Source organism: Lepidochelys olivacea (genome assembly GCF_965140295.1).
Source record: "Lepidochelys olivacea isolate rLepOli2 genome assembly, chromosome: 2".
NCBI classification, from domain to species: Eukaryota; Metazoa; Chordata; order Testudines; family Cheloniidae; genus Lepidochelys; species Lepidochelys olivacea.
Window position 1 is genome coordinate 205,224,725 of NC_140412.1, and position 126,189 is coordinate 205,350,913.

Consider the following 126,189-nt stretch of genomic DNA (forward strand, 5'->3'; position numbering starts at 1 on the left):
CTAAAGAGAATGACCTGGTCAAGTCACTCCAAATTTAGTCCCTGCGCCCATGTCTGTCTAGGCGCTCCCAGCCGACGTGGCCAGGAGCACCTCGGACATGACTATGACGGCTACCAGTCGTACTGTACCGTCTGCTGCCACAAGGCAAGGGGTTGCTGCTACTGTGAAGCAATGCCGTACCGCGTCTGCCAGCACCCAGGAGTCATAGGGTGACGGTTACCTGAGCGGGCTCCATGCTTGTCATGGTATGGCGTCTGCACAGGTAACTCAGGAAAAAAGGCGCAAAACGATTGTCTGCCCTTGCTTTCACGGAGGGAGGGAGGGAACGGGGGCCTGACGATATGTACCCAGAACCACCCGCGACAATGTTTTAGCCCCATCAGGCATTGGGATCTCAACCCAGAATTCCAATGGGCAGCGGAGACTGCGGGAACTGTGGGATAGCTACCCACAGTGCAACGCTCCGGAAGTCTACTCTAGCCTCGGTACTGTGGAAGCGCTCCGCCGAGTTAATGCACTTAATGCACTTAGAGCATTTTCTGTGAGGACACACACACTCGAATATATAAAACCGATTTCTAAAAAACCGACTTCTATAAATTCGACCTTATTCCGTAGTGTAGACATACCCTTAATCTGTATCCACAAAAAGAAAAGGAGTACTTGTGGCACCTTAGAGACTAACACATTTATTTGAGTATAATACAGTTTAGCATTCTATTACATTTGGCAACCTGTTCTTTGTACTGTTCTATGAAGACTGTGTTCCTAGTGGCCATAACCTCAGCCAGAAAATTAGGAGAGGTTTGGTTCCTTACAACAGGACCACCATATATTGTATTCCACAAGGACAAAGTGTGTTTAAAACCTCACACAAAATTTTTACCCAAAGTAGTTTCTGACTTACATCTTAACCAGCTGATCCACCAACTTGCATTCTTTCCCAAGCCTCACATCACCTGGGGAAAGGCTTAACTCCACATATTGGACATTTATCAGTTATCTTTCCTGCTATCGGAACAGAACAAAACTGTTTTAGGTACTCTCCTAGATTGTTCCCAGCATTTGCCAACAGAATGAAGGGTCAGCCTATCTCTACCCAAAGACTATTAAAATGGGTCTTGGACTATATTGAAAGCCATGCTACACAGAGGCCTATTTAGACTCACTTGAGCTCATTAAGATCCATTGTACCAGAGCTCAAGAAAGAACGGTTACTTACCCTACAATAACTGTAGTTCTTTGAGATATTATCTACATATATTCTATGATCCATGCTCCTTCCCCACTATTGCAGAATCCCTGCCAATTTGGATTCAACATGAATGAAGGAACTGGAGAATGGTTGCAGCCACCCTGTTTTTTTTATGCCCTCTGCTATGGGGCACCAGAGGACATAGCAAGCTTGGCCCCAATGGAAAGTGCTGTTCAGAAAGATTCTAGTCTCATGGGAATGGGGTGCATGTGCATCCAAAGTGGAATATATGTGGACAAAATATCTCAAAGAATCCTGGTTACTGTAGGGTATGTAACCATTTTTTAATCTATACACAAAGTACTTCACCCAACCAGGCATCACATCTTCCACATAGTTTTCTGAGTTGCTGTGAGAGCATATTGCAACCTTGAGGTATTAGAATAATAGTTTCATGACTTCCTTTGGTAGGGGCCATGATGAAATTTAATAATCAGCCAGCAGATGGGGCTTTAAGCTAACAAAAACCTAATATCTGTTATCCTACTAGGACTCTAGGGTGACTGCCTTTCATAATGTGAATCCTGCAGCACAGCGTGCTGCAAATCTTGAGCTAGTCTGACTCATTTTATTAAAAGTAAGAAATATCAGTTTAGCTATGTGAAGTAAGTTGTCTTTCATTACCGTTCCTAGGGTACAAATGACTACACCACAATAAGAAAAGGAGTACTTGTGGCACCTTAGAGACTAACCAATTTATTTGAGCATGAGCTTTCGTGAGCTACAGCTCACTTCATCGGATGCATACTGTGGAAACGGCAGAAGACATTATATACACAGAGACCATGAAACAATACCTCCTCCCACCCCACTCTCCTGCTGGTAATAGCTTATCTAAAGTGATCATCAAGTTGGGCCATTTCCAGCACAAATCCAGGTTTTCTCACCCTCCGCCCCGCACACACAAACTCACTCTCCTGCTGGTAATAGCCCATCCAAAGTGACCACTCTCTTTAAAATGTGTATGATAATCAAGGTGGGCCATTTCCAGCACAAATCCAGGTTTTCTCACCCTCCGCCCCGCACACACAAACTCACTCTCCTGCTGGTAATAGCTCATCCAAAGCGACCGCTCTCCCTACAATGTGCATGATAATCAAGGTGGGCCATTTCCAGCACAAATCCAAGTTTAACCAGAACGTCGGGGGGGGTGTGTAGAAAAAAACAAGGGGAAATAGGCTACCTTGCATAATGACTTAGCCACTCCCAGTCTCTATTTAAGCCTAAATTAATAGTATCCAATTTGCAAATGAATTCCAATTCAGCAGTTTCTCGCTGGAGTCTGGATTTGAAGTTTTTTTGTTGTAAGATATTGTAATTCACCACAATAGTTATCTTTAGCAATGTAAGCTGAAAGGCATTGTTTCCTCCTTTACCAGGTGGAGTTAGGATTTAAATGGATTAGAATGTTGTTCGACTCTTCAGAATTTTTGCCAATTCCTCTGTTCCGTTCATATGAGCAGGTAGGAGTCTGACACTGACATTTGCCCACTCATTTAAAATACAATCAGTTGTTGCTAAGTGTGCCAGATATAGGGCCTAATATTGAGAAGTGCTAAGTCTTTGCAACTGAAGCCAATGGGAGCTGCAGATGTGCAGCATCTTGCAAGATCAGTCCCCTGTGCCCTGACTTGATTGTTTGGGGGATTTCCCAGCTGAGGATCAGGGACTTTTCAGTGTTTCAGCTTCCATGGCTGATTCTACAGTAGAAAATTTCTTCTGAAATGTTCTCATTCTGGAATTAACATTGTCCAATGACAAAGTCCATTTCTTAGAAAAATTATTATGTAGTTATTTGTAAATAACTTTGACCATGTAAGCTTCAAAAAAAATTCTTAAGGTTCATTTATATACAAATGTATACCTTGCTGATTATGAATTTAAATGTGCACCATTCACAGTAAGCAAAAATACAGCCGTCTTGCTAATCCACACGTCTGATACCACACAAGATATCAGCAGTTTCTTTCCATTTCTTAGTAAATACTTAATGCCAGTGTTTCTTCCTTGTCCTCGAGAGCCAGCCAGTGTGGCTGCCATGTGTGGTAGAGGAGTGTGAATTCTGAATGCTCCCGCAGCGCGCTCTCCCACAAGCAGATCCTTAGCTAGAGCTGGCCAGAGGATGACAATTCCATTTCACAGCAACTTTTGCGATGTTGGAATTTGCAATTCACATTGGAACAAAAACCTTTCAAACATCTTTGCAAAAAACAGAATTGTGTCAAAATATCGATTTTTGTTTGAAATCTGAGCTTTTGATGGGGGAAGAGGCATGTGCGTGTCTCTGTCCATCGACCCCCATCTGGGTGGCTAGAGCACTTGTGGGAGACCCAGGTTTGAGTCTCCGTTCTAAATCCAGGCAGAACAGGGAATTGAACTTGTCTCCCACATCTCAGGCCAGTGTCCTAATCATAGGCATGTCTCTCTCTTCTTCCCATCCTTCATCTCTCTCCCTCCACCCCCACATTTGTTGAAATTTGTCAAAACGGATGTTTCCTTTTGGCTTGACAATTCTTTTTGTCAGAAATGTTCCATCCAGCTCTGTCTTTAACCTTGTGGAGTGCACTCTGTGTGCAGGGGAAAGAATGACCCCAAACCCTTTTGTGTACATAGCGGAAATCTGAATAGACAGTAGGGCTACTACCTAGCCCTATAATTTTGCCTGTATTATCCAAGTGCATTTTAGGCACTTCACAGACATAACAGTTCAGTTATGGCAACAGGGACTGAAATTCTCACAAGCTTAAAAACAGATCAAACAAAATCAATTACAGTGCTAAGGGCAAACTTCTTCCCAAGTCCTATATCCTTTTAAGGAGGAGCCAAAAATATAGCCCATGGCACTCATCATGTTAGGGGAACAGACATTCTAGAGATTTGTAGCAGGAGAGACACTTAGACGAGCTGTACCATTTGTGTCCCCAGCCCCACAGAGCAAAGGTAGAGTGCAGAAGTGTGAACAGTAACTTACAGTAGAAACCCATCCGTTAAGGGCTTTGGAAGTCAAAACTAAAATATTCAATACATTCATATGCCAAAAAGCAGCCAAATGCAGAAAGTAAAGCTGCAGCTATGTAGAATCCATTTTTGCCATTTCCAGAAGAGTGGAAATGTACAATATGTCTGTTCCAAAACTAAGTAAAAGTACACAGCTTCATCTCAAATCTGTAGATTGCTTCTAATTCTATTGAAAATATTTCCTTTTTTTCTTTACATTTCTAAAACATACAGAAAATCTGTTCTGTATTGTTGTTCCATGTGCCTTCAGATAGAAATTAATCACTTTAAAAACTGAGGTCACAGCCATCCTGAACTATTTTACTACAGAGAATATACAGTATTTCTATCCGTCTTGGGATTTATACTGCTTCCTATTACTGTAGTATCTGTAGATTTTTATATCTCCCTATAAAATCAGTTGCAATAGAATCATAGAACAGGAAGGGACCTCGGGAGGTCATCTAGTCCAATCCCCTGCACTCAAGGCAGGACTAAGTATTATCTGGACCATCCCTAACAGGTGTTTGTCCAACCTGCTCTTAAAAATCCCAATGATGGAGATTCCACAACCTCCCTAGGCAATTTATTCCAGTGCTTAACCACTCTGACAGTTAGGAAGTTTTTCCTAATGTCCAACCTAAATTGCCCTTGCTGCAATTTAAACCCATTGCTTCTTGTCCTATTCTGAGAGGTTAGTGAAGTTCCTTCTGGACTTCATATAATCCCTTGCACTTCTTTTTTAAGACTCTGCTGGGGGTGGGAGTTTTGTTTTGGTGTTTAAAAGACTTTTAATTTGTTGCTGACTGCAGCTGGTGTTTGCCATCTGTACTGGACAGTCTCCTTAAGGAGTTGCCCACATGCACTGTTTATGTACTGCTTTAATTATATTTATTTAGAAACAGATATAAAGTGGTGCAACCCCTTAGTGTGAATACAGTTATACAAGTATATAAGTGCTTATATCGCTGTAGCTTATTCCCCATAAATTCACAGAAATAAGCTGTAGCTTTGTAAGCACCTGTATACTGATAAACTCTGTCTCCCCTAGTAAGCTATACCATTTTAACCAAGAATGGGACCTCATCATGTTAGGCACTGCACAAACACAGAGTTGTAGATGGTCCCAGTCCCAAAGAATTTACAATCTAAATAGACAAGGTAGACATAGTGTGGGAATAGGGTATAATATACACATGGCACAAAATCTGTGCGTAAACATCTTAATATTTTATCCTGCTATGATATAAACAATCTGAAGCTTATTGCCAGCTTTTTCCATTTGTGTGTTCTGAGCAGAAGCAGTGCAAAGAATGGAGTCAGACATTTTTAATTGTGGTAGTTCAGAGGTTCATCACACCCTGGAGCTATTTTTTTAGTGATTCTTTCTCTAGTCTCTAAGACTCATGGTACTTACTTTTTACTTCTGAATTTATTTTCAGTCCATGGGGTCTTCCTCCCCCCCCCATCCTTATCTAGAATTTTTCACTATTTTCAGGTCCCTCAGTCTAAGCAACTCCTCTCATCAGGAGCCTGCAATGCATTTTAGCATCACTTTCTTTTTTTTTTGTAAGATTGGACAGCCTCCTCCAAGAAATCTAGTTCTTTCTTATTTAAATGACTATACTTGTCATTTCAACAAATTCAGAAACTGTCAGAAATACCGTCTGGACTTAATTAGGGCTAGAAGTTCCGTTTGCTGCTGGCTTTCTTTGGAAATATCCTACTTTAGGAATCCCTGATGGGTCTTTGGCCTCGGAAGACTTATGCAGTCACTAAGTAGGGCCCCTGTCCACATATCCCCCCCAGCTTACTAGTTACAACACTGTAGACCAGGGGTAGGCAACCTATGGCACATGTGCCAAAGGCGGCACGCAAGCTGATTTTCAGTGGCACTCACACTGCCCGGGTCCTGGCCACCGGTCCGGGGGGCTCTGCATTTTAATTTAATTTTAAATGATGCTTCTTAAACATTTTAAAAACCTTATTTACTTTTACATAAAACAATAGTTTAGTTATATATTAAAGACTTATAGAAAGAGACCTTCTAAAAACATTAAAATGTATTACTGGCATGCAAAACCTTAAATTAGAGTGAATAAATGAAGACTCCGCACACCACTTCTGAAAGGTTGCCGACCCCTGCTGTAGACCCACTTACAGAGGGACAGAAAGAGTCCTGGGCATCTTCATTTGCACAGGATTTCACAATTTGAAGAAGAATTTATTTTTAGATATCATGAGCATTAAAATGTTGTTGATTATTGAACCAAGACTATGAAAATTATAAATCTGGTGCATAAAATAGAACTGATATGTTACCAATTTTGTTCATGGCTTTCTGGGACCCTCAATGTTCACTTCCTGATACAGCCTTTCTAACACACCTCGGAGAGCACAGAACTCAGGGCCTCTGGTCTCCAGCAGAGCTGTTGCTTCACATCAATGTCGGGGAGCTGAGAGCAGTTTGTCTGTCAAACTTTCCAGATTCATTTGGAAGGAAGATGCGTATCAGTCCTGATGGACAATACAAGTGATGTTTTATTTAAATAGATGGTGTGGAGCATGCTCCTCTCCCCTATGTCAGGAAACTCTCAAGTTCTGGGACTTCTGCATAGCCCACTCAATACTCCTAGAAGCTTCCTACTTCCCTGGATCTCAAAACAAGCTAGCTTACCACCTCAGCAGAGCCTTTCACAATCACAAGTGGTTGTTTGCCCACATGTGGTGAACAACATTTTCCAATGGTGGGGTGTTCCCCAGAATGACTTGTTCACCACAAAGAGCAAAAGGAAGTGCCTACAGTTCTGCTCTTTCCTGAATCAGTCTGGGCTCACTTGCAGATACATTTCTCCTTCTGTGGAAGGACCACCTATTCTACGTGTTTCCACCTATCCTGCTCATTCACAAAGTCCTTCTCAAGATCTGGAGGGATGGAACCTCAGTGATGCTGGTGGAGTTATCAATGGACACCCCAATCACCCTACCTTTAGTTCCAGATCCGATCACCCAGCATCACGGCCGGCTCCAGCATCCCAATCTCGAATCTCTCCAGCTCACGGCTTGGAAGCTGCATGGTTAAATCTGATAGAGATCAAATGCTCAGCTCCTGTTAGGGAGGTTCTCCTTGGCAGTAGGAAATCATCCATCAGGACTACCTATTTAGCCAGGTGGAAGAGATTCTCAATCTGGTGTTTGCAAAGCTGTACCTCTCAGATGCAATCATCAGTACCCTTTATCTTGGACTACCTGCTACATTCACCTCTCGTAGATAAAGGTGCACCTGGCCCCCATTTTGGCATTCCACCCAGGAGAGGCAGGCCGCTCGGTCTTCACTAACCCAATGATGTGGCATTTTCTTAAAGGACTGGATAGGTTATACCCACAGGTTCAGCAACCGACCTCGGCTTGGGACCTTAATCTGGTGCTTTCAAGGCTGAGGCCTCCTTTCAAGCCCTTAGCAACATGTTTAGTGCTCTACCTGTCATGGAAGCTGGCTTTCCTGGTCGCTATAACTTCAGCTAGAAGGGTGTCCGAGCTCAAGGCCCCTCACATCTGAATATCCTTATACCATCTTTTACAAGGATAAGGTGCAGCTTTGGCCACACCTGACCTTTCTCCCTAAGGTCGTCTCACATTTTCACACCAACCAAGACATTTTTCTCCCAGTTCTTTTTCCTGAAGCCCCACGCTAACAGCTGGGAGTAGAAGCTCCGCTCTCTGGATGCTCGGCAGGCATTGGCTTTTTATATTGAAAGAACAAAGCAGTTTCATAAATTGACTCAGCTGTTTGTCGCGGTGGCAGACAGGATGAAGGGCCTTCCCAGTGTCCTCCCAAAGGATGTAATTGTGGATCATGTCCTTTATCCAAGCATGCTACAATCTTGCAAAGATACCTGCCCCTGCGCTGACGGCACATTCCACTAGAGCACAGGCCTCTTCAGCCGTTTTCCTGGCCCAGGTCCCAATCCTGGAGATCTGTAGAGTGGCAATGTGGTCCTTGGTCCACACTTTCACTTCTTATGCCGTTACCCAGCATGCCAGGGATGATGCAGCATTCGGCAGAGTGCTGCTTCAGTCAGCATTTCCATGAACTCCAACCCTGCCGTCTAGGTAAGGCTTGGGAGTCACTTACTTGGAATCGACATGAGCAAGCACTGGAAGAATAACTCGATTAATAAGACTGGGACTTTTCAGCTTGGAAAAGAGATGACTAAGGTGGGATATGATAGAAGTCTCTAAAATCATGACTGGTGTGGAGAAAATAAATAGGGAAGTGTTATTTACTCCTTCTTGTAACACAAGAACTAGGGGTCACCAAATGAAATTAATAGGCAGCAGGTTTAAAACAAATAAAAGGAAGTATTTTGTCACACAACAACTCCTTGCCAGAGGATTTTGTGAAGGCCAAGACTATAAGAGGGTTCAAAAAAGAACTAGATAAGTTCATGGAGGATAGGTCCATCAATAGCTATTAGCCAGGATGGGCAGGGTTGGTGTCCCTAGCCTCTGTTTACCAGAAGCTGGGAATGGGTGACAGGGGATGATTACCTGTTCTGTTCATTCTGTGTGGGGCATCTGGCATTGGTTGCTGTTGGAAGACAGGATACTGGGCTAGATGGACTTTGGTCTGACTCAGTGTGGCTGGTTTTATGTCACATCATAGAATGAAATGTATGTGTGTAGGAGGTGAATTGCCACACATTGTCATTATGAATGATGTGACCACTTATGAAATGTTAGGGAGAGGTGTGTGGATTGTCACACATTGTAGTTGTGAATGACATGACTGTTGATGAAGTAAGGGTGGAGGGCGGGTGGGAAGAACTGTGCATTTACATTTATGGCTTGATGTAGAAAAATGCATTGAGTAAAAGTACTTGCTTACTACTTCCCAGTTACCCCTTATCATATTTACCTTTTTATTATTTGAAATACAAATTATATGATGTGATGCAGTGATGGCAACAACATTTCTTAATAAATTAAAAATCTTTATTTTTGAACATATATTAGAAAAGTGCAATATTAAACCATTGTCAGGCAGGCCAGCTACCATTAGCACAGCAACGCAGCAGTAATAAATCAACACCAAACTTTTAACAAAAATAAAGTTCATGTACAATGCAACCAGTTCCAAACAATAAGTCCCTACTGTTGCACGTCCCCTGGCCTCCCATTCTCCTTTCACATTTAGTGTGCACTTGGTGCTGCGTCAGGGGGTGGCACTGTTCACATGAGTGCAGGCCTGCAAGGGAGGGGCGGGTGGGGGGTCAGCATAGGGCAGATTTGCCCTGGCTAGCTGCTGTTCAAGTCCCAATTGCATGGGCCTGCCAATCATGGAATTGTCCAAAGTGGTCTGCAGCACATGGTACTATAGAGGGGATTCAGGATGTGGTGCAAGTGTAGCAGGAGCCTGTACGCTGATGGCCATAAGCCTAAGCAATTTGGGTTTTTTCATACTGTGACAGTTTCACCAAGCATCAGATTTCTCTTTTGAGGGAAACGTTGCTCTCAGTCCTCTTGCCCACTTACAAGATGGGCTTTACTTGAGGTCCTAAATTGGTTCTAGACTCACCTCCATGGGGCAGTGTTTTTGTTCTCTGTTTGCATACCACCTAGCAGAGTGGTTCTCAAACTAGGGCCGCCGCTTGTTCAGGGAAAGCTCCTGGCGGGCTGCGGGAAGGGCGGCCAGCACGTCCCTCGGCCTGCGCCGCTTCCTGCAGCCCCCATTGGCCTGGAGCAGCTAACCGCAGCCAGTGGGAGCCGCGATTGGCCGAACCTGCTGACGCGGCAGGTAAACAAACTGGCCTGGCCCACCAGGGGCTTTCCCTGAATAAGCGTTGGTCCTAGTTTGAGAACCATTGACCTAGCACAATGGAGTCCTGGTCCATGACTAGGGTTCCTAGGACCTACAGCAGCTTTAGGTCAGTTTTGCCTAGCAAAGTGGTTTTCAAACTAAGGCTGTATACCTCTGGTAGGTCACAGAGCACTTTCAGGTGCATAGTTGTTTCTGGCACAAAGCTTGAAGCCTCTGTCTTTTGTTCATTGTAACTCAGTCCAGGACTCTTTCTAGCATCTCCAGAGACTTTTGTGAAAAAATTGGAATGTCTTTGCATGGGATTGTTGATGTTGACATTGATTTCCATAGGGCCAGAAGTGCAAAGGCAGGTTAAAGCAGTTCATTAGCTCAGTACTCGGAAGGAGCTGAGCCAGTGAGGCTAGACAGCTTAGTTCTAATGTTAGTCCTCAGTTTTCAAAGTAGCTGGCCGCTCCTAGTAAAAAAATTTTTTATGTATAGTGGCTGGCAAAACTATGGTCTGGTCTATAGGCTTGTAAAAGATGACCCAGAGGAAATTTTAAAAGAAATTAGAAAACAGGTTTTTTTTTTCCTTTTCTCAAGTAAAAATTGCTTCATGGCAGGAACAGAGTCCAGCAGTGTATTCTGGACTCATTTTGATTGGTTTACTTCTCTTTTTGGCTGAAGTCCCTTCTTATGACAGAGGAAGTATTTGCATAGCAATAGCCCCTAATCGCTTTGAAGCAAGGTATTCTTCAAGTTCAATCTGTGATGTGTAGTTCACCAATCATGTGGCATCCGCAACCACTGCCTCGCATCCAGGACCTGGGTTCTGGAGCCATTCATGACCTGACTTGCTTATTATGCTACTGGGAAAGCTGTACTTTCTCTCCTTGCCCACAGATTTAGTGCTTCTTCCCCATATGCTTTAACACCAGTATCAGAAAAACAGCGTAATTACATGGCCCCCTGATGTGACTGCATGCTGCTTTCTCACACAGTCAGAAAGCCAGACAAGCCATTGAGGGGGGGGGGGGAATGATGAGGTACAGAAAGAGGGGGAGAGAGAGGAAAAACACTGCAAATAATAAAAGGAAAACTCCAAGGAAAGAGCGAGAATAAGGAAGGATAGAGGAGAAGAAGAGAAGAAGAAAGAGAAGAGGGACTGAAAGACAAGGTAAAGCTATTGGAAAACTTACACAAAAATGTACGGTAGGTGATTGCTTTATAGTTAAGAATAGGTAAGAAGCATTTTATACGATTGATGTTGTCTTTAATCTTCTGTTTCTCCCTCTACTTTAATCTTTTCTCTATTTTGTGTGTCTTCTTTACCCAATATAATTTAGAATAATATTTTATGTTTACATCTCACACTGTTTTACCGTTAATTAGCCAACTCTGTGGGCTGTGCATTGAGAACTCGTATGTGGTATAAAAGCTGTGCTACTCTCCACTAACAATGGTTATATTCTTTAGCACCTGACAGAAAAGTGATAGGAGGACAGTTCAGTCTGGAGTTGTATGTGTGACTAGAGCTCATGTGTGCACAGCACCAGCCTTAAATACAATTAGTATTCTGCAGTCATGGTCACAATATTGCATCTTACAGTACTGGTACTGCAGTGTTTTCTATTAATACACAATAGATTTTGTTTTTAATAATGGCAACTGGATTTCTACACTTTACGTACAGTCTCCCCCTCACCTGTTTTAAGCACAATGTGCCTCTAAGAAGCCACAATGAGCATAGCATGGAGGAAGGCTGGTTGCAAAAAGACTTCCATTGACATTAAGGGTCAAAGTGGGGCAGTGTACTTGCAGCAGTGTGGTTGAGGGTAATTTGAGTAAAGAGAGTTTACTGACTTCTCTGGAGGAATATGGAGTTTAGTTCAGGTACGTTTAATCACTTCATGTTTCACCACTCTTCCACTGGTTGTGTGGCTTGAAGGTGAGGCTAAACTAAATAATGGGAGAAGTTCCAGCCTCAGGCAAGGGAGTTGGGCTTCATCCTGATAGGAGTAGGGTGGCTAAGGAGAGCGGGATTTGAGTGTGATGAGGAAGCAGCAGTTCTAGAACTCATCAAAGGGAGAAGCATGTGATGGGGGGTTTTCTAGATTGGCCAAGGGGAGCAGGGTTTGGGTGTGATAATAGATGGGTAGTTCTAGACTAGCCAAGGGGAGTGGGGCTTCAGTGTGATGGGGGGCAGTTCTGGACTGGACAAGGGGAGTGGGGTTCAGTGTAATGAGGAGGAGGCAGTTCTAGAGCTGGCCATGGGAAGCAGGGTTTGAATGTGATGGCGGGAGACAATTCTAGAACTAGCCAAGCGGAGCAGGGTTTGGGTATGATGATGGGGCAGTTCTAGACTGGCCAAGGGGAGTGGGGCTTGGGGTGTCATGAGGGGGAGGGCAGTTCTAGAGGGGACCAATGGGTGTGATGATGGGGAGGGCAGTTCTAGAGCAGGGAGCAGGGTTTGGGTGGGATGAGGGGGGGCAGTTCTAGACTGGCCAAGAGGAGCAGGCTTTGGGTGTGGTGATGGGGAGGGCAGTTCTAGACTGGCCAAGAGGAGCGGGCTTTGGGTGTGATGAGGGGGAGGGCAGTTCTAGACTGGCCAAGAGGAGCGGGCTTTGGGTGTGATGAGGGGGAGGGCAGTTCTAGAGCAGGCCAAGAGGAGCGGGCTTTGGGTGTGATGAGGGGGAGGGCAGTTCTAGAGCAGGCCAAGAGGAGCGGGCTTTGGGTGTGATGAGGGGGAGGGCAGTTCTAGAGCAGGCCAAGAGGAGCGGGCTTTGGGTGTGATGAGGGGGAGGGCAGTTCTAGAGCAGGCCAAGGGGAGCGGACGGTGGGTGTGAGGAGCAGAGGCAGTTCTAGGCCTGGGGGGGTGCCTTTCACAGGCTGGGGGCAGCAGCCCCTCTCCTGCGCCCCGCGGCCCGTGCGCTTTGGCGGGAGGCTGCGGAGCAGCGTGTGCCGCCGAGCTGAGAGGAAGAGGAAGTGCAGCGGCTACGGCTCGGGCTCTGCGCGGAGCCACCGAGGCGCCTCCCAGTCCCAGAAGCGCTGCCTCCCCCGGGCAGCGGCAGCGCGGCGGTCTACGCTCCCCACCTCCCCAGCGGGGCTGCGCGGCACAAACTTTCTGCCCTGCTGTCAGCCGGGCTGCGAGCGGCGGCGGCTCTACCATGTCCCTGCCCGGGCGCTGAGCGGGGGAGGGGCAGCGACCCAGCAGAGACGAGCCCGCTCTAGGTAAGGGATCCGCTACCTCCGCCCGCCGGGCACCTTTCAGCCCCGCCCGGCATCGCCCGTCCCCAGCCCGTGGGGCTACGGCTGGCTCCAAGCCCTGCTCGCCCGGCAGACTTCCCCCAGAGACCCCAGCCGGGTCTCCCGCCGCCCCCAGGGCGTAGGTGCGAGGGCGCGGGGCGCTGCAGTCACCGTCCCAGCCAGCGCCCGGGCTGGGGGAAGCGCTGCCCCGCGCTGCGGCTGGAGTGTGCGCCTGGGCGGGAGGGGAGCCCGCTCTCCCTGGCTGCCGAGCGCGGGGCAGCGGGGAGCAGCCCCTCAGGGAAGCGGCGCTCAGGCTTTTCCTGTGCGTCCTCTTGAAGTTTGACAGGGGATCCCCGGGCACCCGCCTGTCCTGAACAGGGAGCTGAGTGATAGGCGGCCGCAAGGGGATAACGGGCTTTTCCTGCGTGTTGTTTTAATGAGCCGCTGGATGCCTTCAGTTCCGCCAGGGCACTTCTGGGGTTGGGGTGGGTTATGAACGGTAGCTGGGCAGAAAAAGCCCAGCTTTGCCTTTGTTTCCTTGTTGTGCGAGGGCCTGATCCAAAGCCAATGAAGACAGCTGGGGTTTCCAGACTTTCATGGGCTTTGGATCAGGCCCCAAATAGCCAAGCGCATGCATTGATTCATCTCTGACAAGCAGCCCGTACATCTTAATGGTGATGTTGGGACTAAACTGGCAGCTCATTCAAAATACTCTTAGCTGAAAATTGACACATTAGTTCATGGCTGCTCTTCTGATTCTTTGATGCTGTGTGTCCTGGATTTCAGGACATTGCAGTTATACCCCTAGGGCTGGTAAGTCAGGTCACAGTTTCCACCTTGGTGGAGATATCGTCTCCAGAATTGAATACACATGATAAGGGCCGAAATGAGGAAGGAATTGGAGATTTTTTTTTCCCCATTAGGTAAGCAACACAATGACCAAAACCAGTTTAGGCTACCATGTACATAATCTAAGCTCTGTAGTACAGCTTCACTCTGGCTTCAAGCAGAGGAGGATGCCTGAGGACCAGTGTGGTCATGGCTTGTTAGTCTTTCTGGCTTGAAATTCCTCGGTAAATTAATTGAGACTCAAGAACAGTGACACACTGATGTGATAAGGTTCACAGAGATAATGGATATCAGTGACATTTTGGCAGTGTAGGACAACAGTTATTAAATATGTGTGTACAGGAATGTGTTTATGTGTGAGTGTGAATATGAACTTGGTTAATCTAGAAAATGGGAATGATGTACTTTTTTTCCCTAGCATTGTTTAATCTGCATCCTTGTAAGAGCTATTAATTTCTCTGCTTGTCATTGGCCCAGTAGCCCCGCATACTCTTGGAAAAGGAGAAGTGTATGGGTTGGGATGGAATGGGAATTGGATGAGCTCATCCGTAATGTTCACAACTTGGCCAAAGGATTCCTGTAGGACTCAGTATGCTCTTCCTATGGCACTCAGAAAAGGGGAAAGCAAATGGATCTAGAGGCTGCTGTATGGCAGTGCAGTGCACCAACTAAGCCACCAAGCTGGACTGATAGATGTGTTTTATCCGACAAAATATTTATTGGGAGTAAACTGTAAATATTCCATTATATTGTAGTTTCCAAACTTTATTTGAAAATTTTAAAGGATATTTTATCTGGTTAAAAGAAACTGCCAGTTGTTCCATTTGGAACCCAATAGTACTCAGTTACCTTTTTTTGACTTAATAGAAAAATAATTAACATTGCTAAGACATAAACGATCTTCAGTTTACAAGGGGAAAATGTTGTTAAGCTTTTTACATCTATTAGTTTCAGTTTTTGACATTAGTAATAAATTATATGAATAATGTATTTTTTCACAATACCTGTGGTCACATTTATGACTTTATTTCAGTCTACCTTCCCTGCATTTTTTTAGAGGAACATTTAACTGGGTCTCATAAATTTGTTACATCAGGCATGGGGTTTTCCACCCCTTGCACATTGGTAATCCCCTGGCCTGAGAATGAAAATGTAGTGCAGAGCAAGTATGTATAAATATTACTAAATACTTACAGCAGCCCTGAGTTGTGCTGCAAAACATAATTAAATAATTTTCTTTTCCAAATAATTTGGAAACATAAATTATATAAACCAGTAGTTCTCAACTATGGGTACATGTACCTCTGGGGGTACACAGAGGTCTTCCAGGGGGTACATCAACTCATCAAGATATTTGCCTAGTTTTACAACAGGCTACATAAAAAGCACTAGCAAAGTCAGTACAAACTAAAATTTCACACAGACGATGACTTGTTTATACTTCTCTATATACACTAAAATGTAAGTACAATATTTATATTCCAACTGATTTATTTTATAATTATATGGTAAAAATGACAAAGCAAGCAATTTTTCAGTAATAGTGTGCTGTGACACTTTTGTATTTCTATGTCTCATTTTGTAAGCAAGTATTTTTAAGCGAGGTGAACTTGCGGTTACGCAAGACAAATCAGACTCATGAAAGGGGTACAGTAGTCTGGAATGGTTGAGAGCCACTGACATAAACAACCATTGTCTACCTGTGTGTAACAAAGCTATGTCACCTACTATTCTTGTATATTTATATACAAAGTTATTTGTAAACACACTTATAAAACACATGTAGATAGTTCAGGACAATTTCACTTTTATCATGGGAAGGGAAGTCCTAAAAACTCTTACGAAGTATGTGAGAGATTACAAATTGTAAAAGAAGGATGAATTCAAACACTTTGTGAGAGCTTGGCAGGAGTCAACTGTCCCTTCTGTATGCCCACTTTCAGCACAATGTGCTCCCTGCTCTAGTTGATTGTGTGCCCTATTTCCAAAGTCTGGTGCTGTCCATCATCTTCCCCAGTCTTGGTTCTCTCCCCAGTACTTCTTGCCCCCCTTGTCACTCTTCTGCTTCACATTGAACCACTTTTGTTTAACCGTGGTGGAGGAAGGAATCAGCTTTCAAGCAAGTCCTGTCCTCAGGATTTAGCTTAAAAGCTGAGTGGGTTTGGGGCTGAGAACTTCTTTATGTTTCTTCAGTCAGTGTAGGGAGGAGAGAACTGAAGCCATGCCTAGACTGGCAGTAACTGAGCTAAGCTAAAACTTCTGCACAGCAAAGCTGCTTTTACCAATTCCCTCCCTAAGAGCCATTCTGTAACTGAGTAACATACTTTCAGAGGAGCTTAGATGCTTCCTTCTCCAGTGATGTATTAGGCCAATGGCTGGCCAAAGCACTGAGCAGGGTCAGAACCAAAGCCCTTTTCACTATGGAGTCCATCAATTGATCCTCTCCAAAATGGGAGGATTAAAATTGTGGGAGCTTTAAAAAATGTGTGATCCCCTTGATTGCCTAGCAAATCTAAAGCCCTGTACTTATTTTTTAAAAAGCCTTCCAACATCCCTGTAAGGTAGGTAAATATTGTCCCTGTCTTACAGAACGGGAAACTGATGCAGTGGGCAGTTGTGACTTATTCAAAGTCAGGGAGTGGGTCACAGAGAGACCTGTAAATAGAATGAAGTGTCCCGGCTCCTAGCCCTTACAATTGCCACTGAAAACACTGTCTTCCAAAATGCTGTGAAACAAACTTCCAAGAGATTTTATTTCTTGCAACTGTAAGAACCCATGAATAAGTCTTCACTTCTACTATTTAGCAATCTTCATTAGATTTTGCCATTTAAAAAAATCATTCAAGTAATTTCTAGAAACATGAAGCTGTTGTATTGATAATGAAGATGCATTCTTAATGAAATGCAGTTGTCTGAAAATTTAGAACAGACAAATATTTGCTATTCTCATTTTCATACTAAATGTATTGGGTGGAAAATTATTATTTTTCAACCTTACCATACTAAAAAGTAAATAAGGATCACTAATCAAATTCTTCTTGTTGAATTGTGAATAAGAGCATGTTGTTAGTTGTTGTTTAAAATTAACGATCTCTTAAAAAGATGGCATGATGGAAATTATAGAAAACTTGAAAAACACTCTAAGAAAAATTCTAGTGATTTATAGATTTCCAGGTTTTTTAAAATCTTTTTTTATTACTAAGAATTCTCATGTGAATGCAGGTTCTTTTATTTTTTAAGAGTTTGTCTCTTCTGTCACCCCACTTGAATCATAAACCTCTGTGACATCATAATTGTTTCCATAGCAATTCATTGTGCTGTCACTGTGGAACCCGTTTCTGTTTCTTATTTATGCTTTTAACTCCTGAGAAAAGATCCTGTTTTCATACCCTTACCCCAGGCATTTAAAAATACCTAATTAAAAGAAAGGTGGGGACTTGCTGTCTCAGGGATTAGATATGGGTTATGGCATCTTTCACCATTAGGTCATTAATTGAAGTTAATTGAAAGTTATAGCCATTGCGTAAATAATTATTCAGTGCATCAGAATGAAAATAGTTGGTGGTCTCAATCCAGTCCCAAATGCAAAGGTGTCCACATCTTAAAACTCACCATTTTCAGCAGAGACACCAACATCTGAATGAGCAGGAAGACGCAAAAGATTGTCCTCTGAGAACAGGATTGAAAAACATTGCCAGGGAAGCCTGGGGAAGCTTGTGTTGCTATATCTTTCTGTGGTAATCAGAGACATTAATTCTCTAGGACTGTCAACTCAAGTCAGAAAAAATGCAAAATTGTCTGTAAAATTGAACAAAGTTTTTAGTAATTTCTCACAAGTCATTACAGAGACTTTTTAAGACTTCCTCCTTCACCCCTTACTCACTTGAGGAATCCTATGGATTTCACTGGGACGCCTCACATGAGGAAGGGTTGCAGGCCCTGAACTAGTAATACTAACAACTTACATAGCAATTTTCATCCAGAGTGCTTTATAAACATTTGCATACTTATTAGTGTTGCCAACCCTCCTGGTTTCGCCGGAAGTCTCCTGGAATAAGGCTCTATCTCCTAGAGGTTACTGCAGACAAACCAGGAGTTTTTAGGCACTAAAATCCTGGCGGCACAGCGGAGCTAAGGAAGGCTCCCTGCCTGCCCTGCCTCTGTGCTGCTCCTGAAAGCGGCCAGCACGTTCCTGTGGCCCCTGGGGGGAGGGTAAGGGGGCTCAGCACGCTGCCCCTGCCTTGAACACCGACTCCGCAGCTTCCATTTGCCGGGAACTGTGGCCAATGGGAGCTGCGGGGTCAGAGCCTGCAGGCGTGGGCAGCATAGGCCCCCCGACTCCGCCCCTGTCCTGTATCGTCCCAACCCCTTCCCCAAAGTCCCTGCCCCAACTCCTCCCCCTCCCTGCCCCATTGGTCTCCTTCCCCAAATCCCCGCCCCGCCTCTTCCTGGAGTGTACTGCATTCCCCCTCTTCCCACCTCCCTCCCAGTGCTTGCTGTCACAAAACAGCTGTTTCATGGTGGGAAGCGCTGGGAGCTAGGGGAAGAAGCGGAGCCGCGGCGCACTCAGGGAAGGAGGCGGAGCGGAGGTGGAGGTGAGCTGGGGCGGGGGGGCAGGTCAGGGAGGTGAGCTGCCAGTGGGTGAAGAGCACCCACCAATTTTCCCCATGGGTGCTCCAGCCCTGGAGCACCCATGGAGTCGGCACCTATGGTGGGCAGCACGCGGAGCTCCCTGTTGTCCCCCCCCCGAGGGGCTGCAGGAATGTGTGCTGGCTCCACAGCTCCCATTGGCCAGGAACTGCGGCCAGTGGGAGCTGCGGGGATGGTGCCTGCTGGCAGGGGCCTAGGAGTTGCTGCCAGAGGGATGTTCCGGTTGCGTTTGGGAACCACCCAAGTTAAGTGCTGCCCCCCTCACCCCTTTCCGTACCCCAACCCCATGCCCCAGGTGTGAGACCACACCCAAACTCCCTCCCAGAGCCCGCATCCCCTCCTGCACCCAAACTCTCTCCCAGAGCCCACGCTCCACACCCCCTCCCACACCCAAACTCCCTCCTAGAGTTTGCACTCCACACACCCCTGCACCCAATCTCCCTCCCAGAGCCCACATCCCACATCCCACACACCCTCCCACACCCAAACTCCCTCCTAGAGCCCACACCCCTCCTGCACCCCAACCCTCTGCCCCAGGCTTAGAGCCTCCCTCACACACTTCAAACCCTTCAGCCCCACCCCCCAGTCCAAAGCCTGCACCCCCTCCCGCACCCTAAACCCCCTGCCCCAGCCTGGTGAAAGTGAGCGAGGGTGGGGGAGAGTGAGTGACTGAGGGAAGGGGGCTGGAATTAGTGGGGGGCAGGGCTTTAGAGAAGGAGTGGGACAAGGGTATGGCCTTGGGGAAGGGGCGGGGCAATGGTGTTTGGGTTTGTGCAATTAGACAGTTGGCAATCCTGTACATAGGGATTATCTCCATCCACCACTGAAATACAGCCGAATATTGGTTTTCTTTATAAGACTTCTTGCGGCCTTTGGCCCTGATTCAGCAAGGAACTTCAGCATATGCTTAAGGTAGTCCTGTTAAAGTCAATTGGACTTCTCTCTTGCTTAAAGTACGTTATCAAATCAGTACGTTAAAGTACAGGCTGCTTTGTCACATTGTTTTAACATTGTTTTCTTTGTGCTAGCCATATTACCAAGATCCTTTGTTGTACTGTGAATGGATATAGCTAAAGAAGCAAAGCAAAGGAATTCTTATTTGTAAAAGGAAGCTCAGTCATTACGTAACTCTGTTAAATATTTTTGGCTACCAAACGTTTTTGAAATGTTGACTATCTTCATTGATCGCAGACTGTGCTATCTAAAATAGAAAAAACATTAGCAATGCTTAGCTTTTAATTGACTAAGTAAAATATCTAACTCCAGCTTTATAGAAATGATTTAAAATAATGAAGTTCATGTAATTCTGCCAAAATAAACAGAGAAGCATTATTTTTTCTATAGGGTAAATGGCAAAACACTTAAAGCTTGGCACAACATGTAACACACATTTATGTAACATTTCTCTAGACACTTTCATACTGAAGCAACAAATCTTCTTTTTAGCACATGTTGATTTCTGTTTCCAATTTGTGTTTAGGCTATCATTAGTGTTCAGCCAGCTTTTATTCTATTCTAAAGTTGACTACCTAAGGTAACTTTTATTTCCTGTAGCTTACCCTGAAAAAGATGAGAGGGATGGAATAAATACAAGATTTTTATCTAAAAACCCATAAAAGCTGAAACATCTAGTTTGAGATACATGTTTTTTTCATTTAAATATAGATCTAAGTGATAACTTTTAATATTAGGACAGATCTTGCAGTTGGATAGGTATAGCTATATTTTCCTATAGCAGTCGTAGATCTATAATAGAATTGTTGCTTTATATATATATATATATATATATATATGGTGACTGCTTAATAACATTATATTGCATTTTATATCATTGTCTTTTACTAAACATGTGTCCTTCAGAGTATATTACAGGTAAATTACATTTTCAGCTTTCAATAAAATAATAGTACACCTGGTAATTTTATCTTTAAAAAAGTGAGTCAGGAGTGATAAATATGCTTGTTTAAAAGGTCTATGGATAGTGTATTTAAAATAAATATAAATCACAGAAACTTTGAGACTGGCATATGAAATTAAAAAATGAGTCCTGTTATTTTTTTCTTTCCCCTTCCCCTACCTCTTTGAATCAGCAGCTGTTGAAATGGGTTGTGGACTAAACAAATTAGAGAAACGTGATGAAAAACGGCCTGGTAATATCTATTCAACTTTGAAGAGGCCCCAGGTAGAAACCAAGATAGATGTTTCCTATGAATATCGTTTCCTGGAGTTCACTACTCTGAATGATGGTAAGTACAAAAGTCTTTTTCTTTTCGCTTATTTTTGATGACACTGAGAAGCCAATCCATTCATAATGCTTTTAACTAGTATGGTACATGTGAGTATTTAGAGTTTTTAAAAAAAGTCTTGTTTAATCTCTTTGGTCTTAAATAACTTTTCAATACATGCAGTCACAATGATCTTGATGATTTTACCACCTTGACAATATCTTACTCAATATTTTTTTCTACCATAGATTTTAAACTAGTGCATAAAATGTAGCTCTTCAGATTTTAGAAGGGATTCCTTATATTGAGTGTATTTGATATGAAAGGATATGTTTAGATTCCTTTACCTTTGCACATTATCCAGATTTCATTTGGTAAAGTGATTCAGAGCTGGAATGTTGGACAGTTTTCCACCGTTTCCCCCTCCCACTGTCACCCTTGATAGCTGTTTTTAGAGGTTGAATTCAGTGTTGTCACTTTGCTGACCTGTCATTCATAACCCTCAGGCTGTGACTAATGCCTGTGGCATTCATATGCTTGGAAAAATGGAAAATGACAGAAGCCCACTTTTAAAAAAAAAAACCAGCTGAAAGGCACACAGCCTTGTAGTTTCAATATATCTCTTAACTTTGTCCAGCAATGAGCCTCTTCCTTTCAACAGTATGCCAAATATTCCACATCTTAATCCGATGACTGCTCATGAATATTCCATTTATTTTCTCTTTTGTTAACATCAATGAACCTAGAAGATCTTCCAGAAATGCCAGGCTGCAGTCATCCATGCCTTTTGTTATTTCAAGATTAGGCTACTATAGTATATTCTACATTGGGCTATACCTTAAACTTATTTGGAAACCGAAGTTGGTGCGGAGGGCTGTGGCCCACTTCTTAACATATGACAACTGTGCTTTGGAATCTGCATTGGCTGTCTGTTGGTTTCCAGACAGAGTTTAAAATCATGGTTCTGCCTTATAAAGTGCTAAATGACTAGGGACCTGTCTGTTTGAGAGATCACTTCTTTCCTGGTGCAACTCTGTCAGTGTAGAAGCTCAAGCTGCAAGTCACTTATGTGAGAGCGGGCATTGCTGGCAAGATGTTCTCCTTGAGAGCCTCTTGACTTTAAAACTCACTTTTCATCCAAAATAGCATGAATTGTCTAACCTTTAGGGCATAAGAACATAAGAATGGCCAGGCTGGGTCAGATAAGTGGTCTATCTAGCCCAGTATCCTGTCTTCTGACAATGGTCAATGCCAGATGCTTCAGAGAGAAGGAACGGAACAGGGCAATTATCACATGATCCATCCCCACCCGTCCAGTACCAGCTTGTGGCAGTCAGATGTTTAGGGACTCCCAGTGCATGGCATTGCATCTGTGATCATCTTGATTAAAAGCTATTGATCGACCTATCCTCCATGCTGAAAAGCCCTTCTGTTTGGCCAGGCATTTGGAGAAAGTTGAAGATTTGGAGGGGGTGGTTGAGTAGGAATGTGAATTTGAGTGAAATGGAGTTTGGGGACGTGGGATAGAGAAATTTTGGCTTTGTGGTCTAGTTTCTTTTGCTGGAGAAGGGATGTTGAATTTTTACAGCTGCTTCTGTCTTAATTGGAATGCGTTTCTAGTTATTTGTCAAGAACATCAAGAGGCTGGGTTAGGCATTCTTTTTATATTTGTGTGTTGAAATTGAAGTAAATAAATACAAAATCAAGTCAAGTAGCTCATTTTGAAATTCTGAGAGCCTTCATGTCTGTACTTTGATTTTCTAAGCAATCTTACTGTGATATATTGCATACTGTGGAGCGAGTGGAAATGAATTAACAGTGGGGACATTTGTTTTATAGTCTTTTCTATGTCACTCATCACCACCATATCTGAGTGCCTCAGAATCTTTACTAGATGTATCTTCCTAACTAGGGCTTAAATTCTCCCCAAGTATTTTCTGGAGCCCTGGGGCTTGGGGTTTCAGCCTAGCGGGGTGCACCAGCGGGGTGGCTCTGACTGAATTTAAGCCCTGCTCCTAACACTCTGAGGTTTGGAGATGTTGTTATCCTCACTATACGGATGGGGAACTGAGGCACAGAATGATGGTGTGATTTGCAAATAGCCACACAAGAACTCTGTAACAGAACCCAGATTTCCTGCGTCCGGGTTAAGTGTCTTAGCCACAAAACCATCCATCCTCCTACACTTGGTCCCTTGGTTAGCAGGTTCACATGCTAGGTCTTGTGTGCAAAAGTCCTGAAACAGGAGATATACAAGAATGTCCATGGGTCTGTCTGCAGGATCAGTCCCTTTATAAACACACTGCTGCAAAGCCTGTATTCAAAAGAGGATGTCAGAAATTGATTTAGTTTTGCATATTGTTTAACTGATTCTTTTCTTGTGTGTGTTTGTATGGTAAGGAATTCCTTAGTGTAACAGATAGCATCTTTATAGTAAAAGAGAGCAGAATAAAAAAAAAAAGCAAAGAGATAAAGGTTAGAAAAGGAGAACTTTTGAGTTACATCCATCCCCACTTCTTTTTCTGTATTGTCTTCTTAAGATTATATTCCCAGTTCTTTACTCGTAGTGTGCAAATTAAAGTACATGCATATGTCTTTGCAGAACTGGGGTCTTAGATTAGGTCCATTCTCTGAATAGATTATATCTTTGTATATATCTTTAAAATATGTGACACACTGTTGGACATGAGACAAGTAACTTTTTTGGTGTTCAATTATATTGTTCAAACAACAGTTGTTTCAGATTTATTGAAGTCAGTGTGTTTTTTTTTAATCAAAACACACCATTATGGTATAGATGAGCCTTTTATGAGGTCATATTTTATGTCGTAAAATCAAAAGTTAAGTGAACATTTACTATTGAAATATACTTAAATTAGTATCATATTTCAGTTATTGTCTCAACAAGGTACTTAGTTTAACTGATCACAATCTAATTGTATTCATAGCTGGGTTTTGGACACCTCATGCACTGAAAAAGATGCAAGTTTTCATCGACAAATTTCTATTTTCTGCAGGATATCACATTTGCTATTTACTTCATTGATTACCTTCCCTTTCTAGCAGTGATTTTGATATTACATTAAACAGTTGCTTGTGCCTGGTCTCTGCCTTCTGTTTCCTTTCACAATTCATTTTAAAAATTGTATTAGAGTATGTGGCTGTACATTTTAAAAAATACTGCATTTGCAGGTGTTTTTATTTGATTTAAGACTGGTAAAAGCAATTTTTTTCCCATTTGAAGTTATTTAATTACCTCCTTTCATTTTGTAAGCAGAGGTGTCTAAAGGAAATCAGTATTCTACTTTTGTATTTCCACTTGACCAGGTAGGTTACCACCATTTTGTTCCTGAGAGTGATTAAATGAAGTTAGCATGGTAAAATATTATTAGTTCAGAGATCTTTGCGCATTGGCTACAATGAGATCGTGCACCATATATAAAACACAGATAAATTATAAAGGAACTTACTTCTCATAAACCTGGCTTCCTAGCAGATAAATATGGAAAGATGAAATCCACAGATTGAGAGCAGTAAAATGGGAAGGAGAAGGGGATGATGGATTACTTGTCTGAAAATTTTTATCACTCATATATCTGAATTTAAATGTTGTATTGCTCTAGGCACTGATCCTGCAAACACTTACATGTGGCCTCAACTTTGTTCATGCATATGCTCACATTGATTTCAATTGGACTACATACATGTGCAAAATTAAGCACATATGTTTGCAGGATAAGGGCGTTACTCCCTCTCCAGTAATAGAATCACAATAAAATATGAAAGCAAATATTCTACTTTTTGTCTTCTGATAAGCGCATCAGCATTTCCTCATATGAATTACAGCTGCTCAAAGCAATCTGCAGTAAAATTGCTCGCTACTATAGGTCAAAGCAAAACCCAATTATCAGACTACAGCAATGCATAAAATGTTTTCTCCAAGGCACAGAAACCATTTTTATATGTAATATGACATAAAAAGAACATTAAACATGTTAGTGTTATATGCTGCAGATTTATTGTGTTTATTAAAAATAATTGGTATAATTGGTAGGTAGAACTTCAGATTTCTTTACCCTGTTTGGCTTTTAACTAAAGTTTAATAGCTTGGGAAAGTATATCAACTACATTCTAGTTTTTAAATAGAAACTTGCTTCCCATACTTTTTGTGTATACAGCTACAGTATGATAGACTCAAAAAATTGTTTTTTTAGGTAGTTTCTTGTTTGCAGCCTCATACCTCTTGACAAGGTATATTTTACTGATGATATATGCTAAGTATTCCAACAGCATGTGTCTCAGATGATTTAATCATTTTGCCTTCTCTTGTAAAACAAAATGTTAAATAATACTTTTCTTGCAAGGATCTCCAAACACCTCAATTAATGTCAACATCCTAATGAGGTAGAGAAAGATTAATCTCATGTAACAGATGAGGAAACTGAGGCATATAGAACTTGAGTGCCTTATCTAAAGTTATATGTGAGGCAGAGCTAGGAATAGAATCCTAACCTGATACCGAGTCCTGTATTTTACCTACCTGGCCATGGTCTTGCCCAAATGCATGTTCATCAATAGATCTAAAGTAAGGAGTAGGTCAGACTGGCTTTATTACTCAGTATGCTACAAAATTTCTGTACTGAGGTCTTATTAATAACATGCAAATGCCCTGAAATTTTTAAAATAGCCATCAGTCTTGCCTGTGCACTCAAGACCAAACTGCTCTGGGGAAATGCCATGTTGTAATAGGATCCGCAACAGGGTAGTTTTTTGTAGGGTAGATGAAAACCTAGCTATGATTTGGTGATTTCTTGTGAACCTAACAATTGCTCATAAAGGACACGTGTAAATATGCAGTTTATGAATATACACTTATGGTGTATGTAAACTTATGGCGTATGTATTAGAGATCAGTGTTTCGATGCCTTGCAAAGCACTTGGACTGTGGAGAGCTTTCTGGTCACATAGGTCTAAGTCTTCTCCTGGTTTCTATCTGCTAAATCAAGGAATTGGTTTTATCAGCTGTCAAGTGCAAAGGCTTTGTTTGTGATTGAATGGCGAAAATTTCTCAACAGCTACAAGCCAGAAGGGCCTGATCCTTTTTCTATTCAAATTAGTGGCAAGATTTCCACTGATTTAAAATGGAGTAGAATCAGGCCCCAGAGTTGCTTGTAATTTGTTATGGATTAAATAATGAAACCATAATGGCTTTATGATGGTGCTGGGGTAAGTGGGAAGGAACCCTGAGGTAAAATTTTAGGGGGGTTTTCCATAATTTTTAACTGCATATTTAGAGAAAATATCCCTTAACTTGTCAAGTAACAGACACCATAAAAATATATGCAACACTTAATTTTAATGGAGAAGTTCTGAATAGTTTACTTTGAGAACAACAGTTGATCTTTGACTGGAAATTTGTGCAACTGTAGCATGATGGATGGAAGGTTAAAATCAATTAATATTGAGTGGTGACAGCCTCCCTGCTGAGAGAAAACAGGAAATCTTGGTGTCACCTAGCTCTTGACTAAGAAGTCACTTTTCTTAATCGTACTGAAAGAAAACCCTGGAGGAAATATAACTCATTTCTTTTTAGTTTGCATTGTAAGCCCACCAACTACAGGGGAAGTAAAAACCTCTCCATGAGAAAAACAACTTGTACCGTTAGCAGTTACACATGACAGGCCCATGAGGAAAAAGCATAATTGCTTTTGAGTGTGTGGGTGAACAGTTTAGTCTTGAATCATAGGCTGCATGTGGTTTGGTGTCATCATGCTGACACCAGACCTTGTTACTATAACAGAAAGGCATAGGATCAAAATAATCCTACCTGTAACAATCTACATACAGCCACAGTCAAGCAACTAGAGATACAGGAATAGTAAGCAAAAAAGATTTTTTTTTTACTCCATGGACAAATAAGGAACTCCACCATTTTAGTAATAAAAAGGAAGTATTTAAGTGACTCTGCAGTCATTCTGGAAAACTTCCTGTTGACTTCTCTGAGAGTTCTGCTTGTGTAAGTGTAACCCACATACCTCCTGTATGGTGGTCTGTCCCATCTAGTGGCACTGAGACGAGAGAGGGGGAGAGGGAGAGGGAGAGTGTGTGTGTGTTAAATGAGTCTGCTCTACAGCCAGTTGGCTTTTAGCTCATGCTGTAGAGGCTCATGCACTAAGCTCCAGAGATCCCCAGTTTGATCCTGTGCGACGATGACCGGGGGTCTGTTGGCATTACATAAGGACCACAGCATTGGGTACATAGGCAGTTGCAGTGTTATGGTCAAAAGTAAAATGGCTTCTCCAATGCAATACAAGACATCTATGGTTTCAAATCTTGTCTTCCTCTGATGTGTGTAGTTTTGAGATAACCCCCCCTCCCAAAGTTATTGAGCAGCATAAAGCCTGTTTTGAACCCACAAATGGAAGAAGTGACATTAAATTACAACAAAAACTGAAACATAAGATGAGAATTGTCTTTAGCTAATTTAAATGTTGCTACCATCTCCCATTGTGCCTAGAAATTGCAATATAGTCACTTATGGGCCTGATTCTGCAAATTAGTGGGATTTTTGCCTGAGTAAAGAGTATAGGATTGGGCACCATAGTTTATATTAAGAAGACCAGATTATATATATAATGCTTAATGGTCATACTTAGTCTGAAGTGTTAACTCCACATTTGATTTAATAGAGATATTAATTTTTCAGGCTTTTTTATTATTACTTGTTTTTTCTTCCCTTTTAGATATTTTAGGTTATTAGATAATTAGATATTGGAATGTATTTAGAAAGTCTGAGAAATGTACATGAAAAGTCTGATATAACTCTGTAAATCAAGTGTTTTGACATATTTGCTATTTATTAAGATATTGACTAAATAAAAGTGAATGAAGTTACTGAGTCTTGTGATATTTGATTTGATTTTGTGTTAAATTCTCATGATCTACCAGTTGTGGGCACTAAACTTGCAAAATGTGGGTTCACTTCCGTTACTTTGAATGGGACTGCAACCACTAGGTTTGCCAGGTATCTGGTTTTCGACTGGAATGCCTGGTTGAAAAGGGACCCTGGTGGCTCCGGTCAGGTCCGCCTACCAGGCCTTAAAAGTTCAGTCGATGGTGCTGCAGGGCTAAGGCAGGCTAATCCCTACCTGTCCTGGAACCGCACTGCACCCCGGAAGCAGGTCTGGCTCCTAGGCGGGTGGGCCACAGGGTTCCATGCGCTGCCCCCGCCCCGGCTCTGCACTCCAATTGGCTGGGAACCATGGGAGGTGGCGGGGCGATGCCTGTGGGCGAGAGCAACATGTGAAGCCTCCTGGCCCCCACAACTCGGAGCCGGACTTGCTACTGACCCATCCAGGGTGCAGCGCAGTGCGGAGCCAGGACAGGTAGGGACTAGCCTGCTTTAGTGCCGCTGACTGGGAACCACTCTAGGGAAACCCGTGCCCCAACCCTGAGCCCCAGCCCTGAGCCCCCCCCAAACCCAGAGCCCCCTCCTATACCCCAAACCTCTCATCCCTGGCCCCACCCCACAGCCTGCACCCCCAGCAGGAGTCCTAACCCACCCCACACCCAAACCCCATGCCCCAGCCCAGAGCCCCCTCCCACACCCTGAACCCCTCATCCCCGGCCCCACCCCAGCCTAGAACCCATACTCCTTCCTACACCCCAACCCCCTAACTCAAGCCACACCTCCTCCCACACTCCAAATCCCTCAGCCCCACCCCCCAGCTTGGAGCCCCCTCCTGCACCCCAAAACCCTCATACCCAGCTGCCCCAGAGCCCACACCCCCAATCAGAGCCCTCATCCCCCCTGCACCCTAACCCCCTGCCCAGTGAAAGTGATGGAGGGAGAGTGAGCCACTGAGGGAGGGGAAATGTAGTGAGCGGGGGCAGGACCTCAGGGAAGGGGTTGGGGCAAGAAGTGGGCCTTGGGGAAGGGGAGGGGCTATCGTGTTTGGTTTTGTGTGATAAGGAAGTTGGCAACCCTAGCAACCACAGGCTGCCTTCGGTCAAGACGGTCACCATTTCCCTACAACATTGGCATGGGGAAGCGAGGCTGCCCTTGTAATAATAATCGCCATTGCCTATTGCTTCCAGTGGGACTGTGACCTAGCTGCACACCAGGAAGCTACTTGCCTCCTGGGTTTTGTGGTTAGGAGAGTGTATGGGGAAAGTGTGTGGAGACAGGAGAATATAATGGTAGAACAGAAACTGTTGGAAGAACAGGGAAATGTTGAGCTCAGGAGGACACTGAAGGAGCGACAGGAGTCGGAGGTGCTATAGATGGAGGCACAATAATGTGGCCACATGAATGTAGGGGACAGATAGGAGACAGTAGGGCATAGGGGATAGCAGGGAGAATGTGAGCGAGGCAGAGAAGGAGGAGAGGAGTAGGCAGTGCTGGGGCTTGGCATTAAGCAGACTAAGCAACTGTTTAGGGCCCTGAGCAGCTCAAGGGGGCCCCTTATTCACTTTTATAGTATGTGTTGTGTGGGCCCCCCCTAATATTTCTGCTTAGGGCCCCCAATGGGCTAGTACCTCCTCAGGGAGCGGGCAACAAGGTAGTGATGAGCATTCAGCGAGAATGGCAGCTACCCTCCTACAAGAGATAAGGCGAGGTTAAGTAGAGTTCTGCTCTGGACTATTAACAATGTGGTGCGTGGTCTTATTTGTGCATTCAAGGTTGAATTTTGAACTGAAATGATCACTCCAAAAATTAGAGGTATATGGCTCAAAAATCAGGACGGACCAAAAACCCCTGCAATGTATTATTTTTTTAAAATCTTATCATTTTTAAGTTGCTCTGATGAATTTTTTGGGAAGGAGGAGTTGATTTATGGCTTATGAATGTTTGAAGTTTGCAGAGGAGAGTAAAAAGGAATTGCAGCACATGCTCTAGGGAAAATATATTACTAAGAGGGATTAAATATAATTGTTTTCTATTTTTAATGCATAATGTGTACAAAACATATGGGCTTTCTTGAATTCTCTAATGAGGTTGTCAGTTTTCTTCTCCAGTTAGTATGTACTGCCACTAAAGCCTCATTCCAAAATGGGACGCTCTAGTGCAAAACCCTATGCCCACATGGAGTCTCAATGGCTCATAGGAGTCCATTATTTCAGATCTCATTTCATGAGTGGAGACCAAATGAAGAGATCATTGCCTGAAATGGGTAGTTGTCTCATTTGTCCTTACAATGGTTTAGCTCATCCACACAGCAACGCCTTTGACAACCACTTTGGCATGTTCACATGCAGTCATGCTTACACAAGTGCACTCTGGGATATGTGAGGCACTCTAGTGTGGGGTAAGGATAAAAAGACCAGTTGAACCAGTAGAGCTGCAGTATTCGTAGTTTTCCAGCTACATGGTGGAGAAATCTGTTGAAAACTGTACAGATTCAGCTGGACCTAAGGCCCTCCCAGCCATCACAGCCAACTGGTATGACCAGCTTTTGTAAAATGTTGAGCATGGCTGTCGTGTTTAGAAGTAAGGTACTGTACTGAAGCTGCAAGCTCAAGGCATTCCAACCAGTAGTTTGTAGAACCTCTCTCCCTAGTATAAACAGGCTTTTCTTTATCGTTAAAATAAATAAATAAAAAATTTAGAAATGCACATATCAGCTGTAGATTTTTCTTGAAAGAAACAGATTCTTCAAGGGAGAAAAATTCTCATTAAGTCTTTGCTATGAACTGCAGCTCTTGATCAATGCACTAAAGACAAGCGAGACAGTCATCAGGTGCGTTAAAAATGGCAGAAATTCTACCCATCTCTCTTAAACAGTCATTGCATAAAGGAATTCATCTCAATTCTGAAAATACAGAGCCTTTACATGGTATGTGGTACATAAAAAATTCAAAGCATCAAGGACATGAGGAGTCCTAAAGATGCCATGTGTTTTGAAATGAAATGATAAAAGCCTTAATCTGAAAGGGAATGAGGTATGAGGTTTACAAATTAAATAGAAAGAGTTTTGAAAAAGTTAGAGATGAGTCAAGAAATGGTTACTCATGAAATATAAATAAACATCAGTCTGCTGTTGTTATTCTTTGGTTGCTAAGCCCTATATTGGTTCTCTTTTATTTAAACAATTGTTTCCTGAATTTCTGAACAACTGACACAAGAATTGACAAATGGTGCTAAATTGCATGGGTTAATTCACCACCACTTATTGTACAATTTATTAAAAAGCAAAAAATTAGCATCTACTTATATCAAACAACACAAAACAAAAGAACGAAAAGAGAGACCGACAGAATAAATGGTCTTTTGTTAAGTTATTGTTGTGTAAAGTTTGGAACTGTGTCAGAATCTTTTTTGTTTTGTTTTTGTTATTTATTTACTTAGGAATGCTAAGCTCAGATGCAGCATCTGTCTTTCTCTGTGGTCCTTCTTCTATCCGATTTTTTTCCAGCTGGGTTGACTGCCTTGATGAAGCCTTTCAAATGATCAAATAGATAAAATTGTATATATTCTGCAGGATTATTTTCATTGTTCTTCACCACATGTGCACTGAATAAAATACTTTATAATTGTCAGACTTTATGTTATCAAGCTGCACCCTTACAATATTTGTCAGGTTTTTGTTTTCGTAAATTTTGGGGAGGAGAAATTATCTGCTCAGCAGCTGATATTTCCAGGAAAAGCCTTTCCAAAACCAGTGGTAGAAGCTCAAGCTACCTTTCCTTTGAGTTTGGTTAATTGCTCATAGGGCATTATTCAGAAGTCCTAACCATGTAGGAAGATTTCTCTACTTAGGAAATTCCATTATTGGGCAATGGAGACCTAATACTACTTAGAATTTGGTAGCTTTATATACACATTGGGAGCAATTCTCCATTCCAGCTGATATTCACTCAGCACAGGAATGGAGAGGAGAGGAAGAAAGGTGGCTTTTAAGCCACCTCTGCACCCTCTGGTTTGTGAGACCTTGCTGAGATGCTTCTTGGCCCCCAGTGGAACTCAGAGCAGCTTTACGGCTGCTTTTAACTTGTGCCTGGGTTTCCTGTGACCTGCTAAGGATTGTGAACAGCCAAGGCTAACCAGAGCACTGTTTCACTCCTGCCATGCATTCCATGCCGGATGCTGCTATTAGGTTAAAAGAAAAGGAGTACTTGTGGCACCTTAGAGACTAACCAATTTATTTGAGCATGAGCTTTCGTGAGCTACAGCTCACTTCATCAGATGCATGCCGTGGAAACTGCAGCAGACTTTATTTATACACAGAGAATATGAAACAATACCTCCTCCCACCCCACTGTCCTGCTGGTAATAGCTTATCTAAAGTGATCATCAGGTGGGCCATTTCCAGCACAAATCCAGGTTTTCTCACCCTCCACCCCCCCCACACAAATTCACTCTCCTGCTGGTGATAGCCCATCCAAAGTGACAACTGTTTACACAATGTGCATGATAATAAAGTTGGGCCATTTCCTGCACAAATCCAGGTTCTCTCACCCCCTCACCCCCCTCCCAAAAACCACACACACAAACTCACTATCCTGCTGGTAATAGCTCATCCAAAGTGACCATTCTCCCTACAATGTGCATAATTAAGGTGGGCCATTTCCAGCACAAATCCAGGTTTTCTCACATCCCCCCCACCCCCATACACACACAAACTCACTCTCCTGCTGGTAATAGCTCATCCAAACTGACCACTCTCCAAGTTTAAATCCAAGTTAAACCAGAACATCGGTGGGGGGGGGGGGGTAGGAAAAAACAAGAGGAAATAGGCTACCTTGCATAATGACTTAGCCACTCCCAGTCTCTATTTAAGCCTAAATTAATAGTATCCAATTTGCAAATGAATTCCAATTCAGCAGTTTCTCGCTGGAGTCTGGATTTGAAGTTTTTTTGTTTTAAGATAGCGACCTTCGTGTCTGTGATTGCGTGACCAGAGAGATTGAAGTGTTCTCCGACTGGTTTATGAATGTTATAATTCTTGACATCTGATTTGTGTCCATTTATTCTTTTACGTAGAGACTGTCCAGTTTGACCAATGTACATGGCAGAGGGGCATTGCTGGCACATGATGGCATATATCACATTGGTGGATGTGCAGGTATACGAGCCTCTGATAGTGTGGCTGATGTTATTAGGCCCTGTGATGGTGTCCCCTGAATAGATATGTGGGCACAATTGGCAACGGGCTTTGTTGCAAGGATAAGTTCCTGGGTTAGTGGTTCTGTTGTGTGGTATGTGGTTGTTGGTGAGTATTTGCTTCAGGTTGCGGGGCTGTCTGTAGGCAAGGACTGGCCTGTCTCCCAAGATTTGTGAGAGTGTTGGGTCATCCTTTAGGATAGGTTGTAGATCCTTAATAATGCGTTGGAGGGGTTTTAGTTGGGGGCTGAAGGTGATGGCTAGTGGCGTTCTGTTATTTTCTTTGTTAGGCCTGTCCTGTAGTAGGTAACTTCTGGGAACTCTTCTGGCTCTATCAATCTGTTTCTTTACTTCAGCAGGTGGGTATTGTAGTTGTAAGAAAGCTTGACAGAGATCTTGTAGGTGTTTGTCTCTGTCTGAGGGGTTGGAGCAAATGCGGTTGTATCGCAGAGCTTGGCTGTAGACGATGGATCGTGTGGTGTGGTCAGGGTGAAAGCTGGAGGCATGCAGGTAGGAATAGCGGTCAGTAGGTTTCCGGTATAGGGTGGTGTTTATGTGACCATTGTTTATTAGCACTGTAGTGTCCAGGAAGTGGATCTCTTGTGTGGACTGGACTAGGCTGAGGTTGGTGGTGGGATGGAAATTGTTGAAATCATGGGGAATTCCTCAAGGGCTTCTTTTCCATGGGTCCAGATGATGAAGATGTCATCAATATAGCGCAAGTAGAGTAGGGGCTTTAGGGGACGAGAGCTGAGGAAGCGTTGTTCTAAATCAGCCATAAAAATGTTGGCATACTGTGGGGCCATGCGGGTACCCATAGCAGTGCCGCTGATCTGAAGGTATACATTGTCCCCAAATGTGAAATAGTTATGGGTAAGCACAAAGTCACAAAGTTCAGCCACCAGGTTAGCCGTGACATTATCGGGGATAGTGTTCCTGACGGCTTGTAGTCCATCTTTGTGTGGAATGTTGGTGTAGAGGGCTTCTACATCCATAGTGGCCAGGATGGTGTTATCAGGAAGATCACCGATGAATTGAAGTTTCCTTAGGAAGTCAGTGGTGTCTCGAAGGTAGCTGGGAGTGCTGGTAGCATAGGGCCTGAGGAGGGAGTCTACATAGCCAGACAATCCTGCTGTCAGGGTGCCAATGCCTGAGATGATGGGGCGCCCAGGATTTCCAGGTTTATGGATCTTGGGTAGTAGATAGAATATCCCAGGTCGGGGTTCCAGGGGTGTGTCTGTGCGGATTTGATCTTGTGCTTTTTCAGGAAGTTTCTTGAGCAAATGCTGTAGTTGCTTTTGGTAACTCTCAGTGGGATCATAGGGTAATGGCTTGTAGAAACTCGTGTTGGAGAGCTGCCGAGCAGCCTCTTGTTCATATTCCGACCTATTCATGATGACAACAGCACCTCCTTTGTCAGCCTTTTTGATTATGATGTCAGAGTTGTTTCTGAGGCTGTGGATGGCATTGTGTTCTGCACGGCTGAGGTTATGGGGCAAGTGATGCTGCTTTTCCACAATTTCAGCCCGTGCACGTTGGCGGAAGCACTCTATGTAGAAGTCCAGTCTGCTGTTTCGACCTTCAGGAGGAGTCCACCTAGAATCCCTCTTTCTGTAGTGTTGGTAGGGAGGTCTCTGTGGATTAGTATGTTGTTCAGAGGTATTTTGGAAATATTCCTTGAGTTGGAGACGTCGAAAATAGGATTCTAGGTCACCACAGAACTGTATCATGTTTATGGGGGTGGAGGGGCAGAAGGAAAGGCCCCGAGATAGAACAGCTGCTTCTGCTGGGCTGAGATTATAGTTGGATAGGTTAACAATATTGCTAGGTGGGTTGAGGGAACCATTGCTGTGGCCCCTTGTAGCATGTAGTAGTTTAGAAAGTTTAGTGTCCTTTTTCTTTTGTAGAGAAGCAAAGTGTGCGTTGTAAATGGCTTGTCTAGTTTTAGCCCCTACTCTACTTGCGCTATATTGATGACATCTTCATCATCTGGACCCATGGAAAAGAAGCCCTTGAGGAATTCCACCATGATTTCAACAATTTCCATCCCACCACCAACCTCAGCCTAGTCCAGTCCACACAAGAGATCCACTTCCTGGACACTACAGTGCTAATAAACAATGGTCACATAAACACCACCCTATACCGGAAACCTACTGACCGCTATTCCTACCTGCATGCCTCCAGCTTTCACCCTGACCACACCACACGATCCATCGTCTACAGCCAAGCTCTGCGATACAACCGCATTTGCTCCAACCCCTCAGACAGAGACAAACACCTACAAGATCTCTGTCAAGCTTTCTTACAACTACAATACCCACCTGCTGAAGTAAAGAAACAGATTGATAGAGCCAGAAGAGTTCCCAGAAGTTACCTACTACAGGACAGGCCTAACAAAGAAAATAACAGAACGCCACTAGCCGTCACCTTCAGCCCCCAACTAAAACCCCTCCAACGCATTATTAAGGATCTACAACCTATCCTAAAGGATGACCCAACACTCTCACAAATCTTGGGAGACAGGCCAGTCCTTGCCTACAGACAGCCCCGCAACCTGAAGCAAATACTCACCAACAACCACATACCACACAACAGAACCACTAACCCAGGAACTTATCCTTGCAACAAAGCCCGTTGCCAATTGTGCCCACATATCTATTCAGGGGACACCATCACAGGGCCTAATAACATCAGCCACACTATCAGAGGCTCGTATACCTGCACATCCACCAATGTGATATATGCCATCATGTGCCAGCAATGCCCCTCTGCCATGTACATTGGTCAAACTGGACAGTCTCTACGTAAAAGAATAAATGGACACAAATCAGATGTCAAGAATTATAACATTCATAAACCAGTCGGAGAACACTTCAATCTCTCTGGTCACGCAATCACAGACACGAAGGTCGCTATCTTAAAACAAAAAAACTTCAAATCCAGACTCCAGCGAGAAACTGCTGAATTGGAATTCATTTGCAAATTGGATACTATTAATTTAGGCTTAAATAGAGACTGGGAGTGGCTAAGTCATTATGCAAGGTAGCCTATTTCCTCTTGTTTTTTCCTACCCCCCCCCCACCGATGTTCTGGTTTAACTTGGATTTAAACTTGGAGAGTGGTCAGTTTGGATGAGCTATTACCAGCAGGAGAGTGAGTTTGTGTGTGTATGGGGGTGGGGGGGATGTGAGAAAACCTGGATTTGTGCTGGAAATGGCCCACCTTAATTATGCACATTGTAGGGAGAATGGTCACTTTGGATGAGCTATTACCAGCAGGATAGTGAGTTTGTGTGTGTGGTTTTTGGGAGGGGGGTGAGGGGGTGAGAGAACCTGGATTTGTGCAGGAAATGGCCCAACTTTATTATCATGCACATTGTGTAAACAGTTGTCACTTTGGATGGGCTATCACCAGCAGGAGAGTGAATTTGTGTGGGGGGGTGGAGGGTGAGAAAACCTGGATTTGTGCTGGAAATGGCCCACCTGATGATCACTTTAGATAAGCTATTACCAGCAGGACAGTGGGGTGGGAGGAGGTATTGTTTCATATTCTCTGTGTATAAATAAAGTCTGCTGCAGTTTCCACGGCATGCATCTGATGAAGTGAGCTGTAGCTCACGAAAGCTCATGCTCAAATAAATTGGTTAGTCTCTAAGGTGCCACAAGTACTCCTTTTCTTTTTGTGAATACAGACTAACACGGCTGTTACTCTGAAACCTGCTATTAGGTTGTTGCATTGCTTCTGCCACTGGTTCAGGAGACCCCTGTTGCTGGGGTATCCTGCTGCCTTTAAAGCCCCTTTAACCTGTTCATTGGAGGGAACTGAGAATCTGACCTTTTTTTTTTTTTTTTTTTTTTAAAATGATGATATGCAGGAGGTGGGATTATAAAACTAATTTCAATGCCACTGATTGTCGTAAAGGATGGTAAGAGCCTGAACATTTCAGGGGGTGAGGAAGAGGTTTATATTTTGTTAAGATGGACAGCATGATGCTTCATGTTTACCATCTTCATAGTGCAGTAGAATCCTACCCCACTGTTAGATGGGACATCTGTTATGTCTTTATTGTGTGCATTTATTACTTTCGGATAAGATTATTATACCTCCAGTAACTGATTCTTTGGCAGCTTTAAAAGCAAGATGTTTCTGGTACTTGCATTTTTATTTCCACCAAGTATTTTTACATGTTGCACTGTTTTTGAAAGGATCATGTGGACTCTTGACTGTACAAAGCAATGATGTTAAACTTCTGTTTTCTCATCAGATATTTTTTGGGGAATGCTCTATTATTCTTAGCAGGCATTATTATTAAAAATAGTCCAGATCTCTGTTTTTGATCTGTCAGCACTGGCCTCTTGTTTGTTTTTGCAGTTCAGTTCTATTCTCTGGTGCTGGAGTTTGTTACCATGCTCCTATGACCCATATTTAGGGTTTACGAGGTGGTTTTCCAATAGACTTGCAAACTACCAATATAACTCTGTGAGAATTATTCACATACAAATGAAACTGGCCACATTTTTGTGCAGAAGGGGAGTAGAAGTTCAACTGCTGGAGGGCAACAGCAAGGTTTGAGTTAAAGAAAAAAGAAAAGCAATTTTTTTGGCAACAAAAATTTATTTTTCCTTAATGAATCCATCACCCGTACTCTGGCTGGCGTGCTTAAAAACAAAACAAAATGGTACGCTTGGGAAGTGTTTTGCTAATATTTAAGTGCCTTTTCCACTATTCTTTGGCTTCCTAACAGGTTCTCCTGCTTACTTTGATGTGATGTGGTGCGTTGGTGGTGACATATCTCTCTCAGCTGCCAATGCTGAGCCACAGCCTCTGCCCTGATTGCCATTTTCAGTGTACTATGAAAACCTTATGCCTGATAAATGTGCTGCTAAAGATAAAGGGCAAAATCCTGGAGACCTTTCTGTAGGAGTTTTGCATGAATTAGAGGTGCAGACTTTGACTCAAAGGATTTTAGTTGTGTAGTAAGCTTTATTTTTTTTTTAAGTAACAATTTGTGGAGAAAGTGCTGTATAAAATAGTAGTAGGCATCATAAAGGCTTTGTTGGTTTCAACATACCATAAGTAATTTACTAATAAGTTACATAATATCTTTAACCAACCTCCAGTCTAAAAAGGGTAGGCACATCTAGGGTTGCCAATTTTTGGTTGGATGCATTCCTGGAGGTTTCGTCACATGACATCTTTAATTAAATTCCTGGAGACTCCAGGACAATCCTGGAGGCTTGGCAACCATAGCACATCCAGTAACGTGTTTCTGATGTGGCTACTGTTCATTATGGATGTAGCCTACCCCTGCCACGATTCTAAAGGAAATAATTACCTAGTTTTAGTCCTAAATGTGTTGAATCTATTCTTTCTCCTCTAGCTTGATGTTTTCTGGAATTAATTTATTTGAGTTTGTGCTGCCATCATAAAAATCCTGGGCTGAGTTTCTCTCTCTACTTTTACATCCAAGCCTAACAGAAGCTGCTGAGGGAGTGGCATGGTAGGAATCATTACCACTGTATGTTTTTGCCTGTCCCTGCACAGGCCTACCTCTGTGTGACTACAGCCTGGGAGTCAGTCAGGGCTTCATGAGGATTTGTAGATTGAAGGAGCTGGATGAGGGGAGCAGCCATTTCATGACAAGTTTTCCTGCAAATATCTGATCAGCATTAACTCCCATTGGGTCAATTCCTCCTATGCTGCTAGTAGCTACAGAGAAGACTACAATTAGCAGCTAACTGCTGGGGTTAGGAGGCAATCATAGCCACTGTGTAAAGATAGTGGGCCTCTGCAGGCCAAGATCAGCTGGGAGAGTGGAAGTAAACACCTGCACCTCTGACACAACAATAAGAAGGAAACTCCAGGATGAAACTCACACCCTGTCCCAACATGGGTGTTCCTACATATGGAAGAATACACCCATTAATAATACAGCTAGTCAGAAAAAAGGATGGGGATAAAGGGGAAATTGCAAACAAAAAAAATTTTTTTTTAGAAACTTCATTTGTTTTTCATCACAACTTTCCAACCAGCTGGAATTACTATAAAAAAAATCTAACGTATGTTTCATCTTTTCATGCTGTTTTGTTCACTTATTTTGCATTTCACTCTATGTGGAAAATTGTATGAAACTAGATAGGGCCATTTCACTTTTGTTTATAATCTACACTGTATTCTGGTTCACATGTACAAGGCCATGGTATTGTTTGTGTTCACATCACTGCAAGGGAATGCTTTTTAAAAAACAAAACACTGCCAACCTTAGTTTTCTCTGAATGTAATCCCCTCTCCCTATGAACATGTTCATATTACATGTCATCATAGGGTGCCCAGATGTCCTGATTTTATAGGGACAGTTATGATATTTGGGGCTTTTTCTTACGTAAGTGCCAATTACCCCTCACCCCGTCCCGATTTTTCACACTTGTTATCTGGTCGCCCTATGTCATCAAGACCCAACCCATCCCCTCTCCCTTTTGTAAACAAAACCTAATTTGGGGGGCAAAGTCCAGTTTACAGTGCCTTTAAATAAAACTGGGTTCTTAGTTGTACAATGCAGAATGCATGCTCTGTCTAAATACTGCTGACTGCATAACTTATGAGTATTTAATATCTCTACTAAAGCTGAAACAGGGCAATTTACTTTTATGAGAAATCGTACAAGATTGCCCTAATAAAAGAATTTTGATTTGAAAGCACATCAGAAAATTATACTTTGAATAAAATGTTTTCAATCAAATGAAAAATGTGAATAAAGCTTGAAATAAAGAGAAGAAAGTTATCTAAAAATTGAAATATTTTAAATCAAGTAAAATAAAAAGATGAACATGACTGCTGTGCCTTATTTGATCTAATTAAAGTACTAAGTGGTTGGTAAGTATCATTGCCTATGCAGAAGAAAGAATGTTATAAATAGAGGCAATTGAAAAACAAGAACATTTGAAACAGGGACATGAATTGGTAGTAGTAATAGGATTGGATAAAAAAATCTAAATTAAAAAATACCCTAAACTTAGCGCACAGTACCAGTATCATCCTAAATAATTTTCTAAATTGCACTGAAGATAACAACAAAAACAGAAGGGAAAATGTGTACGAAACTGTGTAGATTTAATGTAAAAGGAAACATAAACCAGCAGGTAACATTTGTATGAAACCCTCAAACATTTATACAGTCATTTGTCCCTTTTTCTCTACGTTGCACCTTGCAGTACGTATAAAATATATAGGCATAATATGCCAAGAGGATTGTGGTTTCCCAGGAGGCTACCAATCCTCTGTTGCACGAGTTGGCTTGTGGAACAAAGACTATGTTGATAAATGCAAAGGTCTTTTCCAAGGGCGAGTGGATGTGCTGTTGAAGAATTTAGATCTTTATACTGGAGCCTGCATTAATTTAACGCATAGGCCAAGCGTTGTCCTCAATTTTCATTTTAAGTGTACCATGAAAACTGTAACACCAATAAATGTACTTTCTAAAGATAAAGGCTCAAATCCTGTTTACTCAATCAAAACTGCTGTTGACTTCACTCTCTGTCTTCCCCTTTTTCATGAATTATTTGAAATTCTCTTGTTACCTTTTGGAAACCACCCCTGAAGCTTCAGTGAGATTTCTGTGTACTAATTATCTTGTGAATATGGAAAAGCCTCATAATATAATGCATATAACCTACTTTGTTCCTCTATGCTTGATTAAGAAAAAACAATAATTCCAAAATTATTCTCTGTTGGTTTGGATGAAAATTTGTAGGCTGATGCAGTGTTCTTTGTACCTTTTTAATTCCTCACAGTTACCAGATAGCAAATTTTAATGACAATAGGGTTCAGTGATAATACATAAGAGGCTCTCAAAAATTGTACATTTCCTTTTTGAGGAGATTATTTCTCATTTACTGTAGAATGCAATAAAATGAACAAAGTTTGTATAGCTTGCTATTTATTTAAAGCTATAGTATGTGTATACTTGGTACAAATATGCTCGTGATATTGTAAACATCTGTCTTGGGCCAAACTTGGTTAATTTAGATTGGCAAAGATTCTCAGTTTGTTTCTCTATTGTTTCACTAGCATTAGAATGTGGAGTAAAAACTTGCCAGGTACATGGAAAGCATATCAAAAGGAGCCAGAAAAAAAAGTGTGTGAAATGCCCATATGAAAAGAAGTGCATATTAAAAAGAACAGAAGAGTTCCACAGAGTGTATAGTTAACCTCTGAAACTCATTGCCATAAATTGTTATTGAGGCAAAGATCTTAGAAAGATTAAAAATGATTGCATAAGAATATAATAATAAATGAATGGTAAGTACATGAACAAGAACATTCACAGATACAATTAGCAAGAGAATATGAAATAATAAGGTGTATCAACCCTCGCATGTCAAGCTACCACAAATTACCTGATTTTGGAAGAAACTTCTCCAGATGGTAAGTTATTTCATAATTGTTGGGTTTCTTGAATCTTACTTTAAAGCACATGTAATGTCCACTGGCTATGACAGGATGTGACTGGTTGAATTACTGGTGTGAGCCAATATGACAATTCCTAGATTCCTTTCTAAAGATGTTGAAATCTTGAAATGAATGCGGTATATTGGTTGAAGCTGGGCCTAAGTAGCTTTAAGTAACATGACCAGCACTCACCCCATAACTCAGCCACTTACCCACTTTCTCCAGTTTGTGGCTCACATTCGTACATGGATGGAATGTTATAATTTTGAACAATTTTTTCAATTTAAGCATAATTAGACTTTAACATGTGGCATGTAAATTATCTTTCTGCCTCCACATGTCTGGTTCTGTAGTCCTTATGTGAGGAAAAACTCCCTATCAACTTGGGCAATGGCAGCAAATTATCCGCTCCTGCATTGCTGTTATGTGGGAAGGGACATAATCACAAAGTTCTCTTCACAGAGCTCCCTATGAATTCTACCTTTGGAGGGATGAGGTTGGGCTCTTCCTACCTTCAGGGCCACCTGAGCCGAAGTGCTATGCTCCTGCACCTGGTGTGGGCCTTCCCCATTCTTCCAAGTTCATGGGTCATAAAGGTTAAATGCAATTCAGTATGGGCAGAAGATGTGGAAGCAACAGCTTTTTCAGTAGTGGAAATGACTGAAGTAATCGTATCCCCTGTTTCCCATGATGAGTCCAAAGAAGTTCGATTTACTATTCATTGTTGGAGGCAGTTTCATGATAGAATGCTGTACACAGGGTAGAGTGTGCATAAAATAACCCCACTGATTTTTTTCCCCTCAAGCCTGTTGTTCTTTCCCCTTTTGTTTCTCCCTTATCCCTACTCTGGTCTGTTAGACTTGCCTCCACTTTGTACTCCTTCTTTCTCTGTGCCCCTGCCAATGTCAGATGAAGGTGTGAGTCGTACTAGCATAATTAGTGGGGCATGTAGATTGAACAGAAGCTGTCTGACAGGCTGTGGATAGTTGCAGGAGGAGCATCAGATGAATTCCTTAGTTTCTCTTAAAAAAACTAAAACAAGCCCAGCCAGTGTGCAGTCTCACATGTTTTAATATTCTTTGGAGAAGCTACTATGTCCCCTATAAACTCATCCTGCTGGACAGAGACTGTAAGAATAGGAGCTAGGGAGAGAAAATCACTTATGCAGAAATTATACAATTTCTGATGTGGTACTTTACTGTCTTATCAAATTAAATTTTGATGGGTAATCGGAACACTTTCTAGATTGACTAATAATGATATCTCTGTTATTTCCTGGAGGTAACAGAAGAATAAATATATATTTATTTTTAAAAGTGTCCTTTATGCTCAGTTCTTGCCTTCCTGAGATACTACGATTTTGCGTTTGAATGTGTTGTTTAAATTTAACATTTATTAGATATTGTCATAAAAGTAAGCATGAGGAGCTTATTGAACATTCTATCTTGTTTAAATTCCAGATTTCTCTTGCATATTCATCACTGTTTTCTTTGTTGGGAATATGTAATATACTGCCCTTCAAAGTCAAAAGAAAAACTACTGAGAATGTCACTTAACATAATAAATCAAGAAAACAGCATGAAATATTAACAGCCAGTCTCTTGCCTGACTATGATGGAGTCTGAACTCTGCTTTGAGATTATTTTGCTTGGAGGTTCTTTAGAATTTTGGAATCTCCTTTGCTCTCCATTCGCATCTCTTTAAAATAATAATAATAATAATAAATAAGTCAATAATGTAGGTTTAATTAAATATTACTTTAAAACCATTGGGCTCAGCTCATAACAATTGCATTTTAATATTAATGTCTCAAATGATTAAATCCAAGCAACATCGTGTCAGAGACATCTTATTATCTTCTGTAAGTCTAATTAGTTTAGCATTTCAGTCAGATTGTTTACCTTGCTTTCAGTTCAAGCATTCTTAGGAATTATTATTATTGTATTTTATGATTTTACAATGCTGTCCAGACACAAATACTCATGGGAAATGTGTTTTCTGCTTTGTGTTTTCTCCAAGTTGTACTAACAATGTTATCATTGGTTGCCGATGAAGGAAATTTCTTGTATATGGTGATTCTTTGATGACACTTTCATTGCTGTTGACAAGAACCTATTTGCAGTCTTAATAAGGAAATGCTTTTAACAGTAAGAAAAAACCAACTTGATTATATGGCAAACCAATGCAAACTATTTACGGTTGTGCCAAAGAAAGTTCAGCTCTGTCATATGTAATGTGGGAAAAAACTTTGTTTGTAATGGGCAACTGTTTATTTCCTTTTGCTTGGAACTGGCATTTAAAGCTTGATCTTACATTTATTATGTCAATGACAAAGCTCTTGTTGGCTTTAATTGTGCAGAATCATGGGCTCAGAGAATACCAATATTTCTCTGGTAATATTTATACCATGTTCAAATATAACCTTCTTGACCACTCCTCTTCAGAATAACTAATTAGACTTATTGAAGGTTAATTGTTGGAAGGAATGGTGATGGTGACCCCTTTCAGTGTTCAAAACCAACTGTTCAATTAACTATTGAAAAATACATAGTGCTTGCATTACAGTAGCTTTTAAATTTTCTGATTTATAAGAGGGCAAATTGACCCTTTCAGGCCTATGCTGTATCATTACACCATGCTGGGAAGGTCAATGCTCTATCATAGTGGTTTTCAACCTTTTTTCATTTGCAGACCCCTACAAAATTTCAAATGGAGGTGTGAACCCCTTTGGAAATCTTAGACGTAGTCTGCAGACCCACAGTGTCGAAGACCCTTCTTCTATGGTAATGACAACCTTTCGCTGACCCCTTAAACATAGTTGGCGGCCTCCCATGGGTCTGCGGACCACAGGTTGAAAACCACTGCTCTATCACTAAGGGCTATATACTCCACACCTTAATCCTGCAGAATGAGGTTAGGGCCTGTGTGAAGTGGAAGTGAGGCTCTGTGAGTTCTTCCTTCATGTAGCTGCCAATGTCCTGTCTGCAGAAACCCTCTGTGGTTGTTGGGCAAAAAAAGGGGGAATGGCTAGGGAACAACTGGGAGAGGTCAGAGAGTAGTGAGTTGCATGTTTCTCCTCCTAATGTGGCCTCATGTCTGCATTTAAAAAAAAAATGCTGCTCAGAGCCCATTAACTCCTCCTTGCAGCTCTGTGTACACCCTTCTCCACACAGAAGAGTGACTAAACGCAACTGTACCCCAGGAATAAATGACTGTGTAGCAAGAGAGCTTGTCAGGGCCAGGGGTGATTGAGAGGAACATAGAGGATGACCCTCTCAGCATCTTCTCAGGGATCAGTGGTGTGTGGTCCTTAGTAACTTGTTTGTCCACACCTTCTGTCCCACCTACATTGCCACTAGCATTGTGGTGCAAGGGAGGATACAGTGATGCTACTCACCCTCCCTCACAGCAGTTTTTCATGGAAGTGTTCCACTCTTGTGCATTTTTACTCAGGAGGGGAACTTAAGAGTCTAGAGTAGAAATCCTTGCTGAGAGAGACAACATGGCCCCCTTCACTAAATGGAGAACTGAAATAGTGACAATTAAAAGCCTGTTTGAAAATTCTTTAAAAACATGTCCTAGTCAATATTTATCTATCTAATGCATTGAAAGTAATTACTGGAATTTTCCTTTAAAATCAAGCTGGGCAGGCTTTGCTGTCAGGGTGAAGCTGATTTGGCTCAGGAAAAAAAACCTGTAATTTTTTTTCCTGATCTGAATAAAGATTTTCAAGATTCTTTTCTTGAAATATGGGCTTTTCTGCAAAGACCAATTTCTTCCCCAGTTCTAGCATCTTCAACCTGTGCTGACTTCATGTGTACTACAGGTTGCTAAAAGGTCGTAATTTCAGCAGCTCTGATAAAATGCATCCTCAATACTTGTGGACAATTACCTGTCAAACTTGTTCATGCAACTTGTTCACACTTGTTCATGCAAATTAGAGCTGGTCGGAAACCAAATTTCTTTTTCATGTGAAATTCTGAAATTAGAATTTTTGTTTGTTGCTTTGTTCTGAAACAGAGCAAAACAGCCAAAATTTTGAAACTTCCTGTGGGACAAAAATTCTCCAAAATTTCTAATCAGAACCACAGAAACATTTCATTTCAATAATGTTGAATCATTTTGATAATGTCAATGGCTTATGATATTTAAATATATATTATATAAATAAAATAGTTGAAACAAAATGAATCAAATTCATAAACTAGAAATGTCTTGATGTTATTGAAACAAAGTCTAAACAATAAGTAGATTTTATCCAGTCAACATTTTTGTTGAAATTGGTACATTCCTGTGAAACATTTAGATTTTGATAAAACTTCCTTTTCTACCAGAAAACTCTTCTGTCAGAAAAACAAACTTTTTTTGTATTTATTGCAAATACAGATTTTTTTTGTACGTGCCCATGGATATGCCTTCAAGTATTGAAGGTTGTACTTTAGAAACCTGTTTAGAACTTGGACTTAAGGAAACTAAAGCCTGTTTTTTATTTATATTTATTTAAATTAAGCAAAATAGGGTGTGTTGGAAAGGAGTAAATATTAAATAAAAGTACCGGTCCTCATGCGAACTAAATGTCATGTGCTTTCCTCTGAGATCCTACATACAGAGCATAGATAATTACATAGAACAGAGTCATTCACCACATCTTCCTATTCTGTCTATACAACTGATGGGTTGCTAAAAGAGGCAGTAAATATGGCCAGGAATTCACACACAGACCCAGGGTTTGTGAGTAAAAATGTCAGAAACCCTGTGAGCATAGGGCTAATTTATTCATCATCCATGCCTGTGCTCAGTTGTAAACCCCCTTCTCCTAGCGCTGGCCTCACTGCTGCTCTCTGGATGTGCTACCATTAGCTTCCTCCCAGCAGATTTGTAGCTGTGACCCGGCGAGTGAGCTTCGCAGGATGCAACAGAGCAAGCTGATGCTGACGTAGACGTCAAGCCTGCAATCAGCTCCTTCTAGATGCAGGGGTCTGCCTGCTCCATTGTAAAACTCTGCAGGATGTCCACTAATGTGGGCTGGCGCACTGCAGCTTTACTGCTGTACTAGGGGAGCATTGCCTTTACCTGTTTTCATCTTATGCACCAAGTGTGCACCATGTTTTAGCCATGTGCTACTACAGACTGCTTGCCTTTGCACCACATAACAGAGAAGATATATGTATATTCTGCATATACATATTTCTTTTTAAATATGTATTTTTGCCTTTTGTTATAAAAAATTCCAAATAGACCATTTTCTATTACATCACACTGCAAACTGGGCAGCCATCTAGATCTTTTGGGATTTCAGAATAATTGCCGGCATGAAAACTTCTGTACAGGGGAACACAAGTGAGTTAAAATGGGTCCAAAAAAATAAACATTGATTTTATGCAACAATTTTATCAGCAGTGTCACTGTCCTCACAGGGTAAATTAGTCTCTAGCAGTTGTGGGTGACTGTGGCCAAGGGCTAAAAAGCTTAATCTAGGAAGTATGTTAAAAGTTAATGCTCTAAAGTCACATTAAGTAAAAATATTAATAAATAAATAGATTTTTTTAAAAGAAAAATCCCATAACATAGGTTGTTACAGCTTATAGTGAAGCACTATGCCCATTCTCCTTTTTCTAATTTTTTAAGTGGCAGAGCTCAGAAGTTGAGGCTCTAAATTTCACTTGTCTTAAAAATGTTATAATCTGGTTGAGGGATTTCCTCTAGTTTTCTAACTATCTTAAAAATATTTTTAAAAATACTCCTCTAGTGCAGAGAGATTAAATAAATACAACTTTGGCAGATAACTAACAAATGCTCTTCCCGGGGCTATGTTGAGTTCCTTGATTATGTCGTTGCACAAGTAGAAAGAAAACAAAAGGAGTAATGTTTACTTTAGCTGTGTTAGAAACATAAGATATGGAGAGGGACATTACTCCTTGTCAAATGGGAAAGGTTAAAATTCGGGGGAAAGACATATTAAGTCAAACCAACTCAATAGCTTTCTAACTATTTCTAACAAGCCTCGTGGATAAGGGACAAGTGGTAGATGTGGTATATCTTGACTTTAGTAATGCTTTTGATACTGTCTCACATAACCTCATAAACAAACTAGGGAAATACAACCAGATGGAGCTACTATAAGGTTGGTGCAGAATTGGTTGGAAAATCATTCCCAGAGAGTAGTTATCAGTGGTTTACTGGAAGGGCATATCAAGTGTCCATTTCTGTTCAATATCTTCATCAATGATTTAGATAATGGCTAAGGTTAAGATTCTGTTGTTGGTATTTTTAGTAAAAGTCAGGGACAGATGGCGGGCAATAAACAGAAATTTACGGAAGCCCGCCACCTGTCCCTGACTTTTTCTACAAGTACCCTGAGGGGAAGTCAAACAGAGCGCTGCTGGGGCTTGCAGCTGCTCCAGCCCTGCCCTTGCTCCTGCGGCAGAGGCTCACCCAGCCCTGGCTGCTGCTCCAGTGGGCCAAGGACTGCTGCTCTGGCGGCAGGCTGTCAGTCAGCAGTTCGGCAGTCCTGGGGCTGACTTCTGGTCAGGTTTCTGGGGGCCACTGCTCCAGCATCCCTGGGGCTGGCCACTGGCTGCTGTTCCAGTGGCCTTGGGGCTGACTGCTAGCCAGATGTTCCAGGGGCCACTGCTCTGGGGCTGGCTGCTGCTCTGGCTGCTGGCTGCTGCAACAACAGACCAGGGGCTGACCGCTAGCCAGATGTTTTGGTGGCCGCTGCTCCGGCAGCCCCAGTACTAACAGTTTCTCTAGCCCTACCCCAGAAGAAGTCTCAGAGGTCCCAGAAAGTCATGGAATCCATGACCTCTGTGACAGAATCGTATCCTTAATAATGGCATAGCGAGCACACTTATAACATTTGCAGATGATACCAAGCTGGGAGGGGTTGCAAGTGCTTGGGAGGAGAGGATTAAAATTCAAAATGAACTGGACAAACTGGAGAAATGGTCTGAAGTAAATAGGATGAAATTCAACAAGGACAAATGCAAAGTACTGCATTAGGAAGGAACAGTCAGTTGCACACATGCAAAATGGGAAATGGCTGCCTAAGAAGAAGTACTGCGAGAGGGGATCTGGGGGTCATAGCAGATCACAAGCTAAATATGAGTCAACAGTGTAACACTGGTGCCAAAAAAGCAAACATTGTTCTGGGATGTGCTAGCAGGAGTGTTGTAAGCAAGACTCGAGAAATAATTCTTCCGCTCTACTCTATGATGATTAGGTCTCAACTGAAGTATTGTGTTCAGTTCTGGGTGCCACATTTCAGGAAAGATACGGACAAATTGGAGAAAGTCCAGAGAAGAGCAACAAATGTCTGCTGCAGTTTCCACGGTATGCATCCGATGAAGTGAGCTGTAGCTCACGAAAGCTCATGCTCAAATAAATTGGTTAGTCTCTAAGGTGCCACAAGTACTCCTTCTAAAAACGATTAAAGGTCTAGAAAACATGACGGATGAGGAAAGATTGAAAAAATTGGGCTTGTTTGGTCTGGAAAAGAGAAGACTGAGAGGGGACATGATAACAGTTTTCAAGTACATAAAAAGTTGTTACAAGGAGGAGGGAGAAAAATTCTTCTCCTTAACCTCTGATGATAGGACAAGAAGCTTAAATTGCAGCAAGGGTGGCTTAGGTTGGACATTAGGAAAAACTTCCTGTGAGGGTAGTTAAGCACTGGAATAAATTGTCTGTGGAATCTGAATCATTAGAGGATTTTTAAGAGCAAGTTAGACAAACACCTGTCAGGACTGGCCTAGAATACTTAGTCCTGCCATGAGTATAGGGGACTGGACTAGAAGACCTCTCGATGTCCCTTCCAGTCCTAAAATTCTATGAATCTATGATTCTATGATTATTTTCAGATTTTGTTAAGATATTTGCATAATATGAAAAGTTTAATATATTTATATGATTGTCCTCCTAATCATGGGTGCGGACAACTGATGTATTATTTCACATAATTTCCTTATAGTTCTTATTTGTGAAAGGTGTAGACTGCAGCTTCCCAGAGTTATCCAAGTCTAATTGTTTGATACAGGTGGAACAGCCCACTGCATTTGTAATATTCTTCTCTCTTAATATCTGATAAAGGATGCATCTGCTTATCTCAGCATAGACCCTAGCACAATTGCTATGGGTGTTTTGGCTTAATTCCAGGGGTTATGGAGTCCTTAAGGGAACAACAGTATTTATAAACATTGGCCCAGAACCACAAAAAGACTTGTTCTAATTGTCACATTAAGCTCCTAAATCCAACATTTAGGCACCAGAGTTCATCAAAACCTCACTCATCTGCTGCCTAATTCTGTTTATGCCTAAAATCCCTTGGCGCCTCAGTTTCCACCATTAAAGTTCCCTAGGCCAGCGGTTCTCAAATTGTTGGTCAGGACCCCAAAGTGGGTTGGACCCCTTTTTAATGGGGTCACCAGGGCTAGCTTAGACTACATGGGGCCAAGGGCTGAAGCAGAACCCTGAATCCCACCGCCAGGGGCTCAAGCCCAAGGGCTTCAGTCCTGGGGATTGGGGGTCAGGTTACAGGCCCCCTGCCTTGGGCTGAAGCCCTGGGGCTTTGGCTTTGCCCCCCTCCCTCCCAAGGTGGTGGGGCTCGGGCCCCCCTCTCACCCCACCTGAGGTGGTGGGACTCGGGCAGGCTCAGGCTTTGGTCCCCCATCCTGGGGTCATGTAGTAATTTTTGTTGTCAGAAGGGGGTAATGGTGCAATGAAGTTTGAGAACCCCTGCCCTCAGCAAAGCCTAAGTCCTTTTTGTGGATTTAGCTCATTGTCTTTTGGAACAGATCACCTTGTGATTCAGGGACAAGACCTGGGATAGCCATAAGTGGGTGAACACTGGGAGCTTTGGACATCACCAGTGCCATTTTCTATGCAAACACGGGGACAGTGCTACCAAAGTAAATACTCTCCATATCTTTACGTGGATTCTGAGAGGGTCACTATGGTTGACAAAAGGAAAAAAGTCCAAATTATCCCCTCTGGTGCAACAAGCAGAGGAGACAGAGATCCATTGGACTCTGTCCTGTGGGACACTAGGGGAGTTGCAGATTTATGGCATCATCTGCCCATCATAAGAACTTGTTAGAAGCCTCTCTGCAGGGACTAGGCTTTGCAGGGTTTTGGGGAAGAAGGAGATGGACCTAGGTACTAGTCGCTCTCTGTGGTGCCATTCCTTGCTAGCCTTTCTGAGTTCTGTTTCAAATTCCGAGAGGAAGTTAATGCTGTTGGAAGCAGTGTTGATTTCTGTGGATTCTCCTGCTCAGCTACTAGTTTGCAGCCAGAAAGTGTTCACCAAATGGTAGCCTTGTTCCAGAAAGAGCTGTGCAGTCAGGAGAAGATGAGGCCACCAGAACAACTCCAAGGAGTCCCTTTGCTGTAGCTGCCTCTTCATCTGTGATTCTCAGTCTTTGCTTCCCTGTGGACCTCAGGATCTGTGAGGTTGGGAAATTGCACCTCCACCTTGCACAGGCCCAAGCACCTGAGGGAACAATCCCCTTCAATTTTTTTACAGTTCACCCTATAGAATTCTGTGCCTGCTCTGTCTCCCTGTGTTTCTCTGCAGGAGGGAAACAATCTGAGATCTCTCCTATTAGCAATATAGAATTTATGGGCTAACCCTGGAGTTGTAGACTCCAGGAATCTCATGGCCCTTATGGATGTCAGTTGTTTCATGGGGGAATATTCTTTTCCTTCTCTAGGATCTGTAAGATACTGTTTAATCTGTTGGTAATGAGTACTGCTGGAAATAGTTGCAGCTTCAATTATCAGCCAAGCAGCAACCTAATTTGCCTGGGAATCAGTTCCAAACACACCCCACACTTCTGTTTCTACTTTCAACTTTAGCTAAATTGAAAAATACAGCATCTGTCATTTACAAGCTTCTCACATTCTCATCTAAACCTAGACTGAATAAACAGAGCAATCACTGAGGTCAGGATGTGAAGTGTAACAATAAACATGGAAATGTGGACCAGAATCTGCAAAAATGTTAGTAGAGTTACAGTCACTTTAAAACCAAGATTGATACCACAGAAAAACCTGTTCAGAATTTACTGGACCTGTGGCAGGATACACAGGTTTGCCGTGTGTAATTATTGTAAATACTGGAATTGTGGAAAGGGTTGCTCTGCCACTGACCTGCTGTGTGACCTTGGGTATGACACTTTACTTCACAGCTTCAGTTTTCCCATCTTTAAAATGTGGATAAATCATACTTTGAAATGCTTTGAGATCTTCAGGTGAAAGATGCTATCAGTTATTGAAGTCAATAGGACTTGTTTCATTGACTTTAATTGGGGGTTGGATGAGGCTCTATGAGAGTGTTAAGATAGATGGAAATAATACTAAGGATTTTTAAAGTGCTTGTCTTGGGGCACAAATATGTTTGCTTTGACATTTTCCCATTGTATTTGGCATTTGGGAGGAAGTAATTAGGCAACTGTCTCATACTAATGTGCTGACCGCTGTTCCCTCTAAGCTGCGCACGTGTGCGTGTGCACACAGATCCTAAACCCCATGCACACGGCAAAACACTGCACGCACACTAATTTGCACAGAAGAAATATTTTGCGCACATGGCCTGTCAAAAATTAGAGGGAACATTGGTGCTGACCTTCTTTTAGATCCCCAAATCTTTCTTTTAGGGTGTATGCAAAATAATCCAGACATAGGTAAAGACACATTCAGTGTCCATGCCCAAGGTAAGCATGAGTAAGGCTGGGAGTTTGTCACGGATTCCGCAACTTTCCATGACCTCCGTGACTTTTGCAGCGGCCGGTGCACCTGGATCAGAGGCAGCTCAGGCAGCCCCTGCACCAGTCACACCGGCCTCTGCTGGGGCAGTTCTTGGGCCACTGCCCCCCCCCAGCACAGTTTGGGTATAGAAGGGGACAGGGGTTGGGGCAGAGGACGGGGTGAGGCGGACTTTCAGCAGCGCTTACCTGGGAGTCTCCCCGGAAGCAGTGACATCCCCCTTGCTCAGCTCCTAGGTGAAGGCATGGCCAGGCAGCTCTGTGCGCTGCCTCTGCCTGCAGGCATGGCCCCTGCATCTCCCATTGTTCCTTAAACAATAGCTCTGAGAAGTGAAATCACCCCTATTCATTGATGTAGGGTGTTAACTCTGAAGCATACTGAGGATAAATCAATGTCAACATTAACTGTCAACATTTTAGCAGAAATGTTCTGTGGGTGAGTTTTTATATCTCAAAACATAGGGTAGACTAGATAACCTAGCTCTTTACTGTCCACTGGCTAGTGTGGCATTGTTCTCTACTACATATGCTCCAGGGGTTTGTCGAGGTCAGTTCTAAATTTCTCACACAATAGGGCTCCCACCATTCCCTTTGAGAAACTATTCCACATTCTTGATAGATCTCACTGTTAGAAAGCTATTTCAGCCTACATTTTCTTTTTATTAATATAATTACTTCTCGTATACTCTGGGGCTCACAGTGAATAGTCATTAGAAGACGTGGAAGGGAGAGCTCTCCAGAGGAGGTAGGCGTTTTGAACAACACATAAGTAGAGTTTGGACACTTGGGCTTTTCCCTCCACTTTACTCCCTAATAGGACCAATGTAATTAACAGCGTGTTTCATTATTTATATTTATTATACATTATTTATTGGATAGCTCTTTTTATGAACCCCAAGTGATTTGTGTGCTGTTATAGATCTTAGAGAGCTGAAGTGTCTGTCACCATGTACATTTCTTAGGTTTCTCTCTTTATTTACACAATCAAAAAACTGTCATATAGCCTTCAATCAAAAGCTTCATTATCCTTGTCTGGAACACGTTCTTATGTGTTAAGAAAAAGTGTACATGGCATAGCTATCCTATTATTATTTAAATTATTCCTCACTATTATTGGTTTTGAATATTTATTAGTTTTTGATAACTTCTTTCATTATTCATAAAGGATACCCACACAATCTGATGGGAAATGAAATACAATAAACCTTTATTTTGCATAACTAGCATCTTTCAACAAACTCTATTCCAGTGCAACTTACAGCAAGGGTCCAGTCCTGTGGGGAGCAGGGCACTTCCTGCAAATGGCTGAGTGCTCTCAACTCCCATCGATTTCAGTGGGCATTGAGGGCACTTGGCACCTCACCTCACAAAACTAGGCTCTTGGGTTGTAGTTAGTTAAAAAATAAATGATAGCCGAGGGAGAGAGGAATTAAACAGCAAAGCCAGGGAGGAAAGATGTGTTTGCAGATAACACTTGAAAAAGTATGGAGAGTGGCTGAGGCAGGTGCAGGAAGGTTGTTGTAAATGATTTACAGAGTCTCTTGTCAAGTATGCAGGGCTACTGGGATAAGATAGGATCTGTCAGACTGGATCAGACCCAAGGTCCATCTGTTTGTAGTAGCCGGCACCAAGTGCTTCAGAGAAAGGGATAATAATCCGCAGTAGGTAGAGTGTGGGTGGGAAGATTATCCCACTTATTATGACTGGATATTCTTTTTATTCATATGAATATCCATTTTTTAAAATCTTGCTGGGATCTTGGCCTCACTGGCATTATGTTGCAATGAGTCCCGCAGTCTGTGCATTGTGCGGAAAAAAGAGTGCTTCCTTCTATTATTTTTGAATTTGTCATCTTTTACATTCATTAATGAATGTCCCCTTGTTCTTGTGTTACATTTTGACCATTGGTGCTGATCATTATAGTGGGATAGAATGATGTCTCCTGAAACTTGGAATGGTGCCTACTGCTGGATGCTTACTAAGTCTTCTCTCCCCATGCTATCCACGAAACATCCAGCAAACTTTGTATTTTATTGTGAGTCTGACCCTTTACATCTAATTGGACAAATCATTTATGCAGTAATTAACCCTTTTGCAAAACAATCTGTTAACAATTCTGGAATCAAGTAAACCTCAGTTAGCTACAGGTAAATCAGATGGAATGGTGCACATCAGTGTGAAGCATGCTTACTTCCAAAGAGGCTGGAATACAAAAAAAGATAGTTTACTTTAGGATTATTGATCAGTTTATTTTTTGTTTTTGTTTCCAGCTGAGCTACCAAGATCCTCTGCCATCAGGCTCTCTTCCTGGTGTGATCTTCCATCTCAGCTGCACGAACTGTATCAGCAGGGTTTCATCTTGGCTGCTGTCCACCCTTTTGTGCAGCCAACTGATAAAAAAGAGAGGACTCCCCAGGAACAAATCTTCAGGGCTGTGCTGATCAAGAAGACAGAAAGGTAAAGCACTTCCAGTGAGCTGGGATAAAAATAGACAATGAGATTTCCTGCTGAGTTTTGACCTAGATCAGGAAATTATAGCAATGTCATTGCTAATGTTTGCTGTGCAAGGCTTGGATATTTATTTGTAGGCTTGAATAGACTTAACATGTTCTTCATGTTTATAATCCATCTGCATTTTGTCAGCTAAGACAGAAAATAACAAGTTGAAATCTGCTTTATATTTTGGAATGTGTTGTCATGAAAAAGCAAACAATCCCTGTGACTAATAATTTGCTAAAACAGTCCATTTTGTGTCCTTTACTCTAATAATTTATTGGATTAAATGCAGCTAGAAAAATATTTACTTTGAAGAGGCATACAGCCAGTGGATAACACAATTAATCTGAAAATTGTAAAGTAACGTGCATTTTTGTACCTATCTACAAACTTTACCCCCAAAACTATAAAAGTACTTTTAATTTTCCAACCCAGTACAACTCATTTTAAATCAACAGAAAATGAGTCTGTTTGCTTTATTCTGTGTTTAAAATTGTACTGAGTATTTTTGTGTAATACATTCAGTGGCTAGGGATGAATAAATAAAAGGGAACACAATTCCTTCTATGTTTTAATCTCCCAATTTAATAAAAATCAATAGATTTTCCTGCTTAGTCATTCCAAACAGAGAGAGAGAGAAATTGAGAATAAACATTCATAATAGAATTAAAATTTTTAGTAAAGAGTTTTGAAAAATACCTTTAGACTCATAAACTTTAAGGCCAGAAGGGACCATCATGATTATCTAGTCTGCCCTCTTGCATATTGCAGGCCACAGAACCTCACTGACCCACTGCTGTAGTAGGCCCATAACCTCTGGCTGAGTTACTGAAGTCCTCACATTTTTTATTTAAAGACTTCAAAGAGAATCCGTTTCATGCTGGATTGATAGCCATGGGGACCACAGTCCACTATTTGCAGGACAAGTACAAACAAGCAGTGCAGTCTTCTCATATCACAAATGCTTCTCAGCATTGCTACGATACAGTCTAGATTAAAGGCCTGACGCTGAAGCTTGCAAGGATTATCCCCTGCCTCAAAACACTAAGCCTGCTGTGGATGATGTTAAGCAATAGGCAGATACGTTTCCATTTGGACGACAAAGTCAGCTCGCCCCGGTTCCTCAACAATGAATTTCCATAAGGCTCAGTACTCATGCCAACGCTCTTCAATGCCTACACGAGCAACATGCCACCAATGAAGTCGTGCAGATTTGTATATGTGGATGACTTTGCTCTGGCAACACAAGCAACCACCTTCAATAACATCAAGTCGACCTTGAACGGGGACCTAAACACCATGGAGGAGAATCTCCGGAAATGGAGGCTCAGGCCAAACCCTCACAAAACAGCAGTCACCGCATTCCATCTTGAAAGCTAAAAGATTTTTTTTGACTTAGCACAGCTCTTGTGTGCATTCTTGGTGATATTACAAAAACAGAAAGAGGCCATTTCTGGTTCAAAGGGTAGGTGACTTTGCTAATGAGTTTATGCTTGGAGCTGGACTGCCTACAATCTTCTAACACTAAATGTAAGCTCTCATTAGGTATAGTGTGTTCAGCAAATACAACAATCATCTTCTTCCACCCAATTGTTTAATTTAACAAAGGTGATTGTCATAAATAGAAAGGGAAGGGTAACTACCTTTCTGTATACAGTGCCATAAAATCCCTCCTGGCCAGAAGCAACATCATGTTACCTGTAAAGGGTTAAGAAGCTCAGCTAACCTGGCTGGCTTCAGGTATGTTGGCAACAAGAAGAAAGCCAAGGAAAGTGTGGGCCCCTTACTGAATGAGGGAGGCAACCTAGTGACAGAGGATGTGGAAAAAGCTAATGTACTCAATGCTTTTTTTGCCTCTGTTTTCACTAACAAGGTCAGCTCCCAGACTGCTGCGCTGGGCATCACAAAATGGGGAAGAGATGGCCAGCCCTCTGTGGAGATAGAGGTGGTTAGGGACTATTTAGAAAAGCTGGACGTGCACAAGTCCATGGGGCCGGACGAGTTGCATCCGAGAGTGCTGAAGGAATTGGCGGCTGTGATTGCAGAGCCATTGGCCATTATCTTTGAAAACTCGTGGCGAACAGGGGAAGTCCCGGATGACTGGAAAAAGGCTAATGTAGTGCCAATCTTTAAAAAAGGGAAGAAGGAGGATCCTGGGAACTACAGGCCAGTCAGCCTCACCTCAGTCCCTGGAAAAATCATGGAGCAGGTCCTCAAAGAATCAATCCTGAAGCACTTGCATGAGAGGAAAGTGATCAGGAACAGCCAGCATGGATTCACCAAGGGAAGGTCATGCCTGACTAATCTAATCGCTTTTTATGATGAGATTACTGGTTCTGTGGATGAAGGGAAAGCAGTGGATGTATTGTTTCTTGACTTTAGCAAAGCTTTTGACACGGTCTCCCAAAGTATTCTTGTCAGCAAGTTAAGGAAGTATGGGCTGGATGAATGCACTATAAGGTGGGTAGAAAGCTGGCTAGATTGTCGGGCTCAACGGGTAGTGATCAATGGCTCCATGTCTAGTTGGCAGCCGGTATCAAGTGGAGTGCCCCAAGGGTCGGTCCTGGGGCCGGTTTTGTTCAATATCTTCATAAATGATCTGGAGGATGGTGTGGATTGCGCACTCAGCAAATTTGCGGATGATACTAAACTGGGAGGAGTGGTAGATACACTGGAGGGCAGGGATAAGATACAGAGGGACCTAGACAAATTGGAGGATTGGGCCAGAAGAAATCTGATGAGGTTCAATAAGGATAAGTGCAGGGTCCTGCACTTAGGATGGAAGAATCCAATGCACCGCTACAGACTAGGGACCGAATGGCTAGGCAGCAGTTCTGCGGAAAAGGACCTAGGGGTGACAGTGGACGAGAAGCTGGATATGAGTCAGCAGTGTGCCCTTGTTGCCAAGAAGGCCAATGGCATTTTGGGATGTATAAGTAGGGGCATAGCGAGCAGATCGAGGGACGTGATCGTTCCCCTCTATTCGACATTGGTGAGGCCTCATCTGGAGTACTGTGTCCAGTTTTGGGCCCCACACTACAAGAAGGATGTGGATAAATTGGAAAGAGCCCAGCGAAGGGCAACAAAAATGATTAGGGGTCTGGAACACATGCCTTATGAGGAGAGGCTGAGGGAACTAGGATTGTTTAGTCTGCAGAAGAGAAGAATGAGGGGGGATTTGATAGCTACTTTCAACTACCTGAGAGGTGGTTCCAGAGAGGATGGTTCTAGACTATTCTCAGTGGTAGAAGAGGACAGGACAAGGAGTAATGGTCTCAAGTTGCAGTGGGGAAGGTTTAGGTTGGATATTAGGAAAAACTTTTTCACTAGGAGGGTGGTGAAACACTGGAATGCATTACCTAGGGAGGTGGTAGAATCTCCTTCCTTAGAAGTTTTTAAGGTCAGGCTTGACAAAGCCCTGGCTGGGATGATTTAATTGGGGATTGGTCCTGCTTTGAGCAGGGGGTTGGACTAGATGACCTCCTGAGGTCCCTTCCGACCCTGATATTCTATGATTCTATGATTCCTTAAGCACTATAACAGCTTTAACTTGGAGTCACGGACAGTCCCCTTGGGCACTCCAGTCTACCTTGCCACCCAGGCAAGCCTGCCTTTGTGATAGATGGTCCTTTACAACAAAAATCACAATAATATTGAGGTTACTCTAAGTCCAAAAAGACCAGTCACTTACCCCAGGCCAATTGTACCTCAGATCTCAAACCAAAGACAACATTTATAGCCAATCCTGTAATAAACTAACTAAAGACTTATTAACTAGGAAAAAAATCAGTTATTAACAAGTTTGTTTACATTTACAGGAGATAGTGCTGCCCTCTTCTTATTTACAATGTCCCCAGAAAGTGAGAACAGGCATTTGCATGGGACTTTTGTAGCCAGCATTGCAAGGTATTTACGTGCCAGATATGCTAAACATTTGTATGCCCCTTCATGCTTTGGCCACCATTCCAGAGGACATGCTTCCATGCAGATGATGCTCATTAAAATAATGTGTTAATTAAATTTGTGACTTAACTCCTTGGTGGAGAATTGTATGTACCTGGCACTATTTTAACCGCATTCTGCCATATATTTCATGTTCTAGCAATCTCAGATGATGTCCCAGCACATGTTCATTTTAAGAACACTTTCACTGCAGATTTGACAAAACGCAAAGAAGGTACCAATGTGAGATTTCTAAGGATAGCAATAGCACTCGACCCAATGTTTAAGAATCTGAAGTGTCGTCCAAAATCTGAGAGGGATGAGGTGTGGAGCATGCTTTCAGAAGTCTTAAAAGAGCAACACTCTGATGCAAAAACTGCAGAACCCGAACTACCAAAAAGAAAATCAACATTCTGCTGGTGGTATCTGACTCAGATAATGAAAATGAACATGCATCAGTCCGCAATGCTTTGGATTGTTATCAAATAGAAACCATCATCAGCATGGACGCATGTCCCCTGGAATGGTGGTTGAAGCATGAAGGGGCATATGAATCTTTAGTGCATCTGGCACACAAATATCTTGCATTGCCAGCTACAATAGTGCCATGAGAATGCCTGTTCTCACTTTCAGGTGACATTGTAAATAAGAAGTGGGCAGCATTATCGCCTGCAAATGTAAACAAATATGTTTTTCTGAGTGATTGGCTGAACAAGAAGTATGACTGAGTGGACTTGCAGGCTATAAAATTTTACATTGTTTTATTTTTAATGCAGTTTTTTGTACATAATTCTACATTTGTAAGTTCAACTTTCATGATAAAGCGATTGCACTACAGTACTTGTACTTGCAGGTGAATTGAAAAATGCTACTTTTGTTTTTTTTACCGTGCAAATACTTTGTAATAAAAAATAAATATAAAGTGAGCACTCTGCATTTTGTATTCTGTATTGTAATTGAAATCCATATATTTGAAAATGCAGAAAACATGCAAAAATGTTTAAATAAAGGGTATTCTATTATTAATAGTGTGATTAATCACAATTAATTTTTTTAATCACTTGACAGCCTTACTAAACAGTAATAAGTCATCAGGACCAGATGGTATTCACTCAAGAGTTCTGAAGGAACTCAAATGTGAAATTGCAGAACTGCTAACTGTCGTCTGTACCCTTTCATTTAAATCAGGTTCTGTACCAAATGACTGGAGCTAATGTGACGCCAATGTTTAAAAAGGGCTCCAGAGATGATCTCTACAATTACAGGCTGGTAAGCCTGACTTCAGTACCAGGCAAACTGGTTGAAACTATAGTAAAGAACAAAATTGTCAGACACATAGATGAACATAATTTGTTGGGGAAGGGTCAACATGGTTTTTGTAAAGGGAAATCATGCCTCACCAATCTACTAGAATTCTTTGAGGGAGTCAGGAAGCATGTGGACAAGAGGGATCCAGTGGATATAATGTACTTAGATTTTGAGAAAGCCTTTGTCAAGGTGGCTCACCAAAGAATCTTAAGCAAAGTAAACTGTCATGGGATAAGAGGGAAGATCCTCTCATGGATTGGTAATTGGTTAAAAAATAGGAAACTAAGGGTAGGAATAAATGGTCAGTTTCAGAATGGAGAGAGGTAAATAGTGGAGTCTGTACTGGGGTCTGTACTGAGATCAGTCCTATTCAACATAATCATAAGTGATCTGGAAAAAGGGGTAAACTGTGAGGTGGCAAAATTTGCAGATGATACAAAACTACTCAAGATAGTTAAGTCCCAAACAGACTGCGAAGAGCTACCAAAGGATCTCATAAATCTGGGTGACAAAATGGCAACAAAATGGCAGATGAAATTCAGTGTTGATAAATGAAAAGTAATGCACATTGGAAATCATAATCCCAAGTATACATCTAAAATGATGGGGTCTAAATTAGCTGTTACCATTCAAGAAAGAGATCTTGGAGTCACATCCACTCAATGTGCAGTGGCAGTCAAAAAAGCTAACGGAATGTTGGGAATCATTAAGAAGGGGATAGATAATAAGACAGAAAATATCATATAGCCGCTATATAAATCCATGATACCCCCACAACTTGAATACTGCATGAGGATGTGGTTGTCCCTTCTCAAAAAAGATATATTGGATTTGGAAAAGGTTCAAAAAATGGCAACGAAAATGATTAGGGTTATGGAATGGCTTCCATATGAGGAGAGATTAATAAGACAGGGATTCTTCAGCTTGGAAAAGAGATGACTAAGGGGGGGATATGATAGAGGTCTGTAAAATCATGATTAGTGTGGAGAAAGTAAATAAGGAAGTGTTGTTTACTCCTTCTCATAACAGGAGAACTAGCGGGTCACCAAATGAAATTAATAGGCAGCAGGTTTAAAATAAAAAAAAGGAAGTATTTTTTCACATGACACACAGTCAACCTGTGGAACTCCTTGCCAGAGGATGTTGTGAAGGCCAAGGCTATAACAGAGTTAAAAAAAAGAACTAGATAAGTTCATAGAGGATAGGACCATCAATGGCTATTAGCCAGGATGGGCAGGGATGGTGTCCCTAGCCTCTGTTTGCCAAAAACTGGGAATGGGCGATAGGGGATAGATCACTTGACGATTACCTCTTCTGTTCATTTCCTCTGAAGCACCTGGCATTGGCCACTGTTAGAAGACAGGATACTGGGCTAGATGGACCTTTGGTCTGACCCACTATGGCCGTTTTTATGTTCTTACTGATCTAAATAACACAGTGGGAGTAAGAGTTGCAAAACTGGGGTCTCTGTGGCTGTGTTTAAACATCTGTAAAACTGAGATATTAGTAACTACTTCAGAATGGTATTATGAGATTTATTTGATGTTTGTAAAATGCTTTAAGATTCATGGATGAAAAGTTTTATGTATTATTTATTTATTATGTTGTGTGGGCTGGAAAATATTTCTTACCTAACCAGATTGACTCTATGATTTGCTCAGAAAATGACACATTTTATATTTATTTCCTTATTCTGTAAAGTCAACCACCATTCTTGTTTTTTAAAATGTGGAAAGCCCTGGGTTATTTGATTTTTTTGTTTGTGACACATTAATAAACTCTTGACTCTTCCTAAAAGGAGGCAAAATCTGGTTCTTGGAGCCAGATAGGCGATGATGGAAGGGATTTCCCTACTTTAACTTACAAAGAAATCACTGCCCACAAAACACTCTCTCCTTTTAGCTCTGTCCCTCTGTTAGATCTCTGTGATGCCTGGCTCTCTCACTTTGAGAAGGGGGAGCTCATCTGTCATACTGGTAAAGCAGGCCTATTATGCTTGTCTGTGTGGGGTCAGATCCACTGTCAATCCATCAGGGTGGAACCTGCCCCCTCCACAGTCCAAGAGGCACATGTGTACTACTTCTTCCCTAATATCATTCTGAAGACCCTAGCTGGGGCATGATACCTTGGGCAGATGAAGGGATTAGGCAGCCACTTAGGCATAACCCAGCCATCATTTGGGGATAGCTTCCCTCCTTAGGTAATACATAGCTCTCTGAAGCTGCAGGTTCGCCTGAGCTATGAAGCTGTGTTGGGTTCTGTGTAACATGTGCTGGGACTGAATGATAGTTCTGCATGGAACCAAACTTTATTAAGAACAAGTACTTAAGGATTTTTGGGGATCTAATTTTAAAAGCTCTACTTGTGTTTTTCTGTCTCTTCAGACCTGTGAAAAGTGATGTTCACAGTGAAGGACACACACTGGAGATAGAACTGTGCTCCTCCTCGGACCAACTCTCAGACAAAAAAAAGATACCAGATTTTATTGAGAAAGTAAGTATAAGGAAAACAACTTGAAAAGGACACAAACATGCCTAATGACTGCTGCTAGTTGTGTCCGTCAGGGGAAATAGCCACTGCAAGTTCATCTTTCCTCCTCCTCCCCATATTCTGTATATTTCAAACATTAACAAGGCTTCAGTAGAGTTTGCTACTCTTTTATGATTCCAATATCTGGACAGCATCTTCTCGAGCAGTTATAGTGACCAGTGAAACAAGTCATTGACCATTCTGTTATGAGAAAATGACTTGCTGTACCACAGGGTGAGTGATCTCAAGTAGATGTTAATTAACTCGTTTTACTACTGTACAATATATCCCTGCACTGTAATTGACTGTTGGGCACAGTCTCAGCTAAAATAATATCTATTTCCACTTTGGTGCCAATTGTTCGGAATTATTTGAGTTTAACACTGGGATAATACTGTAGATAAAGAGGCTCATTATTTCCCAGAGTTGTCCTTGCATAAAATTATTTTAAGCGAGAAGTGTTCAAACTTTTTCAGTCGTGGTCCCGCCCTTACCAGTAAAGGAATCTCTCTGTGCCCTTCCCCCTTTACTGCACAGTCAAGGCTTCCTCCGCAGCGGAGCTTGGGCTGAAGGCAGAGCTGGCGTTGGGGGAGGAGCTGGGGCAAGAGTCAGAGCTGGTCTGCGGGTGGAGAGGGAATGAGGGCAGAACCAGGCTGGGGGCCGCGAGGAGCTGAGGCTGGGGTTGGAGCTGGTTTGGAGGCAGAGAGGGAATGAGGATGGGGCTGGGCCTGGAGGACTGGGGGCTGAATGGGGTTGAGGGAGGAGTGAGGCTGGTGGCAGAGCTGGGGTTGGAAGCGTGGCGCTTCCTCCCCCACCCCCACCCCGTGGAGGTCGCCTCCCCGCCCTGAATGTTTCTCCATGCCCCCCTAGGCAGTGAGGCAGTGAGTTCCAGTCATGATGTCACTTCCCCCTTTTATATCCAGTCATGATGTCACTTCCCCCTTTTATATCTTATTCCAACTTGCTGGAAAGCTCTTTTTCTGTGACCTGGGTCAAACAGTTCCCATTGTGTAGTGTTATCTCTGAGAGGTTTCTATCGTACACAGTTCCTGGGGTAATCCTTATGCTTGTGCATATATCCTCAATAAGCCATCACCTTTGTTTGACCTTTTTATTGTTGTACCTGAAAGGCTGCTTGTGGGTGTTCTCAACCCCATATGTTTCAGTAGCACATACATAGCCAAACTTCATAACTTCACATACAATGATAGCACATACAATCTAATGAGATATTAATGTCTAGCAGATCAAGACTTTTAGAATGACACCTCACAAGGCATACTTTGTATGAAACATTGCAAAATTATATGACAGTGGTGAATATGGGGATGCCAGGGTGGCACAGGATTGTTGGTTGTTTTAAAAAGAGAACACCACCGTTAATCTCCCCAAAGCATGAAACACTATACAAGCTATTTAATTTTTGATTACTGAATATTCAGATCCTCAGTCATGTGGATACCTACTACCTTTTGACTTACCAGTGACTTTTCTTGGAGTGGAGATTTTTTTCCAGTAACTTAATTATCTATATGAGTTTTATTATGCAATGCTGAACGAGGGTAATTAACATTGACTCTGAGCAAAGGAACATCTTTGATAGTGTCTATCCTCAGTTGACTCTCTGCTTCACCCCAGACACTAGCCATCACATTGCATACAACTGGACTATTTGTTCCTGGAAAATGCAGGGGAAATTCTGCTTGGTATAGCCATAGGTCTTGAACAAACATTGGCAGTTATAAAAAGAAAAAAAGTTTTGATTGATTCAAGTGAAATATCCTATTTTTCTTTAAAGACACTGAGACATGATGTGAGCATATGTTCTCTTTACTTGAAAACAAAACAAGAAGCCCAAGAAAATCTTTCAATCACATCTGTATTCTAGGTGTAACTCGTGTTAGGAATCTTCTATGATGGGACCTCCCTCTAGCCTCCCACTTTTATTCTGACCTCCCATAAATGATCTGCCATGGCTAGATGCATGAAGGAAGTGTTATGGAGACAAGTGTTGAAGGAAATGTTATGGAGCTTTGTGGAGACAGAGGTGTAGGGAAGGGGAAACTGAACTGATGTCTGTAGGAAGGAGATAGTAATTTTCGAAATGTATCAATATGTGAATACCAAACTTTGCAAAATAGATATGCTGCTCTCAGGACTTTTGCTTTACACATCAATCTGCCATCCTCTTCTGTAGAAGTTCTGTAACAGACATAGAGGATTCATACATTCCCGATAGATTCTAAATTAGTGAGGCATTCAGGTTAAAAAGCAGTTGCTAGTTGTGATTCATTTTCTGCTCTTTGGCTGTAAAAAATTACTGATACGCATCATTTTGCACCTTTGTCTCCTAGTCAAATAATGTTCTATAGAAAACTTTCAGTTTGATCCCACTGCGGAGGTTGGACAGCCTGCTTCTCTCTCCCTCACCTCCTCTGAACTCAGTATCCTTCACTGTTCCAGTTGTGATTGGCCTGGGGAAGGCTGAACCAAAAACCACAGTCTGAAACCCAGTGGTGGGCATTGTCTTTGGATCTCTCCAACCACACCTAAGTCTTACTCCATGCTCTGTCCACTTTCGCTGAAGTGACCTTAAGATGCGGCTTATTGTATTTAACTGGTCTTCAGCAGAATGAGCACCATATACAACCTGATCAGGGCTGTAACTCATGACCTAAACTCACTGTGTATCACTGAAATCTGGCTGGATGACTCTGGTGGACCTGTACTAACAGCTGGTGCCAAGTGGTAACTTTGTGATGCCTGACTCTAGGGGGGACAAGGAAGGAGTAGCAGCCATAGTTTTGCACTCTCAACAGTGGACTATTTCAAATGTGTTTGCATGGTATGTGAATGCCAGGTTAAAGAGTAGCCATATGATAGTTGTATATAACCACACTCCTGTGGATTTCCTACTGGAGCTAATCAAGCTGCTATCAAGCCTGTTTTTAGCATCCCCCTGTAGTCATAGTCTTTGGTTACTTCAGTGACCGCACAGATGACATCTCCAACACTGGCTCAGAATCTGTCCGTATTCAGCATGTGGTTCTTCCCTTTGATCTCCCAAGCAAATTATGTAGCCTGACACACCCTGACCCTCATCTTTACTGCTGTCTGTACTCATCTTCTACAAATGGAAGTGCCGAGCCAGGGCAGTGATAGTCTACCTTCTGAGACATTAGAATGCAGTGGGATTCTAGGCAATCTGGAAGAGGTATACCACACAACTGTCAGATCACTAGGCCATTAATCATCTGCTACCCATAGTCATTGATTTACTTAAACCCAGGAGTCAGCACCCCATCCAGGTCTCCCTGGCTCAAAGGCAAGCTGCAACAGATGAAACAGGAAGGTTGGATAATGGACTGTTGCTGGAGGAAGGGCAGCTTTGAATCTGTGGGACAGCATCACAAGGCGATTGTACAAACCTTTGCCAGAACGATGTAGGAAAGCAAAGAAATCCTTCTCGTCCTCCATCGTTGTCGCCGCATAGTTACAATAGTGGAGCTGTTCTAGAAGCACCTTTCTCCTTAAGTGCATGAAAGGGCAGATAGATGGGGAAGACTGCAATTGTGTCATAGGACATATGTGGAGTTAGACAAGATACATGTGTATTAACTGGAGAGGGGGAAAGGCTAAAGAGCTACACTCTGTAGTACATTTAACAACAACTTTGTTTTTAAGTAAAAGGTACTAACACTTTGATTTCTAATCAATTATTTATATATTCTACAAAAAAACCCACAAAAAATCTTTCCGATTATTTTATTTTGTTAGATGACTGTTCCTGATTTCTTCCAGTTTTGGGTCCTTTTATTCCACATTTCTAACTCTTCATTGCTAGTACTTTGCTTTGGACTTAACCCTCTTTTCAGCAGGAAAGAATAGCTGGACATGGCAATTTTTGGAGTCTATTAATGCTGTTGCTGGGCTGGTTAATGGTTTGCTGCACAGTGGTACAAAGAGCTCTTCCCTGTATTCTCTGAGTACATTGTCTTTGTTGAAGCTCAGTAGAAAAATATTTTGTAAAAATATCAAACATTATTCTGTAGTTTAAACTGGCATTCTTGATATGCTTTTTGCTTAGAAATGTATTACAGAGCCTATCAGATGATGGGCAGAGCAGGTGGAAATAAAAGATGGAAAGGGGGAAGAATTTGGACCATGAATATTGGTCGTAGCAGTCATTCTTCAAATGAATAAACAGTCTGAATGTACTTGGATGGTTGGGAAATTACACCTCTAGAGTATCATTTATTACTCAGAGGGATTACTTATCTCGATGTGATCTGAAACTCTTTCAAATCATTTCCATCCTTCAGACCCTTGGTTCTCAAGTGTACGTACAAGAGAACAATACATTTATTTCTGTAACAAATTGTAATGAAAACCATCTTAGACCAACTTTGTTTTCTGCATGTTTTCAGTGCAGAGTAATGCTTAATTTTTTTTAATTTGGGTTCCTGGTGTAGATATGATCTAGAAGCAATGGTTAAAACTGGACAGCAATGGCCCAGCTGTTGGCTGTCTGCTGCAATAATGGTATTTGTTGAAGTGTGTTTTGTTAACATTTTGAAAGAATATGTAAAACAAAAGTATGGTGAAAAATCACATATACTGTATGTTAAGCAGTATAGTGTGAAGGGAAACATCTGTTCCTGTTTAAACTTCTTTCAATGTGAGTTCTTTTGACTCAGCCATTTAACTCTGGTGTTGAGATATAAGCTCCATGAATGTCACAAAACTATTTTCATGATGTTCCCAGAGGCCTTGGAATCCTTTGCCCCAGCAGATTTTGGGGTCATCCTCTTGACCAGGGTAAAAATAGATGTTGTAAACTATACAGTCTATGGCTTCAGTGTTCCAGTAGTTGTCTGGAAAAAAAGAAAATATTTGGTAACAGTGGATCTGTTTGTATTTGGTATTGTCCTGAACGAAGGTATAGGCAAATTGTTCAGTCTGTTGAACTGCAGCTTCTACTGTAGATACTAGATAGTTGTTAAGTGAAAGCAAGTATGGGTTGAGACTGATATTCTCAGGTTAAAAATAATACTTAATTCCTGCAAATAACATTGTAGATCACTAAAACTAAGACAACTTGTAATATCTAATTTATGTCCATTACACTTTACATTTTGTGTTTTTCACAGCTTGGACAATGAAGATACACTGAGTCAATGTTTAGTGTTGTGTCAACTGACTATGAGTAAACCCAGCATAGAACACAGTTTGTCATGATTACACTGACCACTGAATCATATTCAGCCAGCTGACATGATTGTTGAAAGCAATTTTCAAACTTGTATTTGCATAAATCTTTACTTGTTCTCGACTTGTATTCACCCATTAGAAACTGTTTTTAACAGAAGACTCAGATTCAAGGCGGTGTTCAGACTTCAAAGCTACAGTCACAAATCTGTAGCCTATACCAAACCATTAACAAACCTCCAGTAGGTCACTGGTAAGATTTATCCAAAGTGCCCTGTGGTTAAAGCATATGCAGAGGTTTGTGGGGATTGAGAAGGATGGTTGAAGTCTGGAGGACGTTCCAGGTGTATACCAGTTTTAAAGCGTAAATCTTATACAAAATAAGGCTATGGCTAGGCTGAGGTTTTTTTCTGAAGTTCTAGCATCCGTGCTGGCCTGAGGTTACAGTAGCCACTAGAATTCTTATAATTATGTCATTTAACACTGCTCTAATGACACAGTGGTGAATACACTTGTGGACAGTCTCCACTAGTGCTCTAATGGAGCTTGCACTGGTGCTAGGACCATAAATTTCAGAAGAATCTTATTTCAGGCAAGGTCACCAACAGCATGGCCAGAAAGGTTGAGCTGCACTGAGATGGGTAAATCCCTGATCTCTGTTATTGTACCACAATCTTAACTTTCAACTCCTGTTACTATTTTAGTACCCAGTGCTTACTTAAGCAAATCTCCTTTAACTTCAGTGGAAGTTTTGCTTGACAGGATATTGAGTTATTTGGAGCCCCTAAGGTTGGAGCCTTTGCTGAGCAAAAATTGCCAGTCATATTAAATAGTTTGATAAGTTTGTGAAGTGAAAAATCCTTACCTTACCTAGCCGGCCAGCTTGATTTGCCAATTACATTATATTCCCCAGTCAGACCTCCCTGGGGAAACTAATTAGTGCCAGAGTGACCAGAGTGCTCACCTGCTAGTTCCCAGCTTGTGGGTGGGCTGGCGCCTACCCACCCCCAGAACTCAGTAGGTGCTAGCTCCCAGCACTTTGTCACAGTAAGTGAGATTTCACTTTCTGCAACCTAACATTCAGGATGCAAAAGTGCTGGAAGTATAAAGTTTAACACTGTTTCTGGGTGGTTATAGAAGTAACTAAAAATCTTCCTTCATGCCATTGGCTGGGCTTAGCCTATTTTAAAATGAGCCTTAAATCCTGGTTTATTGTTTCTGTTTTGGAAATGAGCATGAGTATAGCAGACTTACAGAAAGTGTCCAAGACTAACTAAAAGATGCTTTTAATTTTAAATATCTCTTTTCAGAAACAAATACAGAAACCAAGGTGACAAAAAAGGGGAGCTTTGGTATTTATGATAAAATATGCACCAATAAATCCTAATGAGGAATGATCCAGTTGTAATGCTTGTAGCCTGGAACAGTATTTTCATGCCAATTCCTGACATACAGCACATACTATTCTCCTTGCTCCTCACCAGCATGTACTCTTTGCCTCAAGACCTTTGAGGGTATGTCAGTTATCAAAGTACATTTGCATGACTTGTGACAGGGACTTGAGAGATGACCATGAAGTTGTTATAAAAAATAGGAATATTTCTTTTATTAACTGGGACAGCCTAGACTTGTTTTTTTAAAATATCTTTTGACCAAATTTGACCAACCCATTGTTTCTAGTGCAGTGTATTTTCTCATCAGCAGCACTAAGTAGCAACTTTCTGTCTCTGAACTTATTACAGGCCTACCCTAATGCATCTGGCTTGTGGAAAATTGGTTGATTGTTACCAGAGAGTGACTTTTTTCCTCTGTCCAAATGGAATTCTGCTTCATCTGTTCTCTGTAAATGTTTTCTGTTGTTTGTTTTGTGTTAGCAACAGTCTCCTTTAATTGGTTGCTACTACATTAACTGGGCACCTTATTTTAGCATGAATCATACACCAAACCAGTCTATAAAGCATTAATGAAATAACCACTCAGATGTAATGACTAGTTTCTGAAAAATTATTACCTAAGTCACCAGGGAGTCTAAACCTCAGAAACACTGCCAGCTGTGATGAGTTAGAGTATACTGGTGGCATTAGTACAATGTATATTTACTTTGAATGCGTGCCAAGAAATTCCAGCTCCTGGCATCAAAAAGTTAAGAGAAGTTTAGAACACTAGTCTTATTAAAATCAACTGCCCATTTGTGCTTGAAAACCCTTTCCAAGAGACGGGTTTTCATTATTAAATTGTTCTGCTGTAATTTCCATGCTTGTTGATTTAGATGAAATACTGTTCTGAATTTGAAAGAAATGTTTGACCCGCAAATGTCAGCCCATGGGAGAAATGCACAGACTGCTATTGGGAACAATTACAGAAACTGGAAAAAAAACAGTATGCTACTCAGTGTTTATATCTGCAGTCGTCATGTTTCTGAATTGACAGCAGTGTCACCTTGTCCATTATATATCAGAGATTATTTGACAGTTGATAATGCAGTTATAAATATACAATCCAAAGTAAACTTTCCAGGAGATTTCATTTAAATAATTTAAAAAAAATCTATTTATAATTGTTCAGTTATAAAACTAACACTTCCCCCAGTCCCTAAAATTTGGATTTCTGTGATGGTTTTTGGTGCCTGTAACTCAAACAGATTATTTTTTGAAAATAGCATTTTGTAAATCAGCTATACCACCATGAGATGTGATTTTACTACATATTAAAAGCAAAGTTGGGATGGGTCTGTAATTAGACAGGAGATATCCAAGGAAATCACAGGTGCCTCAGCAATTGATTCAGTAGGGTGGCACTCTGAGCTATTGCCTCAGCAGAGTGTTTGTCTGCACTACACTGTGCTGCTGACAATGCCTTTTTTCAGCTGAGGCATAAAACTAAAGTCCCAACCACTTAGGAAACAATCCATGATTCTTTTCACAAGTGTTAGGAGGTGTTAGTCAAAGTGTCCTGGTCAAATTCCAAGTTGGGTAATTACAGGAGAGATTTGATGAAGGTCTTGTTCATGTTCCCACTTGAGTCCACGGGAGATTTGCCATTTACTTTACTGACAGTAATGGGTAAAGCTGTCTTTTTTTGTTTTGTTTGTCATCAAGACAAAATGCCATTTTTATGAAGCAAATTACATGGGCAACATTAAATTCCAAAAATATATAGGCTGTGGCTACACATGAAACTTGCACCTGGTTAAACAGAACCTGTTTTTGAATTGACGTAATTAAATCAGTGCAAATCCATTAATATAAGACAGCTGTAAACTGATTTAAAATGAGTCCACTTATGGATTTACACTGGTTGAACTAAACTGGTTTGAAAATTCTAGTTAAACAGGAATACGTTGTGTATGTAAACCAGCCCATTATTATAATGGCCCATATCAACTAAACAATGCTTTATTAGGTGCTAGAAATGTTTCTGTATGTATCCGAGGAATGAAACAAGAAATTTCTATCCTTTTTTTATCTTATTGGGGCTTCCCTTTGAAAAATTCCAAGAATTAAATGCTACCTTGCGTATAACATGTTCAAAAACCCAACAAATGTTAATAAAAGCCTCAGTCAATCTGGAGCATGTATTGTAGGGAAGTTTTTGTTATGTTGAGTTCATTCTGCTGCAGCATGCTGTACAGGTGCAATTTCTGTGTTTTTATGCTCTTGTTTTTCTCATTTAGCAATAGAACATAATGTGAAAAGGACCTTTCACTATTTGTGCTGTGGATTGGCACATAAAGACAACCAATTGTAATATTTGTACAATCTGGAATACTTTCAGCACTAGCCTGCCAAAATGAAAGTGTTCTTTTCATTCAGTCCCGCTTCACTACATGTATTTCCCCCACATTGATTCTAAATTGTGCATCTGCTGGGATATTTTCCTCAAAGGCTGGTATGTTGGAACAGATTTGATTTCCTGTGTGGTGCCTTGAAGGGTTAAAAAAAAAATCTGCATTGCTTCAAAGAATTTTGCAGCTGACTTACGTGCGTTTTGTTCCATGTAGTCACACAGCTTCTGGGCACAACCTGTCATGGTGTTGGGGAGATTTTTTTTTAAACTCTGTGCTTATAAGCATCTTCTATGACTTCTAGTAAGTACAGTCTCTCATCATGCGTATAGTGAGTTTTCATTTGATCTGCCTCATGCTTAAGTATAAAACAGCAGCCTGCTTTGCTACCCTTTTACTGTTACATTTGAGTGTTTGTGATGAAGAAAAGTTGCAGCTCTAGCACATGAAGTACTTCCTTTTCTTTTCTGAAGAGATGTAACCAGCCAAGTAGTACTCTGGGTAGAAAATAACAAGAAAGCCCGTTCTACCTTTTGCTGACTCGCTGGGTGGTAGTGCTGAAGGTTTGCCTTCAGCCTGCGAGGGAAGCTTGTACCTGACTGTCCTTACAGAAGCAGGTGTGAAAGCTACTTTTACATCTACAGTCAGGCCATTTACTTTCATCAAGTAATTTGTCCAAATGACCTAAAACAAGTTTAGCAGATGTGCTGCACAAGTTACTCGCACTTCAGCCGGCAGCACAAGGTTCAGGCTTTCCCCCAAGTGCCAGCTTATATCCTGTCACCAACTCCAACTCCTTTGGTAGGAAGCTCACACTTCAGATTATTTGGTATTAGCACCCACACCAGCTCCAGTATATTGTTTACAAAGCTTGATTGTTCGTTACCGTCAGCTGTTTCCCAGTCACTGAAGCTGAAATTTGGCATCCATGGTTTCAGCCTCAAAAGAAGTGGGGGTTGGAGAAGTTGGTGACTGTCTATTTTTAAAAACAGCAACAAATAAAATGAAACAGAACCTATGCTGCAAGTTGCTTGAACTCATCATAAACATTCTGATTTCAAAAAATGGTTTAAAATTTGAGCAATGAAGTTCAGTGGGTAATTGAAACTTAAAATAAGGGTGAGCATGGTAAGCCCCAGTGACCTGATGTGTATATATAGTTTGAGATATTTATATTTGAAAAATAATTACTGAATAAATGCAGTAATAACTTTTCAAAATATGAGAGATTTCAATAAATACTAGCTGTTTTGAAAATGCATCAGTCCAATCATGGCCCAGAGGTTGTAAGACTCCACGCAGATGGCTTAAGTTGATTAGTCCACTAGGCCAACAAAACCTACATTTCTTAGGGCTCTAGGTAGGATTCTAAAAATAAAATCAAATTCTAAATAAAAACTGCCTCATTTTGGAAATGTAAAATGTTAGGAGTTGATTCTTTGATTTGTGCCAAGGGTCAGCTCCTACACGTTTCTGTGGAGAGTGGGGAGGAAGCATTATTGCAGTAAAATGATACATCTGCTGATGTATAATACCTTTCATTGCACTGCTAGTGTAACACTTTCACTATCCTGGCCTCATTGAAATTAATTAGATGCTTGCCCCACTGATTTTATTGGGACCATGTACAATGGGATTTCAAACAAGGCACTATATCCTGGTTACTGCTTTATTGCTGATTAATTTATTTGTAAAGTGCCTTGAAATAAATTCTACATGGGTTTTTTAAGTCTCTACGATATGGTTACAATCCTAGGTTGATCATGATGAGAATATCAGTCAGCAGTGTGCCCTTGTTGCCAAGAAGGCCAATGGCATTTTGGGATGTATAAATAGGGGCATAGCGAGCAGATCGAGGGACGTGATCGTTCCCCTCTATTCGACATTGGTGAGGCCTCATCTGGAGTACTGTGTCCAGTTTTGGGCCCCACACTACAAGAAGGATGTGGATAAATTGGAGAGAGTCCAGCGAAGGGCAACAAAAATGATTAGGGGTCTGGAACACATGACTTATGAGGAGAGGCTGAGGGAGCTGGGATTGTTTAGCCTGCAGAAGAGAAGAATGAGGGGGGATTTGATAGCTGCTTTCAACTACCTGAAAGGGGGTTCCAAAGAGGATGGCTCTAGACTGTTCTCAATGGTAGCAGATGACAGAACGAGGAGTAATGGTCTCAAGTTGCAGTGGGGGAGGTTTAGATTGGATATTAGGAAAAACTTTTTCACTAAGAGGGTGGTGAAACACTGGAATGCGTTACCTAGGGAGGTGGTAGAATCTCCTTCCTTAGAGGTTTTTAAGGTCAGGCTTGACAAAGCCCTGGCTGGGATGATTTAACTGGGAATTGGTCCTGCTTCGAGCAGGGGGTTGGACTAGATGACCTTCAGGGGTCCCTTCCAACCCTGATATTCTATGATTCTATCCTCAGTTCCCCTCTGTCCCTTCTAAAAACAAGAGCCATTTTACAAGAACTCATATTTCTAAGAACAAACACCTTTTCTGGATGTGCTGAGATCTTGCTGCAGTACCTGTGAATGCTGCTGTAATTCAGTGCACAGTGTGCGTTAGCCTGCTATGGGGTGACAACCAGTGTTTCAAGACCAGTAAATTATTATACCTGTACTGTGCTCAAACTCTGGCAGCTGCCTACTAGTTAAATTACTATAATTAACTGATCTGACATTCTACTATACGAATGCAGTTTAGATTAGCACTGGAAGATGAAGAGACTTTGTAACACTTGCTAATAATGAGTGTATTACAAGTATTTGTAAAATTGCAACAAGGAGTCAGACACATTAGGCTATTATGAGTGCATCATATCTTTTGCATGCACTTGGATCAACTGAGCAAGCCAGTCAGGCGCTGACTTTCTTCTAGCCCAATACTAATAACATGCTTCAGTTTATTTATAGAGACCTCTAATGCTGTCCGGCTTTCTTCTATTAAATAGGCCACTGTAATAGCATTTTTACTTTCCTGTTAATTGAGACGAGATTGCGCTGTGGTAATTATTCCATTTTAGCAATGAGCCTCACTCCAGTCAGCAGCTCCTGTCCATCTGCAAACTCACCCTGCTGACTGTCACCCTGTTTCCTGGGGAACCATGCTTCAGTTCCTACCATCACACTCTTTAAGAGTTAATTAAACATGAAAAATCCCAGTCGTTTGAAAGAGGAAGTTCTCTGTATTGATCAGATGTCACCTGTAGGTTGTGTATATATTCAGCACAGTAATGTGATTCTCAGGAAATAATGATTCATAAAAAATGTCTGTGGGTGGGGGCAAAATGCAGAAATGAGCTTCCTCTTTATTTTTTAGTGTTAAATAAAATTGTTAATATCTCAAACGTCTACCCCGCCCACCTCACTTCCCAGTGCTGTAGAACTAATGTGATGGGTTCAATGGATAATTCGTTCTTTCACTTGCATTTGAAAAGCCTGAGCTGCTTTTATTTAGGTTCATATTAATCAGAACTATAGAGAATAACCAGGATGCTCCGATTCGGCTGGATTATTTGCCTTGAAAACACAGTATTAGCTTGAGGCTGAAGAACTCCTGTATTCTGAGGCCATTTCTTTTTATAATTTGGGGTTTTGCTTAAATCAAAATAACTAAGAATATGAACCAGAAATCCACTAGTCACTAGTGTCTTTCTTCTCCCGGAGGGGGGCGGGGGAGAGGGGGAATACTGATGCATGAATTAGCAGCCAGTCACCTCTCTCCCTGACATTTTAAAAGTCTAGCTTATTCTCCTGGTTCTCTTCTCAATTCTACTGGTGCAAACAGATTGAAGTCAATAGGAGTTTGAGTCAGTAGCATTGCGCCTGTTTAACTAGAAGGAGAATTTCAACAGCCTCTTGCTGCTCTGTCTTGGACCTTCCATCTGTTACTTCCTGCTCCATTCATATATATTTGTTATTACTTATACAGTCTCATTATTGTTCTTGCATTCTTACAATTTCATTCCTACACTTTCCCATCATTCATCTTTATCTAAAATTTTAAGAAGCAGAGTACCCAGGGGTTGGTCCTGAGGCCAGTTTTGTTCAACATCTTCATTAATGATCTGGATGATGGGATGGATTGCACCCTCAGCAAGTTCGCAGATGACACTAAGCTGTGGGGAGAGGTAGATACACTGGAGGGTAGGAATAGGGTCCAGAGTGATTTACACAAATGGGAGGATTGGGCCAAAAGAAATCTGATGAGGTTCAACAATGACAAGTGCAGAGTCCTGCACTTGGGACAAAAGAATCCCATGCACCGCTACAGGCTGGGGACTGACTGGCTAAGAAGAAGTTCTGCAGAAAAGGACCTGGGGATTACAGTGGATGAGAAGCTGGATATGAGTCATCATTGTGCCCTTGTTGCCAAGAAGGCTAACGGCATGTTGGGCTGCTGTAGAGGGAGCATTGCTTGCAGATCGAGGGAAGTGATTATTCCCCTCTATTCGGCACTGGTGAGGCCACATCTGGAGAATTGCGTCCAGTTTTGGGCCCCTCACTACAGAAAGGATGTGGACAAATTGGAGAGAGTCCAGTGGAGGGCAACGAAAATGATGAGGGGGAGAGGGCACATGACTTACGAGGAGAGGCTGAGAGAACTGGGCTTGTTCAGTCTGCAGAAGAGAGGAGTGAGGGGGGATTTGATAGCAGCCTTCAACTACCTGAAGGGGGGTTCCAAAGATGATTATTCATTATTTTTCTTTGTTTATCCACACAGACATTTTTACTCCAAATGTATCTCTATCTCTAGAACTAGTTCAAATACTAAAAAGGTACTACAATAACTTTGTTCTTTGTACTCTCATTAAGTGAAAATTCATCATTTGTTCCTCAATTTAAAATAAGGGGCTAACAAAGATGTATATGTAGCCCAGGGAATTTGTGGGACTTTCACTTGCATATCCATCGAGTAAACAGAGTATATAACATTCTGCTCCTCAACTCCAAATGTCTTTAAGCTGGCACTATAAAACTTGGGTTAGGCAAAACTACATCTGGTAATGTGTCATAAATAAAGCCTTTCAAACACAGATATTCATTCCCAATGAAGAAATCCAATGCATGTTATTGCATAGGCCTTTCTCTTTCTTTTTTGATTTTCACATTTCACAGACAGTTGAAGGAACTTGTCATTCTGTTTCTCTAGAATTTAACATTTTATGTAAAGCTAATTATGAGAATTTCCTATAGTAGCACATGAAATAGTAAAATTACATGCTAGTTCCCTTTAAGTGTGTTATTTTCAGAATATGTCTAGTCCTATAAGGCAACATGCAGATTCAAACATAATCTCCTTTGATTTGTAGATTCAAGATGCAGCAAGTCAAGGCTTGAAGTTTGTTGGAATTATACCTCAGTACAGTTCCCCGGTGAACTCTCAGGCCAGCACCACTGTGGCACCCACCAGTAACAACTCTGCACAACCAGAAGATGTCAAAAATGCATCAAACTATTCAGAGAATCACGCTTCATTGGATAGCAAGAAAGCAGATGATGCTAATGGATGCAGTGCACCAGCCCCAAGTGAGGAAAATGTTGACCAGAGTGTAGAGCCCAGTGGGGATGTAAAAGGGGAAGAACCAGTTACTGAGCATCTGAGCTTAAACTCTGCAGGGGAGAATGGAGAGCAGTTTCAAGGAGAGAGCCCAAGTGTTTCACCAAGACTCAGAGAAGCAACAGACAATCAAGAAGGGGTAGCACAAAGCGACACATCAGCATTATGTGCAGAACCACTTACTGGAAGTAAGTACTGAGGTGACCTTTGATATGAACAAGCAAGTTTTAAACTGCCCTTGTTATGTTCACAGCATCTTGGAAAAGTAAATGTATCATTGCAACAGGGAAAAGATGCAACTATGAATAATAAAACCTTTTAACCCACTTTTCAACTTGGCTGCACACTTCACGATCATTTAATCATAAGTGTTTAGGCATTCACAGGAGCAACAGACGATCAGGTGCAACTCCATTCTGACCAATTAGGTTTATCCTTCTGTGTTATTTTAGTGGGGTTGTCGTTTGCAGGGGGCAGTTGTCATCTCAGATTTGGGCTTCCCTCTTTAACTTATTTTTGCCTCTTTCTCATGTGGAAAGTTCATATGCTTGCTGTTCAACTGGATTTGTTTGCTACTGCTCCCTGCTTGTGGTATTGAAGTCCTCAGAGCTCCTGAGCTTGGTTGATTTCCATCTGCTACTTGCCCATCTGAAAAGATGATAATGTGCCCGAGTAGGCTTTACAGTTCTGAGTCACAAATGGGACAGTCCTCAAACCCTTTCAGTGTGTGTCAACACCACTGTAGGTGAACACATAGCAGAAAATAAACCAGCCCAAAAGTTCTGAGAACACAGAGGATCTAGATTCTTAGACAGGTGGAGATGGTAGTTGCAGATCTCCAGTTAGGACAGGGTCAGATAGCAGTAAGTGGGAAGGGGTAGTTATTCATGGTAAATGTTCATTCTCATAAATTCATTACACTTGATCATTTTCATCTTCTTATTCTTATGTATTTGTTCGTGGAGGGAGGTTCATCATAAACTATTTTCCTGTGTCTGTTTTGTTGTCCTCTAGTTGCACACTATACTTTAAATGGGCCATTTTTCACCACTTAAAAAAAAATATCTTGGCAGGGAGATGCCACTGGACTCCCTATTGTATCTGTTTACTTCTATGTAGCTTCACCTGCAATTATTGCAATTCAATAACTTCACCTGCAATTACAAATAAGATACGGGTTAGAACAATTTAGAAACACACAGTGTCATTGGGGGAAGGAAATGTGTACTCTTACCTTTTCCCAAATTATTCTGAATTGAATCTCATGATTAACGATTAGACCTTACAAAACCGGTTCCATTCCAATCTGGTTTCCTGAAGGGCACCACTTGTCTGTCTGGCACAAACGGTTTCCATTCCCTAATTCCATCTATCTTCAGACTCTGAGATAGCTCATCTGTGCCCAGGTTTCTGACAATTGTACTGAAACTTTTAGTTATGGAACTTATTTTAAGGCCTTCTTGAAACCCCCCAAAATTTCACCCCAGCTGCTGATTCACTAGACAAGATCTTCAGTTTCTCAGTCTCTGCTGACCTTTGTTTAACTTCTTTCTCCTGAGTGCTTTCTGATTTGAGAGTACTTCTCAGCCAGTGTACAGGTTGGTAATGCTTCCATTTTCCAAAAAGGGGGATCTGAGAAGACAGTTTTATGAAGTAACTCACCTGTAGCTGGATTTTTCCAAATATATTGTCGCCATCATATAGCTGATTTCTTTATTATTCTTGAGTGACAGTGAGTTCTTTCAGCACTTCCTTTTTCTTCCCTGGAAAATGAATTTCAGTCTTTGGCATCAATCCTGCACCCACCCTTGTGAACACGGAATCCCTGCATAATTTTTGCATTGTCTCCCTTTTCTTTCACCTTTTCTTTCTCTGCTCTCTCTTGGACTTTTCTTCTCCTGAATTCATCTTTTGGAAATGGTTGTAGTATTTGTTACAGTTTGTGCAGTCTTCATTTTATTATTTAATTTAGGGTACATCTACACTGTTGCTGGATGTATAATTACCAGCTTGTGTAGGCATGCCTGCACTAGCTTTGATTGACCTAGTGTGCTAAAAACAGCAGGGTAGTCATGGCGGCATGGGCAGCAGGGTAGTCTGTCCACTCAAGTACTTATGTAGGGTCTTGGATGGGATTGTACTCAGGCAGCTAGCGTGTGCTGCCACTGTAGCTACACTACTCTTGTAGTGCTCTAGCTTAATCAAAGCTGGGATGTGTATGTCTACCTGAGCTGCAAATTACATCTCCAGCTGCAATATAAATGAACCCTTTGGGTTTCTCATTCTTACACTCTTACAATGTCATTGTTACGTTTGCCGATTTGTGTCTTTGCCTAATATTTTGTAGAGCCCATATGCTTTTTCTCATTTTTTATTACTCTTTGCATGTCTTTGTTTATCCACATTGACCTTTTTCTATTTTCATGTGTATGTATTGCCAAATATTCTATACAACTCACAGGCATACAGTACTTTCTCACAAGAACTTCTTCCAAGTGCTTTCCCCACCTGCCTTTGTTTTGTCACCTAGCTAATCCCCCCCTTATGTAGAAGTTGCTTTCTGACTTTATTATCTGTATCTATTGTTACATTCTTGAGCCAACATGTTTATTTTTATACCTGTAAAGAGCCAACCCCCAACTTAGCTACACAAATAATAGTAGTAGTAGTTGAACATTTCTCTTTTATGACAGGTTTCAGAGTAACAGCCGTGTTAGTCTGTATTCGCAAAAAGAAAAGGAGGACTTGTGGCACCTTAGAGACTAACCAATTTATTAGAGCATAAGCTTTCGTGAGCTACAGCTCACTTCCTCAGATGCATATCGTGGAAACTGCAACAGGCTTTATATATACACAGAGAATATGAAACAATACCTATTCCCACCCCACTGTCCTGCTGGTAATAGCTTATCTAAAGTGATTTCCAGCACAAATCCAGGTTTTCTCACCCTCCACCCCCCCACACAAATTCACTCTCCTGCTGGTGATAGCCCATCCAAAGTGACAACTCTTTACACAATGTGCATGACAATCAAGCTGGGCTATTTCCTGCATAAATCCAGGTTCTCACATCCCCCCCACCCCCATACACACACAAACTCACTCTCTGTCAAGCTTTCTTACAACTACAATACCCACCTGCAGAAGTAAAGAAACAGATTGATAGAGCCAGAAGAGTTCCCAGAAGTTACCTACTACAGGACAGGCCTAACAAAGAAAATAACAGAACGCCACTAGCCGTCACCTTCAGCCCCCAACTAAAACCCCTCCAACGCATTATTAAGGATCTACAACCTATCCTAAAGGATGACCCAACACTCTCACAAATCTTGGGAGACAGGCCAGTCCTTGCCTACAGACAGCCCCGCAACCTGAAGCAAATACTCACCAACAACCACATACCACACAACAGAACCACTAACCCAGGAACATATCCTTGCAACAAAGCCCGTTGCCAACTGTGCCCACATATCTATTCAGGGGACACCATCACAGGGCCTAATAACATCAGCCACACTATCAGAGGCTCGTTCACCTGCACATCCACCAATGTGATATATGCCATCATGTGCCAGCAATGCCCCTCTGCCATGTACATTGGTCAAACTGGACAGTCTCTACGTAAAAGAATAAATGGACACAAATCAGATGTCAAGAATTATAACATTCATAAACCAGTCGGAGAACACTTCAATCTCTCTGGTCACGCAATCACAGACATGAAGGTCGCTATCTTAAAACAAAAAAACTACAAATCCAGACTCCAGCGAGAAACTGCTGAATTGGAATTCATTTGCAAATTGGATACTATTAATTTAGGCTTAAATAGAGACTTGGAGTGGCTAAGTCATTATGCAAGGTAGCCTGTTTCCTCTTGTTTTTTCCTACCCCCCCCCCCCCCAGATGTTCTGGTTTAACTTGGATTTTAACTTGAAGAGTGGTCAGTTTGGATGAGCTATTACCAGCAGGAGAGTGAGTTTGTGTGTGTATGGGGGTGGGGGGGATGTGAGAACCTGGATTTATGCAGGAAATAGCCCAGCTTGATTGTCATGCACATTGTGTAAAGAGTTGTCACTTTGGATGGGCTATCACCAGCAGGAGAGTGAATTTGTGTGGGGGGGTGGAGGGTGAGAAAACCTGGATTTGTGCTGGAAATCACTTTAGATAAGCTATTACCAGCAGGACAGTGGGGTGGGAATAGGTATTGTTTCATATTCTCTGTGTATATATAAAGCCTGCTGCAGTTTCCACGATATGCATCTGAGGAAGTGAGCTGTAGCTCACGAAAGCTTATGCTCTAATAAATTGGTTAGTCTCTAAGGTGCCACAAGTCCTCCATTTCTCTTTTATGTTTTTCTTCTTCACTGAATTCCATTCCTCACTTCTCTTATGGCTTTTGAAATTCAGAATCTTTGTCCTTTCTGCTTGTATACCTGTCAACAATTGAACCATTATTGACAATGGCTTTCATCAAGGGGTCCTCCAAACCTGGATTGGAAATGATTTTAAGTGCACGTGTAACCAGGATAAAATATTTTGAATAACATTTCAGAAAATACCATGCTTTCTGAAACTGTACTGAAGAGGATTTTGATCTTTTTACACTTTGCTGAAAGTCATTGTGAACAATGGTCTATTTTCAAGTGTAGACAGGACTTCTTTGGTATCAAATTAGTTCTGATTACAAGCCAGACCAGATTTTTCTTGCTATTGTTTGTGCCTACATTTACACTTTCACTCACGTCATCAAGGGCCTGGTCTAATGCCTATTCAGGCCAATGAAAGAATCCAATTGACCACAAATGTGTGTAGGATCAGACCTGCACAGCTCAAAACCAAATCAAAATAGCTACCTCCCTACTTCCCGTCATTTCCAAGTTGAAAAGTGTTATAGTTATCATATCCACAAAAAACCTTCTCCGTCTATTTCTACCTTTAATAATCATGTCCTGGTTTATCTCCAGATAGTTAACGTCTCTCCTGATTTATTTATGTTCTCTGTTCATATGGTTTTTTGAGTAGTATACCCTTTTGAGTCACCTTATCATCACTTTGTTCTTTCTAAACAAGTGGTGTGTAGTGAGTGAATTCCTGTTAACATTCCCTTTGCTGGTATTAATTTTGAGTTATGTCTCTTCTCTGCATCTCCTTCCTCCAGGACTCATCAACTATTGTTTCCCAGCCTTCCTTTATATAGAGAGAGTATTAGAGAGCTCTTCTCTGAGGTACACTCTCTATACTTGATTAAGCCTTCATTCCCTTTTCGCTCCCCACCATGCTTACTTCAACCAGGCTTTAGCTAAGTCATTGGCATTATAATCCCATGGAACCCAGTTCCACCATCGTTGTTCATGTTGAGTAGTGACTTACTCTAAATTGTCCCTGTTTGCTTTGTGTTCTTTTAGTTCCACGATGAGACCTCCATAAGAAAGAACTGTCAGAGTGACTCTCTCATAGTAACACCTGGGATTAGAAGATATTATCTTTACCATATAATATGAGATACTTCCAAGTTAATGGGCTGCCTGAATTTTTTATTATTTTTATTTCCTTTAAAAAAATATCAGTTCAATTGGGGTTCCATTCCTGCTGTGTTTGAAATCAATGGGAGCTTTACCATTGACTTCACTGGGCCATTAATCGGGCCACTAATATGTAAAATAACAATATATTAATAGTTTACATTGTAGAAATTTTACTGTTAAGTTTAGTGTTTCTTTCTTCCTGGGAATTTTGATTATCTCTTTAACTTCCACTTAGCCCCAGTACTGCAGATGTCTGTGATGATTTTGTTGTCTACAGAGACTTACCTAATGATGAGATTTAAATTCGTCGCTCCTCAGGTGGGCTGGAAGCTACATCACACACACTGGTATCTAGCTAATGTCCTCATCTTTAAGGATCTTCGGAATTCCATTTTTCCTCCCTATTCATCTGCTCATCTCTTACTGCTTTGCCTCTTCTCAGACACGAAGTAAATCAACTAAATAATCCATTTGGCCTCAATATTTGTTTGATACACTGTACATTCCTGATTTTGGCTCTCCCACTTGCCATTTCTGTGCGCAGCCCATATAACACCAAAATAAGTTATTTACTTCTTTAGTGGAAGGTCACATCATTGGAAATGTAACTTGCCCTAAATTTGCAGTAAGATCTCAGATTTGAGCTATGTCCTTGATATCACAGTTAGTAGCTATCTCCTTTGTGGCGCTTACACAGAGGCAAACAAGTATACAATTCGGGTGAATTTGCTAATAATACATTAATTCTATGATGATAAATTCTACTAGTAATGCTCATTTGTTTCCACTATGTTATTTATTTATGCTAGTCGACTGTCCCTCTGAGAGGGAGTTCCATATTACAACTAGTAAATACTTACATTATGATAAGGCCCCAGTCAGGATTTGGGACCCTGTTGTGCCGGGCGTTGTATAAACACGTAAAGGAGATGACCCAGCTCTGAAGGGTTACTATAGAAAAACAAGCAGACAAAAGGGGAAGGATGTGATTATGATAGTTATAATAGGAAACAATAATGATATCACAATATGTTTATTCTAGTATTACTATTTAAAAACTTTTTTTAGCAGTGGAAATATTTGCTATCTTCAACAAGCCAAAGACCCAACAAAGATGCAGCCAGTACTATACTGTGATGATTCCTATGAAGATCTCCAGGAATGGGCAGACTGTCAACGGCTTAGAAGCAAATTGGCTGGAGCATATGACAGATCACTTCAGGAAAGGAGGCTTGCTGGTGAACGCCATCTTCAGCCTTGGAATGGTAAATGGTATGGAATTTACTGAAAGCACTACCCTGTGACTCTTTTTCTCTTTTTCCTTTTAAGGGGCTTACTGTAGTTGAAGAGAAGACATTTGATAGGTGTTTTTAGGATAAAAGCCAAAGCAGATTTTGGTTTTGATCAACCTATTTCAGTGATGGAAATACCAAGTACAGGAAATACTTTGGTGATTGAATGAGGAAACCTGAGATCATGCATTATATTTTGTGTACATTGTAGAGATGCTTCTGCATTCACAGAAGTATGGAAACATAGATAGCTTCTGCTTATTTACATGAGTCAGTTTTTGATCTTTAATCTTTGAGGTTTTAACAAAGAGTAGCCTGTTTTTTTAACTACACTCTGGAATCACATACCATACGTGCAGATTACTTGTAGATTTCACCCCCACAGCAGCTCGTGAAATAATATCTCAACATTTTAAAGCAGTTGAAATAAACTAAGGGAGGCATTTCCTATAAACTGCCCTGCTGTACACTGCTTCTGGGTCTGAGTGTAGGTGACTGCAAAGACACTATTGATTTTGTTTATCCATTATCTAATCAGTCTGTCTAGGTTCTTATGCAGCACCCATCACCTGAGTTCTTCACAAAATTACAAAATGTACATATAATCTCTCTTTTACTTTGCCTTCTCCGATCTGGAATATGTGCTGGAAAATGGAGGTGGTTCATTTGTTTTGTTGATGTTATAGCGAGAAGAGTAGATCAAATAAATGGGTGGTTTTGTTCTGAAAATTAAGCATCTTTGCCAGGATTTGAACCCTGCTCTCTTGGTTCCATAACCAGTACTTAGAACATACTTGGCCACAATGCTTTACTTAAAGTCAAGCCTTCAGCCCTGTTACAGAGAAGTACAATATTGACTTAGGGGTGTTCCGGACCCAGAAAGGATGGAAAGGAAAAGACGGGCCAACGGAGGGAAAATGTAAGGCAAAAATGAAATGTGCAGGTCTAACTAACTTTCTTGGAAGAATATGGTAGTAGTCCTCTCAAGACTAGAGAAGTAACACCCTGATCCTATGAATGCTGAGTGCCTTCACATTCTACTGACTTCATTGAGTTTGTTTAGCCATTCCTTTGTATTAACTCACTGGCTAGAGCGCTGATTTAGGGGCACAAGGTTTGTGGCAAAGTGAGACAAGGACTGCTGCCAGAAGGTTTTCTTCCTCTTTTGCTGCTGGCAGAAGTCTCCTGGCCAATGATAAAACACAAGAAAATTAATTTATCCTGTTAAAATTCAATTGGGAAATTAACAGTCAGTCCTAATTTTTCATTCTGCAGCAAATAGCAGCAGAGAGAAGGTCCAAAGTTCACATGATGGAATGATTTCTCAGAGCTTCCTGGCAAATCCTGTAATTGGTAGTTAACTTGCTTAGAAACAAATGGTCATTTATTTTGTGTATATAAAATTGAAATTTATAAAGTATGAGTCACTGAGCCTGATATGCCCAATTATGTCTGCTTTTTAATGCAAGTATTTATTCCTGGCCCCTCATCAGTGTACTGTTAAACACAGCATATGAAAAGTATTCTTATGTTATTTAAACATTAAAAGTGTTTTTACATAATATTGCTCTGGGGGAGGTTCATGCACTCAGATACCACGTTGAGGAGTGCTTGGAAAATGCCTACACACAGCGGTGAAGAGGGTAAGTCTTAAATGTTCTAAACAAACAGAATAGTACAGTTAGTTTAGAACTGTGTAAAAATGACCAGATCCAGAGTTAAGCTAGAGTAAAGGTTGTAAACAGACCATTAATTTACAATATTATTAGAATTTTATTATTGTGAAAGCAAAAAGTTTGAAAATCAAGAAAAAAGTGTGGAAATAATGAATTTAGAACATTGTTGTTGACTCAACCTAAATGTCATGAGGCTTAGAAATAGTCAGTATTGTGCCAACACTGTCCTTAACTCTGCCCTTTATCCTTAATCTCTTTCAATTCTGGGCCATAGAACACTGTATAAACTGTGGCTAAACCCACTAAGTAGCAGCTAGAAGCCTGCCCCTTCACTACCTTCATGGTAAAGGTAGCCCACGAAAGCTTATGCTCTAATAAATTTGTTAGTCTCTGAGGCGCCACAAGTACTCTTGTTCTTTTTGAGGATACAGACTAACACAGCTGCTACTCTGAAATAAAACATCTAGGTGTCCCTGCTTCTCCATGAGATGATAGCACTTGACTCTACCCATTTACTCTCCCAGTCTTAGTCAGAAACCTCATATTCCAAACACAGGTCAGAAGTCAAATTTTCTATATTCATTCAGAACTAATGAGTTATGGGCCCTCCATATTCTAATTGCCCTTCTAAGATGGGCTTGAAATCCTCCTGTACTTGAGGAAGGTTGGAAGTGTAGCTGCAGGTTATGTCATTGGAGAACAAAAGACCATATTATTGTGATTCATATATAATATACAAAGATTTTCATGTGACAGCTAGTGCAATTCTTCCACCAGTAAGAAGAGGCTAGATGAAGGCAAATGGGTCAGAGTTAAGCTTGGTGTTTGATACCTTAGCTGAGTATTTCCAGATTTTATGTTGTTTAGGTTTTTTGTTGATTTATAGTCCTCTAAATCGGTGGTTCTCAAACTAGGGCCGCCGCTTGTTCAGGGAAAGCCCCTGGTGGGCTGGGCCGGTTTGTTTACCTGCCGCATCCACAGGTTCGGCCGATCGTGGCTCCCACTGGCCGCGGTTCGCCGCTCCAGGCCAATGGGGGCTGCAGGAAGAGCAGCCAGCACATCCCTCGGCCCGTGCTGCTTCCCGCAGCCCCCATTGGTCTGGAGCGGCGAACCATGGCCAGTGGGAGCTGCGATTGGCTGAACCTGTGGACGCAGCAGGTAAACAAACCAGCCCGGCCAGCCAGGGGCTTTTCCTGAACTAGAGGCGGCCCTAGTTTGAGGACCACTGCTCCAAATTCTTAGTTTTCCTACATTTGCTTGTTACCTTAACTCTGAATTTCCAACTTTTGGACTTTTAAAAAATATCTACAATGTGCAAAAAAAACCCAAAAGCAAAATAGAAGAGTTGCTTGGAAAAACAAAATGTTTGGGACATTACTGGTCACACTGGACAATAATCATTGCTCGTGTGACTGTACTGACCTCAGTGGAGTTGGCCCAGGATGCATTTGGCTTATTATTTCCCTATATAATTAGCTAATGTGGCTGGGATTCTTGTCACTTATGCTCAATTTGTGTGTGTGTGTGTGAGAGAGAGAGAGAGAGAGCGCTCAGCCAAAGGCTAACACACAGATCACATGCCAAGTAGAGTTTATGCCAGTATGTTTCACTCAGTAAAAACAATAACAACATGAAGGTTAGCTTCATAGATGAGGTGGCTTAATAGTTCAAAGACAACAGTGGGGAAAACTAGTATAGCTGTCATGATAAAATAAGAAATCTTTTTCCATACCCTTTGTTTAAATCACAAGCAAGAACATTACAGCAGCATTTTGCCAACAGATCTGCATCAAATATTTATACAGCCGAGTGAAAATAGCTTATTGTGCACAGTGGGGGAGAATCTTTACCTTAATAAAAAATGCAGTGATAATGGACCATTTGCTGGTGAAGGAGGGTGATTTAACCTTTGTATTCTGAGCCTTCACTCTGAGAAAGAATGAAGTTGCATGAGCTAGGAGGATGGAGAGGAAAATGACACCATGAACCAGACAAAATCGAATCAGGGTTTCTTTTAATAGCATGACCAGCTTTGTGGCCCAATGAACCATTACTAATGGAAATGGCCCAATGTTTGATTGCAGCACAGGGCTTGCTAACAGTATTTGAGAACTAACTGGTTGAATGTAATACACTGACTTCCAAGAGATTAATCACACTAATGAAGAGATTATTGAAAGATGAGTAAACACACAGGAATCGGGGAGAAGTTAAATTGCTGGCATGGTAGATGGTGTAACTACTGCAGATTACTGTAGGAATTGTAAAAGAGAGTCTTGTTGTGTGGCCTGCAAAATTTTGGATGGCTATTTTTCTCGACTTGAGACATGATGGTTATGTCCCAGATCACACACGTGCTTGCATATTAGGGTATATACTTAGGGTATATCTACAATGTTGAGCTGAAGATATAAATTCCAGCTCACAGAGACATACCCACACTAGCTCTGATAAAGCTATTGTGCTAAAAATAGAGTGTAGCTGTGGCAGTGCAAGCGGCAGGATGGCCTAGCCAACCCAAGTACATAACTGTCCAAGTTGCTGGGAATGTGCTTGGGGTGTCTAGCCCCTCCTGCTGCCCATGCCACTCTGGCCACACTCTATTTTTAGTGCACTAGCTCAATCAGAGCGAGTGTGGGTATATCTCCTTGAGCTGGAATTTACAACTCCAGTTCGAAGTGCAGACATACCTTTAGTAGCTTCTATAGGTGGAGCTCATAGTACATACCTGCATGCTCGAGCAATATTTTTATTCTCCTCCCTAGTCATCTGTCCAAGTTTTCACTTCTTGTAAGCTTCCTTTTTGTGTTTAAGCTCACCAAAGATTTCTCTGTTAAGCCAAGCTGGTCGCCTGCCATATTTGCTATTCTTTCTGCACATCGGGATGGTTTGTTCCTGCGCCCTCAATAAGGCTTCTTTAAAATACAGCCAGCTCTCCTGGACTCCTTTCCCCCTCATATTAGCCTCCCAGGGGATCCTGCCCATCAAAGTCTGCTTTTCTGAAGTCCAAGGTCCATATTCTGCCGCTCTCCTTTCTGCATTTTGTCAGGATCCTGAACTCGACCATCTTATGGTCACTGCTGCCCAGGTTGCCACCCACTTCTACTTCCCCTACCAATTCTTCCCTGTTTGTGAGCAGCTGGTCAAGAGGAGCACCGCCCCTGGTTGGTTCCTCCAACACTTGTACCAGGAAATTGTCCCCAACACGCTCCAAAAACTTCCTGGATTGTCTGTGCACTCTTATATTGCTCTCCCAGCAGAGGTGGGGAGGGATAGCTCAGTGGTTTGAGCCGTGGCCTGTTAAACACAGGGTTGTGAATTCAATCCTTGAGGGGGCCATTTAGGGATCTGGGGCAAAAATTGGGGATTGGCCCTGCTTTGAGCAGGGGGTTGGACTAGATGACCTCCTGAGGTCCCTTCCAACCCTGATATTCTATGATTCTATGTCAGGGTGATTGAAGTCCCCCATGAGAACCAGTGGCTATGATCTGGAAACTTCAATTAGTTGTCTGAAGAAAGCCTCATCTACCTCATCCTCCTGGTCTGATGGTCTATAGTAGATGCCAACCACGACATCACCCTTGTTGCTCTCACCTTTAAACTTAACCTAAAGACTCTCAACAGGCTTTTCTCCAGTTTCATACTGGAGCTCTGAGCAATCATACTGCTCTCTTACATACAGTGCAACTCCTCCACCTTTTCTCCCCTGCTTGTCCTTCCTGAAGAGTTTATACCCATCCATGACGGTGCTCCAGTCCTGTGAGTTACCCCACCAAGTCTCTGTTATTCCAATCACATCATAGTTCCTTGACTATGCCAGGACTTCCAATTTTTCATGCTTGGTTCCCAGGCTTCTTGCATGCATGCACAGGCACCTAAGATAACTAGCTGATTGCCCTACTTTCTCAGTATGAATCAGGAGGCCTCCACTGTTTCACCCACCTCCTTGTGTTTCCTCCCGGTATCCCATTTCCCCACTTATCTCAGGGCTTAGGTCTCCATCTCCTGGCGAACCTAATTTAAAGCCCTCCTCACTAGGTTAGCAAGCTTGCCTGCGAAGATGCTCTTCCCTCTCTTCGTTAGCAATCCTCCTTCCTGGAATAACTTCCCATGGTCAAAGAATCTAGCCTTCTCTCCGAAACCACCTGCGCAACCACGCATTTACTTCCACAATTCGATGGCCCCTACCTGGGCCTTTTCCCTCAATAGGGAGGATGGACAAGAGCACAACTTGCGCCTCAAACTCCTTTATCCTTCTTCCCAGAGCCACATAGTCTGCAGTGACCTGCTCAAGGTCATTCTTGGCAATATCATTGGTGCCCACATGGAGAACTAGAAAGGGGTAACGATCTGAGGGCTTGATCAGTCTCGGCAGACACTTCATCACATCCTGAATTCTAGCTCCAGGCAAGCAGCACACTTCTCAAGTTTCCCAGTCTGAACAGCAGATGGCTGACTCCGTCCCACTTAGGAGGGGGTCTCCGACCACCACTCCCGGAAGCGGTCGGCACCACATCCCTGCGTTCCCTGGGGGAGGGGAGGGCAGAGGGCTCTGCGCACTGCCCTTGCCTGCAGGCATTGCCCCCTGCAGCTCCCATTGACCAGGAATATGGAACTGCGGCCAGTGGGAGCTTTGGGGGAGGTACCTGCAGGCGAGGGCAGCACACTGAGCCCTCTGCCCCCTCCTCCCTGCCCCAGGGGCCGCAGGGACATGGTGCCAGCCGCTTCTGGGAGCAGCGCGGCATGGGGCCAGGGCAGGCAGCCTGCGTGAGCCCCACTGTGCACTGCTGCCACCCCAGAGCCACTCCAGGTAAGCAGCAGCAGGCTGGAGCCCACACCCTGAACCCCTCCTGCACCCCTGCCCTGAGACCTTTGCTGCACCCCAACCCTCTGCCTTGAGCCCCCAGCTCCCTCCGCACCCCTCCTGCACCCCAACCCCTGCCCTGAGCTCCCTGCCGGACCCCTCCTGCACCTCAACCCTCTGCCCTGAGCCCCCAACCCCCTGCCCTGAGCCCCCTCCTGCACCCCAATCCCCTACCCTGAGCCCCCTCCTTTACCCCAACCCCCTGCCCTGAGCCCCCTCCTGCATTCCGCACCCCCTCCTGCACCCCAACCCCCTGTCCCAGCCCTAGCCCTTCATTCATGGCCCTGCATACAATTTCCCCACCCAGATGTGGCCCTCAGGCCAAAAAGTTTGCCCACCCCTGAGCTGGGCACACTTTTGATGTGTTCTTCCTTGAAGGCAGCAGTGCTATCTTTCTAGCACCCCGTGAGTTCAAGACATTCCAAAGGGGGTGTGGGAAGGAGATGGGATCAGAGCAAAGCAGACTGTTATGGACAAGCAGATATGTCAGGGGCGCAGCAGTGGGTGTACTTGCTCCCTGCATGTCTGGGAGTTCTGGGGGGTACTGTGATGCCTGGCTCTCCTATTGAATGGCGAGGCTCTACATCACCTCCTTTGTGAGCCATGGACAAAAAGCAGCAGTTGAGCCCATGGTTTTATCATTGGCCTTTAAAAGAGGCCAGTGGGTTTGTCCAAATGGGTTGTCAGCTCTACATTCATGTAATTGTCAAAGAAATGCTGTGTGGATAGTTTCTGTTCCCTCCAGGTAAATGTAGATGAATAAAGACCCCAACTAAAGGAAATTATCGGAGCCTTGACAAGGCACTAGACAGTAAATATAGGCATTGGCTCAGACTGAAAACGTCTTTTCTATCTCTAATTTTTATGGTTTACCTGCAATATTTCCAATAGCAAGTATGACAACTACTAAAACCTTTTAATAACAGGTTTACTGAACAAAATGTGCCCTTGGAGTCACTCTTATATGGAGAATCCATCACTAGGTTTGCTTTTATTTGGATGTGTGTGATTTTCATTAGTTATCATATCAGCTCTGTGTGATCTATTGTTTGGGCATATCTGGTTCCCCTCCAAAATGACAAATTATGGCCATGTGCAGAAAATAATTTAATTAAAAATTAAAAGAAATTACGCTATAAAATGTCTTTTTTTTTTTTTTTGCAGGGAGAGAAAACATGTGCAAGATCTTTTATAATCAGTCATCCAAAATAAATGTGTTATTTAGGAGCTATTTTAAGGCAGGCTGGCTGAAAACATGTTTTACTAAGCAATGTAAAAATAATTCACAGTACATTCTATCATACACAGAGTAATCTTTTGTAATCGTTTTTGAAATATATGTTGATTATTTCATAATTTAGATTATTTATCTTACAAGGAACAGTAACTCAATTGCTTCTCAATTGTGTATCTTACAAAATAGCTCCTTAATAGAGCACATACTGCAAAACATTAAAGAAAGGAATTGGTTAGTGACTTCTACTTATGAGTACATGACTAAGGCCTAGGAGAACATGCTGCTACTTAGTAATGATCTATGAAAACCAAAAGAAAGGCTGAACATGCAGTTATATATATGATTGAAAAGGGGTAGGGGACACTGGCCCTAGTGATCAAAGTACTTTCATAATTCATGCAATAGTTGTGAGCACATCTTTGCTCTCACACAATCCTTAATTTGCATATGCTAATAGTTACTTTGTGCATGTAGATTAGGTAATTGCACTTGCAAGTGCAGTGGGATTACATGACTTGTGTGGACTAGTAGATGTATTCATTAATATTGTAAGCATAAATAATGAGGCCTGTGAAAATTTGGCAGTAAATATTATGTCATATGGTCTTCATCCATAAGAGTATAAGTATGTGTATAACTTTAAGCATGTGAGCAGTCCCATTGGTTTGGGGCCTAACGTGGGTATATTTCATTTTGCATGTTCAAACTGAAGTAGTTATGTTGTTGAAAATAAACACATGAACACATAAGTGATCATGAACCTTGCTCTTACAGAATCAAGGGTATTATTTAAAACTACAAGATGAATTAGTCTCATTCACTTTAGCTGAACTGTAATGTATGGCGGTCTCCTCCTGTGTCCTTTTTTATTAACATGCTGGGGGAAAAGATCAGATTTTGATCATTAACAAAGTAAAATGCCTTGCTGTGTGTAAGGTATGTACCATGCAGCTTACAGAAACCTCTTGTTTTTGTAGATTCCATGCAGGACTTGACAGATGGAGTGTTTGTCTTTGAAGATCTTTCCATGGAAGACAGTAAAACTATACAGGGCTATGATGCTATTGTTGTGGAACAATGGACTGTCCTGGAAGTAAGTATATCATTTACTATAATTTTGTTTCCACCATCACGGTATTGTAATATTTTTCTAAATCACAAGCTGGCAAGCTGGTGTAATAGACTTCCACATACTTCATGGGTTACTGCCTGGTCTACACCAAGGGGGGGGGGGTGGGTTTGATCTAAGTTACGCAACTTAGTTGACGTACTTAGACCTACTCACTGTGGTGTCTTCACTACGGTGAGTCGACTGCTGCTGCTCCCCGTTGACTCTGCCTGCGAGTCAATGGGAGAGTGCTCGGGGGTCAATTTATCGCATCTAGACTAGACACGATAAATCGACCCCCGCTGGATCGATCACTGCCTGCCGATCCAGCGGGTAGTATAGATATTCCCTGAGGTAAAGGAAAGAGGGCTTGAAAACATAATGACATGGTAAGTTAACCGTAAGTGGGATGTGTACGTGGCTTAATAAGAGATGTTTCGTGTGTTGTACATTGGAGTTCTCAGCTAAACTGTTTGAGTGGCATGAGTGGTGGTGACAGATAGAACTCAAGACCCTTCTGTTCCAAAAACATGCCTTTGCTACATGAACTATAAAGAGAATCTCCATCAGTTGTCATGGCAGCATAATCACACATGCTAGCTCAAGTTCTAAGATTACATTCATCCCGGGGATAGTGGTACTAAAAAGATCTTAGATAGATATAGATGCCATGAGTACACATAACTAGTAATTCGCTTTGTAGTGACCTCTCTGGCCAACACAAAAAGAACTGACAAGGGATGAGCAGAGATGCGTCTTTGGCCAGAATGACGGTCAGCACTAACCAGAGTTGAGTGTTCGCAGATTAAAGGCGAGAAATGGGAGCAGAGTGCAGAAAAACTAAGCATGCAGCATATCACCTTATTACTATGAAGTCAGTAGAAAGACTCTTTGGATCAGGCCAAAAGGTGTATATCTCCAACTGTAGGCAAAACTAGTTCAACGAAACTGAGCTTCAGAATTCTTTGCATCTAAAATGAAGGATCAAATGGAACAATGCGTGTGTATTGTCACCCACATTTTTACTTTAATTTGCTTTTTGTATGTCTATGTCAGTGCTGCCAGAAAAAAATATGTATTAAAAAAGATAATGGCTACACGTCTAGTTTGCTATGTGGAGTAAAAGGGTATAAAATCCGGAGAGAGGATTAAACAAAGCATGGTTTCACGACAAGTATGCATAACAAAAAATGTTGGGCAACCACCAGTTTAAATATGTAAAATCCCAAGCAATTAAAAGTTAAGCACCACCGATTTTAGTGGTGATCAAGGGATGGCTTGTGGCGTAGTGAAATAAAATGGCCATACAGTAATGTTCAGAGATCTAATCAAAGAATAATACAGGCATTGTGTTAACCAGCTAGTGGTGGGTCCTCTTGTGGCTAAAAGTGTCTGAATAAATAATTTGGGTATTCTGTTCACTCTTAATACAGATAGTTATACTCTTGAAAGTAAGTTGGAACAGGCTCTTTTTTGCACATTTTTAGGGCTAAATTCTGGCATTAAGACAGAGCTTTGCAAAGAGTGCCTGTGAGCCTTTGCATCTCACAGAGGCATTGTATCCTAGTTGTGCACTAGGCCTCCAGGTGTTCTTAGGGAGTGCCCTTGCAGAAATTCTTACAGAAGCTGCAGCATATGCTCCTTTCCAGGGTAAGGAGGGGAATACCGCCATGGCCTTGCCTATGCCTTTCCAGTTTTAGGGTGACTGCTGCTTGTAACCGTGCTACACAGAAGCAGTCCTCATGCTCAGGAGCACACAATAAAACTGTGGTCAGCCTTTATTTTCTTATATAAGTGTGAGAGTCAGGGAGAAAGGTTCTTTCTGACCTCCCCTGTCTTGTTTACCCACATACGGGCTAGGTACAGTCTAGCCTGTCTGTGCTTTAAGAATGCATTTTAACACCAAGTTATTTCAGCATTTATTTTTGAAAGAGCTTGACTTTTATCCTGATAAATATTCCAATTGTATAAATTGAATTGTTAAAGAGAGGATATATAAACAATTAAAACCCTTTGAAAGCTACAAAGCCTTTCTTGCTATAAACAATGCTTTACTTTGGTTTTCATAAATTTTAACTGTTTTGGGTGTTAAGTATCAGGCGACTCAGAGAAAACAATAAATACTAGTCTTGTGAATTTCCACAGGAGCCTTTGGAAGTCTTATTGGTTTCTTTCAAGGTACAAGCCTTAAAACTATATATTTTCTTTGCTATTGTTGCTGTATAATATTTTAAACATTTATAGCATTTGCTTCAGTTGGATTGTTGCAATTGTATTCTCTTTTTATTGATTATATCACTTGATAGTTTATCTTGATAGATTTTTGGGTTAGGTTTTCCTCACTGGCTGAGGCATGAGAATACTCCCCTCAAACCATCTAAGACTTTTGAGAAGTGAAAATTGGAAGTGACTTCTGAGGGAGTGGAAACAATTCAAAAGACTTTTTTAAAAAAGGCAAGAATGAACACATTTCAGAGGCCAATGGGCCAACAAGCAGAAATGACTGACCTAAAAAAGAGTGCCATGCATATCCGTATCCAGGGTGTGCAGTTCTTTCACCCCTCACATTTTGCCTTTGTAATTATCTGTCAGCCACAATGGTTCTTCATAGAACATTTTTGGGATGGATTTTGGACCCAGTGCTAATTGGACAGATTCTCCAAGTCTCTTGAGTACAAAAAAGTTTTCAGATTTTTTTTTTTTGCCTTTTCTAGGGCTAAGTAATCCTCTTGAGCAAACACTTCATCAAAATGCAGAGTAAGATAGGCTCTTTGCATGCAGCATTATTCAAGCTATAGAAGGATATCCAGGTATAATTGTAGTAGACTAGGTGTTAAAATCATCCATACTCATACAGCAGGTAGCATGCACATAAGATGGGGTACACATCGTGTGGGCCAAATTAATCCCTTGTGCAGTTCCCTTGACTTGGTTGTGAGATAGGTCATTAACTGGGTTAGGATGTGGATTTCAATTGGGAGGATCTAGGTTTATATAACTCAGGTGCCATGGCTAAATCATCACCTGATGTAACTTGAGATCAGGATGGCTTGCATGCTACCTGGCAATCCTGCTCTTTATGTTTGTGTTGATCCTAAGAAACTCTTGCATCCAAACCAATTCAAGAAGATTGAGAACCAATGAATTTATCACATAGCTAGAAAAGTTTGAGTAGCAGCCGTGTTAGTCTGTATTCGCAAAAAGAAAAGGAGTACTTGTGGCACCTTAGAAACTAACAAATTTATTTGAGCATAAGCTTTCGTGAGCTACAGCCACTGAATGCATCCAATGAAGTGAGCTGTAGCTCACGAAAGCTTATGCTCAAATAAATTTGTTAGTCTCTAAGGTGCCACAAGTACTTCTTTCCTTATAGCTAGAAAAGTATCTCAGAGGTTTGTTGGGAAGCCATGTAAGCTGGCTATCCATGACATCCTTTCCCTTAAGAGACTTAGCCCAGTATTAGTATTCCTATAATTCTTACTGTTTTCCTTAGAGTCCCCAACTGAGATCGGGTCCCCGCTATGCTAGGTTCAAACACATTAAGAGACAGTCCTGGCCCTGAAGAGCTTATAGTCTAAATCAGTGGTGGACAACCTGCGGGCCACCTGTGACCCATCAGGGTAATCCGCTGGCGGGCTGCAAGACAGTTAGTTTATATTGACCGTCCACAGGCATGGCCGCCTGCAGCTCCCAGTGGCCGCGGTTCATCGTTCCCGGCCAATGGGAGCTCTGGGAAGTGGCAGCCAGCATGTCCCTGCGGCCCGCGCTGCTTCCCACAGCTCCCATTGGCCAGGAACGGTGAACCGCAGCCACTGGGAGCTGTGGGCAGCCGTGCCTGCAGATGGTCAATGTAAACAATCTGTCTCGTGGCCTACCAGCGGATTACCCTGACGGGCCGCAGGTTACCCACCACTGGTTTAAATAGACAGGGTAGACAGTGGAAGGTGGAACAGAGGCAGAGAGGGGAAGTTTGCAAGTCAGTGGAAGAGATGGTATTGGAATTGGGAATGGCTGAAAAAGAAGAATTCAGAAAAATGTTGAGGTTTTGATCTTTGTTTTCATTTTCCATTAGAACAAACTTTTATGAGAATGAGAGACACACTAACACCTAGGGCGGTGATTAGGGTGTTCATCCTGGAATATGGGGTATCCAGGTTCAAGTTTCTGCTCTGCCTGCTTCAAAGTAGGGATATCCAAATCCCAGGCAAGTGCCCTAATCTCTCAGGCTTTTAGAGTTAGTCTCTCACTCTCTTCTCCATCTTTCTTGGTGGAATTTTTCCACTTATATAAATAGTTAAATATTCACTGAGTCAGCAAGATTGACTCTGTAACGGTTAGGTCACTCCCCTGGCATTTGGAAGGATCCCAGTTCAAGTCTGCTTAATTCAGAGCAGGGAATTAAATCTGCCTCTCCTGTGTCTCAGATGAGTGCCCTGACCACTGGGCTGTTGGCTATTCTGGAATGGGTCTCTCTCTGTGATTTCTACCAGAAAGTCCATCCTGGACCTGAGAAAGTTTTGTCAAAGCCAATATGTTTCAATGAATAGGCATTTTCTGACCCCCCACCAAAAAACAACATTTACTGAAAATTTCCCAACCATTTCTAGTTAGAACCCAGGCTGTCTGACTCCTACGCCAGTGTTCTGTCCAGTAGACCAAACTGTCTTCCAGCCAGATATTCTTAGAATTCACCTTTGTTCACAGACAAATGCAGGGAAATCAAGCTGCCAGAGATGAAGATTAGATCACAGCTGGAGAGAGAGGGACTTTAGGTTCATGGATGACAGAAGAACTCACTGAGACACAGTGGAGTTATCTGGAACCTTAATAAGTGCTTTGCCTCTACTACAGTTACACCAAAGAATCATGAGCAGAGTTTTCCAGAGGGGTGAAGTGTCTGGTTAATCCAGACTTTCTCATCCTTATGCAAGCTCATGGTTGGAGCAGTATAGGCTATGCTCATCTTTTCTAAAATTCCATCCTGTTAGAACATGTCTGTCTTGCACCAGACATATGGAAGAAACATCCCTGGACATTCAGAAATTCATGGATAAAATGACTCCCATTTTGAGCTTATATCAGACCTGCTTATCTTGAAGCTTCAGAATTTTGGGGATGGAATCAGAATTATATGTACATTTCAGTGTAATTTCTGCAGAGCTTATCCAACTTCCCTTGTTTGTGTGCTCCTTCTGGGGATGAGAACTGTCTTATCGAATATGTTGTTTCTTTAAGTGTACTCCAGTTTAAAAAAATGCAGCCACAACTATGAAAGAAAAGATGCCATATATCTTCCAGTCCCATCAATAATAAAGTAATAAATAAAAAGATGATAATACCCCGCTTTTATACAGTGCTTTGCATCAACAGATCTCAACGCGCTTTACAAAGAAAAGTGAATCTATTGAGACTAAATAAAAGGTAAACTTTCCAATAATCATAAAGGCAAATGAGGGGGAATTGGCATGCCTCTTTACAGAGAAAATATTGCCTGTTTAATTGCTATTAAACAACAGTAATGCTTCCAAGTCTAATGGCGAGAACAATCTGAACACTCTGATGCACTTGGTATGTGTGTAAAATGTCAGTTTGCAAGAGGATGTAAAGCTTGCAGCTGTCACAGTATGCGGTCCGCCAAGCAACTGACAGGATGTAATAGTTCTGAGTTATTTAACTGTTTCCACTCAGACAGAACAGAACTCTGGTATCTTTGCAAATGACCAGAGAACTCTTAATGACTAAATGCTTCCCTCGACCGTATTGCTTTAGCCCTAAAAATGTCAGGCCACATTATTTTCACTAAAATCTGTGAGCTCTAGCATTAAAACATCTTTGATGGTTTTAATTCTGCTTGTGCAGGCAAATGTGGGTAGGCAGCTCTGATTAATCAAGAACTGTCTGGTTTCCCTTCTCCCCAACTCCAATCTGTCACCTTCTCTTTCCTGTACCCAAGAAACAACATGTTGACAAATTAACCAGTACTTTATTAAAATGAAGAGCTATAAACAATTATTTCAAATATTTGCATTGTTTCTCACTCGTGAGTAACAGTCATTCTGAAAATATTTTCCTTGACTAAAGGCTATTTCCCCACTGTGCATCTTCAGCTCTCGCTTCAATATTTTTTTTCTTCTGTGTCTGCAGCGTGTTGATTCGAATTACACTATAAGCTCCCAGATATATTGTGATGTTTCAGTGTCTGGTAGAATGGAAGTCATGTGATATAGTATCAGCTATAGGTGTGGTAAATGTTCATAATGTGGTTCCTATCCCAACAGACAAAGCAAAGTTATTTCTTCAGCTAAGCCTGCGTCACAAGTTTCCTTAATTCAGTGCTCTTTCTGGAAATTTCTCTGGACATCTGGCCTTAATTTAGTTTTAAATCTGATCTACCTTAGATTCCAGTGACTTTGATCTCCTCACTTTGTTACACTTGTCAGTCTGTGGTCATGAGAAAGACCCATGACTAGAATAGCAGGAGGGTTGAAGGTGATGACTACTAAATTCAGTCCTATGAAAGACCTGTACCACATAAAAGTAGTCTGCTCAGTGGGGAAAATATTGGCGGTTTGTCCTTGTTTTGCTCCTTTATCATGTATATACAGCTAAAAAGCTTGGGGAAAGGCATTGGGGTTTTTTTTTGTAATGTTTGTTTCTTATCTTAAAAAAATAACAGAAATGCCAAGTCTGATCTTCCCTTGGTTTTGCTGGAGGTCTTAGTTGGGGAATCTAGAAATGTGTATTCAGACCTTTTTCAGCCCTTGACTGCAAGGACAGGAATGTTAAAATTCTAACAGAGACAGCATTTTCTCTGTCTACTTATAGGGGGCTTGAGTTAAATAGGTGTTGCCAAAAGCAGACAAAATACAGAGTTTTAGATACTCTTAATAATGATCACTTTTCCTCTGACTCATGTTTTGTTTTGGTATCTGTGATTTTGTCATAAGCGTGTTAACTGTCCACTCGTCCATAGAGTCTTCAAGAAAAAATTGGGAAGGGCAGACGCAGACCTGAATTTCCCATCTGGAAACAAGCAGGAAAAAAACTCTTCTAGCCCTTCTTTATACTTCATAAAGAACCAAAAAGGCACAAATTCATTTCCATTCCCTCATCAGGTCACCTTTAAGCCATGCAGTGGAGATGGGAGTGAAGCAGCTGAACAGGGAATTGGGTGCTGTGCATCCCCCTCCTCCAGACTAACTCTGAATAGGCCTGTATGTTGGAGGGATCTTTGGAGGCAGGCCAGGGGATCCATGACAACGCCTATCCAGTAGCCCCAACCCTGCATAGAGGAGGGCAATGGCTGCTCTTCCATCGACTGGAATAGTGATGGTGAAGGGTCTGCTCTTTAGCTCTGTGGACTGCCTAAAGACTGTGGTGGTGTGTGTGGTAAATTTCATACTCATGGAGTTGTCATCACAAAGGCTGATTACTTGGGCATTGTCCAGGCAGGGGGATGAATTTCACCCTGAATGACTTGCAGTGGGAATCTGAATGAACAACATTGAACAGTGTGTGCTATGAAGTGTGCCTGGCTATCATCAGAGATATCAGTTCCTGAACAATAAATGAGCTAATTTTTTTCCAAACATTGTTGACTGACAGATAGTAGAACCAGTACCAAAGTGAAGCTATGTGAGAGTCTAGTAGAGCCTAATTAAACAGGTGTCACAAGAATATAACTACTGAAATACACCAGATGCATTTATGGTCTAGATAAATTGGTTTAAAAAAATATACTGATAAAAAATTGTTGGATTATATTTCTCATACCCTATGGCCAAGAATGTGAAAGTTTCCCACCGTACTGGCTGTGAGAATTGCCATTGAAATGTTAGTTTAAAACATTTACAAAGACACTTTCTAGTGATGAGTGAACTGTATCGGTGTGTTAGCCGCATAGAGCCATATTTACAGCTGAGCCTCTACTCTTCCTCCGTTGTGCAAATCGCATCTCTACATAAACATGTCTGTGCTCTGCAGGTGCAAACACCAAGTGTGAGCACTTGAACAATCCTAATACGTGTGCATGTGTCGGGCTAGAATCTGCATCCACAAAACCCACTAGGAAAGGAGATTTACCGTTGACATGCACACAGGTGTTAAGACTGTTCAGCAACACACACAGTTTTGGACTTGTGACATTTGGGTGCATTTAGGAGCATGCAATTTGGCCCATGCACAGTCGAGCTGGGGGATGAAGATGTAACTGATAGAGCAGAATTTTTCTCATCTTCATTTAGCTAATCCGCAAATCCAAAATTCTTACAAAACAACTGGTAGTCTCTCACCCCTGTTCTCAGTTAAATTGTCATAGCAATGTGCTGTAGTGATTGTACTAAGGCATTGTTACTTTCTCAAAATATACACAGTGCATGTGTACCATGAACTGTCTGAACTACACCTGTCCAGAATAACTTGCAAAGGCCTCCCTGTGATTTTGTTGTTGTTACTCACTGATGTCTGAATCCTGCAAACTGATCTGCTTGCGTAGATATCACTCACACCAGCTGGAAGTCACTGCGCTCTATATAGATGCAGGGGTTTGCCCAAGCTGATGAGTTTGCAGGACCTGTGTCTAATTTAGAAAGCTGGTAATCCATCGTGGACTTCCCAGTCAGTGCAAACTAGCAATGTTCTGTTGTGCTATGTATTGAAATTTAGGATGATCCCAATATGAGAGCAGGATAGTTCAACTTTTATTGCTGTACCCTACCCAGACACATAACTAATCTTTTGCTAACAATAAATATCTTTTTAAAATAGATCAATAATATTATATGATCAGCCCAAATGACTTCATGGGAAGAGTGCAAAAATAGAACAGAAATATCATTAACAACTCCATATTAGGGATTATTTCACCTCATAATGCACAGAGAACATAAAACATTCCCCACAGACCCTCACCAGCCTGTTCTCAGCAAGCCAGACACATTTTTATTCCTCTCTCTTTTTCTGTGGTGCAAATCCTGCTCTCCCCACTTCCCCTTCCCATGGGGCTATGGAGAGTCATAACTGCAGTGTGACTGGGGGCAGGTTGTCCGAATCTGATACAGGGGTGTGCATTCCCTGTATGATTATGAGGCTGCTAGGTGTTATGGCAATACAAATAATAAATAAAAATAATTGACAACCCATTTCCCAACACAGAGAAGCAGGGGACAGTTACAATTTGTCTGCGTTTCTGCTCCCCATCCTGATTGCCAGGATTCCTTCTCCACCTCCAAACCCTATGATTCTTTTCAGTGCACAGCTCATCCGGATTTGCCTTACGTGCTTTATTAAGACTTATTTAATGGGATGCTCCACCTTTTATTCCTTAATCTTGGTCTGTTTCATCTCTACATTGCAAGAAAATATACATTAGGCAGTGACCAAAGTTGGCTTACTTGTAACTAAACTACATTTACTTAACTCAAGAAAAATAAATAATTTTGACTGAATTTTTTTCAGTCGTACAAGAACTTAGCAGTCTTTTGTGTGTGTGTGTTGCTCGGTGGCTAAAACTGCAACTGTAGAAGAAAATGAATATTGTGAATACAGTATGTTGTATGGTTTACCCTGGATATTATCTTTACCTTTTTTTAAAATCAGGTTTTAGGAATTTCTAGTTTTCTAATGAGCTGAGACTATTGTGGGGGAAAGAAATGTTGAAACCAAACAGCAAAACAATAAATAAAAATGAAATCTTATTATGTGTTGCAAATCAGGGAAAAAACACAGCTCAATGTGTTCTAGTTTTTTGACACTCAAGGTGTGATCAGAGATTACTTATCAACCACAGGAGAGTGGGAAGTGAGTTAATTAGAGTTTTGCTCCCTTCACAGAATGAAATATCTCCCAGTTTGATACAGGGTATTATTTGTGCACCTTCTTTTTCATCAGAGCTCTGTCATGTACTTTCTACTTCTTCTATCTAACCAACCCTGAGCTTCAAAAACATCCTGATTACAGTAGTTAAATCTCATGCTCTTCTGTATTTGAACTTAATATAGCTACATTTAATATAAGAATATAAATTACATTTACTAAAAGATTCGAGACTGCTTTTTGGTGCATGGCAAGATTGTGCTAAAATTTACTATGTATTTAGCTGTTTTTTGTGTTGGAAAGAACTATAACGGTGACACTTGGGCATGGTACCACACTCAGGCTTATTATGAATATGTGTATTCCCATGTGTCGTAGTCAGCTATGACTCCTGGTGGAACACAAGTTCCAGCTGTGATACAATTACACATCATGGCCTCTTTTTGCCCTTCCATGTTAGTGCCTCTGTGGCTCTTGGTTCTAAAGCTGCTAGTACTGCCAGTGAAGAGTTTGAGCTCCACTTGAAAAAAAAAAATTACTTAAGGTGAAAAAAGGCTGCTGTCCTCTCCCCTACCTACCACCACTGAACAGAGCTAGTTGGGATGGGGCAGGAGGTGTGTGCCTGCAGATCACTGGCATGGTGACCTGGGGAGAGGTACTTTGGCTGATTCCACAGAGGCATTGAGTGACTTCCAGCAGAACTGTTAAGGAGGGCCATGGAAGTGATTCTAGGGCCAGGTATGTACCTTGGCAGGGTATGGACATGCTTTCTCATGGGTGCTAGAAACCCAGCTGACTGGTATTCGGAAAAAAGGGTGGATAAAAAGGCACCATGAGACTAACACTTACAGAAAACAGAAACCACCTTTAGAACAATTTCTATCCACCCTTTTCTCCTAATCCTTCCCCTTCAATTTTCTTATACACTTCAACCTTCTGAACTAATAAATGCTTTAATTTTGTTGAACCCTAGCCTGCTCTTTTCTCTCTCTAAGCGTCTGTTGAGACATATAACATCATCTGCTACAGGTGATGCATAGATCTGACAAGTCAGACAGGTCAAAATCCCACAGGGTTTCATTGTCTTGCGGCTGCAGGAGCCTGCTGAGAAAACTGGCTGTGGCAGGAGACAACGCATTGCTGAAATGGTTTGACTCCTGCAGCAGCCAAATGTGATTTGTGTTGTCGTGGTGCTCTTCCTGGTTGCCATAACTACTCTCGGATTTTGACATGTTTGTCACATTTCTCGATGAAACAGGAAGGCTGTCTTTGATAATCTTAGCCCTGAGGTGCTGAATCTGAAGTCTGAATCCTTCCTGCACCATCAGACATCGCTTAGGGCACAAAAAAGGCTCCGCCATCCCTGTCTGTCCTGAGCCACTCTTTGCATGTCCTTTGTTGTTAAGTCCCAAAAGTTTTCCTGCTCATGGTACTGTGCGATAGAGGGAATTTTTTTTCAATCAGCTCCTTTTGCAGCTGCCCAGTGGCGTGCCTGCCACAGCAAATGTTCTGGTTTCAGTCTTTATCCTTGTTCTGGATATTACTATCTTCTTTTCTGGATAATTCTGGAAATAAGGAGTTGTTGAGCTCTCTGACAAATCTCCGATTTTGTTATAAATTCATTCCAAAATAACTAGTATTTTCCTAGTATTTGCTTTCAAAGGCATTTGGACATCTGTCTGTACCTTTAATAGATTTTCCTCAGGCACTGGGCCATTTTAAAAACTGAAAAGAGGAAAAAGTCAGTTTGGCAGCTGGAGGGAGGGAAGACAAAGATAGTGGGGTTGGTGGAATCTCTGATTTGTGCAGCTCTGCGGCTCCATAAACATGACACTTCTGCTGTCATGGTAGTCTTGAAGAAGTTCTGATAAGCTTCTGAGGAATTGAGTCAGAAGCTAAATTAGAATTTATCTTTTCTCTTAAAAGCCATCTTCTTCCTTTCCTGTACCTTCATGCTGTCTTATATAAGGTGATGCTGCCAGTCCTTGCAAATATGTCTCGCCTCTGTAAGTAGGTGTATCATTGTGAGCATCTGACAGATTTTGTGAAGAAACCCAAAGCAAGGTTAATCCAATGTGTGCTCATGTGCATATTTTAGGACAGATTTTCAAATCATGGCTTTCCTTTAAATGGGTACCGTTTTGCTCCTTTAGTTAGTTCATATACAGTTTAGGTCATGTTTCAGAGTAGCAGCCGTGTTAGTCTGTATTCGCAAAAAGAAAAGGAGTACTTGTGGCACCATAGAGACTAACAAATTTATTTGACCATAAGCTTTCGTGAGCTAATTTGTTAGTCTCTAAGGTGCCACAAGTACTCCTTTTCTTTTTGCAGTTTAGGTCATGTAAGTGATTAGTTACCCAGCTATACCTGCCTTTCAGTTATATAGCTATCTAAGTGACATAAATCGCATGCACAAAAAGGAAAGCCCAATTAAGACTGAAAATCAGGTCCTCTGTTTAAAATACTACAGTAGGATATGAATTATGTCTGTTCAAATTATTGTTATTACAATATGTATAGACTTTGATTTGAACTAGTACCTTACTGATTGACACTGATCACTGGTAAAACTATGATGCTTTACCCTATTTTGAGAATTAACAAGAAAATGAATACACACACACACACTCACAGCATCACAGAATGTATTTGTGCATTTATTTTGGCAAGCAGAATTTATACTGTCATGTAGTGTAATAGTATTTGTAGTGACAAGTGTATTAGCAATTTATGATAATACTTCAGTAAGATTGGTAACACTGAAGAGTAAATGTGCAATAGATCATTTTGTACGATTAGTGCTCCCTGTAGCAATCTTTACTGAGACTACTGTTTGTTCCTTTCAAGCGAATTATTGGGTTTATAGATTAGCAGAGGGAGAATTAGCAAGGGTCTATTGTACAGCATCTCTGAGTGAAGCTAGACTTTTACACTAAAAGGTAACGTTTTGGTCTCGCCCACATATTTCCTGATTCAGAATAACAAACAGGCAATGTTTATTTGCCTGCGGTGACAAAAGGAATAAAACAAATTGTACTTATATTTTCTTTCTGCTGCTGGATGCAAATAACATGGGTTCATTACCACCATACTATCATTTAACTCCCCATGAAATGCTTTGAAATCGGAGGGCCAAATTTAGCTCTCAGCTCTGCTGGTGTAAAGCAGAAGTTAACTTGCTTGTCTTCAGGACAGTTGCTCAGGATTTGCACCAGCATAATCAAGAGCAGAATCTTGACCACACAGTGTAATGCGTTTTTGTGCCTCATGAATTCCTTTTTGTTTGCAAGGATGTAATTCTTCTTTTTTCAATGAAGATTGCAGGAGGCCACTTGTCCAAGGGAGCTCTGATAAAACAAAATGAATTAGCCCTGTTTATCTGATTCATCAGCTGTCATATGGACGGTTTAGAGCCCAAAAAGAAATTTCATATTTGCACTGTTTAAACAAATATATTTAACTCTTCAGTGAGAACTGGAGAATGATCCTACATGTCTTGCGTTTTCAAATATTTTCTTAACTTGCAAAAATGATCTAACTTTGTAAAGAAACAACACAAAACACTGTTTAAAAAAAAATTGTCACACATCAAGCGATAATCCTAACAGTTGATTTTTCTTTCCCAGGGAGTTGAAGTGCAGACAGATTATATTCCACTGTTGAACTCTCTCGCGGTGTATGGTTGGCAGCTGACTTGTGTGCTTCCTACTCCAATTGTAAAGACAAACAGGTACTGTGTGGGCACTGCATTTTGGTTAAGGAAGTCTCTGTATCAGCATGATAGTTTGTGCTGACAGCTCCCTGTTCTCCTAGCATACAGTTCCCTGCACATGCGCACTAAACTGTCCAAGAAAGCCACATTGCAGCTGCCACTGGGCCAGTCTGAGCACTTCTGTCCCCACCTCAGCCCTGTCACAAATCTTGTGGGCAGGAAGGGGGTGGGGGTGGGTGTTAGAATGCTGCCAGACTTGTATGTGGAGTGCCGGGTTGCAGGTGTAAGTTCTTAGCTCCATTTAAAAAAAAAATAAACTAACTGTGGTTCCCTTTGTAGAGTGGTGTGGCCTAGTGGTAGAAGCACATGTTGTCTTTCATCAGTAGCTATCAGAACAGTGTGTGGTGTTATATATCGTTTGCTGCAGTAGCTCAGCAAAGTGGGTGAAATAATACTGATAGTACTGTAGTAGCCTTCAGTTGGAATTTCCTTTGTTGGTGGGTTTTGGTCATTTTTATATCTACTTTTACATCATAAGCATAATTATATTAATAGAAATGTAAATAGTTTTAAAACATTCTTCATGGGGACTGGCTAAAAATACAGGCATGTGACAGCAGTTGATCCTTACTACTGCACATTCCAGAACTGCTCTTCAAATAGGTGACTTCATCACTCATGAATAAAAAAAATAGATCTGCCAAGTTGTTGTTTATTAAAGCACCAACATTGTGTCCAGTGGTGTATGAGACGCAGATGAAGACAGTTCCTGTCCTTGAATGCTTACAGTCTATAAAGACCAAACACGCTGGGAAAGCCAGTGGAAGGAGTTATTCTAATCTAATGTTTTTCATACACTCTTGAATAAATCAGTGGATGAAAAATCACAAATAAGGATTTTTAATCCCTTTTTGCAACATTGTCCTGTGTTCTCCCTTCTTTCCACTCCTTTCTGTCAACCATTTTATAATTAGCTCCATAAAATGCTTCAGATTGGTCGTTAGTGCTGATTAACGCACAGCCTGAGTGATGGAGGCATTTTGCTTTGCCTTGTGCTTTCCTACACACCCGAGCTGTGCATTAATCAGTGCTATCACTATTGCAGAATCTGGCAGCACTTATTGCTTGGCTAGTAAAAGCACACTGCAATGTGTAATTGACATTGTAGTGCACATAAAGATTATTATGCCTGTCACATAGACTGATTTTTTTTTCAAAAACTTTATTCTGTGTTGATACTTGAATTCTAGAACATTTGGCAGAAAAAACATCAGCGATTGAACTGGGATTTTAGGTGTATCAAATTAGACATGAGCCTAAATTAAGATGATGGTTCCCAACAAATACCATTCTATTCATATGCATTTGAGACAGTCAGATGTTTAGGTTATTTCTGGTGGTTCTCTTTTGCCCAGTTTAAGCAAATGACTGAGGTATTTCTTGGATTTTGAATCCTACTTTGTATGAGCTTGACTCATTTTCAGGATTATGTTTTACAGGGAGGGGAATTTAGCCACTAAGCAGATTGTCTTTCTTCAGAGACCCTCTCTACCCCAGAAAGCAAAGAAGAAAGAATCTAAGGTAAATGACCTTGAATTCCTGTGTAGGTTTATTGTGGCAGTACTCTAATATTCTAATTGATTTTCCACATCAGTTTCAACATTTCTAATGACTTAGAAGGTTTGCTGAATATTATCAGAACACTTTAGAACTCTGGTGTGAACTATTAAACCAAAGAAATAACAAAATACTCAAAGGACATGAAAGGTGCTGTCCTTCACTCTTCCTTCCATTGGAGGGAGCTAGAGACTATGTGGTCTATTAAAAACAGTAAACACAGCGAGGAATTGGAGTGGGATTTAGGAGATGTAGGCTCAATGCCTGGTTGTGCCACAGACTTCCTATGTGATCTTGGGCAAGTCACTTAATCTCTGTTTGCCCCTGTTCATGATTTGTGCGATGGGGACCGTAATATTTCCTTTCTCCCACCTTTGTCTGCCTTATCTGTTTAGACTGTAAACTCTTTGGGGCAGAGGACTGTCTCTTGCTATATTTTTGGATAGAGTCTGGTAGAGTGGAGCCTTAATCTCAGTTGGAGCTTCTAGGTGCTTCTGAAATATAAATAAATACTAACATATGAGGTTGGGAGAATTTCACTAACCTATAAAAAGTAACCAAACCAAGCTAGCGTTAATGGAGCATGCAGCTGACAGGTATCAGTGCATCTTCATTTTATTCCCACTTCCCTGAGGTGTTTCACTTCCCTTTATTAAATGAGCAGCATGCAGAAATCCTGGCCCAAACATGTCATACTTTAAAGGATAGGAGAAAATACAGAGATTTGTACAAGGCAAAAAATGGCAGATTGCCGACCAGCAGGTCTTGTTCACATGTGTTTCACCTTTCCCAACCTGCATGCAAGGGAGCCAAAAAAGTGAAGTATGAAGATGAAATACAACCCATCTAGTGAAAGCAAGCCATCAGAGGATGAAGAAGCTACTAGAGCTGCCTCCATTTTATTCCTGCTCTATCTACTGCAGCTACTCTGACATTAGTTACCAATGCAATGGGATGACACCCGGGGACCGTTCAGAAGTTCAGCTAGTGCAGAATGTTGAGCCTGCTTATTAAGTGGAGTTGGACATTAGGAGCAGAGCTGGCCAAAACACAGGATTTCCAATTCACAGGAAATTTTATAGTTTTAAAATTTGGTTTCATTCCGAATGGGAATTAATTCAGTTTGTTTTTTATTTCCTATGAATCAGAAATCCCCCCAAAATTTGTTTCAGAATCACTGACATACGGAGTTTCCAAAGTAAAATCTGCTCCCCAGTCTCAGACAGCTACTGAGTAAAGTTGACAGTCTTGTCAGTTTCATCACTATTAGTAGCAGCATCAAAACTGGCAAGACTGTCGGTTTCACTGTCCGACTGCCAGGGCTCCCAGGGTCTACAGTTCTGGGGTAGTCCCACCATGTGGACTGCTTTTAACCAGGATGATTTGTTGTCCAGGATAACCTTTTTCGTGGCTGTTGGGCATCCATAGGATGTTCTTGATCAATTACCAATTTTTGTTAACGCTTCCCGTTTTAAATTTATATTCCGTCAGTTATACTGACAACTAATTGCCTTATTCTTTGAAAAGTTGGCCTCTTAGAGTTCCAAATAAACATATTACTAGTTGGTGCCATATTCTGTTTGCACAAAGTAAATATAATCAGATCATGATCACTAGTATCTAGGCAACCACTGATTTTTAGGCCTGCTATGAAGTCACCTTTGGCCATCAGAATGAGATCCACTATTGAGTTCCCTCACACCATCATACTGGTTTCAGGACTTTCTGTGTTAAGAAATCATCAGTTATTAATGTTTAGAAACTTTAAGGACATTTCATTACTGGTTACATGAAATGTCCAGCAAATGTCCACCAGGCTGAAGTTACCCACAATAACACAATTTTTTCCTTCTACCCTTTATGGGCAGATGCCTAATGAGCAGTTCATCCTGCTCACTAGTGGAATTTGGTGACCTGTAACATATGCCCGCCAGTAGCCCATCTTTGGTTTTACTAGTTAGAACTTTAATCTGTAAGCTTTCAAGGTTCTGTGATTCTGAATCCTCTATGACTCTAACACTTCCCAAGACTAGCCAGGGTTGGGAGGCACCTCGCTACCACCTGCCCTTAGCATGAAGAAGCCTTATCTGTGTCTGTCATGTGTCAACTCCCTGACTCCACCAGCCCTGGGCAACACAAGCACTCTTCTCTCTGGCCCTCTGCAAGTCAGTGATAGGAACACTCAACTGCCAAGCCCTCCAAGCATCCCCCAGGAGCGTCTAGCCCTTGGTCCATTGGACACTCACAGAATTCACAGATTTGCTGTTCCCAAAGAAGCAGAGCACTCCAGCTTACCAGTTTCACCTCAGATCACAGTTCCATTTAACACACAGCAGTTAGATATATTTATGGGAAAAACAAGCAAAAGTTTATTTAACAAAGAGAAGAGATTCAAATGACGGCAAATAGAAATATTGGAAACAAATAGTTACATATAAAATACTTTCATAACTTGCATTCTAGAACCTGGATTTATTTAACAAGTTACTTTCCTGTCTTATATAGCAACGCCCATCCCAAAGTCCTCCCAGCGTTTCACAAGCCAGGCTCAGTTGTGATCTTCTGTTTGTGAGACAAGTCACACTGCCAGCTTGCCTACTCAAGGAAGGGTGCGGGGGGATACTGTGCAGGGGAGAACTCTGCCCCCCACATATACTCCAACAATTCATTCTCTTTACTCATAAACAGGATCCCCCTCCTTTTGTTTTATTTCTTCTTGTAAATTTCCTCTCTTGAAGATTTCACAATCCCTTGATTAGCATTTTGGCTCCAGATGCAAATAGATCTATATTGTGCCATGGACAATACACAATGCCCAGACAGGGCAATAAGCATTTATTACATCCTGTCCAGAAGGAATCAGTCTGAGTCACATCATCTCCTGGTTACCTGCCTTAAGGCCTAGGCTTTGTGACTATAACTTCTATTATAGATACATAGCTCCTTAAATATTAACTTGTACATACATTTCAAAATGATTATGATGATCAGTGGACTACTGGCTCTCAGTAGAGTCCTCACCTATCACCCTTTGGTGAATTATTATGTGCATACCTGATGCAGGGGATCCATGTAAAACTCTGTGCATCTCCTGTGCCCTCTGCCAATTGGCATCAGGAGGTCCCTGGGTAACACTCTCCTGTGTCTTTGATGTAAAGTGTTACTCCCTTCTCTTTTTTCCTCTATTTCTATGGAATAAGTTGTAACCATCAGTTTTAATGTTCCAGTCACATGAACCATCCCACAAGTTTTAGTAATACCAACCATATCATACGTCTTCTCATACATGAGCATCTCCAACTCCTCTTGTTTATAACTTAGGCTCCTAGCATCAGAATATAGATGATTCAAAATGTGTCCCTTACCTTTACCCTTTGTGCTTGGATTTGCATGACACCCATGTGGCTGGTTTACATATTTGGGTGTTGGCACCACGATTGCTCCATTAACACCCTCTGCCTTTCTGGTTAGTTTAAAGCCCTCCCAGATACCCTCATTGGTGTATCACCCAGGAGATCGGTGCCCCAGTATCCCACAAAACCTTCTCCCCTACACCACTTACTTAACCAACTGTTCACCTCTGATTTCTTCTTTCTTCTCTCACTTGAGGCATAGGAAGGATTCCCAGAAGATAGTCTGGATATTCCTCTCCTTCAGCTCCCTTTCTAGATCCCTGAAGTCTCTGGAATAGTGCCAGGTGTAGTGTCATTGGTGCCAATGTGGATCACCACCTAAAGCAGAAGTGGGCAAACTACGGCCCGCGAGCCACATCTGGCCCACGGGACCCTCCTGCCCGGCCCCTGAGCTCCTGGCTCGGGAGGCTCACTCCCGGCCCCTCCCCCCTCAGCCTCAGCTCATTGGGCTGCTGGCGCAATGCTCTGGGCGGCGGGGCTGCGAGCTCCCGGGGCAGCGCAGCTGCAGAGCCCGGCCTGACCTGGTGCTTTGTGCCGCGCGGCAGCGTGGCTGGCTCCAGCCGGGTCGTGCGGCGGTAGCACCGCCAGCCACCGGTGCTCCAGGCAGCGCGGTCAGGGGGCAGGGAGCGAGGGGTTGGATGGAGGGCAGGGGTGTTCGGGGTGGTGGGCGGGGGTGTGGATAGGGGTTGGGGCAGTCAGAGGGCGGGGAATGGGCGCAGCGGTCCTGGGGGAGCAGTCAGGAAGGAAAGAGGGGGTTAGATGGGGCGGCGGGGGGCAGTCAGGAGCAGGGGTTCCGGGGGCAATAAGGGGGCAGGGAGAAGGGGTGGTTTGATGGGGCAGGGGTCCTGGGGGGACAGTCAGGAATGAGAGGAGGGGTTGGATGGGGGCGGAGGGGGGCAGTCAGGGGCAGGGGTTCTGGGGGCGGTCAGAGGACAGGGGTCCCCGGGGGGCCGTCAGGGAACAGGGGGGGTTGGATGGGGCAGGAGTCTGAAATAAATGTAGTACAAAAATACAAGTAATAAAATATGATGGTTTTCAGTCAAAGGTTCAAGAAAAATATGGGAGAGGTAAAATCATCCAAATTCATACTAATTCTATAAAAAGCTATCATTGTTATTCAGCTGCTGGTAAACACCTGACATAAACCTCCTTACATTTGATTCAGTTGCTAAGCATTCTGCACAGCACAAAAGCATAGGCACTAAGATCAGATAGTTTTATTTAATTTTTGATTACATGTTTAAAACTTTTTTGTAGATAAACACTTGGAGGGGGAAAATATGAGGTGCTGATAAGATTAAAATGAAATTGCAGGGGTGGAAACTAAATCCTACATATGAACTAGTCTGGTGCTATGCAGTTCAGCCAGCAGAACAGAAAGGAAACGTATAAGGAATTGTACAAACTCTCCTGTAAGACAGCGATAACTGTATCTCTCATTGCCCCATCACAGGCTGCAGATTTAATCTAATTACTCATGAAGTTTATCTGCTGTTTCTTGAGACAGAATTAAGGCTCATTTCAGCAGAAATTAGGCTTCATGAACATTAAACCCTGTAAAGGCTGACCTTAGTTCAGAAGAAACTTTTTAACATTTTGGGCCTGATATGTAGCCTCTACTCAGGGAAAACTCCAACTGATTTAAATGGGAATTGTGGGTGCTCAGCACCTCTGAAAATCAGGACACTTTTTTCGAGTGTCTAAATTTAGACACTCAAGTTAAAAAATTGCAGTGTTCACTTTAATATATTTATATGCAAGATACATTTGGTGAACGACATCTAGGCTCAAATAAAACATAAAAGAATATAGGCTAAATCTAGCTACTGTTAGGAGATTTTTTGCTCCCTCAGAGTTTGACCAGCTGGAGCATTACTTCAGCATTATGAAGTAAAAAGAAAAGGAGTACTTGTGGCACCTTAGAGACTAACCAATTTATTTGAGCATGAGCTTTCGTGAGCTACAGCTCACTTCATCGGATGCTGTAGCTCACGAAAGCTCATGCTCAAATAAATTGGTTAGTCTCTAAGGTGCCACAAGTACTCTTTTTCTTTTTGCGAATACAGACTAACGCGGCTGTTACTCTGAAACCTGTCATTATGAAGTAAGGGTCTCAACCATGCCTCTGTATGCTTGCAAGCAATTGCATGTGCAATTAACTGTGGGCATAACATATGGGATTTACACAACTACCTTATCTGTGAGCAGAACCGGATCACAAATGGCAGACTTTGTGCTTACAGTTATTTGTGGGCTTAAAACTGTGGGTGCAAAATGGGGAAGTCTGGTTTTCAAAATTTCGTTTGGAAAATGTTTTATCTCTAAGATATGGTTTTGTGTGGTCCTCTTGCATCAGATTGCTAAGGAGGGCAAAAGATTTGTGAACGTGAGCTGTCCTCTTGGTGGTCTTTGGTATAGACCTGTAGCATTGGGAAAATGACTTCTGGACTCCAGCTGGACAGGCAGAGGAGAAAGCTAAGGTCCACAGCTTCCCGTATTTTATGTAGTATGGAAAGCATGGGTGCCAGAAGAACTGCAAATGTGTGAGGCAAAGTGCCCTTCACCAGCCTAACCTTCCCCTCCTCTCACCAACCTGACCCTCCTGGACTCCCTCCCTTCTCCCCCGACTCCTTAGTTTACCCTCCCTGCTGGTGAGCTCTCAGGTAATGGGTCCGTCCCACTTCCTGGATCTGCCCAGTCCCCGATAGGAGCTGCTGCTGAGTTTTTGACAGCTGGCATGCTGTTGGCATGCAGCACAATGCAGAGTGGGACCTGGGTGCTGGCAAATTGGTGAGGCAATTTGTTTAAATGGTGAAGTAACTAACCACTTGAAAGTTTCGGCTGACTTTGCTTGGGAAGGTTGACTTTTCCTTCAGGGATGAGGCAGATAAATCCTTTGCCCTCTGACTAATTTTTGGATATTATAAGCACATTACACCTATTAGGGGTCAGGAAGGGATTCTCTCCTCCCCCTTGTTTCTTTTTTCTTTTCATCCCTCTGAAGCCTCAGAGATGGTCACAGCTGGAGATGGGACACTGGACAGAGTTGGCCAGTGCTCTTAGGTGCTTGGCTGGCTGGTTCTTGCTCACGTGCTCAGGATCTAACTGATTGCCATATATGGGGTCAGGAAGGAATTTTCCCCTAGGTCTGATTAATAGATTCATACATTTTAAGGCAGAAGACATCATTATGATTATCTAGTCCAGGGGTCAGCAACCTATGGCATGCATGCCAAAGATGGCACGCGAGCCGATTTTTAATGGCACGCTGCGGCCCACCAGGTCCCAGCCGCGAGCCCCGCTCAGCCTGCTGCCGAACCCAGGTTGGGACCCCGGCAGACAGTAGCATGCCATTAAAAATCCTGCCCCCTTCCTCCCCTCTCCCGGGGGCAGGGTGAAGAAGCTTGGTCCTGCCGGCGGCTGCTGCAGGGCAGGCAAGGTCCCCCCTCCTCCGCCTCTTCCCCCAGCGTGCTGGGTTCCTGCCCTTCCTCTCCCTTCCCGCCGTCGATTAGCTGATGGCCCTTGTGGAGGAGGGGGAGAAGCTCGCTGCTCTGGGGAGGAGGCGGAGAAGAGGTGGGGATGGGGCCTTGGGGAAGTGGAGTGGAATCAGGGTATATCCCCTCCAGCCCCTTGCCGTAAGCCGCTCTGGGCAGGGGGCTGGGAGCACCCCCATGACCCTAGCCCACCCCCCCAGCCCTCTGCCCTGACCCCTGTACCCCCCTCACACACACCCCAGCCCTCTGCCCTGACCCCTGCACCCCCCCACGACCCCAGCCCTGACTCCTGCACCCCCCTCACACACACCCAGCCCTCTGCCCTGACTCCTGCACCCCCCACACATACCCAGCCCCCCCACACCCTGTGCCCTGACTCTTTCACCCCCACATTCTCACCCCCACCCTGAGCACCAACGGGAGCTCCTGCACCTGCCCGCCACATTCCCACCTGCACCCCTCGCACCAAATGGGAGCTGCCCAGGTAAGCACTCCACACCCAAACCTCCTGCCCCAACCCTGAGCTCCCTCCCTCATTCTAGCTCCTGGGTAGACCCTACACCCCAACCCCCAGCCTGCTCCTTCACCCCCAGCCCTGTGCTCAGCACACTCCCACCCTCAGCTCAATGCAGAGAGAGAGAGGAAGAGAATGGGCTAGAACCAGGGAGATGGTAGGTACCCACTCTATGTGGGCAGAGCCGGGATCCCAGACTGGCAGCAGGCTGAGCGGGGCTGGCAGCTGGGACCCTCCCGGCGGACGGAACCTCAAACCAGCAGTGGGTTGAATGGCAGTGGCTGAGCCGCTCAGCCCACTGCCGGTCTGGGGTTCTGGCTACCAGCCCCTTGCCAGCTGGGGTCCTGGCCGCAGGCCTCACTCAGCCTGCTGCTGGCCTAGGTGAATGGAACCCCAGGCTGGCAGTGGGCTGAGCGGGCCGGAGGCGTAAGATCAGCATTTTAATTTAATTTTAAATGAAGCTTCTTAAACATTTTGAAAACCTTGTTTACTTTACATGTGACAATAGTTTAGTTATATAATATGTAGACTTATAGAGAGAGACCGTCTAAAAACGTTAAAATGTATTGCTGGCACGCGAAACCTTAAATTAAAGTGAATAAATGAAGACTCAGCACACTGCTTCTGAAAGGTTGCCGACCCCTGATCTAGTCTGTCCTCCTGTTTACTACAGGCCTCAGAACTGCCCCAAAATAATTCTGAGAGCATGTCGTTTAGAGGAGCATCCGTTCTTGAGTAAAAAAAAACTGTCAGTGATGGAGAATCCACCACAACCCTTGGTACATGATTCCAGTGGTTAATTACTCTTGCCATTAAAAATTTACACCTTATTTCCTGTCTGAATTTGTCTAGCTCCAACTTCCATCGCTTGGATGTGTTATGCCTTTCTCTGTTAGGCAGCTGAGCCCATTATTAAATATTTGTTCCCCATATAGGTACTTATGGCTGTAATCAAGTCACCCCTTAATCTTCTCTTTGTTAAGCTAAATAGACCGAGCGCTTTGACGCTATCACCATAAGGCCTGTTTTCTAATCATTTAATCATTCTTGTGGCTCTTTTTTGAACCCTCTCCAATTTATCAACATCCTTCTTGAATTGTGGGCATTAATACTGGACACAATATTACTCCTAAGCGAATTCTTTGCCAAAAAGTTAAAAATTATGTGCACAACATTTTAAAATTCTGCAAGTTTTATTTGTCAGTAAATAAATGTGGCTCCAGCATGGCAGCACAGGCCACTGGCTGCACTGAGGTGGGAGATCACCACCTCCCCCAGTACAAGGACTCAGCAGTGAGGCTGCACCTGACCCTGACACAGTGCAAGGGCTGGGCCTGCTCCAGAAGCACCCTGGGGTCATGCCCCCTGTGCCAGGTGTGGCTGGGCAGACTCATCCCAGCAGGATCCAAGTGTGGAGAGGCTTAGTGTGGGGGGATCCAGGTGTGGGGTGAGAGGTTTCTGTGTGGGGCAGTCTGGGTGTGGGCGGCTCAATGGGTGATCTGGCTGCACAGGGGCTCATTGGGGGGTTCCGGGTGCAGGGACAATGGGACTCTGCAGGAGGTTCAGGTGACCGTGGTTGGGTTCAGCGGGGGTGGGGTCTGAGTGTGGGGAGATGGGGCTTGGCGGGGGATGGGGACTCAGTGCGGGGTGGTCTGGGTGTTGGGGTCCAGGTGCAGCTGGTTGGGGCTTAGTGGGGTGAGGGCCTTGTCAGAGGGGTGCAGGTGTAGCGGGGGGTACGGCTTGTCAGGGTGAGAGTTTGATGGGCCTGCTTAACGGGGGAGCCCCAGCTGCTGCCAAGGGGACAAGCATGTTAGGCTCCCACTTCCCCGCCATGATTCCCCTATTCCCTTTTCTTCTCCCTCCCCCTCCCTTCACTCCCACATTGCCCTCTCCCGGCCCTGTTCCACTCCTTCCTTCCCCTTAGCCCCCTTCCCTCATTTCCCACCATTACCCAGCCCCGCTGCGGGCACTCATTGTTCCACAGAAAACAGGAAGGCTCCCAGCACACAGACGGGGAGCACGACTGGCGCCAGGAGGCTGCATGCAGAGTCAGCGGAGCCCGAGATGCAGCCTCCGAGCTGGGCAGCTCTACGTTTGCAGAAATGTAACCCCGTGTGCTCCCCCGCCCATGCCTCAGCTCTGTCTGGGGGGCTAACCCCCCGCAAAAAAATGCACACATGATCGCCCCCCCTTCTCCCAAGCGCAGCTTCCCTGCCGTTTTCTGCAGGGAAAAGCAGGAAATCTGCAGGGGGAGGGTGTTTTCTGCGGGTGCACAGTCCCGCAGAATCCCCCGAAGAGTAACAATATTCCAGCAGTGGGTGCACAAGTGTCAAATACAGATGTAAAGTAACCTCTCTCCTCTTACTCGAGATTCCCCTGTTTATGCATCCCAGGATCGCATTAGCTCTTTTGGCCACAGCATCACACTGGGAGCTCATGTTCAACTGATCATCCAGTGGTCTTGGGGTGGTTTCATCTTCCTTTGCAGCATGTGGTCCAAGTTGCCTGCCAGGTTCATCTGGGTACCTCTCAATCAATTTCCTGCCCTTGCAGGGGCCTTGGGCATCGGTGCACCTCAGTCTCTCCTATTCTTTGCCTGTGGCACGCAATAGTCTCCTGAGGGCTATACCTTGATCTAATTTCAGTTGTTGAGTTCAGTGTGTGAGTGGTAGGTGGTTTTGGTGGCCTGTGATATATTGGAGGACAGACTAGACAATCTGGTGGTCCCTTCTGATTTTAATTCTATGACTATTGCATCAACATTTCAAGAAACCATAGTTACTTTTATTGCTAGTCAAAATAGAGCCTTCAGCATTAGTCAACACAGATCATCCAAAATGGTGGTCAAGATGAGTCTTGTGGTGTGTGTTGTATGAGGTGGCCTTGTGCATTCTCCCCCAGAAACTTTTGTACAAATGGCTCAGGATGTTTTGCTACTTACTTGCACTGTTTATCACTTGGTCTTTTAAATGCTCAGTGTTTAAAACATTGTACTGTAAAATCACTTCTGGATTCTGCACTGTATGTATGGCTTAGCACAAGCAGCTCAGATTATACATTTGGAATTTTTTAGTCCACAAACTGACTTGGAAAAGTTCCTGAAAGTTTCAAAATGTTGGTTTAATCTTGCAAATGCTGGTCTTGTGGGAACTGTGGGCTTCTGAAAAAGAATACCCTTTAGAGTTATTTTGTGGCAGACTCCAAACAGTACATAGGATAGAAGTACAGTACTTTTCTATGTGATAGACAATACTTGAATGATTTTCTTATACAACTGTTCTTGCTCAGCTCTTTCACATTTTGGTTTTATATCAATGTGTACATAGCACACTTTATATACACACTTACACGTATCTGAGAGAGAGGATAAATAGTCATAAAACAAGCAGTGGGATTCCACCTTAAAAGCTGAATTTCTAATTTTTCTGAGTTGCTGTCTTCACACGCTTAGTGAATGTGTGAGCTTGTGTTCTCAGTCAGGCTTTGTTACTTCTACTGCTAACTTGTTGAAAAACTGGAATAATATTCCAGGATCTCTTCCTCTGTTTGTCTACATTAGCACAGCTTTCCATTTTCTTGCTTTCAGAACAGTTTGGAATGTCTGCCAGGATGCTGTGGGTTATTACCTCAGCACTGAAATATCCTTCATCAAGAAACTTACTAAGCATACAAAGCAGTAGAGACAGAGAAAGGAACAGAAGCTTTGTATCTACATGTGTCTAATAGCTACAAATGTAACAATTTTAAGTAGTCTGGGTACTCATATACAATATATATTTTGAGGTTGGATCCTTTGGCCAGATCAACCATTATTATTTCAGAAAGCAAATTTCTACTTGAGTTTTTATTTTTGTTTAAAGTGACCTTTAACTTTCAAATCTTTTATTTATAGTTTCACTGGAGGTTCTCCAAAGAAGAGATGCACAACAAACAAACGAAGAAATCAATCAAGGCTAAACTAAGTTCGAGGGAGAAACAAACAGCAGAAGAAAAACCAGAGTGTGAAGTTATAGAGAACACAAGAAATTTAGAAGCACAACTGTCAACAATTGAAAATGTTGGGAACTGCAAACCAGTCTTGAATGACCAGCTGGATAGCGTCTCAGACAAGGCATCTGAGATACGAGAGGACAAAGACACATCGATCCATGGCAATGAGGAATCAGAAGAAAAATGGCATCCAAGTCATGATACTGATCAAAAAGAAGTGGAAGTGTGCTTGAGTCACAATGATGCATTGGACAACTGTGAGAACCAGATCATGCATGAAGGAAGCTGTGTTCTAATAACTGACAGTTGGGATGGGGACAATGGGGCTGGAGCCATGGATGCTTCCTGCAATTAATCACCTGCATCTCGAGATTATTGAAAGAGTTGCAGATCTTTTGCCAAACTAAAGGACAAGTTTTGCTAATCATCCTCACTAGCTTCATTGCTTAATACAACTTTTAATTTGGCTTTGTACCTGCCCTATACAATTTTATTCTCTCCAATTAACATACACAGGCATCTAAAAGTTCCAACTAACTGTAGGGCCCGCTTTTGTTCCCACATTAGTTAATGGCAAAATTTCCATTGACTTTACTGAGAATGGGACTGGCTCTACTGCCCTTAGTTTCTAAAGGTACAGATGAAATGTATTGTGATTACCAAGCTGGGAATGAAAACATAGTCAGGCTTGTTCTGTGACTCAAGAAAAACCACTGACATTTAAACTGCTCTGTGCTGTTTTAACAAAAACAGGTTTGTATTCAGTATTTCATATTAGTTTAGGAGAAGCATTTTTAGTCAATTTCCTTATGTAATAATTTTATCAAAGTATCATTGCTGAAACAGTTATTGCACCCTGCCCTGTTGTGTTGTCAAGAAAATGGTATTGAGGCTTACAGAGGCTGGAACTGGGAAGTTTGATAAAGTGGCTGTAGCTGTATTTATCTTCAATAACGTATCTACTCACTGCTATTCTCTTGAATTTAGTTTACTCTTGCAGATATATAAAGCAATAAACAGACCACAAATATTGTAGGTACATAACGGGAACCTGATGGGGAAACAAACCTCTTGATGAATGCGTGTTGTGTGTTAAGCAGATGGCTCTAACATAATGCCTAAGATTCCCTATTCTCTCATTTTGGTGTTCTGGATTTTTAGGTTGCTAATCAGTCCTTTGGCAATCCTTGCTGGGGTTTCAAGAAATAGAAAAGAAAATGAAAACTGCACGTAAAATGTAACTCATTAATTGTACATATTCACTAACAGTGGATACGCTCACCATCTGCTAGCACTGCTATTATGTGACTTTTCATCGTTTATCAACTGGAGTAGTGTGTGTCACATGAAAGATGGGGTTTTTTTTAAATCAAATAGCTACCAGGCAAATGTCAGTGAAAGCTACCAAATGACCCTCAAGAATACAACCTGATGACTAAACCTTTCTTTTACAACAGGTAACCATGTTTTTCAGCTGACATACAAACTTTATGATGTAAAATGGTCAACATTTTCATGTTTGGAGGTATATTAAAATCTTTACAGTAAAATGTACGTGTAACAGTTTTTTTAGATCATATTTGAATATACTCTTAAACAGTTTTAGTCAGCTTAAAAATGTAACATGTAGTAGCTTTTCTTTTCTTAATAAGCAAAGAGTCCCAGTTTATAATTAGTTAGGCAGTCCTGCGTGGTGTTTTTAAAAAATACCTTCTGTTTTTCATTTTCTGTAAACAAAGTAATTCCATAAACAATAAAGTTTCTTGACACCTTAAATGACTGCTTCTTTGAGCAGCTAGTCCTGGAACTCACAAGAGGAGAGACAACTCTTGATTTAATCTGAAGTGGAGCACAGGATCTGGTCAACAGGATATAGCTGAATATAGATGAACCACTTGGTAATAGTGTCCATAACATAATAAAATTTAACATCCCTTTGGGGTTGGGGGACACCAAAGCAGCCCACCATGGTAGCGTTTAGTTTCAGAAAGGGGAACTACACAGAAATGAGGAAGTTCGTTAAATAGAAATTAAAAGGTACAGTGCCAAAAGTGAAATCCCTACAAGCTGCATGGAAACTTTTTAAAGACACCATAATGGAAGCTTGATTTAAATATATACCCCAAATTAAAAACCATAGTAAGAGGACCAAAAAAGTGCCACCATGGCTAAACATCAAAGTAAAAGCAGCAGTGAGAGAGGGAAAAGGCATCCTTTAAAAAGTGGGAGTTAAATCCTACTGAGGAAAATAGAAAGGAGCATAAACTCTGGCAAGTGAAGTGTAAAAATATAATTAGGAAGGCCAAAAAATAATTTGAAGAACAGCTAGCCAAAGACTCAAAAAATAATGGCAAAACATTTTTAAGTACATCAGAAGCAGGAAGCCCACTAAACAACGAGTGGGGCCACTGGACAATCGAGAAGCTAAACGAGCACTCAAGGAAAATAAAGCCATTACAGAGTAACTAAATGAATTCTTTGAATCCATCTTCACAGCTGAAGATGTGAGGGGGATTCCCAAACCTGAATCATGCTTTTTGGGTGGCAAATCTGAGGAACTGTCTCAGATTGAGGTGTCATTAGAGGAGGGTTTGGAACAAATTGATAAACTAAACAGCAATAAGTCACCAGGAGCAGATGATATTCACCCAAGAGTTCGGAAGGTACTCACATGTGAAATTGCAGAACTAACAACTGTGATCTGTAACCTATCATTTAAATCAGCTTCTGTACCAGATGACTAGCTAATGTGATGCCAATTTTTAAAAGCTCCAAAGGTGATCCCAGCAATTACAGGTCAGTAAGCCTAACTTCAGTACCAGGCAAATTGGTTGAAACTATAGTAAAGAACAGAATTAACAGACACATAGATGAACACAGTTTGTTGGGGAAGAGTCAACATGGTTTTAGTAAAGGAAAATCATGCTTCCCCAATCTACTAGAATTCTCTGAGGGAGTCAACAAGCATGTGGATAAGGATGATTCAGTGGATACAGTGTACTTAGATTTTCAGAAAGACTTTGACAAGGTCTCTCACCAAAGGCTCTTAAGTAAAGTAAACTGTCATAGGATAAGAGGGAAGGTTCTCTCATGGATTACTAACTGGTTAAAAAATAGGAAATGAAGGATAGAAATAAACGGTCAGTTTTCAGAATGGAGAGAGGTAAATAGTGGTATCCCCTAGGGGTCTGTACTGGGACCAATACTGTTCAACATATTCATAAATAAGCTGGAAAAAGAGGTAAACAGTGAGGTTGCAAAATTTGCAGATGATACAAAACTACTCAAGATAGTTATGTCCAGAGCAGACTGTGAAGAGTTACAAAGGGATCTCACAAAACTCAGTGACTGGGCAACAAAATGGCAGATTAAATTCAATGTTGATAATGCAAAGTAATGCGCACTGGAAAACATAATCCCAACTATACATATAAAATGATGGGGTCTAAATAAGCTCTTAGCACTCAAGAAAGAGATTTTGGAGTCATTGTGGCTAGTTCTCTATAAACATTCACTCAATATGCAGCGGCAGTGAAAAATGCTAACAGAATGTTGGGAATCATTAGGAAAAGGGATAAATAATAAGACAGAAAATATATCACTTCTATATAAATCTATGGTATGCCCACATCTTGAATACTGTGTGCAGATCTGGTTGCCTCATATCTCAAAAAAAGAAGATATATTTGAATTGGAAAAGGTACAGAAAAGGGCAACAAATTAATTAGGGGTATGGAACAGCTTCCATATGAGGAGAGATTAATAAAACAGGGACTTTTCATTTCGGAAAAGAGACAACTAAGGGGTGGATATGATAGAAGTCTATAAAATCGTGACTGGTATGGAGAAAGTAAATAAGGAAGTGTTATTTCTCATAACACAAGAACTAAGGGTCACCAAATGAAATTAATAGGCAGTAAGTTTAAAACAAACAAAAGGAAGTATTTCTTCATGCAACACACAGTCAACCTGTGGAACTCTTTGCCAGAGGATGTTGTGAAGGCCAAGACTATAACAGGATTCAAAGAAGAACAAGCTAAGTCCATGGAGGATAGGTCCATCAATAGCTATTACCCCAGGATGGGCAGGGATGCAAAACCATGCTCTGAAGTGTCCCTGGCCTCTGTTTGCCAGATGCTAAGAATGGGCAATAGTGGATGGATCACTTGATGATAACCTGTTCTGTTCATTCCCTCTGAAGTACCTGGCATTGGCCACTGTTGGAGGACAGGATACTGGGCTAGATGGACCATTGGTCTGACACGATATGACTGTTCTTATGTTCAATGTAGTTTTTCCCATAGGCTGATTTGTGCCTGGTAATTCTCATTAGTCTTTCTTTGCACAGTATTTTGACTCAATAAAATGTTTTCTAAGTGCACACCATGCATGTTCAAGCTATTTTTTTAAACTACAGTCCACATCTAAAAGCAATAATGCAATTTGCCGAACACTGCAGGGAGAAAATAATCATACAACTTCAAATGCCCATGTAATTTGGATAATCACGGCTAGATTTAAATCACTCCATTTCATGCACAGAAAACGTTAGTATTTTTTCCCCATAGTAATGGAAAAGTATTTATTTTAATGGAATATTAAAAAAACAGGACTGTAAATAATTTTAATACCTTATGGGACTTTACAGTGAGTTCATTCTGTACCCTGAGGCAAAGGTTTGTTCCCATACCCTAAACATTCCTTCATTTATTATCCGATGAAGTGAGCTGTAGCTCACGAAAGCTTATGCTCAAATAAATTTGTTAGTCTCTAAGGTGCCACAAGTACTCCTTTTCTTTGTGCTCTGGATAGTTAGCAAAATTTGTTTGCAGATTTTATTGGCACAGTATCTTTTCACTGAGTATAAAGCTGGTCCTTAAAATGCAACCTGTGTCTTATTAAGTTTCTCTGAATTAAAAAATTACGTCAACCAGCGTTCTAGGAAAATAGTTATGATATCATGGCCATGTATGTTAAATAGTGAATTTCCACTGGAAAACATTTGTTTGGTTGCACATTATGATGTACTTTGCTCTAATTGGATGCCAAACGTTTACAAAACTAAAAGAAGAAACAAATGTGAGTGGGAGGCATCTTATTTTACACTCTTGCCATTAGCTTGGCCTAGAAATAAGCATGATCAGTCATGCTGGTGGGTGGTTTAAGCAATATTCCATTAGCATTAATTGCTGATGTTACAAATCTGGTTAACTAGTTCACTGGCCCTTATTTGAAAGAAATAAGGAGAGGCTATTAAGGTTTAGATCCTCAGAGATATTTAGGCTCCTAACTTTCATTGATTTTAATGGAAGTTAGGAGCCTAAATATCCATAAGGATCTGAGTTTAAACCCTTGTACCAGATTAAAGGTGTGATTTAAAACTGATTTAATTAAACTCCTGTTTAATTTCAATTTAAACTAGGCTAATGTGGTCTATGTTAAATCAATTAGGAATCTGTTTAATCTAAACTGCAATAAACCGCTTTGAAACCACAAAGTGTTTGTACCACTTTAACTATATTGACTTAAAATTATACCTGCAGTTAAACTGATGCCACTTCCTCCATGTAGACAAGATTGAGGAGATATTGCCCCAGAAGGTACAATACATTTTTTTTCAATTGATGTACTTTTCAGTCACTTGCAGGTTCAGTGACGATTAGAAAAAACAGTTCTCTATTCTTTTATTGGGTTATAATTACTGAAAATTTAAAAACCCTTTCTCTGGGAGCATTTGACCTCTTCACACCCTAGCAGTTTGTGTGTACTATTTCCAAATCCTGAAATATTCAGAGGGCCAATTTTGGCAATGATTTCCACTCCAAGACACCTCATAGTCACAGATTTTTATTACTTACCAGTACCCAAGTGCAATGGTTGACATTTTCAAAGGCAAGTAGGGCTTTATCCACACACATTCCACTGAAATGAACAGGACCTGTTTGGGTAAATCCCATAATTGACTTTGAAAACTCTCATTCACTGTCCCAAGGGTGGCTGTGATGGGGGGTGGAGAAAGGGGGAGAGAGAGCAAGGTTCCAATGATAAGATCATGCAATTGTTTAATTTAGTCAGTGTTAGCTCTCCTTGCCATTCAGAGACTCGAAAGAGAGCAGGACAGAGGCAAAGAACGTGAAAGTGACTGCCCAGGTGCTGTGCTTGAAATCTGGACAATGGGAGCTGCTGGGCCAGAGAAAAGGAATTGCTAGGTGAGGAGTTTGACTGACATGCCTACACAACCAATCATACTCAGTCTAGCCTGCAAATGGCTGGGACTGCCCAGACACGGGTATCCAATCCAAACAAGCATGGTATTTGGGGCAAGATAAGGGAGTTGGCTTCCAGCTGCAGGGGATAAGGTCTCTCTGTTGCTTTGTGCATTGTAGGAACAAGAGCTCCAGTTTGCTTCTCAGCCAGAGGAACATAACCAACTACAAGCACCCAGCTTTACAGTAGTGTCCCCCCTTCAGATAGTTCTCCCACAAACCAATTTGGTTCTCAGAGGCAAGAGGCAGGGAGAGTAGCTAGTCCCCTTTCCTACCCCTCCCCGCACCATCCTCAAGCCAGAGCTAGCTGGGACAGAGAATTACCTTGCTGTGGTCAACAGATTCTAGTACTCAGTGGGACAGGCCTGTCTGCTACCTGTTATGCCTATGTCTTGAACAAGAAGCCAAGGGAAGACCAAGGTTGAGCAACCCAGGGACTTGCTCCATGCCAGAGGGTGAGCTGTATGCCTTGTAGAGGGCTGACATCACAACAAAGAGCCCTGATTGC

General features: G+C 42.0%; 1 protein-coding gene across 4 annotated transcripts; it reads left to right on the forward strand.

The window, feature by feature from the left end:
* The first annotated feature begins 11,169 nt into the window (after positions 1–11,169).
* Positions 11,170–121,078, forward strand: RFTN1 (raftlin, lipid raft linker 1). Of its 4 annotated transcripts, none has more exons than XM_084620308.1 (10): positions 11,170–11,229; positions 20,891–21,043; positions 54,607–54,793; positions 62,467–62,575; positions 76,913–77,348; positions 83,754–83,957; positions 92,732–92,847; positions 106,302–106,405; positions 107,887–107,968; positions 119,318–121,074. In XM_084620308.1, the coding sequence occupies exons 2-10, from the start codon at positions 20,899–20,901 to the stop codon at positions 119,768–119,770; spliced, it is 1,836 nt and encodes a 611-aa protein (XP_084476434.1). In that variant the 5' UTR covers positions 11,170–11,229; positions 20,891–20,898; the 3' UTR covers positions 119,771–121,074. The 4 variants fall into 4 exon arrangements, with proteins under 4 accessions (XP_084476434.1, XP_084476435.1, XP_084476433.1 ...); XM_084620309.1 differs by lacking the exon at positions 11,170–11,229 and adding an exon at positions 12,931–13,283 and having other exon boundaries at positions 83,757–83,957; positions 119,318–121,078; XM_084620307.1 differs by lacking the exon at positions 11,170–11,229 and adding an exon at positions 12,936–13,283 and having other exon boundaries at positions 20,888–21,043.
* The last annotated feature ends 5,111 nt before the right edge of the window (positions 121,079–126,189 follow it).

Excerpts from the sequence above, each read along its gene's own strand:
- RFTN1 (XM_084620308.1), top strand. The coding sequence starts at position 20,899 with ATGGGTTGTGGACTAAACAAATTAGAGAAACGTGATGAAAAACGGCCT. Across the intron at positions 62,576-76,912 it reads TACCAGATTTTATTGAGAAA|ATTCAAGATGCAGCAAGTCA; the intron begins GTAAGTATAAGG and ends TTTGATTTGTAG. Across the intron at positions 83,958-92,731 it reads CAGCCTTGGAATGGTAAATG|ATTCCATGCAGGACTTGACA; the intron begins GTATGGAATTTA and ends TTGTTTTTGTAG.